Source organism: Furipterus horrens, unplaced genomic scaffold (genome assembly GCF_987537825.1).
Source record: "Furipterus horrens unplaced genomic scaffold, mFurHor1.1.pri manual_scaffold_5, whole genome shotgun sequence".
In the NCBI taxonomy this organism is placed as follows: Eukaryota; Metazoa; Chordata; class Mammalia; order Chiroptera; family Furipteridae; genus Furipterus; species Furipterus horrens.
The window spans coordinates 76641333-76785511 of NW_028327175.1; the positions used below are offsets into that span (position 1 = coordinate 76641333).

Here is a 144179-nt window from a genome sequence, read left to right on the forward strand (position 1 = left end):
GGTGGGTGGGTGAGAATAATTCTGTGGTCAAATAAGCTTGGAGATTCTAGTTCCAACACAAATTAAAGAGGTTTTTTATTACAAAATTTCTCATAAAAATGTTACTGTGTATCATCACCATTCAAAGAGCAGACATTTTACTGGTTTTACAAACTTCACTGACCACAAGGGGAATCATGAGAGAGTAATATTCCATAGAATATACTTATGAAATTCTTCTTAGAGTGTTATCATTGGTGATGATAAAGATAATCATATAAGTCTCAAAAGCTCTCCCTGATCTCCAACCAGAGAATCCTACATTCCCAGGGGCCTTACACCCTGGGAGTATGTGTTAACCAAGATAGACTGTCATTATTCTCCCCTCTCTGGAGCTCCATTAGCCTCCCAGGGGAAACTGCATTTTCTTAATGTAGAGTCAAGGAGGTAGTAGAGACCTTAAGAGATCTTGTAGTCTCCATTGCAGGGACCTGAATATTGCCTCAGGTCCCAAGGACTAGAAGAGACAGAAGATTCTGGGGGAATGATAGAGATGAAAGGGTAAGAGGCAGAAATACAGAAGGGAGAGGAGAGGTGGTGTTTGATGTTTAAGTGCCATTTAAATGTATTTATTTATCTTTTGAATAGATTTATACTTGCAAATAGTACTAGACTGAAAATATACCCAGGAGTAAATAGTAGAAAATAGGTTTCTCACCTCCCCATTTCTGCCAGTTACCTTATTTCTTATTCCCCTAGTGAGAGTCACTATTATTACTAGTTTGTTGTGTATCCCCTCCAGACAGTCTGTATTTTAGCAAATGAAAGTCAAAAAAATTAAAGAAATTTTTAATGTTATGATTTTTAAAACCTGGAAAAATAATAAGATTATTTAATATATAACAGAGGTAACATTCCTAATTTATGGGAGTACTGGATTATTTAATAGATTATAAAGTCAACTAGATAGCAAACTGAAAAAATAAGCTGATGTCAAGCCCCCCAAAATATGTTATAACTACAAAAGTGTTAAAAGTAATGAGCAGATTTGTGTGTATATGTGTTAGTATATATTTGCATATATACACAATTTTAGCTAAGCAAAACCTCCAGTATTTCTAACTCACAGAAAAAGAGTTTAATAAATATGATTATGGAAAAAATTCTAAACAATTTTTATAGATTAAATTCAATTAACAAATTCAAAAGACATATGATAAATAAAAATGTTTTTTTAATTTTTTATTTAGAAAAAGCTAGTTCATTTCAATAAGAAAATGCAAATTGCCAAACAGAAAAATAGGCAAAGGACAGAAATAAGCATTCACAGTAAAAGAAATATAAATAGCCAATATATGCATGAAAACCTCACTTACAATTAGAGAAATTAGAACTTTAAAAGTGAAATTGCAGTGTATCAAAGGGCACAATCAACAGAGTGAAAAGGCAACCCAAGGAATTAGCAAAAAATATTTTCAAATCATGCATTTGATAAGGACTTAACATCCAGAAGATGTAACAAAATACTACAACTCAACAACAGCAAAAAACCAAATTAACCCCATTTTTAAAAATGGGCAAAGTGCCAGGGGCTGGAGGGTGGGAGAAATAGGGAGATGTTGGTGAAAAGGTCCAAACTTTCAGCTACAAGATCTGAGGATCTAATGTAAAGCAGGGTGACTATAGTTGATAATACTGGGCTGTATTACAAAAAGCTTGACAAAAATGTCAATTAAATTTGTTAAGGTTCTTTTTCTTTTTTCCCTTCAATGGGTCTAAGCATGGGTGGGTCTTTTGTAAACACACCTACTATTATTCCAAGGGGCATATGATTGTTTTTTTCTCAGATCAACTTTTTCCAAATGGAAATCCATATAAATAGAGAACCTTCCAGGATCCTTTGCATTTGGTTGCCCAATGAGCAAAGAGCAAGTAGAAAATAAAGCAGGATATTTTTTAGGAGTTAGGCTTGGCAGTGGGTACACAGTTTTTACCTTTTTTATGTTGCCAGTCTACGTTAATTTTCTGTGATGGTGTTAGTTTGTAGAACTAAAGTTTGCTAAGAGAATAAACATTAAGTGTTTTCACCAATAAAATAAAATAAAACAAAAATGAGCCAAGGACTTACACAGACATTTCTCCAAAGATTGTATACAAATGGCCAATGAGCTAATGAAATGATGCTGAATGCCATTAATCATTAAGGTAGGGGCAAATCAAAGCCACAATGAAATAACACCTATACCATTAGCATCGCTATTATGAAAGAAAGGAAGGAAAGAAGAGAGGGAGGGAGGAAAGGAAGAAAGGAAGGGAGGGAGGAAGGGAAGGAAGGAAGAAGGAAAGGAGAAAATAACAGGTGTTGACAAGGATGTATACTTGTGTCCATCACACAGAATGCCTCACCTGTGGAAAAAGCTACTGTGTCTGCTTCTGTTCCTTCCTATTCTATGAAGTTCTGAGACACCTACTGAGAAAATAAAAATGACAGTGTCCTTTCAACTATAGAATTATATGAACAAGTTATCCAAGCAGTCTCATGTTAATCATTCAATATTGTTGGGCCTTTTCATTCTCCCTCAGCTCATTTCCATGAGGCACTGGGGTATGTGATGATAATTATGCAATCTGGTCACATTGAAATGACTGTGATGCATACTAGGCTAGGCTACTCTCCCTAATCCCTAGTCCCTCTACACCTCCGACTTTCATCACCCACATACAAACAGAGGAGTCAGTGTGTTGTAATTAGTAAGCTTAAAGTCACAGCTCCATCAGAATTCCTGAAAGTGACTATCACGGCATTTATGAATATTTTAAATGCCTAACAGAAACTTAGAGTGGAAGGAACTCCTGGAAAACCAGCCAGTAATGTTTCCTTCTGTACTTCCCAGTAGTACTGCCTTGAACTACCCCAAGCAAAAATTAAAGTGTTCTTCAAAGTGTCTCAAAGTGTATTAGTCAGGGCAGGCTATGCATTACCAATGAGAGCAACACCTCTAACGGGACAAGAAGGTAGGGGGCAGAAAATCTCACTCTCTTTACTTAAAAAGCACAGATATACATACAGTACATAAACAGAAATACAGTATACCCATGGTATTAATTTTTCAGGGGGCAGTTATGAAAAAAATCATCTAACAAGTCTGCTTTGAGAGGCAATAATAAAAATAATGCCAAGAAATACTGGAGTAGACTAAACTGCTATAATGAACACCTCCAAAATCTCAGTGGATTTACAAAATAAATTTTTTTCTCACTGATATTATAGTCTATTGCTAGTTAGTGGGGGCTATGGAGTGTGCTCTCCTCCACATAGTCATAGAGGAACCCAAGCTCCTTCCATCTGAGGGCTCCACCATTCCCCAAGATCTTTGAGAACCTTCCAGGATCCTTTGCATTTGGCTGCCCAATGAGCAAAGAGCAAGTAGAAAATAAAGCAGGATATTTTAGGAGTTAGGCTTGGCAGTGGGTACACAGTTTTTACCTTTTTTATGTTGTCATGGACTGCACACATGATCTCTTCTAAATTCAAGGCTGTTGGAAATATAGCCTAACCTTGTGCAAGTAAGGAGAAAATAGAAGTATTGGAGAAGGATAAGCTGAACTTCCCTCATCCTACAAAGATTTTAAGCTTTACTGGAATCTCACAGTCCTTAGGTTGATGAAAATTGAATTATATTATAATTATATAATCTGATCACATTAAAATGACTGTAATGCATACTAGCCTAGGCTACTCTCCCTAATCCCTAGTCCCTCCCTCTACACTTCCGACTTTCATCACCCACATACAAACAGAGGAGTCAGTGTGTTGTAATTAGTAAGCTTAAAGTCACAGCTCCATCAGAATTCCTGAAAGTGACTATCATGGCATTTATGAATATTTAAAATGTCAAACAGAAACTTAGAGTGGAAAGAACTCCTGGAAAGCCAGCCAGTATGTTTCCTTCTTTACTTCCCAGTAGTACTGCCTTGAACTACCCCAAGCAAAAATTAAGGTGTTCTTCAAAGTGTTTCAAAGTGTATAAGTCAGGGTAGGTTATGCATTATCAATGAAAGCAATACCTCAAATGGGATGAGGAGGTGGGGGGGCAAAAACTCCTTCTACAGTGATAAAATATACCTAAGGAAAAAAATGAATAACAGTTTATTTTAGTCCTGTTCTTCAACTTAGGGTTCTCTTTCAATTCTCTCCAAGTTTTACTAGTGGTAAGCATTTTAACTGCTTAATAAACAGAAGAAAAAAAATTAAAGGGGTTGTTTCCCAACATACTTAACATCTTTAACATTGGAAAGAACATGGTAGAAAACTTACTCTTTGTATAAGTTTTAAACACTTGCAAAGGGCACCTCAAAAAGTCTATAGCAATTTTGAATGCACATATCCATTTCCATTGACATAGTAATTCCACTTTTAGAAATTTATTCTAGAGAATATTCCCTCAAGTAAAAGTATCTCACTCTTGCATACTGTTAACCATGTGTCAGAAGGCAGAGAGTGGGTAATCACTCCTTCATTAACTAATAATTGACAGAACTTGGATTTGAACCCAAGAAGTTCACCTCTAGAATCTCTCCTCTTAACTGTTATGTCTCTTATGCACACGGTCATGTCAAAGCAAAAGATGGAAAACAACCTAAATGTCCATCAATAAAGGATCAGTTAAGTAAAGTACAGCATCCAAACATCCAACAAACCAGTACAAAACTATTCAAAATAACGAGACAGTTTTATATGTATTGATTTGAATCATTCTCCAGAATATACTGTGTAGCAAAAAGATTAGAGTGCAAAACAATGCAGAGTAGACAATCACTGCATAAAACATTTAGAATTGAATATTCTTGGGGGGGGAATTACAAGGAACTGAGAATTCGGTGGGAAACTCTCTGAATACCATTTTGAACTACTGGAATTTTGAAACTGGTGCTAATAATTTCCATTTGAAACAAATATCGTCTTTTCATTTAGGTGTCAAAATATACAAAGGTGACTAAAATGATGACGATTATACATATATGCATTGATTTAGTCTTTTTTAATCTGTGAACTTCCTTTGTCCAATCCAACTAGAAACAGAGTCTATTAACTAATATTCATTACCTTCTCTCTCATCCCATTACCTATAAAGTAGCAATTCACAGTTCTGTTAAGCAGGGGAGTGCATGGGAGATTTGATTACATTTGCACATTACACAGCTCTGATCTATGGCCTCAACCTGTTTCTCCTCACCTCAGCCATTGTTGTTATCCTTGGTACCTGCTAGCTCAGATCAAAATTCTAGCCGCATCCTCTCAAAACTCTCCATTCTAACTCCTGGGATTTCCCAAGGTCCGATTCATGTTCTCTCTAATTTAAAAAAAAATGTTTTCCTGTGAGTTCTCTATCAGCATGGGTAAAGGCTTTCCCTAGAGTTGATCAGATGTGAATCAGAACTGGCTAAATCCCCTTGGATTAAGGCTAACCTTTTATTTACACACTTTTAGCATGTTATTTCTTTTAAATCCCACAAAAATTGAAAACAAAACAAAACAAAACTTTTGATACCGTTTTCCAGAACAGGGCATAATTTTCATAAGGTGAGGATAGATCAAAGAGAAGGTTACATGAGGGACAGAGAATTAAGAATCTCACAGTGTTGGTCAATTGGATAAAACCTATGACCTCACTTTTCTCTTTCAAAAAATAATCCCAACATCTGAACTTTCTGAATGTTGCAAAATTCCTTTTGTCATACCCACATATTTGAATGCATAAAAAAATTCTATATATATTTAAAAGGGTACATTTCTTCCTAACTTTTTCCTTTTAAGGAATGTTATATTGCCTCTCCTTACCAGGTGAGAGCTGCCAGTGTTTTATACTTTTTAATAGCCTTTTGGAGTGGGCTAGAAGTTCTTACCAAATTTTTATGTATCTTTATGGAGATTTTCTTAAAATGCAGTCTCTGATTCAGTAATCCTGGGTGAGGCCTGAGATTCTGCATTTCTATCAAGTGGTGCCAATGCTGTTGAGCCACAGACCACACTTTGAGGAGAAAGACCCTAGTGTGATCTTTTCCCCCCTCCTTTTTACTGAAATATTAATCTTAAGAAGTCAAAGCAAGCAGTACCATTCTGAGTATGCACAATCATATGTATGGACATAGGGAAAGAAGAGTTTTATAGTCATTGTAATGAAAGGTTCTATGGAACAGCATATGCAGAAGTAGAATAGCATTTTGGTTAAAAGTATGAGGTCTTGAGACTGATACACTTTTATTTCAGGCTACCAGTGCAATCATTCACAACCCATGGAACCTTGGAAATGTAACTTAACCATGTGATGCTTCTGTTCTTTTAGTAGTTAAAGCTAACATACATATATAGGTGTAACATGGTATTGTCATTTGTGTAAGTCTGGTAGGATCAAATGTGGTCAATTTTGTGTGGTTCAACCTAATAGCGCCACTTCATACAGTAGTTGTGAATATTAAAGTAGATAGCATATGTGATGATTATAACACAGGATAAGACACAACAAATTCTAGAAAGTGAGTACAGCAGGGCCTCAGATAACATTATTTCATTCAACACTGTTTTGTTATAATGTTGATGAGATGCCATGGGAACTAAATTCTTGTTTACATAAATTAGCCCATGGTTAAATTGGTTTCCTTATATGTCTCTTTGCTGCCAAAGGACCTATGGACTGTGTCAAGTGAGGACTTACTGTATTACTTCATTTTGAATCATAATTTATGTACACATGTGCATTTTAAAGGATGAAGATGGAAAACAAGTGAATATTTTTATTCTTTGTCCTTTATCAGGTGGAAGCTTCTTGGATAACCTTTTCTTTTCTTTTTTTCTTTTCTATCAATATAACATTTTACTTAAAATCTGACTCTGGAGCCAGACTGCTTGAATTCCAATCCACTAGGTACTAACTGTGTGACTTCCGGAAAGTTACTTTACATCACTATGCCTCAGTTTCCTCATCTGTAAAATGGGGAAATAATACTATCTATAAGATTGTTGTGAAACTAAAAGAGCTTACATTTATAAAGTGGTTACAGCAGTGCGTGGCACATAATAAATAATAGACAGATAGATGCATGCATACTTACTCTACCTCTGACTATCTGACCACTCTTCCCAAAATTGCCTATTGATAATTGGTTAATTTCAATAAAACAACTGTTACTGACCAAGAAAACAACTGTCTAGTAACCAATACAAACAAGCCAGTAAAAGTTTAATATTTTTTTCTTTCCTCTGGTACATTTGAACATGAGTATGGAAAAAAAAACTATCAAAACATAAAATCTGAAATTTGGAAGCTATCTTAAAGACAACCTCTTAAATTTCTTCATTTTATAGTTAAGAAATTTGATACATATAAAAAAATGAGATCTCTTCAAATATTCACCTAAGTGACTTGGGGTTGGAAACTGTCCATGAAATCATCCCAAAGCTTCTCATCTCTATTTATCACTGTCAACTTACATTCCCAGAAAAATCTCTGAGAGAAACATAATTTATTAGCCTCCATTTTACTTTTTTCTCTACTTTTACTAATCACTCTCCGTAAAAGCAGCACAATAACCAGTTATAGCCTTTGAAATAAATCTCCTACAGTCATATGTCAGTGGGCCATGCAATGTATATATGCATGGACTCAAAAGCTGTTCTGAGGTCCTGTGGGACTTCCCAGGACTGAAACTTCAGGTTTAAAGAGTGTACTTATGTGCTGTTGTCTGAAACTGCTGCAAAGAAAAAGTCTGAACTGGAGTCAATAATGAAATTACAAGAGAGAGTTTTAGTCATTCAGTACAAGCACAGTTTAAGACATTGGTCAAAATGATTACCTCGTCTTAGATATTTTATAATGGACAACGTGGCTCAGAGGAAAGTAACAGAAAGCAAAATTAATAGGATGCAAAAGTTAAAGCTGAGAAGGAAAGTTATACTTGGCTCCTTTGGATAGCTTGAGTTGACTGAGTCACAGATGGTGCCATCCACGATTCAAGTTCATGAGATTTGAAAGAAACAGATAAAATTATGGTTAACAATTTTCCAAATAGAGCACATCTCACAAATTATATCAAAATATATGACAGTGTTACTTATCTTACAGCTGCAGGATTTATTCTATACTTGTATTTGTTTTGGTAAAAAATCAATGCTAATTAGGATAGACTAGCTGTTGTAACAGAGATCAGTCACTTAAAGAGCAAAGAATTTATTTATTTTTCATATAACATAACATAACATGCCTAGCTACAAGGAGAGCAAAGAAATTTAGTTTCTAGGTGGATAATGACTTCCCAGTCACAATTTTATTAATGTCAAGAAGAAAAGAACAAGTTTTGAAGGATAACTAGAAGTCTCCACTATATTCACAAACTGAATTTAATGAAATGATACCTCAGTGGAACATAGTGAAAAATTTTAAATCATCTGCAAGATAGGTATCCTTTAAGATTGATATCTTCTAAGAGTTTTATAAATTAGTTTATGTCAGATGCCAGTATAACAACATTGCATTCAATAAAAATAAGTTATCTGATACTACTATTCACCAGTATTGTTTATTAATGAATAATTCCTATTCAAATTGTTCTTCATTTTTTCTTATTCTATAATATTTATTCATACTAGTCTCTCCAGTGCTTCATTTGATATTGATGTCCTGTCCACACTTCTATAAGATAGCAAACTTATTAAAGATACCTTAATGTCAGTAGTACTCAGTAAAATGAAAAATTTAGAGTGCACTTAATAAATATTCATCGATTTGAAGAAAATGCATCTGAGACAGAATCTGTTCACTATGAACAAAATGGAATAGCTGCTAACATTCCAGTAGGTACCAGCTTAATAATTTACTAGTAAACAATTCCATGCTATTAAATAGGAGTGAAAATAAGATGAAGATAAACACCAAGCCAGACCACAGAGCAAAAGTTGGCTTAGGAAAGTAGAAAGCAAAAGAAAAAAAAAAAAAAAGAAATGGTAGCAAAAACAAAGAACAGAAGAAGGCAGATGTGAAGTTGAAACAGTAGAACACAAATGGCAAAGCAAAATGGTTCAATCCAATGTGAACTTTGTATGCTGCAAAATTAATCTTGGCCAAATAAATCTTAAGCAAAACTCCAAGAAGACAGAACATATTTCAAGAAGGGAGTGATAGATTTTTGGATAGATTTTAACAATAACTTGCCATAACTACTCCCTTTCTATCTGCCACTAACTTTTTGGCAGCAAATGGCCATTGGCATCTCACAGGAGGAAGTGGGGACAGGGAAAAGAACAATTGTAATGAAGTGATCATTCATGAAGGGAGATAGGCAGATAAGGCAAAAGAGTGAAGGTAAGGGATAAAGCCATGCACATTAGAACAGTTGAAAGCCAGAGTGACAATCAAACCCTGTCATTGTCTACTCTACACAATACTGAAGCAGTGCTTGCCTACAATCGAAACAAACATCAATCAAATAGAAGTAAAATAAAATAAAGCTAAGCAAGAGAAGAACAGAAACATAGGATCAAAACCAATGATAATGGCTCAACAGTCAATGTTGGAATGAAAGCAAAATGAGAAAGAAAATTTCTATAATCAAGGAAAGCAGGATAATAAAGCAGCAATAAGATCAAATTTCTGATTCCAAATATGGCAAGGTAACAAAGCAAGGGTGTAATAACCAAGACAACATAAAACAAATCTAATGCTCTTGGAAAATTAGTATTAAATGGATGATTTTGTTTTAAAGTGTTAAAACAGTTTCAAGCAAAAAAAAAAAAAAAAAATCTACTTCCTCTAGTCAGCCTGCCTGAAGGTACAGAAAGACACATGATTTGTAGTTTTACTCTACCATTGACAAATTGTGGCCAATAGTAAGTAATGTGCATTTTAACTATATATATGTAATTTTGGAAAAATATAAAACACTTTTAAAAACTACATTTACTCAACGTAAAATGAGAAGTTGCACTGAGATTCAATAAATCTTCCAAGTGAAAGAATGATTTTGTTTTTACTTTATTCTCTTTGGCATATCTTTAGCAAAAAGCTGAATTTGAAAGTTATAATCCTATTTATAAAATCAACTACAGATTATCCATCTCTGACAAATTTTGAACAGTGTGCTCCACTTTATTTAATTATATTCTGTTAACATTATTCAATACCACCATTAATTGTTACAGTGGCATTTAAAACTTACCATGTTCCAAGAATTGTAACTAAGTACAAACATATTTATCCTCTCATTATTACTGTGATTATTCCCATTTTTCACATAAGTTATTATTACTCACATTTTACAAATAAAAGCTTGAGGCTAAGAAAATTTGAGTGAGTTGACCAAAATTACACAGCTAGTAATTGGCAGAGCTGAAATTAGAATACATAATTGTGTACTTCCACAGCATGTTCTCTTCATAAGACACTATGCTTCTTCCCCTGGAACTCCCAGCTGAGTACTGAGTGACACATTATCACACTCATGTAAGGATAATCCCAAATGTCAGGAAAAGAATCATGCATTAAAAAAGCAGTGGAAATAATCCCCAGTACTGACACAATGTCAGGAATAACACGTAACCAAAGTGGAAAAGCTCATAATTTGTAGTTCATCAGGTAGATGAACTACAGAAAGTTGTAGCCATTATGTTGAAGAAAAATTAGCCCTAGACCACTCTGATTCTGCCTAACAAGGCTGAAATGTAGGTCAAAGAATGAAATTTTCCTAGTAACTATGTCCCAAAACAAAGCACAAAAATATTATTACAAAAATATCCTAACAAGGTAAAATCCACAATATTGCTCATCCAATCTAAAATTATTGGAAATACAAGGAAGAAAAATGCTACCCATATCAGTAGGAAAAAAAATCAATAAATAGAAACAAACCCAGAAATGACAGTGATAAAATAATTCATAGAAAGACAATTAAATAGTTAATAACACTTCATTCCATATTTTAATTAGATAGAAAAAATATGAGTTTGTTAAAAACATATAAAACTTTTTCAAAAACCCAAAATCAAATTTCTAGTAATTAAAAATGAAACATCTTAAATTAAAATGACACTGATCACATTAATTGTGTATTAGACTCAGCAAGAGAAAAGATGGTTAACTTGAGGGTAAAACAATAGAAACAATAAAAATGAAACACAAACTATTGGGAAAAATGCATAAAGAATCAGTGAGCTGCACTACAATATTATAGATAATAATATTGTATTGTATACTTACAAGTTACTAAAAGAGTTAATCTTAAATTTCTCACCACAAAAAAGCAACGGTAATTATCTGAAGTATTGCAGGTGTTAGGTAACACTATGGCGATAATCATTTTGCAACACATATAACTATATCAAACCAACACTTTGTACATCTTAAACTTACACAATGTTATATGTCAATTATATCTCAGTAAAACTGTGGGTGGGGAACACTGATGAAGAGAAAATCTAAAAAGCAGCTAGAGGAAAAAACATATGTTCATCATTTTGTCACAAGAATTACAGCAGATTTCTTTTTGTAAATAATGCAAGTCATTAGACTTTACAGCAAATCTTTAAAATAATGGGGAAAAGAGATCTCTATAGCCAGAAAAATATCTTTGAAAATTGAAGGCCAAAAAACGAGGAAGGGGAGCTTCAGACATACAAAGACTGAAAGAATTCGTTACAGTGAATCTGAACTACAACCCTCCCCACTGCAAAATAAAACTTCCTTTATTAAGGGAAATATGGATCTACACAATGTAAAAGAGGGCAGAGGAAATAATTACATGAGTAAATAAGTATAATAATTTTTTGTTATTATGAAGATCTCTTTAAAATATAATTGACTTTAAATAAAATAATAATATGTTGTGGAATTTAAGAAACATATAGAAATAAAGTATATGGCAGTGACTGGACAGAAGCCAAGAGGGGAAAAATAGAAATACACTTTTATAATACACATAGTGGAACCTCAGTTCTCAAACTTCATTCATCCCAGAAGGCTGTTTGAGAACTGAACTTTACTATACGTAAAATGATATTTTACTTGAAGATAGACTGCAATAATCTATAGATATGTACTATAACTTTAAAGCAGCAAAACACACACACACACACACCATAGGTAATAAGCAAATTAAGCAATAAAAAGAAATCTTTACAAAATAGTGAATTAATTCAAAAGAAGGCAGAAAAAAAGAAAAGTCAAACAAAGAAAACATGGCAAAATAGTTTCCACTTAAAGAAAGCTTTTTTTTCCCCTTGCACTTTATCAGATAGATATGCATGCTATGCACTGAATGTTTGTGTCTCCCTAAAATTCAAATGTTGTAGCCAATGCAATGGTATTTGGAGATGAAGTTTTTGGATGGTAATGAGATCATGAGTGTGTTGCCCACATGATGGGATTTGTGTCCTAACCCTAACTAGTGTCCTAAGAAGACACCAGAGAGATTACCTCTCTGTCCACTATGGGAGGACGCAGTCGTCTGCACGCCAGGAAGAGAGCTCTCACAGGAAGCGAAATCAGCCAGCACCCTTATCACTGACTCCCCGGCTTTCAAAACTATGACAAATAAATGTTTGTTTTTAAGCTTCCATGTGTTATGGTATTACGTTATAGCAGCCTGAGCAGACACTTAGCCTAACTCTGCAACTGAAAAGTGATGACTCACGACAAAAGGAAATAAAAATGCCAGACGCTGCTCATTACAGAATTGCTCAGGAACAGTTTCTCAGGTGTATGTGATGCTACACATTCCCACTGAGACACCTAGTGGTAGGCACTTTACCTGAAGGTGAAAAGAGATCTGTATGCCCAGTGTTCTGCATTTTAACCCTTAAAATGTGCAACTGGGGCTCTCCCCATGTACTCAAGGGCTTTTTTATGTATTGACTTCTCTTTAAATCATCCCAGTGACACATAAAGAGAAAACCGAATGTGTAAACAAATTGTTCTGGGTCAAAGTCAGGACCACATGCCCTCATCTCCGGATTCCCATACTTACTGACTACTAATTGACTCACTATATTTTAATTATTTCTAAATTAATAATTTTATTTACTAATAATTAAATAATAATTTCAACAATTAACTCTTATGTTTCTCTTTAAAATTCATCTATTTATAAAATAAAATATTATAGAACATTATCTGAATTTTTTATTTACTTCTGTGCAACTAATAGTTACTTAATAAATATTATACAATTAAATAACATTAAGATATAATGAGACAATGTGCTAGGCCCAAAAGAAAATACAGATATAAGCATCATAATATGAATTTAAATGCACAGGTGTGAAGTTATCAAGATTACTCAAAAATACTTTCCCCTAGAAGAAATCCCTTAAATAATTAAGTTACCAATTATAAAAGCTCCAATTTTACAAAATACAAGTGGGAAAGGTACATCAACTTATTGTATCAGAGAAATTTAGGGATTGGAAGGAAAATCAAGTATTCTCATTGAATTAAGTTACAATGAAGTTATAAATGGGCACATTCTTATAATATGAATAACACCCACACTACAATTCCATAAATTTCTTCTTTCAAAAAGGTGAGTAGACTATATTCTGAAATATGGAGTTATTGAAGTACTTTCCTGGTTTTGTGAAATAAAGTATGAAGTACTTATTGCATATCTTTGTTCTTAGATTCTAATTCTTTTCAAATGCATTTGCAACAACTATTCTCTAAAAGAAATTTGAGCCATTAAAACTGTTAGGAGTACATGAGAAAGAACTTGGGAATTTGGGAGTGTAATTAATCAATATTCCTATGTAGTTAATGCAAATTAGGAGTTTATATTACAAATTTTGTTGAACAAGGTGGATGTAAGAAAAGAAGGGGGAAAAGTCCCTTGATTGAGAGCCAGTATTCAGGAGAGATTACTGGTTAGGAGCCATAGGACCTTACACACTACCGATAATCTTTTTGATAAAAGGATTGTACAGGTATAGAGAGTCAACAGCCAATTCCATTATAAGACTAAACGTCATGATTACCTACCCAAAGGTCTGTAAACTTTCTCAGTGAGAGGCCAGATACCAAATATTTTAAGCTTTTCAAGTCATATTATTTTCATCTGAACTATTCAACTCTGTCTTTGCAGTGCAAAGAGAACCAGAGACAATGCTGAAAACAGATGGGTATGTGTATGTTCTAAAAAGTTTTAGTTATAAAAAACAGTAGATTGGGTTTGGCGTACAGGATATATTTTGCTGATCACCTGCTCTAGTCTCCCAATATCTTTTCTAAGTGACAGTCCCACCTGAGGACAGGTCAAATTCTTAGACCCTATGCTTTTGCCTTTCATTTATCTTCCTCAACTTTCCACAGTCTCCTCCTTCTTTTCTATAATTTTCTTTCCTCCAACCCTACCCTGAGTCTGGAATTCTCAGGCACCCTTCTCAGAAACCCTGATGGCTCTATAGGAAGGAAGAAAACCCTAATGAGGTACAATTGTAAAACGATTGTTAGGGGTTTATTACATTTGAGAGAGAAAATACTTTGTGTGATTGCTTCACTTAGATATCGTTATGAATAATAGTAGGATGTACCATAAGTAAGATACTTGGAGGACCTCAAGCATACCAAATGAGGAATAAGCTAATGGCTACAACCTGACTCACATAATGGTCACTTTTCTCACCATGTTTTTATACATAAACGATGGGTTTCAACTACAAAGCAAATTATACAATAGAGTCAAGTAGGTGTGTAGCTTTCTTGCAAATCCAGTCTAACAATATTACTAAGAAGGATGTCATTTGACAATGAAAGGAAAACTGCATAATTTCTTATAATATCTTTCACAGTTAATATGAGCAGGAAATTTTTTTCTAAAAATTAGAACTTAGTTATTTTTCAAGAGTCATTGTTTCCTTTGGAAAGTTATAGAAGTAGTCTGATACCACAAGGTAGAGGAAAGGAATATTAGCTGATAGCTTCAAGTGATGACACCTGGTGACAACTGTGGGTTGTTTTGAGGCCCAGAAGAAACAAATGACACACTCTAACTACTCTAACTGGGTAACTGTAGGAGAGTATAACAGAGGAATTACTTATAAAGAGTATAAGAAAATCAATAATCATCATGTAATTTATTGTTTAAATGGTATCAGTTTTGAGGGTAAAAGGAAGTTTTATTAATAAATTCTGTCAGGATAATAGGTATAAACTGGGTCTGGCCCAGGCAAGTTGTAACACTTAGAATAGAGTGTTACCCCCAGGCCAGGAAGAATAAGGATCTGTTATCATCCTTAGAACTAACGGGACAAAGAAAGGAAATGGTTATCAGAACCTAGAATGGCAGCAAGATCTAAAGGTTAATTAACAGGAGTTGGGGCCATCAAGAAAGAAAAGTATGCAATCAATGAGAAATGGGTGAATTAAAATCCCAACCAACCTCACTGTCCTCCTATATCCTGAATTTTTGCCAATATTGCCCATTGGCTGAACCCAACCAGAAAGGCAGGTTACTTTACAGAGGAATGAGTGAAAGCTCTAGGATTTCATGCATGTAGTTAGCCTTCTTTACTCCCTAATGCATAGGCTGATTATGCAGGTATCACCAGCCTGAGAACGCAATATCATCAAAGGTATATTTGTCATAGGAAACACCCTTACTTCATTTTCTGGTCTACAAATGTCCCCAAAAGATTTTAGAGGACATATGGAGTTTGGTGAAATCAATCAATGGTTCAAACTAACAGAAAGGCTGCTTGAGTACAAATGTACAATGCAAAATTAATGGACCAAATAGATATGTGCTGCAGTCACCACAAACCACACATTGACCACATCACATAATATACTATATCTTATTGTGTACAATGAAGGTAGAATATCAAGAGACAAAGAATGTACACCTCTGCAAAGTGTGGCCCTCCCTTTCTGGATAAGTATACAGAGCCAAGAGGTAAAGTGATTATATGACCAGCATTCTGGAGAATCTAGAGCAATCTCTTTACTTTCACCCCTCCTGGCAAAAAACAAAAACAAAAAACACCCATCTGTTAGGGAAAGTCCATTGTTACACTTTCTAAAATATTACCAGGAAAAGATTGGTGTCTTCCACTTTTCTTGCTCCATAGAAGGAAATTTCCATTTCATCAAGATTTCCCATTTAATCAACCTATCTGATACCCCTTCCATTTTAAAGTCCAATGACTCTATGATTTAATAAGTTTAAAGAAATATTTTTTCCTGACAACTTTTATCTGCTTATTCCAACACAAATTGAGTTTTCCATGAGGACTAAGCTACTTTAAATACTCATGACAGTTAAAAGAGGTGGGAGGAAGTAAATTTTAAAAGGGGAAGGAGGAAAAAGGAAATGAAAAACAAAAGGAATCATTACTTAAAAAAAAAAAGAAACTATCAAGGAAATAAGTGAATGACAGATCTATCTAGTTGGGGTAATAGAAAAGAAAGCTGTTTTGTGGGTCATTTTTGGGGCTTATTTCATGGGTGAGAGTATTGCCTAAGTTCTCTGAGTAATCACAAAGTGATACAAACGATCTCACTTTCATTCCTAACCTACCCTAAGATTTCCCAAACTACATATGTAGATACTGTTCACACCTTTAGCCTTTGAACAAATGAAAAAAAGAGGAAAAATGGGAAGTTCTTCAGCTCATCGGGAATTTTCAGAGAGGCCCTTCCCTGAATGATTGTTGTAGGCAAAGAATAATGAAAAGCTAGAAAAAGAAATCTTCAGAGAGGGAGATTCTTTTAATAGGAAATGATTTGATGCCTGACAAGTCTTAAAAGAAAATTAATATACTTCAATTTTTTGAGCAGTATCTTTAAGTATGTACTATTACATATGGCATACAAGGTCTGTTCAGAAAACATCCAGCCATTGCTAGTATAATGACAATGGTTTGTGTAACATCAATGTAACCTGGCAGCCAAGGAGAGTGGACTGCATTGTGCATGTGTGAACAATGATGACTTCACTGTACTAGTTAGTGGGGGTGGTAGATGCCATTGAGTGAGCATGTGTACTGTGTGGCTGTTGCATTCAAAATGACTGAGCCGGCAGAGCAATGAATCTGCATCAGATTTTGCATTAAGCTTGAACATTCCTCCACAGAAACTATTTCAATTATTCAGAAAGTCACAGTTATAGGCAGCTGGTGGTTGGCAGCTTCATCACAACAATGTACCTGCTTATGCACCACATCTCCTGCAGCATTTTTGGCAAAACATCAAATCACCCAGTGACTCAGCCCCCTTACAGCCCAGATTTGGCACCCTAGGACTTCTGTTTTTTCCCAAAACTAAAATCACCTTCAAAAGGGGTGAGACTTCAGACCATCAATGGGATTCAAGAAAATATGATGGGGCAGTTGATGACGATTGGGAGAACTCTGTGAGGTCTCAAGGTGCCTACTTTCAAGGGGACTGAGGCATCATTGTCCTATGTGCAATGGTACTTGTATCTTCTTCAATGAATGTCTATTTTCCACATTACACAGCTAGATACCTTCTGGACAGACATCATATAAGACTAAGCCATATGGTGGCTATGATGATGACCACAGTGCTAAGAGAGATTGGCTTCCCTAATGAACTTGTAGAATCTATCATATGCTCTCCTTTGTAATGATTGTTTGGAAAACCAGAACTCACTTTTGAGCTTATCTTAATTTCCATTTCTTAATAATGTTTTTTTATGGTATTCATTGTAACTGATCCTCACCTTCTTTATTCCTTGATCTTTATTTTACTTGACTTGACTGTTTTTTACCTTCTGACTCCAGTGAAATTACTGCAAGTCACTTCAAATGTTTTTGAAAAAAAGTAAATTGATATTGAACAAATCCTTTCATATAAGATGTTTTCTACTTCTAAAGAAACTTATAAATAAGGTTGAGAAATATTATTGAAATATTACTAATGAACTGAGGTCATAAGAGGGAAGCCAAAAAATATATAGCTTAAAGGAAAATAAGGTCACATCCAGGTAGGAGAACACTTTTGGAATAGATGGCCAGTGGAATGAGCATTAAACAACAGGACAAGCCAAAATCTGGGGGTGTGAAGGTAGAATGAACAAAGATAAGGACACATTTAGAGCATGTTACCTTCAGATACTATTTGGCAGAAGCCTAGGAGATTGGAGATAAGGCTGAAAAGACAGCATAGAGCCAAGTGGGACAGATGATTATAAATTTCAAGGCAACTGGGAGTCTACCAAGAGTTTTTGAGTAGAAAAGTGATATGACTTAAGAGGTCACATACTTACAGATAAGAAAATTGGGAGCCCCAGGGACAAGGTTTAGCTGTGTGTTTAACAGGCAAAGAGCCATCCTCTAGGGTGACTGAAGAGGAAACACCCTGTCTGCCTCATCGCTACAAAAGTTAACACATATGTAATGTTTTAAAAGAAGAAACAAAGGAGGCAGCTCCGTTACACCTTATTAGAATGCAAGTAGAACCTCAGCCAGGCTACTTTCTGCTGTTTCTTGCCCCCATCAGCATATCCCAACCCAGTGAAAAGATTTGCGTCTCTTGCTTCTGTGTGCCCATCCAACGTCCAGCTGTCTACCAGGAACACCTCTGGTGTCAAACTGGATGAATCAGGTTTGGGCATCATCCCACAACACCCCGACAAATTGGTGATGGTGAAGAGGTTGCCATGGATGCTGCCATGACATTGAACCCTAGACTTGGAGGGTTCCAGAAAAGCCCATCTTCAGATCAGTGGCTTTCCCACATTCCTGTTAGCGCCACAACTTTTACCCTCAGGCCTTACTTAACCAGCGAGCCGGGTCCAGCTGTACTGGTACAGCTGTTGAGCGGCTTCTATGAATAAAAGTTCACTTCTGATTCGAGCCCTAACCCCACCCCCACCACAGAGTCAGTGTTTTCCCGCTTCTCTTGCCACGCCCTCCTGTTGTTCCCAGGTGCCCTGTGGCCTGTGACATTTGCCAGGACTCACTTGGGACGCCCTGCCTCGGCGGCTCCGGTGATGACTACAAGGAACTTCCCAAGACCAGGGCTCTGCAGGCTCTGACATGCAGGGGGGAGGGGGGAGGGGGGAAGGAAAAGGGAGAGCGCAGGGCGACTCGCATCAAGCTCCTCTCCTAGCAGCTTGGTAGATGTCGGCTTTGCGTCCCTTCAACCCTCTGTTGACGTTGCCAGAGCGCAGAGGCTTCTAGGCATCCTTTCTGGCGCTCTCCCTGACTCACTTCGCTGAACTCAAACTCCCCTTTCTAGATGAACATGGTTTGTCAGTTCATATTGGAAATTTCCATCTCGTTGTTTCTCCTGTCTTTAAAATTGGTGCAGATGCTCGGGAACTAATGAGGACCCGGGGCAACCAAAGTCATTAAGGCTGGGCAGCGTGGCTCAAGGCGCTTGAATCGTGCGCGCCTTCTGGATCCATGTGCGCTGGACAGCACCTTCCCAGGGCTCGCACCGCTGCTCACCGCGCCGCGCTGTCTGGCTCCGCTCCCGGAGTCTAGAATCCTTGCTTTTACGTTGAGCCTAAAGAGTGAGACTGTGAAGGTGGCTGGACGCTGGAGTTAGTGGCTTTAAAAGTTCTTGACACCTGCAGAAAGTGCTAGAGGAGACCTTAGCCCCTGAGACGTTCTTTTCCTGAAACTGATAAAGGGTGCTTTGAAAAGTAATTTATTTGAGGACGAGTCCCGTCAGATCTTTTCCATTCATTTCAACTTCTTATCGTTCCTGCCCCTAAGATTCTGATCACTGGTGTACATTTAATGTCTTCACGTGGAAACTCGGTCCAAGCCTCAGGCTGTACCCACACTCACAAGCACCCCGTTAAATAAGACGTGAGTTTTCTAGGTAGCCGCAGAGGAGAGAAAGCGCGAGTTGAAAGTGGACAAAGGAAACTCTCAGGATATACAACATGCACAAGCAGTGCTGCCTACTTCTTAGAGTGGCTGCCCTTTGGGGCTGTTTTATTTCCAGGAAAAGGGGGCTTGTAGGAAATGGCCCTGTAGGAGAAAGATGTGGGTATCTCTTTCTTAAAGCACATGCAGGCACATATCAAGAATTTAAGTAAAGATTAAAAAAGGAAGGTGAGGGAAATTCCTAGTGACTTTACTAATGTTAAAATTCCATAAATTTGGCTAGTCCAATTTTTTTTTCTCTCTCATGTCATCAACTCAGAACTCTACAAAGGAAGCAAATGACATCAAGGAAAATCATTGGCCTAGGAGAAAAGAGCCCGTAGGCGTTTAGGTGTTATATATGTGGAGTCAGAAAGCTCTGGAGCATCAGGGAGACTCCAACTTAAGGCAACAGCATGGGTGAATGTGGGCTTCTGTGAACTGGGAATAAGAGACAAAGAGTAGAGCCTGGACACATGGCCCTAAGACTGGCCTTGCAGATCTAGAGGCAATTAATTCAGTGTGGGTGGAAACAGTTTAGTGTGAAACTGGGATGGAACTTGGTTTCCAAACACACTGCCTGATGCCTTATTATTTGTTCTGTCAGTTTTTCTCAGGAAGATCTTCATCTTGCAACTGGTAGGGCTGGTGCTAACCTACAATTTCACTGACTGTGACTTTGAGAAGATTAGAAAGGATTACAACAAAGTCATTTTTAATGACCTGAAGTCATACATGAATGGGGTAAGTGAAGAAACATTTTTTAAAATGCATTTTCATCAGAAGAGTAGACACACACGCACACACACACACACACACCACAATTTTATTATTTTTTTAAGATAAGTAATTGGGGGAAAATATCACGGCCCAGCATATTGGCAAATTTTTTTACAAGTGATATTGAAATATATCAGCTTCTAAAATGGCTACCTAGAAATTGGTACATATTAAGTGTGCAGATGCTGATGAGGAGCAGATAGTAATAGGTAACATATGATCCATCAGGGGTGTCTATACTTGGGTGTCTATACTTCTGAACTCAGCTAAAGTGCTGCTCCAACAGTGCGGGAGGGGGGCGGGAGCAGGGGCCGGTGATGGGGGGACAGGCTTGAGAAAGAGATGGCTTGTGGGGGGGGGGGGCGGGGAGAGGAGCAAAAGAGGGAATTCTTATGAGTTGAGCCCTAACCAGTGAGGATAACCCTTCAGATCTATCTAGTGTTCTAGATGCCTTGGGATGCCTTTAGGGATAAAGTGCGCTTCAGCTTGTTTAATACACGGTAGAAATAATTTACCTAATCACTCTAATTTCTGGATAGAGCATGCATGTGTGAAATGCATGACCGGCTGGCTACAAGACAGATGTGGGCATCCGAAAATGGCTACTGTTCACATGTGCAGCCCTACTTTGGTAGGGAGGGGGAGTCTCCCTCCAGGACCAGGATCCTTTGATATCCAGTTTCAAACACTAGCGGACGCTATCTGAAGACTAAATGTTTTACTACCTTGTCAATGCCAAGACCAGATGCGTAAGAAACAAGTGCCTAAATGGAAACTGCTTTCAGAGCATCTTTAAAACGTGCGAGCAACAGTGGTGGTGGTGATGGTGGGGGTTCTTCTGTGAACTTGTCTTTACCCTTCTCGGAGTTTTTTGTTTTTTGGTTTTTTGTTTTCCTTTCTTTCTTTCTTTCTTTCTTCCAGGACAAACGTTCCCACCGCATTGCCGAAAGCTGTGAAAATCGGGTGAGTAGCTGGGCAGTGCTCCTTGACTTTCTCCAGAGAAACGACAGGCATTCCAGGGAAGGGCGACCCTGCCATGAATAAAACCCCAGGCGTGGGTAAGCTCCCAGGCGACGCTGACCGAGTAGGGACGACTGGACTAGCGGAACCTCTGGGCCGGTGCCCAGCTTGGGACACGACTTCTGTTCCGATTTAAGGCGAGGAAGTCTCTCTCGAAACCAAGCGGGATTCCGGAAGAGGCTCCGCGCCCTCGCCCCCGCCCCCGCCCCCGCCCCCGCCCCACCCCACCACGGGAGGAAAGGCAAATAGGGAACTGGGGTCAAGGCACGACTTCAGGGGAACACCCCTCACACCCCAGGGTGCGGTGCCTCCGCGCAGCGCCGCCTGCTGGCAGTGCCCGGGGCCCCCGCGTCTTGGGCGGAGCGAGCGCCGGCGCGGGTCCTTTCTCCTGTAGCGCAGTCTGCTACTCTCATGAAGATCCTCCTTCTTCCCTTTGCGTGGAGTCTTTATCCCTCTCTTCAACGGGACCACCTCCTTCCTCTTACTCGAATCCCATTTGTTGTGTCCCCCGCTTGCCACCCTCCAAGTCCCCACTGCTCCTTTCACTCATTTTCTAATCAACTCCTTTTTTTTCTTTTCTTTCTTTCTTTTTTTAATGCACCCCACTCTGGTGTTTTGTCCTTGTCTCGTAAACTTTGCCGCTGTTGAGCAGCCAGACTGCCTCACTAAAATCGAGCACCTTACCTTCTGTCCCACCCACGGCTGCACGTCACTAGCCAAGGAAATCTTCGCAATGAGAACTAATGCTTCGCTCACTCACCACTGCCCGGGCTACTCTGGAACGCAGGTAAGCCCATGAAAAGCACTCTCGCTTTTTAATATCTTGGTGCTAACTTTGAATTAAAGGGGGCTGGGGGGCTTTTCTTACAGTGCAGAAGTCATTGTGATTTTTATTCAATTTCTATCTTTTGGAGAGCAAATCGGCTGGGGCCGTAAATTGTCAAGTAGTTCTACGTTGATACCACGACCCAAACCCACCTATTTCTAGGGTTGTGATACTTTGGGCAGAATTACTGTTCTAAACCTTAGGCTAGTGTTTCAAGGTGTGATCAGTGAGATCAGTGAGCCTCCTGCATCAGAATGTCACCTGGATGCCTGAGCGTGGAAGGTTGTTGACCAAAATGTCAATTCTCAGGGATCCAACCTAGAGTTTCAAAATCACAGTACTTGTGTATGAGCTTCTTATGAAATTCTTAGCCATTCTGAAATTTGAGAAGCATTACTTAGGCTTATCACTTACTAATTATTTGTTCTTTCTTAAAATAATAAATTACCCTATGTTTGCTTAATTGCTTGTATGGGAAGTATTGCTGTCTCTTTGCATAATGTCTTTTGCATATGCAGCCATGTGCATTTGAGTGAATGTGTAACCTTAAATATGGAAACAGTAGTGCAGAGTTAGGAACAGAAAGTCTGGGGACAGTCTCGCCTGACTTTGAATCCTAGCCCTATAGCTTCTGTGAAAATGTAGATAAATTACTTAGCCTCTGTTTGCTCAGTTTCTTCTGCAAAATAAGGATCATATTAGCAAGCCCCACATAGAGTGTTTATAAGGATTAAATGAGTCAATATTTATAAAAGCACTTGGAACGGTGCCTGGCATGTGCCTAGTACTCAATAAGTATTTATTTCAGCATGCAAGTAAAACAGGGAATTTATCTTCCTGGTGACAAGTTATAAAAAGACAAAGAGAAACAAGTACAGATATGTACTATTGCTGTCTATTAACCAATGAACTTTATCAGTCTGCACACTGAGTGTGTCTGTGTGGCCAAGGCAGTCACTTCTTTAGGAATTGAAGATTGAAGCCAGAGAGTGGTTCTGGCTACATGAGAAAAATGTGTTTGGTTATATGTCTTCTATCAAGGAGATGCTAGTAGATCTACAGATGGCCACAGCAAAGTTTATCCATACGAGAAGAGCATAGAGAACAGGCTAGATCAGGTTCTGGACAATAAGAAAGGGAGAGTCTGTAGTAATTTATTTCAGCCCTTTCTCAAGGCCAAAGGAAAAACCAAAGACTAATAATATTGAATTATGACCTAGCAAATTTTAGGTTGTAAGATTTTTGCTTAGTAACCTGATGAACTTTAATGACCTGAATACTGTGTGTCTAGGAGGTCCAGTCTATCACTACTCAGGAGTAATTTAGGTGGAGGAAAACACCAAAATATTACAATAAGCTTTTCTATTTAAGTTTAGGCTCCTCTTCAAAAAAGCCTTCAGGTGTCTGTGGCACATCTCAATGGTGGAAGGGACAGAAGGCAGGAGCACTTTGGGCTCATATGAGTTTACTGAATTATGTCTGTAAAAAAGCATTAGATATATCCTCTTTTTGAGGAACTTATAATCTTGTCAGAAAGGTCATGAAATTATCAGTTTATTCATTTATTTATTCATTTAATAAATATTCAGTGTTTCCCAGCATAAATCATACTACTCAGCACTATGGGAAATACCCATGATGCAATAATAAAAATAACATTTAAGTGAGAGCCAAGTTAAATGAAACACACCATGAAACATTAGAAGAGTTTCCAAAAGAAAGGTCTGAGCAATTAGCGGAAGACTTGTAAAGTATGAGGTACTTGGCCTTGAAGCATGAATGGGTGGGTGGAAAAATGGAAGGGCATTCCTCTGGAGAAAGCACACAGGAACAGACAGTAACCAGGTGTTTGGGGGGTACATTGAGAGATGGATTTGCATAGAGAAGATGAAATAAACAGTTGTTAAAGATAGTGACAATTAATTTTGATTGTTGATTTTCCTATTCCACAGATAAATAATACCCAGGCAATGAAGAAAAGAAAGAAAAGAGAAGACAAAATAAATGAATGCCAGAAAATTGTTTCAAAGTTAATGGGATTGTGGGGTCGTTTCACTCGGTTTTAACAGAAACAAAATAAACCTTCACTGAAGTCATATTTCACAGCAACAAAATTAATGATCATTATTAGGTAGATGGGATGTTCATTCTGTGACATTTTTAATTACAGAAAGGTTTCTTAACTTATGTTTATAAGCTTTTATTGTTTAATAATGGTTTATAATGCAGACAAAGTACCATCCCTCAAATGTTCAGGGACAATTCTGTGGAATTGATTTCTGGGCAACTGGTTTTGTGACAGTACATTTCAGCTGGAACTACATAGATCTTACTCAAGGGAAGCATCTAAAAGTGTAGTAGAAGGAGAAATTTTTCCCTTGGAAAAGGAAAAATGTTGAACTCAATAACCTATAAACCTCTGTTTAAAAGGCAGGTATCTCTTTCATATGTACTAATACTTCTTGTGTTCTCATACTAAAAATTTACAAAAGAAGCAAATAAAGCAAAAGGGTATGCACAAAAAGTTGCACATATAATGGAGTAATATGAAAGAATTTCAAATTAATATTGTCAAAGTATTTTAAGTTAAGTTTTTTAAATTATGTAACAGAGAAGAGTGGTATATCCAAGCAGATCTTAAAGAAGTGCCTTTGTTAAAACTAAAATAATATATATATTTTAAACTTATATACTGTATTTTTAATTTATTTTGTAAGCACTTTTTAAATGTACATATTGCATTATTATTGACAGTATATTTCTTAATAAAATAATTCTCAAATTTAATTCTGATGAATATTCTTTTAATGTAGTTAATAGATGAGTTTCACCTACACACTTTTCTGAAGGGGTTCATTTTTATTCAGCTCTTTACTTTCCCTGATCCTGGGAGTCCATTGACCACTCCCTTCTTGCACTGTGCCTGCTACAGATAGAATATATGGGGATAAGAGGCTTCGAGACACTTTCAAAAAATTCTTTTTTAAAATCATGCTTGTAATCCTTCCTTCTTTTTCAGCAGACTTCCCTGCATTTGGAAGAGGCAATGGTGGCAAAGATAAACAAGAGATGTTAAATTCAATCTTTCATTATATGCCTGATACGAGCTAGAGCCAAAGGCACCCTCTTACTCATCCTCCACTCAGAATGCTCTAAACAACAGTGGAAGGGGCTAGCCTGGCTGTAACACTGAGGCCAACATAGAGTAGACAGGAATATAGTGATTTATCCTGTGAGTGGAAACTTTCCCATGACTACTGCCCTGAGGGATAGTGCTGAGCAATAACAGAAGAGGGGGAGTTTAATATCCCTAAATCCATCTTGCCTTCAAACATGTAAGAAGAAGTTTACATAATGTGCCCAATAAACATTTACAGAGCACCTGATGTGTGGCAAGCCTTCAGCCAAGTACTAGGGATACAAAAGGAAATAAGACAAACCTCTTACCCAGAGAACCTCAGACTATAGTTGAAGGCAGGTTTTTCTTTTTTTTCCCCTGATAGTAAGCAGGACATACCTGTTATCCAAAAAAAAAAAAAAAAAAGAAAGAAAGAAAGAAAACCCTTTCTTTAAAGACTAGGGCTTTAAATGACATCACAAGAGAAACTCCTTTTGCCAGTATTCATTAATTTTTTAGTAAAAAGTGGGGAAAGGGGAGACACTTTAAACTTATTAACTCCAACTTAGTAAGGATTCACTGACTAGATTTCACTAAACTCTAAAAAGAAATACCCTCTCAATTTCAAATTTTTCTCACAGTTTTTGGTCTAATTTTCTTATCAGCAGAGTGAAATGAAGGATTGAGAGAGAAGACTACTCAAAGTAATCCTATTGAATGCAGTTTCTTTGAGTTTTTGGCCTATCTTTAAAATTCATATAATTTATATATTTTATTCTATGTACTCCATAAATGTTTTAACACAAAAGCAATAATTTAAATTACTCACTATCAGGTATAAGTAATGTGCATCATATTAATTTAGTAACAACTTTTCCTGATATTGTTAAAAAGTGAACTATATATTTCTACGCTTTGAAATGTATTGAGGCTTTCTTGGTGAACTAACATATAATCAGTTTTATAAATCTTTCATGGTCAATGGAAAGAAAGTTGCAAACTCAGGTTTAAGCATATAGAGTTGGATATATACCTACTAGGGCCATCTTACTAATTATGCTATTTACATAATCTATAACCTTACATTTGTCTCCATCAGTCAGAGGCTGAGAGCTGAGGTGAAGTCTACTGCCGTTATAATATTTTAATTCCCTGATTGTTGATATTATATTTATTTAATGCCTAAAAATGCATGAGAGCTGTTTACAGAGAATTGTACCTTTTGTCAATATATGTCCAAATATGCCATGTTCCTTTTTTGTAATATTTTTCTTTTTTGACTTAATCTTTATTGTATTTTTCCATTACAATTTAGTCCTCTTTATACCCCCCTCTCCCAGCAATCACCACACTGTTGCCCATGTCCATGCATCCTTTTTCCTTTTTGTTCAATTCCTCTACCCGCTAACTTCCCCCACCTGAGCTGTAATCCTGCTCTCAATCTATGAGTCTGTCCCCATTTTCCTTGTTAGTTCAATTTGTTCATTAGATGATTCTTGCCAAGTAATACATGCTATTTAATTCTCAATCTTTCTGAGAACCTTTGTTTTATATGTGTATCTTATATCATTTTAGTATGTGTGTGGTAGAAAAAAAAAGTTTGGTGTGAGGAGGAGCATGTTGAGTTTTAGCACTGTCATTATATTATTATGTTTTCTGTTTTACACTTACATTATTTGCATAATTTTAACCTAAATAACGGTCTTTACATTAATTCCTGTCAAGCACTTCTTGTTGACTTCTTTTTATCATTTAAACATATTGAGATCTTGAGATTTTGAATATTGATTCTGTTATTTGTGATTCTCCCTCATAGGCTTTCTATGGCTCAAAGTTATTTTTTAAAATGTTGATCAAGACAAGAGCAAGATTGGTTTTTCCTTCAAAATAGAGAAATTTATAAGCTGATGAAGTCATTTGTCCATGTTCTATGCTAAAAAAAAAAGGAAAAAAAAAAGGAATAGTGACATCCATGGAATGGTGATGTGAGAAATAGCCTTGATCTCCCCCCTTGAAGTTTCAACAATTTGGACAGTTATAATTCAACAAAGGATTTCCTGCTCAACTCACAAACATGCCTGAGAGATCCACACATTGAAATATCTAAAGGTGGGCAAGTGGGAGTGAACAAGGGAAGCAAGAATGGGGAAAAGCTCAAAGAAGCCACAGAGGCAGTTATGCAGCTGGGAGCTCACCATGGGGCTCAGTGCAGAAAGGGCAGGAATCAGATTGTGATTGCTGATCCTTCAGCAGGGAGGAGCAAAAAGATTCAGTGGGCATTCTTATGGGAGTGGGCAGTATGAGCTGCAGCTAAGCCTAGTGACCTAGGCAGGGACACTGCACAGAGGTGTGACCACAGTTGTCAGGCCATTGGCATTTGAGACAAAGAGACAAAGCCACAGAGCCTGGCTGCCCCTTAACCTCCCACAGCTTGCTTCCCTTCACTCTTTGTATCAGGTTGCAGAACACATAATCTAAAAACCTGGGAATAGGTTCTACAGAATCACCTATTCCCTGAACAAAAAGCACACTCTATGACTGGTCTCAGTGTCTGACACAGGGGAAACTCCATAGAGGTCTGAGGTCGCCATTACTGGGAAGGCAAAGTAACAAAGGAAGTGGCTGGATTCCCCCAGCCCACCACACCCTCAAACATCATGGCTACACTGATGGCAGCATGTGCCTGTGAAGGATTGTGCTTGGATTTCATGGATTTGGAGCCCCATCGCTCATCACATTCCCTTGCAGGTTTGATATATTGTGACTAGGCAACCAGATCACAGAAGAAACACCTACCTTCCTAGGGAACACAAGTCATTTTCCACCATGCCATAGAGATCTGAAAAGCCAGAGAAGTGCAAAAGAGTTAAAAAACACTTTTGATTGAGTGCCTCCTACCAAAAGTTTTTTAAAAACTTCTTACCAATATACTAGAGAAGTGCCATTTATACATAGATGCCTAGACAGAAAAGGAATCCATCAAATACCATGAATAACCAAGATAGTGAAGTAGCTCAGAAAGAAAATGAAAAATCCCCAGAAAGCAAACTTAAAGACATTAAAATATGTGATTTAAATGACAGAAATTTCAAGATTGCAGTTCTGAAAAAACTTAGTGAGATGCAAGAAAATATTAGTAGGCAGCTTAATGAGCTCATAAAACAAATCAATGAACAAAATGAGTACTTTACCAAAGAGATTGAAACTTTAATAAAGAACCAAAAAGACACTTCCGGCCAAGATGGAGGTCTAGACAGACACGCTGCATCTTCCTCCACAACTAATAAGGAATATAACTACCTCAAAACTAGAGACAACCAGAAGTTCCAGAAAATCGAGCTGCATGGAAGTCCAGCAAACAAAGATATAAAGAAGAAATACTCATCCAGATAGGTAGGAGAGGTGGAGCTGGGACAGAGAGGATGTGGTGTGGTGGTGGCAGCAGTAGCAGCAGCAGCAGCAGGGGCAGGAGCAGGCAGGAAGAAAGCACAGTCACACATTTTAAAATGTCAGGAGGAACACCTGGAGAGTACTCCCAGCACAAGACCAGCTCATGCAGCGCATGGTCCCAGCGCCAGGGAAAATAAAGCCTCATTGCTTCTGACTGTACAAACAAGTAGGGGTTAAAGCAGAGGAAGAAACAGCCCATCTCTCAGCAGAGTCCACTTGTTTAAAGGGCCCCACAGTCCTCTAATGTCCACAGACCAACCCACTCTGGGGACAACAGCCAGGGCATCAACTAGAGAGGCGCCAGTCCCATACAAAGTGGGAGAAGTGCCTGGAAAAGGGGCGCCTGCTGATCAAGCAACATTGTTCCATCTCAGACCCCTCCTCCACATACAGCGCCACAATGTGGTAAAGCAGGTCGCCCTGTATTGATGGATCCCTAAGGCTCCACCCCTTACAACAGAGCAGGAGCAACAGTTCTACCTAAGACACAGAGGAAAACAAACACAGGAGCCTGTCAAGATGAGGAGACAGAGAAGTATGGTTCAAAAGAGGGAACAGATCAAGGTTCCAGTGGGAGAAATAAGTGAGGAGATAGCCAACCTCACAGACCAGGAGATAGACAACCTAACAGATGCGGAATTCAAAACACTGGTGATAAAGATGCTCACAGGCTTGACAGATATGCTTCAGTATGGCAAACACAGAAGGGAAGAGGTGAAGTCTATGCTAAATGAAATGAAGGAAAATCCACACAAAACCAATCATGAAGGGAAGGAACCCAGGGTTCCAGTCAATGATTTAGAACAAAAAGAAGAACAAAATCAGTCAACCAGCACAGAATGAGGAAATAAGAATTGAAAAAAAAAAATGAGGAGAGGCTTAGGAACCTATGGGACAACTTTAAACGTGCCAACATCTGAATCATAGGGGCACTTGAAGGAGAAGAGGAAGAGCAAGAAATTGAAAGCTTATGTGAAAAAAATAATGAAGGAAAACTCCCCATATTTGGTGAAGGAAATAGACATACAAGTCCAGGAAGCACAGAGAATCTCAAACAAGCTAGACCCAAAGAGGACCTCACCAAAACTCATTATAATTAAAATGCCAAATGTGAAAGATAACGAGAGAAGTTTAAAAGCAGCAAGAGTAAATCAAAGAGTTACTTAAAAAGGGGTGCCTATAAGACTATCAGCTGATCTCTCAAAAGAAACTTTGCAGGCAAATAAGGACTGGCAAGAAGTATTCAAGGTGATAAAAAGCAAGGACTTACCATCAAGATTACACTATCCAGCAAAGCTGCCATTTAGAATGGAAGGGCAGATAAAGTGTTTCCCAGACAAGGTAAAGCTAAAGGAGTTCATCATCACCAAGCTATTATTATACAAAATGTTAAAGGGACTTATTTAAGAAAAAGAAGATAAAAACAATGAACACTAAAATAAAAACAAACTCACAACTATCAACAACTAAATCTAAAAAATAAAAACAAAATCCAACTAGCAAACCAGAATAGGAACAGCATCATAGGTATGGAGACCATTTGGAGGGTTATCAGCTGGGAAGGGGAAGGGAGAGAAGTGGGGTAATCGTGCAGGGATTAAGAAGCATAATTAGTTGATAAAAAAGAGGAGGAAGTTGAGACTAACATAGGAAAGGGTGAAGCTAAAGAACTTATATGCACAACCCATGGACATGAACTAAATAATGTGGGACTGCTGGAGGGAAAGGGGGTACTGGATGGAGAGGAGCAAAGGAGAAAAATTGGGACTACTGTAACAACATAATCAATAAAATATACTTAAAAAAAAAAGAACCAAATAGAAGTTCCAAAGATGAAGAACTCAGTAAATAGAATCAAGAATAAACTAGTGAGCACAAGAAATACAGCTGACCAGATGAAGGAAGGAATTAGTGATATTGAAGATAGAAATCTAAAAATGATGCAGAAGGAAGAAGAGAGAGAATTAAGCATTTAAAAAAATTAAAGAACACTACAAGAACTATCTGACTCCACATCAGAAAAAGCGATTAAAAGATAGGCGTACCAGAAGAAGAAGACATGGAAAGGGAATGGAGGGCCTATTCAAATATATACTTGATGAGAACTTCCCAAACCTATAGAAAGAGCAAGTTCCTTGAATCAAACAAGCAAATGGAACACCTAATTACCCCAGTTCAAAAAGGTCTTCTCCAAGGCACATTGTATGTAAACTATCAAAAATTAATGACAAGGGATCCAAGATGGTGGAAGATTAGATGGAAACTAAACTAACCTCTTCCCAGGACCAAACTAGAATTACAACTAAATTATAGAAAAATCATCTTGAATAATCAACTGAAGAGTAGCTAGAGAGAAGCCTTATAACCAAGGACTAATGGAAGAAACTATTTCAGCACAATGAGACTTGTAGAAAGTGCGGAGGCATGAGAGGTCTGACTGGGCTCCAATGGGCAGCAGCTCAAGTTCTGAAGGGTATCTCAGCTGTGGGGCAAGGGTTTCTTTGAGAAGTGTGGGGTCTAAACCCCAAGCTGGGATCCCCAGCCTAGAGTACCATACCAGTAAAGGTCTGAATTTGCAAAGGAAGATGGAGATTAGAAGCATTCAAAAGAAAAAAGACCACTGTACATGTGAAACTTTATTTTTATAAACCTAATGGTCACCACACATGAAAACCCAAAAATGAGATATATAAATTAAAAGAGAGGAAAAACAGAGAAAAAGAAGTATGGATTATCACCAAACTAAAACAGACAGAAACACAAAGGAACAAAACCAATGGAGGCACCAAGCTACCAGAAAATCAAAAGATAAAATGACTAAAGTGAATCCTCATACATCAATAATTACCATAAATATAAATGGACTGAATTCACCAATTAAAAAAAGCACAGAGTAGCAGATTGGATCAGAAAACAAACCCCAGCCATATGCTGCCTTCAGGAGATACATCTAAGTTGCAAAGGCACATAATGTACACAGAAAAGCAGGTGTAGCCGTACATATATTTGACAAAATAGATTTCAAGATAACAAAGGTAACAGAAGACAAAGATGGACATTTTGTAATGTTAAAGGGGACACTACCTCAAGAAGATGTAACATTTCTTAATGTGTATGCACCCAATTACAGAGCACCAAAATATATAAAGCATCTACTAACAAAACTAAAGGGACAAACTGACAAAGTCACAATCTTAGTTGAGGATCTAAATAGTCCATTGACAGTTCTTTATAGGTCATCTAAACAGAAAAGCAATAAAGAAATATCAGCCTTAAATGATACATTAGACCAAATGGACATAATTGACATTTACAGAGCCTTTCATATCGGAACATCAGATTACACATTCTTCTCCAGTGCACATGGAACATTCTCAAGAATAGACCATATGTTGAGTCACAAAACTAGCCTCAATTTATTTTAGAAGACTAAAATCAAATCAAGCATATTATCTGACCACAGTGCTTTGAAGTTAGAAATAAGTAATAAAAAGTAAGTAAAGAAGCCCACAAATATGTGGAGATTAAACAACATACTACTAAAAAATAACTGGGTCAAAGAAGAAATAAAAGGTGAGCTAAAAGATGTATAGAGACAAATGAGAATGACAACAAAACAACATACTGAAACTTCTGGTATGCAGTGAAAGCAGTAATGAGGGAAGTTTATATCCTTACAGTTCTATATAAAGAAACAAGAAAAATCCCAAGTAAACAACCTAACATTACATTTTAAAGAACTAGAAAAAGAAGGAAAAAAAATCAAAATTCAGCAGAAATAGAAAATAATAAAAATTAGAACAGAACTGAATGAAATAGAGAACAAATAGACTATACAAAAAATCAATACAACAAAGAGCTATTTATTTGGAAAGATTAATAAGGTTTACAAACCCATAGCTAGATTCATTAAGGAAAAAGGAGAAAGGACTCGTATTTTAAAAGTCAGAAATGAAAGAGAAGTTACCACAGACATCACAGCTATACAAAGGAACATAGCAGAATACTATGAAAGACTATATGCCACAAAATTCAATAATCTAGAAGAAATAGGTAAGTTCTTAGAAACATATAAACCTTCCTAGACTGAATCATAAAGAACTGAAAAATCTAAGTAGAATGATTAACAGTGAAGAAATTTAAACAACCATCAAAAACCTCCCCCCAAAATAAAAGTTCAGGCCAGAAGGCTTCACTAATGAATCTAACATACATTCAAAGGAGATTTGATACCTATCCTTCTCAAACTCTTCTAAAAAATCGAAGAGGGGGCAATACTTCATAATACATTTTATGAGGCCAACAGAACTCTGGTATAAAACCCTGGCAAGGATAACACATATACACAGATATACACACACACAAAACTACGGATCAGTATTTCTGATGAATACAGATGCAAAAATCCTAACTAAAATACTACTAAATTGAATACAACAGTACATTAAAAAATAATATATCATGACCAAGTAGGGTTTATACAGGGGCACAAGGATGGTTCAACATACACAAATCAATCAATGTAATACACTACATTAAAAAACAAAAGATAAGAATCATGATTTTATCAATAGATGCAGAAAAAGCATTTATAAGATACAACCATTTATGATTATAGTACTCAATAAAATGGCTATATAAAGTACCTCAATATAATGAACAAATATGACAAACCTTCAGCCAATATCATACTCAATGGTGAAAAACTGAAAGCTTTTCCTCTAAAATCAGGAATGAGAAAAGAATGCCCACTGTCACCGCTCTTATTTAACATAGCTCTGGAAGTTCAAGCAAGAGCAATCACACAAGAGAAAGAATAAAAGGCATCCAAATTGGGAATGAAGAAGTAAAAGTATCACTTTTTGCAGATCACATGATTCTGTATATAGGGAACCCCTAATGATCCCACTGAAACACTATTGAAAACAATAAACACAGTAAAGTTGCAGGATACAAAATCAATGTACAGAAATCCACTGCATTTCTATACACTAACAATGAAACTTCAGAAGCAGAAATGAAAAAAAATAACCTAAACTTTTACAATATCAACAAAAATAATTAAATACCAAGAAATAAATTTAACAAAAAACATGAAGGACCTATATACTGAAAACTACAAAGTATTACTAAAAGAGAATTGAAAAGAACACAATAAAAATGGAAAGATATTCCCTATTCATGGATTAGGAGAATTAACATAGTTAAAATGTCCATATTACCTAAAACAATGTACATATTTCATGCAATCCCAAGCAAAAACCTAATTTCATTTTGTAAAGAAACAAAACAAACAAAAACATCATCAGATGTATGGAACCACAAAAGACCCCCAAAGCCAAAGAAATCCTAAGAAAAGGGAATGAAGCAGAAGATATCACACTACCCAACTCCAAATGTATGCTACAGAGCTATGATCATCAAAATAGCATGTTTTGGGAAGAAAATAGACACACAGACCAATGGAATAGAAATAAACCCACATGTAAACAGGCAAATAATTTTTGACAAAGGAGCCAGAATTAAACAATGGTTAAAAGACAGTCTTTCAATAAATGGTGTTGGGAAAATTGGAATGCCACATGCAAAAGAATGAAACTATAGATTACAATTTGTCTCCATGTACAAAAATTAATTTTAAATGGATTAAAGGATTAAACATAAAATCTGAAACAAAAAACTATATAGAAGAAAACATAGATACTAAACTTATGTCTCTTGGCCTTAGAGAAGATTTTATTAATTTGACCCCAAAAGCAAGGGAAGTAAAGGCAAAAGTAAATGAATGGGACTATATCAAACTAAAAAGCTTCTGCACAACAAAAGAAACTGCCAAGAAAACAAAAAAGGCAATCAACTGAATAAGAGATGATATTTGCAAACAACAGCTCTGACAAGGGGTCATTATACAGAATATATAAAGAACTCATACAACTGAACACCAAACAAACAATCCAATTAAAAAATGGGCAGAGGACCTGAATAGGCATTTCTCCCATGAAAACATGTAAAGGGCCAAGACACATATAAAAAGATGCTTGATGTCATTAGCTATTGGAGAAATGCAAATACAAACTACAGTTAGATACCACCACACACCTGTTAAAATGGCTATTACCAACAAGTCAAGTAATAACAAGTGCTGGAGAGGTTGTGAAGCAAAGGGAACTTTCATTCACTGCTGATGGGAATGTAGACTGGTACAGTCACAATGGAAAACAATCTGATGGTTCCTCTAAAAATTAAGAATAGAATTACCATATGATCTAGTAATCCCTCTTCTGAGTATCTACCCAAAAAACTCCAAAACATTTATTCACAGAGATATATGCACGCCTATGTTCACTGCAACATTATTTATGGTGGCCAAACATGGAAACACCCGAAGTCCTTCAATAGAGGATTGGATAAAGAAGATGTGGTACGTATATACTATGAATATTACTGAACCATAAGAAAAGATAAAATACTGCCATTTGTGATAACATTGATGACCTTGAGAACAAGCAAAATAAGTCAGAAAAAGCTAAGAACCATACGGTTTCACTCGTATGTGGGATATAAAACTGAAATTCATACACACAGACAACTGTAGTGTGGTTACCAGAGGTAAGGGAAGTGAGGAGGTAGTAAATGGTAAGGGAGGCCAAATATATTGTGATGATCTGACTTTGGGTGATGGACACACAATGCAATATGCAGATCATGTATCCTAGAAATGTACATTTGAAACCTATATAATCTTATTAATCAATGTCACTCCAATAAATTTAATTTAAAAAAAGAAAAAAGGTTCCTTTTACTTAACAGAACTGAATCTCCATTTCCTCATGATATCCATTTCTAAATATAATGTGTTGGGGGATATTTGTCAAATGCTTTACTGAAATCAAAACCTACTAAGACAGTATCATCACTCAAATCTACCAATTAAAAAATTTTATCCAAAAAATAAATAAAATATTTTTATACCTCAACTGCATTCTTTTCTAAATCTTACATATCAGTAAGAATTATAGAAGAGAAAAATGTAAAGCTGATCTGGGTTTTTTAGTGTTTCTTCCTTTCCATTATATACTTTGCAAAAGTATGAACTTTTCTCAAATGTTTTTTGCCTAGCTGTGTCTTTGAGAGTATCTCCTAGCAGGCACAGTACTTTTTAAATGCAGCTATGCTTTTTGACATCCGTTGTTTATAGAATACCAGCTAATAAAGTTTTATTTGTTATTATTATGTAAAAGTTATTTGTGCCTAAATATAAAGATAATAGTTTAAATATGAGAATAATAGCTAATTAACTATCTTGAGTCTCAGGTTCTACACCTCTAAAATAAGGATGATGCTGTCTACATTAAAGAATTATTATGAGACAAAGTACATAAATTTAAAACTACTGGCAAATGGTAAAACTATTTAAATTTAGCTATTCAAATGTCTATTTCATTACAAAGACAAGAAAACTCATTATAGAGCCTGGTAAATCTCTTTTTAGTTTTTAGCTTTCTGTCTATGACTGCCTTGTAGCAATGGAAAGAAGGCTAAAAAGTTTAGTTACATAGTTGTTGACAGCTTGGAAATTTTGTACTGAAATTTTTTGATTAAGGGCTTTTGTTTCTGGCCAAGATGGGAGTAACAGGGTCTGAATTTACCCTCCTACATTAAATGATCTCCCCCCATCCCAACACACAGTTCCCCAAAGGGAAAAATATCTCACAATGTATAGAACAGTGTTTTTTATAACATTGGACACCATGTAATAAAGGACAGAAATCCTGAGAGAAGGGAAACAAATGAGGTGAGCCTTACAGTTACCCCACTTCCTGGCTTGAGAGAGTTTCATGACCATACCAAAAGAAGGGGACTCAGGCAGAGCCAGTAGGCATCCTGAGTTGAGGAGATAGGCTGAGAGTCCAGGGAGACAAGGCAGCAGAGTTTGAAGGACAGTACCTAAGGAAAGAGGAGTACACAGAGAAAGAAACCCTGAGATCTGTAGAAAGCACCCCTAGAGTATTCGGCAGAATGCTGACCAACACATGCCTGTGAGAAAATGGCGCAAGACTGAGGAAAGAAAACCCACCTGGAGATTAGAGAGAGAGTGCCCAGGGCTCACTCAAGGCCCGGAAGATTGCCTGTTTCCGCCAGCCAGACACAACAAATCTCAATTCATTAGGCACTGGGAGGGTACTCAAAAGAATCTTATCTCAATAATAGAGAATAATTAGGCCAAGCCTAACAGCTGCAATGATCCCACCTAACAAATCTTAAAAGCAAGACTTGAAAGGATCAAACTGTTTCCAAGTAACTTAGCTGCATTCCATACCAAACCTCAAGAATATGCATAGGAATAGAAAATATCCAACAAGGCAATATTCACAATGTTTGGCATACAGTTAAAGATTATCAGACATGAGGAAATAGGTAAATATGACCCATGGTAAGGAGAAAAAAATAAAACTTACTCACAAATAACGCAGAGGTTAAAATGAGCAGGCAGGGACATTAAAGAAAATTTTATGTATGTTTCAATATTTCCAAAAAGTTAAATAGAAACATGGAAGATATAAGGAAGATGCAAATCCAACTTCTAGAGGTGAAAACTACAATGTGTGAGATGAAAACTACAGAGGACAGCATTAACAGGAGATTAGGCATTGCAGAAGAAAAGATCAGTAAACTCATGTTAAAGTACCATTGCCTTAGATCCCCTAGTTAAGATGCTCTGCTCTCCTAGAATGTGATCACCAATGCACTGCTTTTATGACCCTGCTCCCTTCCTTTCTCCATTCTACTGACTATAATTCTTATGGGGAGAGGAATGCCAAGGGACTTCAAATTGTGTTGAGAATGAATATGGACTGTGTTTGGAGCCGATGTCTTGGATATGAAAGCTTGCAGAATGATTTGGGGTAAATAGATCATATGGATATGGAGTATGAGGAAAACCTGGTGAAGTCTTATGAGTAGTGCTCATACTCTGTTCTGGTGCAATAGCTAACACATAGTGGGTTCTCAGTAAATATGCTGAGTTTATGAATAAGTGAATTAAAATAAAATTTAAAGTTAAATGCTTGTTTCCTAAGAATAAACTGTTCCTTAAAGTCCACTTTGAGTTAGAAATTGAATTGGCAACAGTAATTATCAAATTAGCTTTCAGATGTCTGTCACCTGCTTTCTCCCCTTTCCCCCATTACTTCTCTGGGCATGTGAAAGGAAAAATATTATCATATCCCCAAATTACCAATGTTGTTGCAGTCTGTCACTATACCACACAGACTTCTTTTCCAACAACCTTCCTTTCCCTCCAAAAATACAATAGAACAATTACATTTGCATTTATTAAAACATCAAACATCCACTGAGCCTTTATTGGCATCATCCCTGGGCACATGGCTGAGAGCATGGATAATTTAAAAATCTTAAAACTATACCAAGAATATTTATCATTTGTGAATTCTGTAATGCAGCTTTACTACTTCTATTAGAAACTACCTATTTTAAAAAAATAATTTTTATATGCTAGGTTCCACACATTTTGCCAGAAATCACATATGCTTTCACCAGGTTATATTAAGATAATAAACAACAACCAAATTCTGAAAGCTTGCAACAGTTAATTCTCACATTATGATTGGCCATTGCAAATCAACTCCAGGTCTTCTCCACATATTTGATCTTCCAGGCTGAAAAAAAAGTCCTTATCTCATGCCTTTCTTTAATGGCAGAGGAAAATAGCAAGTGAGTTGGCAGAAACATTAGTAAAAACACAGTGTACATCATGTTTGCTCATGTGCAATGACCAAAGCAAGTCAAATGTTCCCTACCCCATCCACAAAGCATTTGCTACAAGGCCCAGGCAAAGGGAAGGGATATAAATCTTTTTGCAGGTTGGGAGCATATTGGCAATACTAAAGTAACGTACCCAACTCATTACTCTGGAAGGGACATTAACTGATATAAGAAAGAAAGAACATTTCACATTTTTAGTGTTTTATAGATTTAAATGTAGGGTTTTTATTTTCCTGATAAATATTTATTGAGCACCTCTTTTGCTCTAGGGACTGTTCTGGATGCTTGTTATGTATCAACAAGAGAAAAAATCTCCACTATCATGAAACTTAAAATAAACCTAATAAATAAGCCAATAATGTAACAAAAAGCTATTCTCTTTTTTTAATTTCAATAAATATTTATAGTAATTAGCATATTTGTGACTGTCAAGGCAAGCCCCAAACAAGGGTAAATATACACTGGGGTAAAAATAAAAGTTGAAGTAAGTACAACATGTGAAGAACCAAATAACAAGCTATTATTCTGTTAGCATCTGCTTCTTAATTACCCAAATATCCCAAATGTTCAAGACCTTTGTGCCAAGTACTATAAAATAAATCAAGATGTTTGTGTTCAGGAATGTATAGGTCAGATGTTCAAATTAACTGACAAGGTATTCTCATCTTCATACTAAAATAATGGCATTTTAGAACTGGAAGAAACCTAACAGATTGTCTAGGCCTCTGTTCATTAGATACAATTGATAAGACTTCTCATCACTGTCAAGTACAAATATGGTCATGTACATTTTTACTTATATTAGTCACTTGATCCAAATCTTATTAAAATGCAATTTTTTTCATAAATAAAAAGAATCTGGAAGTAAAACAATAAAGATAAGAGGTTATTTTGTATGTTGAACTTTGGTCCTGGGTTCTAAGGTCACTGCTGTTTTAGTTCACTTTCACATGGTCAGAGACTGTTCCCCAAACCACACGTTGTAGGGCAGCTGACTCCTGAGAGGTGGAGCCTCGGCTACCCACTGTAGCAGAATCGTCCATCTCCAGCATTCTAAAGGCGCTTTTTAGCTTTAACCATCTGCCCAGATCCCCCTTCCCATTATCATGAGTTTGGAGCCCTCTTTAGAGCCCTTCTGTTCACTTTGACAGAACTCAGAGAGTACTGTTTCCATCCACATATCCTGATAACATTTAACCTTGATTGTGTTTTGTTTTGTTTTTTTCCAGGAGGCATCTGAACTAATTTAAGTTGTTCAAGTAACCGATTGCATCCCCCAAGTCATCAGTTCTGTTCACCAGGCAGTCTATGAAGTCCCCCCTTTGCTGAGTTTGAAATGTGCCCTCACAGTTTTCATCCAGGAAGATCTACGTACTGGCCTCCCCACTCCATCGCTAAGTTCATTCAGCTTATTTTTATTATAATGATGAAAAGCTTCTCCAAGGATGCTTCTGTAGGGAGCCAAGCCATGAGCACCAGTTAAAGAGGCAACCTAGGCCTGGAGAAGTTAAGCGATGTGGATCAAATAGTAGTTAAAAGGCAACACCTAATACAGTATTCTTTCTATTACACTACATTGCCTTTCTTGTTTGACTCAGATGTCTGTCTTCTCATAACTACGTCTGTATTTCTGAGGGTTTCCCACAGAGTTTGGGACAAGGTAAAGCCAATCCATGGAGTTCTCCCTGGCTGCCTCTCAAAGAATCACCATCATGTAAACACATTTGGGCCACGTGGATAGGCTGGTGTGACATGCTACACAGGCACAGTCAGCTATATTGCCTCTATCAACTTATTTACTTTGTTCAGAGGCTGGCAGGTTGTCTGCCAGTAAAATCATTCCTCTACCTACTTCTCTGCCCTTTGGGAAGCCTCCATCCTAATGTGAGAATCATTACTCAATATAGGGTATTTCCTGCATATGCCCTACATCCATAAGATGGTTTGTAAGAATCATGACATGACCTACTTGCCTGCATTTCTATTAATGACCTACTTGTCCACAAATGCAAAAAGATTATTTGTACTTCTCACATACTCTCTTTACTATGAAGTAGGTAAAGCATCTGTGACTCCTTTAGCTTGCTTCTAATTATTTTCTATGCCTACATACTAATTCACCTCAGGAAGAACTTTCATCAATTATATATTCTAAACCAAAGTAGAAAGATATTTAAATTATCATAATACTATATCACCTGTTTTCAGAATTCAAAAACAAATTTTAACAAAAAACAAGGATGTCTACATAGTAAAGGAAAACTATGGTAATTTTGTACTTTTATGTATACATTTTATAGAGCAAAAATAATTCGATTCATACATAGAAACACATTTCTAGAAATGGAAGAAATGAAACAGAAATTGACAGAATGAAGTTGACATTGAATATTTAAATATATTTAATATAGTCCCAAGATGTATCTGAGAAATATATTAACTTTTCTTCTAGACAAGTATTTTGAAACAGCCAAGTATTCCAAAATGTAGAGTTATATTGTTAAGACATTGTTTTTGGCGATTTTTCTCCTATTTTTCCTGAAACATTCTGTTTAGGACCAGAAAATTGATTTCCAGACAGGATCAAACCTATAGATTTAACTTTATATTCAACTTCACATCTTGTAAAGATAGCCAACTTAGATAAAATAAGTCACATGAACCAAAGTTGTCCCTTAAAATTCAATGTTAATTGATGTTTCCTGTCTCTGTTTCTGATAAAGAAAGAAGCCTGTACACTTGCTTACTCTCAGCCCTGTCTCCATTTTATTCCCCCTGATATCTTGTTTGTTTGTTTCTTTCTTTATCTACTGTAACTCTACTTTTAATTTTTACTATCAGGTTATATTGTATATATTGTTTACTATCACCTTTAAAATGTCCTGGAATAAATCGGAGTATTGTTGTAAATACACTACATAATAAACTAAATATTACCATGTTTATATCTTTCCTTGTATAAATAAGAGTAGTTCTGGGAAAAATTTTCAGTAGAATGTTCTTACAACCATCATTATCCTCCATCACTATTTATAAAGTGCTCTATGAAGCCATCTACGTTACCTGACCATGCAGTTGGGTGGCCTATTTGGTAAATTAACAACACAGATGGTGTAGCAATTAAATTCTTTTTGAAGTTGAGGAGATCCAGTCAAATGCCTAATTAGATGTGGAAAGAAAAAAGTTATAACCACAGTATGGGCCTCAATGCTTATCATAGGAGAAGATATGGAAAATATGAATTTTTAAAATCCTTCCTCCAAAAGATCTTACTCTCATCTTGATCATGAAACTTACAGTTCTTTTTTGCTACAATTTCCTGAAACTTTCTGAAATGCTAATATCATCTTGAATGTTTATTCACGTTTCATTTTTTCCTAATCCTGTTTCAAAGGAGAGGAAAACTAGAAGAATAATGTATCTCTTTTTTTATCTTTTGATGAGAAAAGTCTCCTTAACTACATTTGGGTGGAGCACCAAGTCATTTATGGAAACTATTTGTTAAGTCAAAGGGTAGGACAGGTGTATAATTACGACTATCAAAATAACAAATGTCAAACCTGATTAGGTAATTTTCATATGATACCTGCCTTTACTCAATTCATTGCAATTGGCAACACTCATTTATAGCTTTCAAGTAAAATTTAAAAAGAAAAAAATAACATTATTTTAAACACATTGTAAATCTACATTAAGCATTATCAATTGTACAACACATTGCAAACTACAAAAAAACGTTAAAATTAAAAAAAATTTTAAAGGTAAAACTGAGGGGGAAAATAGCTTAGAATTGAGAAATTTTAATACTACTAATTCTAATGTAATTAATTTAAGTGATTATTATAAATTTTAAAATGATAGCCTATCCCCAATTTTAGGTATAATGCTGTTACTCAACATTTCTTTCTTTCAAAACTGGCAGATAGAAAAATACTAGAGTTGCTTAGGTGGCCATTGTATGAAGAGTTTCAAAAATGCAGTGTTCTTTTTTCAATAAATACATTTTTATTTATATTAAAATATAGACCTGACAATGCTCAATATTTTCCCTATAATTATTCCAAGCCTGTAGTTTAAATTGATTATTGATGCCAGTAAATGAAGACTAACATTGCAAGTGAACTCTGGGATCATGAATATTTTTGCTTTATTAATTTAGAATGTTTGTTGGTACTGTGAGTCAGAATTCAATAACTTATCTGCAAAATAAAACAGTATCCTGTTCTTAAGTTTTGGTGTGAAAAAGAATGTCACACACAAAAGTATTTTTAAGTATTTTTAAGTAGTGTTAATACTACAGTTTTTACTAGAGAGAGAAAAATAATATTAAACTCTTTCCCCAATACTGCAAGTGAAGTTGAGCTATATAGAACGTATTTGTGCTGTTACTGCTAACCAAATGAAATCTCAGAGTTCAGCCTTAAAATGCAATTTTAAGGGGGTTTAGTGGAATTGTTAATTAATATTGTTGTTAAAGTATTGTGGTTGGTCATTTTAGTTCAGAACTATCAGAGTTTTAATTTCCTGAGAGGAGATGGTATAAAAAGGTAGAACAAAGAACTCTTCTCTAAGATCTTGTCCTGTAAAATAAATAAATAAATAAATCGAGTGCGACTTCCTTGCTTATCTGTTATGAATGGCATCTCTAAGTTGGATCATTTTTTTGACTCTCTGGATTGAAATGTGCCAGAATACTAGGGAAAAAACTTATTTATGCTTCAAGGATGTTGCTTTGGCTAGTGGCAGGGACCACCTCCCCCTAGAGATGCTGAAAATGCCAAATGGTTGTTGCCCTGGCCTCCCTTGCCACTAAAACATGAGTATACAACACAGTTTTATTCAGTAAGACCAAAGGTAAGTCTGCTATGGGGTTTCTGTAAAGGTTTTCCTTCCTTATTCTCCTTCTTAGCTAGACATTTTATTTCTGCATATTGTCCTTGGAATGTCTGCATCCATCTTATAATCCTGAGGGAAAAATATCATCAATTTAGTGACAATGGGTAAATATAACAATCTTTCTTTTAAAAAATAATTTGTTTGTTTATTTATAGATAGAGGGGAAAGGAGAAAGAGAGAGAGAGAAACATCACTGTGTGGTTGCCTCTCACTCGCGCCCCCAACTGGGGACCTGATGTGCAACCTAGTCATGTGCCCTGACTGGGAATCAAACCAGCAACACTTGGCTCACAGGCCAACGCTCAATTCACTGAGCCACAGCAGCCAGGGCTCAACAATCTTTGATGTTACTGATTTTTTAAAATTTTCATCCAAAGATATGTTTATTGATTTTTTTTTTTTTTTGAGAGAGAAGCATCGTTGTGAGAAACATCAATTAGCTGCCTCCTATACACACCCCAACCAGGGAATGAATCTGCAACCTAGGTATGCACCATGACAGAGGATCAAACATTCACCTTTTAGGTGTATGAGACAATGCTCCAACAAACTGAGCCACCTAGCCAGGTCTGTAATGATGTTGTTGACCTAGTGAACCAACTCTGAAACCACACCACTCTAAATTTCTTGAAACAGAAGTTAATAAATACCTTAATTGTTTAAGTCACATTTAATTGAGTATTCCAGTACTTTCAGCAGAAAAGAGAATCTATCTTTGAATGCAATAGAAGACTTAAATGACAAGAAAATATATACTATTATTACATGTTCCAAAACAGTTCTTGGAGTATTCTCATAGGTGTTTTTGCAGATGAAGCATGGTGCATAGAAAATAATGCCTACCTCTCATTCAGAGAAATATAAGGAAGAGAGATTAGACAGAACAGCCTGTAATAACTAGGTTCTTGAGAGGGATCAACAGTTGGTCAAGCTTCATGAGACAAAGGGGATTTGACAATCAGAAAGTCAAAAGAACCAACTAAATACAATGTTTTCTTCATAGTTACCCTTCCCTGATTTTGAAGGTGTCAGGTAGCCTTGCTCCGAGAAATTTTTCAGAGACCACTCTAGGTTTAAACAACAGGTTTATTTGAGGAAAAAGGGGGGTGGAGGAAAAAAGAAACTCCCAGAATGACTCTAAGGCCAGGACCCATAGGAGGAAGGGAAGTGGGGGAAAGGTAACTCCTGGTCCACCTCAAGTGCCCCAAGGAGCAAGGGAAGGGGGAGTGGAGACTACGGGTCCCCCATGCAGGCTGGTAGGAATCGCCTGCCTGTGAGTCTATGGGCGGGCAGGGCACTGTCTCCACATCTTTCCAAACATACATTTCAGTTAGGGTGAGTTTATCCATCAACATATTCAGCAGGTTAATTTGCATATGGTTCATTCGCATATGTCAAAAGTCTGGGCGGGCAGTCCAGCTGCCACCATATTCAGACAGAAGGATCAGTTTCAAGATGGTGGGGCAAGGAAGCTGGTCTGGTTCCTGTCTTTTCTGAAGCATGGTTCTCTAGGTTGTCCTTCAGTTCTATAAGCAATGCCAGATTCTTCCCATTATTTTTTTCTTCCCATTAACTAGGCAGAATATTCTGTGTTTTTAGTTTGCTCGTTTCTTTGTGCTTTCAACCCAAACATTTTAACCAATACAGAAATAAAAGGTATTAGGGGAGAGAGGGAGGATGGGTAGGGGAAAAAAAAGTTTTCTTAGGAAAGTCAGTTTCTTATTTTTGAAATATTCTGATACAAGCTTTATCTTAAAAGATAACTTCGGTAGGACTCTACCTCTTTAGATTAAACTCTTGACCCAAGCTCCTTTTTGAAATAGAGCTGACCTCTCTAACATTATCACTATAGCAAATTTCCCTTTTAAAAAGGGATCTTCCACAATCTCTGATTCGCAGTCCATATGATAATGAGGAGGAGAACGATTAGCATATGTTTTTTTATTCAAATTAGACTTTTCATGTAGTTTGAGCACTTAAAAGGGTAACTTTTGTTTTGTTTTTTTAAGGACCAGACATAGTGTAAATTCACCCAATATTTTCTTCAAATAAAAATATAACTTGTTTGAGAATATAACCTTTTACTCATTTACTCAGTCACACACTCATGTACTCATTCATTTTTTGCTGTCTTGATAACATTTTACTGTGTAGTGAGCAAACATCCGATTCATAGGGAAATTGAAGAGCAATAGTTAACCAGAGAAACAGTAGCTTAATTAGAATTACAATACAGGGATACAATTTGTAATAGTAAAAAATTAAGAAAAAAGCTAAATGTCATCCAATAAGATCTGATTAAATTATAATACATAGATATATTAAAAAACAAAAGAACAATTATCACAAAAAGTTAGCAATAATTATATAATTCTGGATGTTCACCTGAGAAACTTTAAGTTATTGCTAATATTTCATTTCTTTATGTGAATGGTGGTCACATGAACATTTGTTTTATTATCACTATTTAAAACATACATGTTATGTAAGTATTAAATAGCATCATCAATATTTAGTTATATGAAAATGTACTCATGACATAATGTATGTAGGATACAAAAAGTATATTTTGTCACTCTGATCCGTTGCTGAAAGGTCACCTTCTCTGTGAGAATTTCCCTGGAAACTTTAAAATTGCAACTCTGACATTTTTTGCTCCTTAGCATGCTTTTCTCCCACTCAGAACACTTACTAACATCATTCAAAGTTATTGCTCACTTCTTTTTTATTCTCTCTCTCTTATAGAAGACAAACTCCATGAGGGCAAGTTTTTGTATGCCTGTTTTAATTATTTGTATGTCTGAAGCAAATCTTGTATACCTGTTTTGGTTTTAGTACTGTCAGAAGCATCTAGAAGTGCCTTGGTGTTCATTAGATGTTAAATACTTCTTGAATGAAATGTATATCATTCAGGTGACAACAAAGACATCTTAGTGCAAGATCACCAAATGGCAGCTTCTGTTGATGTTTTCTCTGAGACTGTTCAGTTTTCCCGCAATCTTCTCTTTGGGAGTGAATATAGCCAGTAGGTTGGCTTTCCAGGAGCATCGTGTAGAAAGAATAAGGAGACCCACTGGTCAGTGTGCGATGTTTACTTCATCTCCCATTCTCAGCCGCAATATCCCTGTGTGTATGCTGTCCAAATCTGTAGAATAATAGAGTCATTGTTCTTATTTTAAAGGGCTGTAAATAATTCTTAAATGAGATATTGTTCCTTTCCCTGGAACTTGCCAGAAGACTTCAGAGTGAATGTAATGAGTTCAGGACCATATGTGACTGAGGTTTTCCATCATACAGACTATGTTAGTTCAGTGGTGCCTTTCTCAACTGGCGCCAGAGAATTTGAAGCCCTGATAACAGGCACTGGCAGCACACATTCCATGACCTCATCCATTTCCAGCATACTGTGCCAGCCATTCCCTCAATGTTCAATAGCTCTCAAAAGGGTTGTGGACCTCTGGTATCAGAATCACCTGGGAAGCTTGTTTAAAGGCAGGTTCCTGTTTGCCCCCACCTTTGTTTTTTTTTTTTTTTTTGCTTTTTATTTTTTGCCTTAGTTGGTAAACTAATCAGTCATTAAACTGATCAGTTGTTGAAATAATCAAGCTGTGATCCCACCTTTGTTTTTTAATCAAATTATTGGTTTGTAGGGTCTCAATGATTCTTTTGCATACTGGCCACAATCAGTGACAATAATTTAGTCAGACATCTAACCATGTATTTAGTTATTTAGAATTTTAAACTGACCCATAAAGATAGTTTAAACTTATGGTGTTTTGTGGTATATAGCAGATAAGGAAAAGAACAACAAAAACCTACCACTCCTAAATTTCTACTTTTGGAGAGGTCTTCAGTGGTCAGGGTACTGCTTCTGGGGAGACCATTTTTGCCACCATGGGTACTGGCTCTGTACCAGTGAGATAAACATGAGAAATTATGCCCTCACAACTCTATTTCTAACGTTCTTTAGGTTAGTGGACACCTCTAATCATAATGTTATTATTTTGTGTTTATTATGTACCTAAAATGTGTTCAAGTTGTGTTAATAATAAAACATGCCAACGCCTTCCCTTTAGATAATACTAATTCAAGGTAATTTGCAGATTAATGTTTTCATGCATTCTTTCCTTTTTTGTTTTTTCTACTCTTAAGTCCCTTAGTGTCAGAAAGGTCTGGTGGTGAATGGAGAAGAAAGTCTCTATTCCTATCAATGTAGTATAGAATTTTTCTTAAATGAGTATAAAAGAAAGGTATTAACCTCACTGTCAGTGAGCCATAGGGTCTAGTTTAATACCAGACAGTCTATTCAGAAAAAAGTCTGTAGAGCATACTTAGGAAAAGCTGCTACATGAAAGGCAGTGCCCTTTGGGAGCTACATTTTATAGATCACTGGGAAGTCTGGATTTCTGGAACTCAAATCAGAAAAGTCCTTAAGAGAACAGAGCATTGAGTGCTATTTCTATTATCTCATTATCTGATGCTGTTAGCCCACGTATCTTATTATCCCAGCTCATTACAACGAAATACTTCAGCTTTCAGTTCCCAGTATAATTAAAAAGGGAAGTAAAAAGGATCTTTAAAACCAATAGAATTTCTCCAGCCAGACTACAGGAGAGGATGCCATTGCATGGATGCCCTTAATGATAGCAAACCTAAGCATACTCTTTCCAGGGAGCTGACTCTTCTTTCAGGCTAAGTGATAGCATAGGTACTATTGAAGAACCACTTGCTGCTTTTAAAGTATGCAAAGTTTGTTTGAGTTTTGAAAAAGGTATCCACCATTATTTTCATGTTAAACTTTAATAAAGGCAGCAACATTGATAATTCTCAGGACTGATTATGTGGGTAGTGCAGTGTTATCAAAGTAGGTGATTAGAGTAATAGTCTATTTATATTTGACCATAGGAAAAACTGTGAAGCAGATTAACTTAAATTCCTTATTACTTTGAAAGCAGAGAGTAGTGTTTGATATATGAAAAGGAATTTACATAAAAACATTTGAAATAAATGGTGTGCTGGTAAGGTGAAGAGCTTTCTCTATGCAACACTTCTCAAGGAGGCTGGTAAAAACAAAAATTTCCATTAGTCTCCAAATTCCAGATCAGAATTCACATGACAGCATTTTAGTGATACATGCTTATCTGTGAAAAAGTAGATCTAATTTATTCAGCAAACCTCTACTTTCTACCCTGGTTAACAATGTCTTGGTGCAATATGTATTCTGGTGGCACTACTGAAGTAGGGAAAAATGGGACAGCTAGAATAAACTATTTCCCAATGTGAAAAGAGCCTTGGATTGAGAATAAGGATAACTGACATACAGTACCTCTTTTTTAACCACCAAATCATGCAATTGTAGTTCATAGTAGTTCACAAATTCATGAATTAAGGGGATGGACAAGAAAGATCTTGAAACATCCTTGGGTTTCAGACATATTTTTGTCAATACAATGAAATGAAGTGTAAGCATTTCTAAATCTGATAAGCAAGATATCCATAAATATATTGGTTATGAATTAATGTGTGACAAATTATCCAATAATAGTGGCCTAAAAGAGCAATAAACATTTGTCATGTTACAGAATTAAGACAGAAATTCAGAAGTGGCTTAATAGGGTGGTTCTGGCTCAGAACCTTCCATGACCTTGCAGCCAATATGTCAGCACAGCTGCAATCACGTAAAGGCCTGACTGGGGCTGGAAGGAACACCCCATAGGACTGCTTGAGTACCTTCCCAACATGGAAGTTGACCTCCTCAGGAGCAAATGACTCAAGAAGGAACAAGTTAAAATGTTCAAAGTCTTTTGAGACATAGCCTGGTTGTACATGTCAACCCTATTCAGTATGAGAGGGGATTACACAAGAACATAAATACCAGGAGGTAAGAATCATTGAGGGCCAACTTGAAGGATGGTAATCACAATACATGAAGTCAGAAAATGATCTTTATTCTATAAACTACTCAGATACAGTCATATTTAACCTTTTTTAAAGTTAGAAATGACAACATGACTTGGCTATATTTAATTTACCTGAATATATTATGATCCCCCAGTACACTGAATCAAATTGAAGAGGATTGTTTGTTAATAAACTACTACATCACCTTGTATTTAAATCTAACTTGGTACTGGCATCCTTGGGGACACTTCCAAGTAAAAAGAATATCAGCTGGTTCCTTTTCTCTCACCCTACATTCACACAATTTGCTGACAGCTGAATAGCAAATAACTAATGGAGGCAACTGGTAGGGAGAAATTAAATCCTGCCAACTGTTCAAGCTGGAAAATTCACCATCAGCCTGTAACATCCTTCCTTTAAAGGATCACAGCACAACACTTAACATGTAGATGTACTGCTATTAAATTTTCCATGACAGTTCTAACTTTTAAATTTTTGTCTCACTGTCCAAATGCAGGCCAAAAAACATAAATCTGATCATCAGACAGACCTATATTTAAATTGCTACACTACCTTTAACTAAAAGACAAGTTATCTCCAGGAACATCATGTTCTTCATTTAATGTGAATCCACACCCAACATTTGGTCCAAAGTTAGGTGTTGAAAATATGATTGCTGAATGCATATTTCTCCCACCCTCCAGCTGTCCTTCTGTGATCTCTCCTCCTTTTCTTAATCTTGTGCTGTTCTGATTTGAGGCACTAAATAATATTGGAACTTCGGGCATATCACTTAACCCCAATGAACCAGTTTCCTCATTTGTTAAACAGCAACATGATTTTTGCGCTAAACACCTCTCAGCTTTAATTTGAGGATATTAAGATAATAAGTGACAAAGGGTTTTTGAACTGTACAGTCCTGGTTGAGAAACTTTTTAATTTTCTCCCTAAACTGTCAATAGACACAGAAGTCTTTGCTTCTGATTATTAAAACAAGGTATGCATTACACACTATTTAGAAAATTCTTCAAAATGTTTATCTAGTAATTAAAATTAATTGCACAAGTTTTCTGTAACTGAGAGGTAAAACTTTAATAATCTGTTAATACTCACTGTAAACAAACTCAGTATAAGGTAAATAAAAACTTTTATGAAAAAATTCAATTTCGTTGGAAGCATCAAGATAGTATTGTAAACTCTCACATATTCATTCCTTAGGTTCAAAAATTATCAACCTGTTTCATCCAAACCCTGCACTTCACCCCTAATTAATTATTTGGAAGCAAATACGGATATAATTTTATCCAGAAGTATGTCGATATGTATCTCCAAACGATAAGGATATTAAAAAACATACATGCTATCACATAAATATAATGAATTCTTAATACCATCAAATATATCCAGTCAGCATTCAAACTTTCTCGATGGCCTCGTGGTTTTATATGTCACGATATCCACTCGTTTAACCTGACTAGTTTTGGGTTAAGATTTTGGTCTTCCATTCACCCTCCTGGACCTGAGCCCTGCACTAGTCGCTTTCCTCCCTCTCCCTCCAGGGCCTTCTGACAAGTGATCAGCCCCGCCAGAATCGGGAGAACCTCTAAATTCCTGGGAACTATGGTCCGCGGAACTGAAGTCGCGCTCCCCTCGTGAGCTGCGGAGGGAACTCTTTTTCAATTGCACTGAGGACAGTCTTCACTGACGCGATTGGCAGTAGACACCGGAAGTGCTTGTGAATCTGCAGCCCCGGGAAACGTTTGTCCCACGAAACGCGCTGAAGACTAGGTACGCGGTTTCCGTCCTGACTGACGCCCACAGTCAACGGAACCGCCGCAGCTATGGAGGGGAATGCGGGAGGCCGCACGGCCAGCGCGCTGTTCGCGGGGTTCCGGGCCTTGGGGCTTTTCAGCAACGATATTCCACACGTGGTGCGGTTCAGTGCGCTGAAGCGCAGATTCTACGTGACGACCTGCGTGGGCAAGAGCTTCCACACCTATGACGTAAGTGACTTCTTCCTCTACCCCCTTCCCGGGAACCACTCTCCCGAGCCCCCAGTTCTACTCGGAGGGCATTCCGCTCGTCCCAACCCACCTAAGGCCACTCTTTTTCTCTTTTCCTTGATTCCATTTCGCCGTGGCATCACTGCCACGTGCTGATTTACACCTCGCAGTCCGCTTGGGGCGAGTTTCGGAAGCAGTCTAGTTAGGGGCAAGTACTAGAGAATATTTAAGTTCTAAGGCAATGTATTCAGTAAATATTTATTGAAGTTCCCTTGTTGATGTAAATATGATTGAGACAAGTGCCTACACCCCGCACTGTATGAGAAAGTATTGCAAGCATTTTATTGTGCAGTTGTTCACACAAGCTGGATTAGAAATTCACACTAACATATATCCAGAAACTGGAAAGGGTGAGATTAAGTATGTTTTAGGGGACTGCCCGTGTTTGATAGCAAACTAATTTCCCTGAACTTCCCCCGAGCATCTGTTTTCTACCACTGCTGTGAGTCTGGCACGGTGCCGCTTTCAGCCTTGGAGCAATGTCTTCTCACGGTACCTATGATCATTTTGTATCACCCTTATGTGAACTAGGAAACTAAATCTCAGAAAAATTAAGTAATTTGCCCAAGGTCTTCCAGTTTCTTAGTGACGGGCTTTTCTCCTTTTTCATCAGTCATTGAAAGAGTCTTTGTTGCTGTTTACTTGGGTCTTTTTGTTTTCTCCAAATGAATGTCTGTTGTGAAAGCAGGGACCTTTTCTTAATGAGGAAGATGATAATAGCAAATGTCAGTTAAGCACCTTTTCTGAAAATCGTGCTATAAAATTGTATTCCTTGAAAGATTGTGAAAATCAAAGTGGTTCTTAGCAAGAAGGAACTTCTTGTTGGTAGCCTGCTGAGTTAGTGAAATAGGAAAGTGAGCGCCATGCCCAAGGTGGAGGTGGTGGTGACAGTAGCTAACATTTATTGAGCAGTTACTGTATCACTGGCTCCATTCTGTTGTACACAAATTTTACTTAACTGAATCCTCATAATAATCCCATAAAGTGAGTATCTGTATTCATCCTTATTTTATAAATAAGGACTTGAGGCACAGGGAGATTAATTTAAGGTTACACAGCTGGATCAGTAACTGAAGATTGGGGCCAGCAAAGTATAGCCTGCAAACCAGCCCTGCCCACACTTTTTTGTATGACATTTTAATGTTTTCCATGTATATTTTGCTTATTCTAACATAACAATCTCCAGGTAAAATTTGCACAGTGGTAGGATGCAATATGATCAGATTTAGGCATGGTATGGAGACATGTGTCTACTCTCATCTAAGAAACATTGGATATTTAATTAATCTCTAAGAACCCTTTCAGTCTTAACACTCTTGCATCTCCAGGGCTTGAATTCCCACTTATACCCCTCCGAGCTCTATGTTCCTGAGATTGGCAGTTGAGACATTTTTAAATGGTTGGGGGGAAAAAATCAAAATAATAGCATTTCATGGCAGATGAAAATTATATGAAAGTCAAATTTCTGTAGTCATAGTTTAGTTTATTGGAATACAGCCACACACATTTGTTTATATATTATATATGGCTGCTCTCTTGGTACATCAACAGTTCAGTCGTCGTCGGCAGCCGTCCGTCTCGAGAGACGATGGTGTAGCTTCTTAAGAGTCTATCTGCACCGCCGAGAATGGCTGTGCAGTCCAACTCGGGAGTGACACGGTATCTGTCTCCTCCCGTGTTGAATCGACATCTTGCAATGACGCTGGAGTGTCCTCTCCAGTGAAGCTGAAGCTACAGAGCCTGGGCAGGGTGATATGGAGGGTCTGCTGTTGCCCATGCAGCAGAACCCCCCTCTCTTCGCAGCTGAAGGGTCCAAGGGAAAGACTGAGTCAATACAGCTTCGCTTCAGGTGCGCTGCAGGAGTTGCCAGTGTTGACTACAATGTCAAACCGCCTTAGGGACTCCGGCTCCGGATTTTCTGTCGGGGTTTACTCCCTTAGCCTTTCCCCTGAAGAGGTATGCCGCAAGGCAGCGGAGGATTTTTGGAGTCAGAGTTTTCCTTCTCTGATGTGCCCTGACTGGAAGATCGAACCAGCGACACTTAGCTCACAGGCCGACGCTCAATCCACTGAGCCAAACCAGCCAGGGCGAAACAGTTCAGTAGGTGCAACCAAAAAAAAAAAAAAAAAATTAAGATCATTAAGTATCTTTTTTAGGACGGACAGCATAGCAAGTTTATGTATGAGTTTATATCTTGATCTTCAAGTGTTAGAGTATCATAATTGTTTTTGTTAAAGAAATTGTATTTAATTATTTTTTCTTTTTTTGAACAGGTTCAGAAACTTAGTCTGGTTGCAGTAAGTAAGTATAGACTTTATTCTGAATTTATACATGTTTTGTATCTTTTTAAAATTTTGACATAAATTTAAGACTTACAGGACATACAAGGAATTCAGTGTATTTCTGATAAGCTTACATAGCAAAAAGAAAATTAAGATCATGTGTTACATTAAGTTGTCATGTTTCTTTGGTGGTCTTTAATGTAGAATAGTTTTTCAGACTTATTTTGTGTTTCATAACATTGACATTTTTGAAGACTAAATAGGCTAGTTGTTTTTCAGAATGTTCTTTAATTTGATTTTAAAAAGTATTTCCTCATGATTAGATTTAGGTTATGCACGATGGCAAGAACAACAAAGAAATGATGTTGAATTCTCAGTAAATCATATCAGGAGACACATGCTTCCGATTAGCCATTTTCCTGGCAGTGATAACTTCGATTATTTAGTTAAGGTGATATTTTTCAGGAAGTTCTATATTAAAAATTTACCCTTTAGAATTAAGTTGTAATCTTGTGGTAAGATATTTTGAGACTATGTGCATATTCTATTACTCTTCAATGTGTCACCCACTGCTTTTGTTGTTTAGTGATGATTCTTGCCTGATTCAGTAATTGGCATTATGATTACCAAATAGTGATTTTTCTGACTTCATTGTTATTTTTATTGTAAGGAAGAGTTTTTCCCTTTTCCTACGTTTAGATATTCTTCCAATGGAAGGAAAATTTATTTATTTTTAACTGTTTAATAGAATAATGTGCTTGCCACAGCTGAGAGATTGTAGTTTTATCATCAAATATGATCTTTGTGAGAGAAACAGAGGATAACTATAAGGAATCCAGTAGGTATATCTGATAAATTTATATTTTTAAAAAGATTATGGAAGGCAGAAGAAGGACAGTGTAACCTAAGTTGAATACAGAAGTGTATAATAAACCTATAAGAATACTATTTTGGAAATGAAATCTGAAATGTAATGTGCAGCATGAGAAATACTTAATCCTCTTGCCACCGATCAGGAAACAAACAAAAAGGCCAGTGTCACCATGATATTAAGAGAGGACTCAAGAAATCATCATATGAGAAATGGATATTTACCTTGGAGAAGACGGAGTGGAAGCCGTGTTCTTCATTTTAAGGGTCAGCCTGTAGTATGTCATAAGGAGTATTTTTGAGGGTACTCGAAAGTATAGAGTTAGACAGGGTTCTAAGTTTTGATTTACTTTTAAAATTCTCCTGGAATTATTAGTGAATTTGATGTTCCCAAAAGCATTCACATCATACTGGATGACTATTTGCTAAACTTTTATGTGTGAAGTGAGGATTTTTTCCCAAATAACCTCAAAAAGCTTCTTTTCACTTCTTTAGAATTATGTTTTTATGTCTGCAAATATGAGCCATTAATTCTCTTAGAAAGGGTGAGGGTGAATTCATAGTTTTGGTCTCATAGTTGTTATTAGATGTCTAAAATAACATTAAAATCAAAATTTTATACTCTGATTCTCAGTTTTCATTTGCATATGAGGTCTATCCAGAAGGTATCCAGCCATGTAATATGAAAAATAGAGACATTTATTGAAGAAGATACAAGATACAAGAAGCATTGTACGTAGGACACTGATGTCTCAGTTCCCTTCAAAGTAGGCACCTTGGGACCTCACACAGTTCTCCCCGTTGCCATCAGCTGCCCTGTCGTATTTTCCTGAATCTCATTGATGATCTGAAATCTCTTCCCTTTCAAAAGTGATTTTAGTTTTGGGAAAAGCCAGAAATTGAAGGGCACCAAATCTGGGCTGTAGGGGGCCTGAGTCACCTGGGTAATTTGATGTTTCACCAAAAAAACTCTGCATGAGACGTGATGCATGAGCAATCACATTGTCCTAATGAAGCTGCCGATCACCAGTTGCCCATAGCTATGGCCTTCTGAATTATCCAAATAGTTTCTGTGGAAGAATGTTCAAGCTTAATGCTAAATTAGATGCATATTTATTACTCTGCTTGCTCAGTCATTTTGAATGCAACGGCCACAGTACACATGCTCACTCAATGGTGTCTATCACCGCCACTGACTAGTAGAGTGAAGGCGTCATTGTTCTCACACATGCATTCCACCCCACTATTGTTGGCTGCCAGATACATCTATGTCGCGCAAACCCCGTTCTCATTATATTAAACAATGGCTGAACATTTTCTGGACAGACCTTGTATACATATTTTTAAATTATAACCATGAAAAATGTTATAGGTATACTTGAGGTTTCTATCTGTTTTAATATCTTAACAATTCTTTATTATTTTAAATTTATTTTTTCCTAGGTAACTCTCTCCCACATGATATCTGTTGTATGGCAGCTGATGGGAGGCTGGTCTTTGCTGCTTATGGGAATGTTTTCTCTGCATTTGCCCGTAATAAAGAGGTTTGTATCACTGAACTATTTTAATTTATTAGTCTTTTGCATTTAGTAGTTGATATCCATGGTAGGGGAGGGATCTTTAATGTTGCCATTTTTCATCTGGCACATTCTTGGACTTTATTTGCATTTACACCACTGCTTCATGGGAATTAGCTTTTTTTATTATGGACAACTCACCCTGTGACTTTTTCTAAGAACCAAATTCTTGTTCCTTATGTAGAGAAAGCTAAATTCTCTTGTTTTCTCTACTGCTAAGGAAGAATCTTTTTGAAGGGGGGAGGTTCTTAATCTACCAGTTGAGTTCTTAAGTTTATCCTGGGACAGTTGACTTGAGAGATGACCTGGCTTTAGTGGTTCAACATGAAAGGAAGCCTTGATAGCCAAGTTATAGAATCAGTGTACTTGTTAAGGGTGAATGGACTGAATGTTTGTTCCCAAGATCCTCCATCATCACTACCTGTGGTGGGATAGTAGCTTACCCGTGGAGTTCTTTAATGGGAGATGTTTGGGTTTTTAGAGAGTTAGAAAACACACACACACACACACACACACACACACGCGGTGTGGGAAGGCATCAGAGACTATGAACTGTAAGAAGCTGTTACCGCTGTTACCACCACTAGGGCCAAAGGGAGAAGGAGAAGAAATAATGTTACTGGAGCCTGGTGAGAGCTGAAATTGTGGAGCAGGGGCTATAGTTACTGAAGAACACAGTACTTCTTCCCTAAAACAAAAAGTTATCATTAGAAGTACCCCTATATCTTTCTCCTCTCCCTTCCTCATCTCATCTGGAAGCCAGCTTTTGATGGAGCATGTAGAAGTCAGCCTTCTAGCACGTACAAGTTTTCTAGGATGCATGGAGTTTTGGTGGTTGGACTGAAAGAGGGACCCAGCTGTGTGTGCCTCCTCCCTGAGCTCAGGTGAAAGGCTGAGCCCCTCAGGTCTCATTTCTGTGCTTCCTTATTATTGAACTGGCTGGGGGAGCAGGTGAAAATTCTTGATTCCTTGCTATTTGTTAATCTAAACTTGGGTAATCAAAAGTTGGACCACGTTTCTTAACATGAGCATCTTCAAGATTAGCTTGGTTTTTGGTTAATATGAATAATATTGTATAATGAATGAGTAATATGACTTTCTTTTGAACTTTGACATTATAGGTAGTACATACCTTTAAGGGTCATAAGGCAGATATCCATCTTTTGCAACCCTTTGGAGATCATGTTATCTCTGTTGATACTAACAGCATTCTTATTATTTGGCACATATATTCAGAAGGTAAGAATTAACCAATTTAATCCTTTATCTTGAGATAGTATGTTTATAGTTAAAATAAACAATCTATTCCAGAAGTTTCACATATAAGCAGTAAAAAAATAAAAATCAAAAAATTAAAAAATTAAAGAATCTTTAACATATATAGGAAAAAAGGTTCTAGGTTAAAAATGGATAAGCAATTTTAGTCAGCTAGTTGAGCTGTTTATAACCTGTTTATGTGTTTATCTCAACTTATACATTTCCCATTGCAGTTCTTCAAGTTGAGTGACATGTTATATTCTCTGGAATGAATTTTGGTGTATTTTTATACCTGTTAGTTCTGGGTTTGTATTTTTATCTTTTAATAAAGGAGATTGTAATAGTAAATTTGAAGATCCTGTAATCTGAAGGAAAGTGTGCATCTTTTTTCTAAGGATGAGTCAATATCTTTTAACAGTAATATTCTTATACAGTGGCACAGATCTAAGTTTTTGAGACTTTTATTTTCAAAGGTTAGGAATTTATCACCAGAATGTCCCCCGTTTTTCTCAGTAAAAGACTGCAGATCTATCATGAATTAAAGCTTTTAAGTTTTTTAACCTGCTTACATTTTTATCTTATATTACCTCTTGATTAACTCATTGTTTGAGTCAGTAAGTTTGCATTTAGTAGAAATCCTAGGGATTGCCCTCCTGGCAGTATTCCATGTTATTCAAATTAGTCTGTCTGTTTTTTTGTTTTGTGTTGGCTCAAGTAGAAGGAACAGACTTCCAAAAGTAGTCCCTGTACAGATTGATATTAAAGGGCCTTTTTAAAAGTTTAAGAATCTGATTCTTAGAGTCTAGTTGGCTTTTTAATTAATGATGATGCTGCCCAGCTTTTTGCTTCTGTTACATCAGCACATTGAACCAGTGTCTTCAGGGAACTATCTGTAATGATTTTAAGTAAAACTATAAATTAAAAATAAAGAGAGAATTTTAAAATAAGTATTTAAAGTAAAATCTATAACTCCTTAAACTGGGATACACAAACCCCTGGGAGTGTACAGCAGTGTGCCAGATAGTATGTGAAATTAAAGATTAAGTGAGGAGTACCTTCTTGGGTACTCAAATTTTTGGAAAATTTAGTGAAAAATTGTTTTCATCATGGATGAACTGTGTGCAAAGTAGAAAACAAAACTCACACATAGGAATTTTAAACATATGTAAGATTTCAAAAATGTTAGAGGTTCTTTTGTGGAAATGTGTGAGAAGTATTTTCTTAGTTCTCACTTTTACGTCTGAGTGACGCAGCAGGCCCTGTAGCTCTTTGGCCCTTCGCTCCCTGGCAGAGCTCAGAGCGAGCACTTCAGCACTTCACGTGGAACAGGCGCTCTGCCTCTTGGTTATAAAACTACTAAGGCTGATTCCTAGTGTCACTTTTTTAAGTTTTTACTTTTTAATTCTATAAACCAATTCAGCAGTGAGTGAAGTTTTTATAATAATAGCATTAATATTAGAATTTCCAGAAAACTTATGACTGTCTAAATTACATTTACAGTTGTTCCCATGACATTTGTTTAATTTCTTATGGAATGTTTATAGGTTAGTATATAAGTCTTTGATTTGTATTAGTATATAAATCTTTGATGTGATAGACTTAAGTGCTAAATATATGGGTATATGAAAAATATTTTTGAACTAGTTTATAAAAAATAATTACATGTTATTTATAACTTATACTTTTGTAGAAGAATACCTGCAGTTGACTTTTGATAAATCAGTATTTAAAATTTCTGCAATTTTGCATCCAAGTACCTACTTGAATAAAGTGCTTCTTGGCAGTGAACAAGGAAGCCTACAGTTATGGAATGTGAAATCCAAGTAAGCACTTTATTTAAAACATAATCTGGGTGGCACCTATGTTATCTATTACTCCCTAATGTATACTTAAGTCTCTCAATTCTCCCTGCCTTTTATATGTTTACTTGGAGGGCTTTCAGTAAATATACATGTTTTTGGAATTGTTACTCATGGCATCATATGTGAAAGCTGACATGCGGCCATGGCACATGGTGGGCAGCTTCATGTATGCCTGTTGAAAAGTATTTACTAATGGCCTTAGGCATTGTAAAAAAAAAAAAAAAAAAAAAAAAAAAAATCCATGTAGCTGTAGAGAAGTCTCTTGTAAAATACCGTAAGTTCAGAAAATAATTATAAGATTGTCACTGGGCAGCTTCTAGTTTTTTGATAAACTAAAAAAGTAAAAGAAGGCAAAGCAAATCAGTATTAATTTAGTGGTAGCATTTAAGAATGATATTCAGGGTAGAAGTACTTTTATCATCAATCACAAACATGTTAGACATCTACCATAATATTGTTGGTATAGCTGGAGGGTTAGGTAAATGATTTTGAATAACTACCTGTTATTTGAACATTTATCGAGAGGGAAAAAAGTGTCGGCTCAGGCTTCTTTGTATAGTATTAAAAAGGCAAACAAAAATATATGACCATCCAAATTGTCCTTTCCAAAGCCCATCTAAATTCAAAGGGAAAATAAGATTATCAAATATGTAATATTTATTCTGGTTTTTAGTTTTAAATCAGTGATTTTATTCAATTTAACAAATATTATTGACTATGGTAGGCTCAGGGATGACTGAGATATTTGCCTTGGATGCCCTTTATGTGATACTTACACTATTGTATGTTAAGTGTCCATTGCGTAATCATTGAGTGAACTAATCTGTGCCCACTTACAGAATTTAATACATGATTTAACACTTTATTATCATATAACAGTTTCAAATGTCTCTGCTCTACTGACTTATTTATTCACAGCTTCACTGAAATTTAGAACAGCATCACTATTGTCATATAATGTTTATATAACATATGAGTGATATTGTAGTTATAATCCCTTTTGCAATATGTTTCTAGAAACACATTGCAGTGAAAAATGAGATCTGCCTATATTATAGTCTGTAATAAAATAGTTTTTGGTCATGTATTTGTTTTTTCTCTAATTTCTTGAAGAGTTGGAATAGTATAGTAGTTATTAGCAGGTTGAGATCTGGAATTGCTCTTTCTGGGCTCTATCAGTTATTAGCCATGTGACATTAGCCTAATTATTTTACGTATTTAAGTTTCTTAGTTTCTTTATCTGGAAAGTAATATATGTCTACCTCATTGGATTATTTTTTTCGCTTTGTATTGAGTTTATTGGGGTGACACTGGTTAATGAAATTGCACAGGTTCCGGCTACACAATTCCACAACACATCATCTTTACACTGTATTATGTGTTCACCACCACAAGTCAAGCTTCTGTCCATCACCATTTATCCTTCTTATACCCTCTTCATCTCCTTTCACCCTCCCCTCAGCAATCACTGGGATTGTTTTGAGTATTAAATAAGTTAATATGTGTATTTAGAATAGTGTGGGGCAGAGAAATAATAAGTATCACTTGTTATTATTTAACTTTTTAATGTGTAGCTGATTTTGTTTTCTTCCAAAAATAGCTTTCAACTATTTTTCTCCTTTTAGTAAACTTCTGTATACATTTTCGGGATGGAAAGTTGGAGTAACAGCTCTGCAGCAGGTTAGTATACTTTTTAAGTCAAAGAAAAGTGGACTTAGTAGTAGTGTTTTTTGAGTTTCAAGTGTTGATTATACGTTTAGACCAAAAGACAAAATAATATATAGACTAGTTTATCTGTATAAATAGTAGCTAAAAATTTTCTTTGGAAATTAATTGAAAACTAATAATAAAACCTTTGCCAAAAACACTTTGTGGAAACTGTTTTGCGTGAAATTAGTATCTTAACCAGTGGCTGCTGTGGAACCATGTTTACCAGTCTTGCAAGCACGTAGTCCAGTGCTTTGTACAGAGTGAAGATGAGCCAGTCAGTGAAATAAGGGAGATTGTAGGTCATACAGAAACTTGTCAGGATGTTGAGATTTGTAGCTTGAAATAATTGGGGCCCAAATTCTAATATTTTGTTAATATTTCTGAGCTCTTCCAGAAATAACTTTTTTTATGAGTACAGAACATGTCTGAATGACTAAAAGTATGTCTGCAGAGAGTCTTAGACATATATTGGACACAATATACCCTTGTCTTTCTAAATATCCATTTTTTATACCTGCCTTATTTCTGTGCATTTCTTCATTCTTTCTTATTGCTATCAACCTTTCTCTGTTTTTGCCTACCGAGAAGACCCCAAAAGTATCAGGTGATTGGGTCCCTTGAGGGCAATGGATTTACTTGTTTTAGTATCCACAGCTTCTACACAGGGTCTTATGCACAGTAGTGATATGATGGCAAATTAATAAAATGTTTAGCCTGATTCCATTTATAATGGTATCTGGCATTGATCTTATGTGCTAAAAGAGAGGAACTTACAGATCCTGCATGTAAAGACCATTGTATCAAATGAAGATTATAATCATTAGGCTATTATAGCTAGAACATACCAACTATAAAACTTTTTTGCCTTTTTACATACTTTACAGGTTTTTCCTGTTTTCCTTGAGTAAACAACACTTCCTTTGTAATTGCCGTGCATATGGCAAGCCTTTATGTTTTCCAAGAATTGTTTCTTTTTTCTATTTTCATCCAGTCAATGACCTAGTGATTTCACACATGAGCTTCCTTTTCTGTTCTGGCTCTTTTCTTACCAAGTTGGATATGGTTTAGGGGAGGGGAGGTGATGGTGACTATCAGATTTGAAAGCAGGAAGTAACCTGGAAAAATATTTATTCTTAAATAGTTTCATGCTAAATAACAATTTATTTTGATAACACATAAGTCAGGATTATTAAAGCTGTTTGAAAGTATTTTAAAAGTTGAATAATTTTATTTTCAGGCACCAGCTGTGGATGTTGTTGCTATTGGTCTTATGTCGGGTCAGGTTATCATTCACAACATTAAGTTTGATGAAACATTAATGAAGTTTCGTCAAGACTGGGGACCTATTACTTCTATTTCATTTCGCACAGGTAACTTAATTATTGATAAGACTTAAGAGCATGTAAAGTGCATTACTTTGAAGCTCAGAAATTTTCTTAATACATGTTTTCTTGTAATTTAATGGAAGCGAATGAAATACGGGAGTATATAGAGTTCAAGCAAGAAATATTGATAGATTCTTGGTGTATAGTCTTTTCTAACTATATATTTATGGATTGAAAGGGTGGAAAGAAGAATTGATTAGTTGTTTTATGTTGCATGCTTTTATTAACATATTTTATTTTAATAACAGATGGTCATCCAGTAATGGCAGCTGGAAGCCCATGTGGCCATATTGGACTCTGGGATCTTGAAGACAAAAAGTTTATCAATCAAATGAGAAATGCACATTCTACAGCAATTGCTGGACTGACTTTTCTCCATAGAGAGCCGCTTCTTGTCACAAATGGTGCTGACAATGCTCTCAGGGTATTATGATTTTTGTTGTTGTCATCTTCCTGGCTCATCTATCCTACTCTTCAGTTATTACAAGTCTGCTTTAATGTATCAGCCTAGGACCTAGAAGGTGGAAAGCATGTGGAATAAATACTGGTGTAGATGAAACAAAAAGCATAGAAGGTTAACATCGGTAGTTTATCTCTCCCGCAACCCGCACTCCAGGGTCAGCAGCCTGGCAAGCATTACCCAGTCCCAGTTGATTTATGTTGAGGATTATTTGAATGCTGATCATTTAATGCATTGTGGAAGAACCTTACCCTTTTATTTCTTGGCAGATATGGATATTTGATGGTCCCACAGGGGAAGGCCGGCTTTTGAGATTCAGAATGGGACATAGTGCTCCTCTTACCAAAATTAGATATTATGGACAAAATGGACAACAAATTCTTAGTGCAAGTGAGTTTATGCTTTATGCTATTAGTTTATTCCAGCAAGAATTGAGAACAGGGTGCTTAATATTTATTAAGTTTGGTGTTTTCACATTTTTTAATTCAAATGTTACCGATTGACTGGAAATTTGAGTAAAAGGAGGTGAAGAAAAATGATGTACTTGTTTTTGAATACTCAGGAAACACTAGATGATAATTATCCCCATTTGGATTATCATTCTGTTTACTAATTCTGAGAGACAGAATGGTTAGATTCTGAAAATGTAGTTCTAATAATGTACTGGGAATTATTAGTACTTCATTTTATTCTTTGTTCTTAACAAATAATATTCTGTGTGCAATTGAATACTGTAATGAAGAATATAGTTGCAGTCTGGCTCTCCTTTTAAAGTGGTCTAAACTGTAACTTCAATCTTTTCATAGAATCTAATTTTATAAAACCTGCGATTGAGATGGTCCGTTGTTTTGATGATGCTTGATTTGCCATTTTTATATGTCAACAGGTCAAGATGGAACTCTTCAGTCATTTTCTACAGTACATGAAAAATTTAACAAGAGCTTGGGACATGGTAGGTCATTTGCAAGGTGAAAAAAACCTGCTGGTCACAAAAGAAACATTTCAAGATCCTATGAGATGACCAGAAGAGGTTTTATTGATACATTTCCTCTTTTCTTAGGTGAAATAAGAAAACCCTTGTATGGAAGGGTAGTAGCAAGATTCCTAGGATCAATGTTGTTATAGAAGTGGTTAGGGTGCTATTTAAAATTATTGAAAAGAGCCCTGGCTGCGTGGCTCAGTGGATTGAGCATCGACCTGCTAGCCAAGTGTCGCTGGTTCGATTCCCAGTCAGGGCACATTACTAGATTGCACATCAGGTCCCCAGTTAGGGGCATGAGTGAGAGGCAACCACACAGTGGTCTTTCTCTCCCTCTCTTTCTCCTTTCCCCTCTCTCTAAAAAAATAAACAAATAAATAAATTATTTTAAAAAAATAAAAATAAAAAAAAAAAATAAAATTATTGAAAAGAGTTAGACATCTTTGGTAGTAAAAACATATTCCTGCCGCCCAAAAAACATTGATGGTCTAACTTGAGCCATCTGTAGAGTGTAGAATTTTAAAGATGGGAGAGGAGCTTAGAGAAAGGATCTGAGTGTCTGATCTTTTTGTAAATACGGCAGATTTTGTTTTCTTCCCATAGTTTCCAGCATTTGAAAGATTTTGTTTACTAAACAAAAATATTTTCAGTTTTATTCATAATTATTCTTTTTTTAAGCTAATATCCTATTTCTGCATGTATATACTTCCAAGTGAATTTCAGGACTATTTTAAAATCAATATCCAAAATAATTTCTCTAGGAATTGAAGAAATTTGGTATTTTAAAGGATCTTTACATCTAGCAATATGATACATCCTCATTCAAGTTGTCATTTCCTCAGTGAATTTTTTTTTTTAGTTTTCTTCTTGTTGGTCCAACATATTTAATATTATTCAGTGGTATTTTACATATTTTAATATAATTTTCTCTTTTTTTTTCTAATATGGATGTGATCTTTGTTATAGTTAGAAATGTCATATAATACAAAAAATAAAATATAATATTAAATATTGCTTCATTGTGGGGAACTCACTGACTTTTTGTATATGGGTTTTGTATCTGGCCCAGTGAAACTATTTTAATAATTATTTGGCCGTTTGTCTTCATTTTGTTTTTTGTTTTTCAATTACAGTTGTCCCATTTTTCCTCCATTGCTCCCCACCCCAGTCCACCCCTTCTCCCACAGTTATATCCCATCCGTTGTCCATGTCCATGAGTCATTGATACATGTTCTTTAACTAAACCCTTCCCTTACTTATCCCCTTCTCTCCCTCCCCCCTCCCCCCTGATAACTGTTATTCTGTTCCTTGTTCAATTAAGTTCATTTGTTTGTGTTGTTCCTTAGTCTCCTGTATCAGGTGATATCATATGGTATTTTTCTTTCATTGCCTGGCTTATTTTGCTAAGCATAATTCTCTCTAGTTCCATCCATGTTGTCACAAGTGGCAGCAGTTCCTTCTTTCTTTCTGCTACATAGTATTCCATTGTGTAAATGTACCACAGGTTTTTGATCCACTCATCTACAGATGGGCACTTAGGCTGTTTCCAGCTCTTAGCTATTGTAAATAGGGCTGCTATGAACATAGGGGTGCATAAGTTCTTTTGAATTAGGGTTTTAGGATTTTTCGGGTATAATTCTAGCAGTGGAATCGCTGGTTCAAAAGGCAGTTCCATTTTTAGTTTTTTGAGGTAATTCCATACTGTTTTCCATAGTGGCTGCACCAGTCTGCATTCCCACCAACAGTGCAGTAGGGTTCCCGTTTCTCCACATCCTCGCCAACACTTGTTGTTTGTTGATTTGTTGATGATGGCCATTCTGACTGGTGTAAAGTGGTATCTCATTGTGGTTTTTATTTGCATCTCTCTGATGGCAAATGATGTTGAGCATTTTTTTATGTGTCTATGGACCTTCTGTATGTCCTCTTCGGAGAAGTGTTTGTTCAGGTCCTTTGCCTATTTTTTAATTGGGCAGTTTGTTTTCTTGATGTTGAGTCGTATCAGCTCTTTATATATTTTGGAGATCAGTCCCGTCTGTGATATCATTGGCAAATATGTTTTCCCATAGGGTTGGTTTCCTTTTCATCTTGCTAATGTTTTCTTTTGCTGAGCAGAAACTCTTTAGTTTGATGTAGTCCCATTTGTTTATTTTTTCCTTTATTTCTCTTGCCTTAGGAGATGTATCCGTGAAGATATTGTTACGTGGGATATCTGAAATTTTCCTGCCTATGTTTTCCTCTTAAGACTTTTATGGTGTCATGGCTTACATTTAAGTCTTTGGTCCACCTTGAGTTTATTCTTGTGTGTGGTGTAAGTTGGTGGTCTAGTTTCATTTTTTTGCACGTCCCTGTCCAGTTCTCCCAGCACCATTTGTTAAAGGGGCTCTTCTCACTCCATTTTATGTTCCTACCTCCTTTATCAAATATTAGTTGACCATAGAGGCCTGGGTTTATTTCTGGGCTCTCTATTCTGTTCCACTGATCTATATGTCTGTTCTTATGCCAGTACCAGACTATTTTGATCACAGTGGCTTTGTAGTATTGTTTGATGTCTGGTATCAAGATTCCTCCTGCTGTGTTCTTCTGTTTCAAGATTGCTTTTGCTATTCGGGGTCTTTTTTGGTTCCATATGAATTTTTGGAGTATTTGTTCTAGGTCAGTGAAATATGTCATTGGTATTTTAATAGGTACCCCTGGCTGGTTTGGCTCAGTGGATTGAGCGTCGGCCTGCAAGCTAAGTGTCGCTGGTTCGATCTTCCAGTCAGGGCACATCAGAGAAGGAAAACTCTGACTCCAAAAAACCTCCGCTGCCTTGCGGCATACCTCTTCAGGGGAAAGGCTAAGGGAGTAAACCCCGACAGAAAATCCGGAGCCGGAGTCCCTAAGGCGGTTTGACGTTGTAGTCAATACCGGCAACTCCTGCGGCGCACCTGAAGCCAAGCTGTATTGACTCCGTCTTTCCCTTGGACCCTTCAGCTGCGAAGAGAGTGGGGGTCTGCTGCATGGGCAACAGCAGACCCTCCATATCACCCTGCCCAGTCTCTGTAGCTTCAGCTTCACTGGAGAGGACACTCCAGCATCATCGCAAGATGTCGATTCAACATGGGAGGAGACAGATACCGTGTCACTCCCGAGTCGGACTGCACAGCCATTCTCGGCGGTGCAGATAGACTCTTAAGAAGCTACACTATCGTCTCTCGGGGCTCTGTAGCTTCAGCTTCACTGGAGAGGACACTCCAGCGTCATCGCAAGATGTCGATTCAACACGGGAGGAGACAGATACCATGTCACTCCCGAGTCGGACTGCACAACCATTCTCGGCGGTGCAGATAGACTCTTAAGAAGCTACACCATCGTCTCTCGAGACGGACGGCTGCCGACATTTTAATAGGGATTGCATTGAATCTGTAAATTGCTTTGGGTAGTATGGCCATTTTGATGATGTTGATTCTTCCCATCCTAGAACATGGTATTTGCTTCAATTTATCGGTAACTTCCTTAATTTCTTCCTTCAGTGTTGTGTAATTTTCAGTGTACAAGTCTTTTATCTCTTTGGTTAAGTTTATTCCTAGGTACTTTATTTTTCTTGTTGCTATAGTAAATGGTATTTTCTTCTTTGTCTCTGTCTCCGATATTTTATTGTTGGTGTACAGAAATGCCTTAGATTTCTGTATATTTATTTTGTACCCTGCTATTTTGCCAAATTCACTTATTATATCGAGTAGTCTTCAGTGGAGTTTATAGGGTTTTCTAGGTATACTATAATGTCATCTGCATATAATGATAGTTTTATTTCTTCTTTCCCAATTTGGATGCCTTTTATTTCTTTGTCTTGTTTGATTGCTGTGGCTAGGACTTCCAACACTATGTTGAATAGAAGTGGAGAGAGTGGACAGCCTTGTCTAGTTCCTCATTTCAGGGGGAATGCTTTTAGTTTTTGTCCATTGAGTATGATGTTGACTTGAGGCTTCTCATATATAGCCTTAATTATGTTAAGGTATGCTCCCTCTATTCCCATTTTGCTGAGTGTTTTCATCATAAATGGGTGTTGTACTTTATCAAATGCTTTTTCTGCATCTATTGATATGATCATGTGATTTTTGTCTTTCATTTTGTTTAGGTGATGTGTTATATTTATTGATTTGTGACTATTAAACCATCCTTGCATCTCTGGGATGAATCCCACTTGATTGTGGTGTATGATTTTTCTGATGTGTTTCCGTACCTGGTTTGCCAATATTTTGTTGAGGATTTTAGCATCTATGTTCATCAGTGATATTGGCCTGTAGTTTTCTTTCTTTGCTGTGTCTTGACCTGATTTTGGGATTAGGGTAATACTGGCTTCATAGAAATAGTTTGGGAATTTTCCCTCTTCTTGGATTTTTTGTAATAGTTTGAGGAGGGTAGGAGTTAGTTCTTCCCTAAATGTTTTGTAAAATTCGCCTGTGAAACCATCTGGTCCAGGGCTTTTGCGTGCAGAGAGATTTTTGATTACTGTTTCAATTTCCTTCTTTGTTATCGGTCTGTTGAGACTTTCTGCTTCTTCTTGATTCAGTTTTGGAAGGTTATATGTTTCTAGAAATTTGTCCATTTCTTCTAGATTGTCAAATTTCTTGCCATACAGTTGTTTGTAGTAATTTCTTACTGTCATTTGTATTTCTGTGGTATCAGTCGTGATTTCTCCTCTTTCATTTCTCATTTTGTTTATTTGGGTCTTCTCTCTTTTTTTCCTGATGAGCCTGGCTAGAGGCTTGTCGATATTGTTTATTTTTTCAAAGAACCAGCTCATAGTTTTGTTGATTTTTTTGGATTGTTTGTTTAGTCTCTATGTCATTTAACTCTGCTCTGATCTTGATGATTTCCTTCCTTCTTCTTGCCCTAGGCTTTGTTTGTTGTTGTTGTTCTAGTTCTTGTAGCTTTAGGATTAGATTTTTTATTTGAGATTCTTCTATCCTTTTCAGATAGGCCTGTATTGCTATGAACTTCCCTCTTAGGACTGCTTTTGCTGTGTCCCATAGGTTTTGGGCTGTTGTGTGTTCATTGTCATTAGTTTCTAGAAATTTCTTGATTTCTTCTTTGATGTCATTGTTAACCCATTCATTATTTAATAGTGTGTTATTCATTCTCTATGAGTTTGGGTGTCTTTGATTTTTTTCTCTGAGGTTGATTTTTAGTTTCAAGGCATTGTGATCTGAAAAGATGCTTGATATGATTTCAATTTTCTTGAATTTGTTGAGGCTTGTTTTGTGTCCTATTATGTGGTCTATCTTTGAGAATGTCCCATGTGCATTTGAAAAGAATATATTTTGCTTCTTTGGGGTGAAAAGTTCTATATATATCAGTTAAGTCCGTGTGGTTTAGTGTGTTGTTCAATGCCTGTATGTCCTTGGTGTTTCTTTGCTTGGATGATCTGTCTATTGTTGATAATGGTGTGTTGAAGTCCCCTACTATGAGTGTGTTGTTGTTAATATCCTTCTTGTGGTCCTCTAGTATTTGCTTTATGTATTTGGGTGCTCCTATGTTGGGTGCATATATGTTTATCAGTGTTATATCTTCTTGATGGATTGTTCCTTTAAGTATTATGAAATGTCCTTCTTTGTATCTTTTTATTGCCCTTGCTTTGAAATCCGTTTTGTCTGATATGAGCACTGCTACCCCAGCTTTTTTTTCAGGTCTGTTTAGTTGGCATATTTTTTTATATCCCTTTACTTTCAGTCTTTGTAAATCTTTTGTTTTGAGGTGTGTTTCTTGTAGACAGCAAATATGTGGGTCCTGTTTTCTTATCCATTCCGTTATCCTATGTCTTTTAATTGGAGCATTTAATTCATTTATATTTAAGGTTATTATTGACATGTATTTATTCATTTCCCTTTGTACCTCTGTTCCTCTCCTCTTTTTTTTTTTTTTTCCTCTTCCTTTTTCTTAGAACGTTCTCTTTAGCATCTCTTGCAATGCTGGTTTGGTGGAGATGTATTCTTTTAGTCTTCCTTTGAGAAACTCCTTATTTCGCCTTCCATTTTGAATGAGAGCCTTGCCTGGGTAGAGTATTCTTGGGTGTACGCCTTTGTTTTTCATTGCTTGAAATATTTTTGACCACTCCCTTCTGGCTTGTAGGGTTTCTGTTGAGAAGTCGGTCCATAGCCTTATCGGAGCTCCCTTCTATGTTATTTGCTGTTTTTCTCTTGCTGCTTTTAGGATTCTCTCTTTGTCTTGGAATTTTGCCATTTTAACTATGATGTGCCTTGGAGTGGGTTTTTTTGGGGTTCCTCTTTATTGGAACTCTCTGTGCTTCTTGGACTTGCATAACTTCTCTCATCAGGTCGGGAAAATTTTCTGTCACTATTTCTCCTATCCATTTATCTATTCCTTGTTCTTCTGAACTTTCTTTAATTCCAGTGACTCTGATATTGTTCTTCCTTATGCTGTCCTGTAATTTCCTTACCTCTTCTTCATACTTTTTCAATCTTTTTTCATTTTGCTGTATCATCTGAGAATTTTTTTCTACATTATCTTCTAACTCACTAATCCGATCCTCTGTTTCGTTTAGTCTGCTTTTGACTGATCCTACTGTGTTTTTCAGTTCAGAGATTGCATTCTTCATTTCTTCCTGGTTCTTGTTGATAGTTTCTATGTCTTTTTTTATGCCTGTGTAGTTCTCTGGAAGTTCTCTGTAATTTTCTTGGAGCTTTTGGTAACTTCCTTGGAGGTTGTCATAGTTGTTTTTGAGGTTGTCGAGTATATTGAGCTTCTTCACCATCATTGTTTTGAATTCCGTGTCTGACATTTGGGCTATGTCTATTCCATCTACCTCTCTTTCTGGGGATTCCTCTTTTCTTATAATTGAGGGGTTGTTTTTGCGTCTTACCATGTTGGATTCTTCTTGTTTATGTTTGTTTTTTGGGTTTGTCTGCTTTGACTTCCCACCTTTGTGGTATGAGATTCTTTATAGGAGATCTTGGGGTTTCAGTGGTGCAGTCTCTTTGATCTGAGCCTGATGTTCTTGGGGTACCCACTGGAGCTGGCCAGGGGGGGACTGCGCACAGTCTTCTGCGTGTCTAATGGGCCTTCCCTGCGCCCATTGGGGCACTGATCTTATGTCTGTTGGGGTGTGTCCGAGGGGCACCTGGACACGCAGCCCTGTGCACCTGGGCCAGTGAATGAGGTCACTTCCCTATGCATGCCGCACGACCCAAGGGGAGGGTTGGGGAGTGGATGAGCACACTTCTGCGCCTGCGCTCTTCAAGAATGTCCTATCACCCCCAAACTTTCCCCCTCTCCCCGCCGTTCACAAGAGAAAAATACAAAGGAAAAATTACGTTCTCACTTGCACAGCAGCACGCTGTCTCCTGTCTTCCAGCGCCAGTGCCACCTGGTCGAACCCCATCTCTGCCAGCGGGCAGAGATCCACTCTCCTCCTGACTCCCCTCTGGGGAAGCCTGTGGTCGCCAAAAAGCCTTTGTGTCCTTCCAACCGCAGCGCAGGCAGCCACCCCAGTCAGGAATCAGTTTCGTCACTTTTTCCTCCGCTATCCTCACTAAACAGGTTGTTCCCAGATGGTTTTTCTCTAATCCAGCAGTGCCATGGCTCGACTCCTGCCAGTGTCCAGCTGCTCACTGAGATGTTCTGTCTGCAGTTAGTCTAAACTATAGACGGGTCTTGGGAGCCTGAGAGCGCAGCCTCCCCTCACTCCTCTGCCATCTTCCTAACCTCCGATCCTCTGCTTTTCATTGATTCTACTGTGTTCTTTAGTTCAGAAATTGTATTCTTCATTTATTCCTGGTTCTTATTAATAGTTTCTATGTCCTTTTTTGTGCTGGTGTAGTTCTCTGTAAGTTCCTTGTAGCTTCCCTGCAATTCTTTGTAGTTTCCTTGGAATTCCTTGTAATTTCCCTCAAGTTTGTCATAATTTTCTTTGAGATTGTCAAGTACATTGAGCTTCTTTATCACTAATCTTTTGAATTCCATGTGTGATAGTTGGCTTTTATCTATTCCATCTATCTCTCTTTCTGGTGATTCCTCTTTTCATTGGGAGGTTGTTTCTGTGTCTTCCCATGTTGGATTCTTCTTGTTTGTTTTTGTTTATTAGATTTGTCTGCTTTGATTTCCTGCCTTCGTGGTATGAGATTCTTTATAGGAGACCTGGGGGATTCAGTGGTGCAGTCTCTCATCTCCTGAGCCTGACGCTCTTGGGATACCCTTTATGCTGCTTATTTATGCTGTCTGGTTGTATTTCAGTTACTCTTTGGTGGATCCTTCCCTCTGGCTAGTTGATTGATAGTCACTCTGCCCACCTTGTCTTGAGTTCTTTTGTGGAGATGCTGTTAAAACATAAACACACAACCCAGGCAAGAAACTCACACCCTCAAAAATATCCCCCACCCACAATCCCACTATTGGCAGCAAATGAGCCAGTATTAATATAAATTTAGAGAGGTTAAGACTATTATACTATAGGAGAAACAGGTAAGAGTTGTTTTAAGTGAAAGAAAGATGATTTTTGAGAGGGAAGATGATAGAATAATAATAGTAGCAAGTAGGGTCAAGGCCATGTGAGACAATAAGTAATATTTACATTGTATGTTGAAAAAAAGAGGGAAGAATGCAGAATAAAGTGAGAAAGTGGTAGTGTATAGTATTAGGTTTATATAGCAGTTATGTGCTATATGTTTAGTGTGAAAGGAACACTAAACAAAACAGACAAACAAAAATTAAAGAAGAAGGATAGGAGGGAGAGAAGGTAGGAAACAGATTAAAGAGTTTTGGGGAAAAAAAGGAAGAGAAAAATAGGGGGAAGAATAAAAAGAAAGTTTTTACTCAGTTCAACCTTTGTGCACAGTCTTCTTTTTCTGGATCTGCACGTGATCAAAATTGCATGGGTTTCAAATCTTTTCTGGCTGGCTGTGAGGAGATCCGACTCGTTTCTGTGGCTGCTTTTCTCTCACTCGTGGGCCTGCTGCAGCTTTCTACTGTGAGCCGCACTGAGTTGGGTCTCTCCCCCCTTGTCCTGCCGCACCATCCAGCAATCCCCAGGCTTGTCTAGCAATGTTGTCCTGCTGGCAAGCCAGTGCGCATGTCCCTAGTCCCTGCCCAGCCTTGGGTCCTGTCTTCGCTCCTCCTCCCAAGAAGTCTCTGTGCTCCAAGCCGCAGCACCGGGCTGCTTCTGTCCCTGGCTGGCAGCATCTCAGCGTTCACCTGTGCTCACTGCTTGCCTGCCTGGGGTCCCCACTGAGTCTGCATTACTGCCGCAGCTCTCCTGTATGGGCCCCTCTTCCCAGCTCAGTTTCCCTTCTTTTTGTTTAGTGGTGCCGTGAGCACGCACCCAGGGCACAGGGTTGCCAGCCCAGATTTGCCAGCCCAGGGGGTCCTCACCTAGACTCAGTTCATACAGCTTCCCACAGTCTGGGCTGCTCGCAGTCCTCCCATACCTCCAGTTGTTTCAAGGAAACCTTCCCATTGTCTCCCTCTGGGACTCTTCTGGTCCTAGAGCCTATGGCAAGCGGCAGTTTCCAAGCAGATCTTGGCCAATGAGCCGGTCTGCAGCTGCCCCTTTGGGGTGCGGTGTGGCAGCGGCGCCAGGCTCATGGGCCCAGCACTGGGCTTGGGGGCCCAGTGACTCCCCTTGAGATCGTGGGCGAGCCTTCTGCCCTCTCCCACTCCGCTCTCATACTCCCTTCCGGCTCGCACTGTCTGAAGTCTGCACTCACTTGTCCCCGTGTTTGCACTCCAAGCCTTTCTGTAATGGGAGCAAGCAGACAGCACTGCTTCCTACTCCGCCACCATCTTTGGAATCTCTGTTTGTCTTGGTTGACATGACTGTATGACCTTAAATCATCAGCAATTAAAAAAAAAAAAGATATTTTCACCTTTTTTCAGTTATTTATATGTTTATTAATGGATAATTACTTAAGTTAAACCACAAATGATTTAATGATAGGGCTAATAACATCTTTATTTTTCTTTTGGTGTAAATGGTAGTATCTTGAACTTTATGTGACAGTGAATAATTTTATGTACATGTTCATTAGGAAGGATTCATAGCTATGTTCCTTTATCCCCTGATCCTAGGATTAATAAATAAAAAGAGAGTCAAACGTAAAGGACTTCAGAATGCCATGTCAGTGAGACTTCCACCCATCACAAAGTTTGCAGCTGGTAAGTAATTTTATACTGTGGTTTGAGGAGTTTTGCTTTGTTTTTTATCCGGCTCTATATTTCTTTATTTCTTCCATTTTAATAGATGTTTTTGCAAATATTAGTAAGCATCTAGAAGGTAACCCCAAGTGTATACTGATCTTATATGAAGACTAAAAATGAGTTATTTTTAATTTGAACTTGTTATCTATTAATTTCAGCCTATGCTCTTTCCTGTAAGACCTATTAATAAACAATATTTGGTATTTTATTTTGTGGTCCTTTTTATTCTATCATATGCCTGATATTATGAAAGTCAATGTATAAAAGCAAGAACTAAGAACACTGAGTTATGACTAACTTAATAAAGACCTAAATACATGGTGGTCTTACTATATACTATGACATTTGAGCAGTGCTTCTTTCAAAGAAGTAATTTGAAGAAAAATGTATAGGTGATGGGATTGTTGAGTGAAAACTATCATAGAAATAACTATATAGGCACCATTTTTTATAACAACCTGGTGATTGATATTTTTTTAAACTTTAATTTTGACCACCCTCCTTTCTGTTTTTTATCTTGGAACCTGAGTGATCTTCCTAAAACATCTGAATCATGTAACTTAAAAAATCTTTTAAAATCTTTAGTGGCCCCTTACTACCTGTAGGGTGGAATCTTATTTCCTTAACATGACTTTCAAGACACTGTGATGTGGCCCTGTTTGCCTTATTCTCCTCTCACCCCTGTCAAGAAAATGCTTCACTTACTTACTGTGCTTAGTTTTGTTCAAGTTACTCTTGGGTTTGTGTGTACCCTTCTACCCCATCCTCCCAGTTAATTTTTACTTGTTTTATTGCTTCTTTCAGGGAGCCACTTACAACTCTTTCCAAATTTCTTAGCAGACTCGCCCTTAGTGCTCTTATAAGGCACTATCACACTTTATTGTAGTTTCCTCTAATCAGAATCTCTTGTTAGATTGGAAGCTCATCCCTATCAGGAATTACCTGTTATTATTGTGTCTCTAATGCCTAATAATAACATGCAATAGTAGCTGCTTAATAAATAATAAGTGAATTAATGAGTGGGGGAATTAAAAGCAATTGATTTACCATTTTAATTGTGTTTCAGAGGAAGCTCGTGAAAGTGACTGGGATAATATCATTGCTTGCCACCAAGGTAAGCTGTCTTGCTCAACCTGGAACTATCAGAGATCTACCATAGGTGCTTACTTTCTCAAGCCAAAAGAGCTGAAGAATGATGACATAACTGCAACAGTAAGTGAGCTTGCTTTTAAGGGCATTTTTCTCCATAGAACTGTCCTCTGATAGTCTTATTGTACTCTTCTTCATTGGTGATAATATTGGTTGAAAAAACATAGTTTAATATTTTGAAATTAGTCCCTAATAGCGATAAGTTTCCCAGCTTTCAGAAAATTACTTCAGGCTTAAGTTAAGCTTTGTTTAATCAGATATAGTATGTTGGTTATTTACGTTTTCTAATTAATATAGGATTACTCAGAATACTATATATCAGCATTTATTAATATATTTTCTCAGATGAATTATGTTCAGTGTACAGTACTCTATTCAACGAATGTGTATATGAAGGTTTCTTCTCTTTATATTTTTCCTTCTTCCTTTCTTCCTTGATTTCTTTGTGCTATAGAAGTAGGATTTTGCTAAGTCTTTAATGAGTTATAGATGTAGAAATTATTTAAATCCTTTATATCTCACTTTCTTATGTTTGTCTATTGTGAGAAATGCCTTGTAGAGAAATTCTGATTGTCCAAGCCTTTTTAAATACAGCTTTTAAATGCCAGTGTTTACTTTTAAGTTTATTCCTCTTTGAAATTTTATTTTTGTTTGCTCCTGTTAATAGGTCAGTCTTCTGTTAGGTTCAGTTTTTAAGATATAAAGAAATACGTCATATTTGGCTTGGGAAAGTGTTACTTCTGCTTTTCCTTAAACAGTCTTATTGAGGTAATTCACTCATTTAAGGTGTACAATTCAGTGGATTTTAGTATATTCATAGATTTGTACAATTATCACCAAAATTTTATCATTCTCATCTTAGAGCATTCTTAATCACCTAAAAAAGAAATCCTGTACCTATTAGCAGTTATCCCCATTCTCTCGCTTTTCCCCTCTCCCATCTCCCTAATCTAGGCAACCACAATTTACTTTTTATCTATAGATTTGCCTGTTCTGAGCATTTCATATAAATGGAATCATACAATGTATGGTGTTTGTGATTGGCTTCTTTTACTTAACATAATGTTTTCAAGGTTTATCCATGTTGTATTATAGCTTGCATCAATACTCTATACCTTTTATTGCTGAATATTGTTCCATTTTGTGTATAAACCACATTTTGATTAGACATTGGTCAGTTAGTTGATGGACATTTGTATTGTTTCTACTTTTTGGCTGTAAATACTGCCGTGAACATCAGTGCCAGTTTTTTATGTGAACATATGCTTTATTTCTCTGCATTTACACCTGGGAGTAGAATTGTTAGGTCATAATGTAACTTTTTATGTTAAACATTTTTGAGGAACTGCCAACCAGTTTTCCAAAGAGGCTGCACCATTTTACATTCATTCCTACCGGCAGTGTATAAAGGTTCCAATTTCTATACATCCAGCCAACATTTGTGATTGTCTTTTATTTTGACTGTTGTTGTCCTAGTGGGTATGAAGGGGTATCTCATTGTGGTTTTGATTTGCATTTCCCCAATGACTTAATTATAATAAATATCTTTTCATGTGCTTATTGGCTATTTTTATATCTTCTTGGAAGAAATTGTATTTAAATCCACTGCCCATTATTTAACTGGATTATCTTTTTATTAAGTTATAATAGTTCTTATATAATCTGGGTGTAAGTACTTTATCAGATAGGCGATTTGCAAATATTTTCTTCCATTTTACATGCCATCGTTTTGTTTTCTTGTTTGTATCATTTTCTGACTAAGAGTTTTAATTTTTATGAAATCTATCTCTTTTTTTTTTGTATTGCATGTGGTTTTTGAAAAATTATTGCCAAACCCAAAGCTGTGAAGATTTACTCCTGTGATTACATAGTGTTAGCTGTTACATTTAGGTCTCTAATCCTTTCTGAGTTAATACTGATATCTAGTTGTTCAGCATCATTTGTTCAGAATACTATTCCTTTCCTATTCAATGGTCTTGGCACCCTTGCTCCAAGTTATTTGACATAATGTGAGGGTTTTATTGTTCTCTATGTCTATCATTATGTCACTACCAGACTGTCTTGATTATGGTAACTTTTACCTTTGTAGTAAGTTTTGAATTCAGGAAAATTGAATCTTCCAAGTTTATTCCCCCCCCCTCCCACCCCCCAATATTGTTTTGGCTATTCTGGTCCCTTGCATTTCCATATGAGTTTTAGGATCAGCTTGTGAGTATCTGCAAAGGAGGCAGCTAGTATTTTGAAAATGCTTATTAGAAGTTTAACTCCACATTTTATTCTATTTTGTATAAATTTCTTTGTAAGTATGTATGCTCTATTATCCATAGTATAAAAGTCTAGTCTTAAGATTTTATAGTATTTCCTAAACTATAGGAGTCTATCTTAAGTTTTAAGTAGCTGTTGTAGTAGTAGTGGTAATGATAATTACAGCTAACATTTTTTTGTGTACTTGCTTTGTTCCAGGCTCTCTGCCTAGCACATACTATTTCATTTTATCATCACAATAGTCCTATAGTACAGTTTATTGTTAGCCTCTTTTTATAGACAATAAAACTGAAGCTTAATGTAATGAGTAATATGCCTAAGGTCAGTAAAACTATTGTAGTAAATGGAAGAGCTGGGATTTGAACCTAGGACTATTCAATTTAGAATCTGTGTTCTTAACTCACAGCCTGTAATGATCACTCATAGATCGTTTAGTATATGCATGTACAGTAATACATAGTCAGTAGCCTAGCAAACTCAGCTACCTGGAACAAAGCCCATGCACTGAAGTACAATTTGTTACTCAGAGGTAACCCTCTCGGCTTATTCATTTTGCTTTGCTTATGCTATCTTCAATAAGAGATTAGAGTGAATAAATAAGAAAAGGTGATTACCAGAAGTACACCCACAAATAACAATAAATCCTATTAAAATAAACACAGGTTATAAAAAGTTGAGTTAACTTTTGGTCATGTTTTCTTTTCTTGAATAATAATTCCTCATACTTCTTAGAGAAGGGAGATAGAATCAAGCAGATGTTTCTTGTATACCCAAATATAGTTATATTATGTTTAACAAAATTAATTCATTTATCATGCTATGCTTTGAAACGAAATAAGGTAATTAGTAGATAAAAAACATTTTGGAAACTATAAAGTACAATAAAAATGTTAATTATTTTCTGTATCATTTGTGTTTAAAATTTTTTCATAAGGCAGTGGATATAACTTCTTGTGGAAACTTCGCTATAATTGGTCTCTCATCAGGAACTGTAGATGTATATAACATGCAGTCTGGTATTCATCGAGGAAGTTTTGGCAAGGATCAAGGTATTGAATTTTTTTCTTCTTTTTAAAAACATAATATAGATAGATACAAGACTAATAACTGTCATCGACATTTATTAAATTCTTAAGTGCCAGCCATTTTGCTATAAAATTTTTGTTTTCTTGCTTCTAGCAAAAAATCTTAACTTTTTGAAGCCTTTGTGCATTAACCTGATGGACTTTGTTTTTACTTGAGCAATATAATTGTCTCCCTACTTCCTAAAATTCAGAGTAATTTCAAAATTTAGGGCAAGTAAATAGTGAAACTTAGATATTTTAATGAAGAAATCACTTTGCGTAGTGTTCAGAGAGGTAACGCCGATTCTTTTTTTTCTTTTAACATATGCTTTAAAGCTCATAAAGGGTCTATTAGAGGCGTTGCAGTGGATGGATTAAACCAGTTGACGGTTACAACTGGTAGTGAAGGATTCCTCAAGTTCTGGAACTTTAAAAACAAAAATTTAATCCACTCTATGAGCCTCAATTCATCTCCAAATACGATGCTGCTACACAGAGATAGGTAAAGTTTTTCTTTTAATGATAATGAATTTTCTTCTTGATATTCTTGGTAAAAGTTCTTAATTTAAGTAAAGTACATAACTTACCAAGTGGGAAAAAACAGACTTTTAGTATAAAAGAACAGCATTTTGCTTAATTTTCCCAGAGGTACACTTGATTAAAGAAAATGAAAATGACTGAGATTTTAGTTCAAAGATTTTGTCTGTTTGTTTATTAAACTGATGAATTTATTTTGCTAGTGGCATTCTGGGACTCGCCTTGGATGACTTCTCCATTAGTGTTCTGGACATAGAAACTAGGAAGATTGTCAGAGAGTTTTCTGGACACCAAGGCCAAATAAATGACATGGTAAAACAAACTAGATGTTTAGACAAAACTTGACTCATTTCTGTTTCTATTTATGTTGTGAAAATCTTCAAATGATTGAAACTCTTATCCTTTAATAGCATTAAACTACTCATCATAAGAGGAAATATTCAAAAGAAATAATTTGAAGACTAATTTTTAAAAACATTTTAAAGGAAAATATAGAATTAAAAGAAGCTTAATATTTCTCAGGGAGTTGATGCCATCAGATTAAAATACACTTTGGAAAATGAATGATCTATTGAAATATAAATATACCGTTTTTGACTTAATATTAAACTAGGTTGAAAGAACTTATTTCTGGTTTTCTACATGCATAACAGATTAATAGTAGGAGACTTGAAATATCTGATACCTGGTTTATTCTAGTTTTGTTTTATTTCTAGAGTTTATATAGCTTAACTCCAAAACAATTTAATTAATAATATGTTTTAGCTTACTATTATGTTCCTATTTTTGGATATATGATATGATAAGAAGTACTATTGTTTAAAAAGTATATGTAAAGGACCATTTTAAGTTTATATTGTCATTTTGCATCAATTGCAAATACCTTGATTTACTTGAAAAGAGAAAAAATAAAAATGAAATCTTAGGTACTGAGTGGCAGTTCCAACAACTACTTTTACTTATTAGTTCTCACACCAAAAATCAGAATTTTTAATGTTTACCCATTTCCTTAAAAATATGGGAAAAAATGGTGTCAGGAAATTATGTTGTTCTGCAGATGGAGATTGGTAGAACTACCTATCAACAGAATTTGCTGTGACACTATATAGAAACGAGGGTGGGAGTGGGGTAATTTTGATGAAATGGCATTTTGGAAAACATCTGTAGTGCCAGCTTGTTCTTCCTGTTTCTTTCCTTTTCACACTTTACTTTCAGCTTGTGTGTCTGGAGTTTCTCCTACTCAGTAATTAATTAAACTCCTGTTTAATTTGATCTATCAGAGTTTGTAACATGATTTTACCTACCAAAGTAATTTTTCCCAGCCTTTAATATCTTGTACTATCCTATAAATTGAGCTCTCTCTACCTTCAGTTTTGAGTTTCCACAGTATTATTGCAGCCCGATTAACAAATTAGAGTTCATTTGTCTCAGTATCATTTGCTAATATGGATAGTCATAATCCCTTTGGTGTATTCAGAGTCTTGGATGAACACAACTACTGCCATTATAAACCTTAAAGTTTTCCTTTTGGACCTTCTTACATATTCAGCCTAATTAAAGCCTCACAACACTTGCCGCAGGCAAAGAGAGCTATTATCTATCAATTTTTATTGATAGAAAAAAATATAACTTCTTTAAGGTGGCATTAGTATCATAGTTTATTTTTTGAATTTATTTTGAAAATCTGATTATTGTGGATTTAAATCATATTTTGGAAACAAAGTATGTTAAGGAAAAAAAGATTTTTAACTGAAGCTACAAATAAAAGTAGGACTTCATTAGTATTGGGTTGGCCAAAAAAGTTCATTTGTTCTTTTTCTGTGAAATGGCTCTATTAACATTTAGTTGTCTTTAACTTCATTCAAAACAATTTTGTTAGGTTGTCTTGTGACAGCTGTCATATCAGCATGCATTTAAAAAAAAACTTACCAATACTGATGAATTTTTGTGTAGCCATTTTAGTATTGAAGATGGAAGAAAATAAGTAATATTTTTGGGATATTATGTTTTATTATATCAAGAAAGGTAAAAATGCAACTGAAATGCAAAAAAAAGATTTGTGCAGTGTATGGAGAAGGTGGTGTGATGGATCGAACGTGTCAAAAGGTTTGTGAAGTTTTGTGCTGGAGATTTCTCACTGGACAATGATGCTCCACAGTTGGGTAGACCAGTTGAAGTTAATGGTGATCAAATTGAGACATTAATTGAGAACAATCAACGTTCTACCATGAGGGAGAGAGCCAACATACTCAGAATGGCCAAATCAATAAAGTTACTGGTGAAAATGAAAAATGTGTTTTATTTTACAGAAGAAACTAAAGGACTTTTTGGCCAACCCAATAATTTAATATCTGAAGATAATTTGCATTCAAAATCATTTTTTATTTGTTCTTAGAAAGCTAGTCTAATATACATACTTTTCAAGAAAATGTATTTTTTGTTGCTTTCACAGATATAACTGAAATTAGATAATGCAACATCTCTCATTGGATGTTCTCAGAGCAGCAGTTTTACATTAAAAATGATTTGTAGTCAAACAGAGTTTGTTAATTGTCTATAAATATAGGAGATTCTGGAGTAAAAAAATTAAAATTAGGTGATACTGTTAATTTTTAAAACTTATAATTCATGTAAAAGACAAATCCTTATCTGTATCAAGATCAGTGGTAAATAAATGGTGTTTTTCCTTTTTTTCTTAATTTTATTTCCTGAGGCATCACATTTTATTTTATTTTATTTTTTTACATTTCCTTTTGGTCCCCTTATACCACCCCTCTCCCAAGAAAAGGTATTTTCTTTCATATGAAATAAGGATGTCTAAATTTTGTTAAAACTTTAATTTTCATGTAGCCTGGATCTTTTCATTTCTTGGATCCTTCAAGCTGTTAAAAATATAGACACAAACCTACACAAACATAAATACACATGTGTATACACACACACAAATTATATATGCATTCTTTTTTAAAATTTTATTTAAAGGCTTTCAGTCCTGATGGTCGTTGGTTAATAAGTGCTTCAATGGATTGCTCTATTAGAACTTGGGACCTTCCTTCTGGATGGTGAGTTTTTAAATCTCTGACCTCTATCAGAAGATTTCTCAAGCATTGCCTTTTTTACCAGTAGTTAATGGATTGTGTGCTTTTAAAAATATGAATATATTTGGGAATTTTTCTAACTTGATGGTATTTTATTCTTAGAATGTTTTTGATCCCTTCAGCAGCAGGGATTAGTGCCATAAAAAATAATAGGAAAATGCAGTTTCTCTTTGGTTTTCTGTTTCTGCAAAATTGAGATAAAGTCCTGACCAGGTGGCTCAGTTGGATGGAGCATCATTCTGTACAGCAAAAGGTCACGGGTTCCGTTCCCAATCAGGGCACATACCTGGGTTATGGGTTCAATCCCTGATCAGGGCATATATAGGAGGCAACTAATTGATATTTCTCTCTCGCACTGATGTCTCTCTCTCTCCCTCTGTCTGTCTCTGTCTCTGTCTCTCTGTTTCTCATCAATAAACATATGGGGTGAGGATTTTAAAAATTCAAAAAAAAAAACAGAGATGTAGAAGTGGGTTGCATAAACATAACAAAAACTCATTTGACCATTTTGATACTTCAGAATACAGCTCAGACTTTATGACCCATATTTTTATTTTTTATTTTATTTTTTTATATTGAATTTAGCTAAAAGATCAAGAACCTTAACTTAGGCCTTTATGTATGTTATATATTCTCTGTCTCTAACATAATTCTTGAAAAGAGACGTTTTAGATACCTTCAAGTGATGAAAAACATGTGTCTTAAGGTTTGGGTAGAACCCAGTAGTGTTCAGAAATCTGTTTCATAGACTGAAACTTGCTACTAAAGCAGGTCTTGAAAAAACATCTAATTTTGTTAAATAATTTGAACAGTTGGAACAGTGCAGACTGAGAAAGAGAGAGGAAGATAGAGATAGAGATTGTGTGTGTTTGTGCTTTGTTATTAAAAATTACATAGGAATCAATGCAATTTAAAATCATTACTTAACATATACTTGCTTAGGAAGGAGTGATGGGATGAGCAAAGTATCCAATTAACAGGAATATACCATAAGAAAAGACATTGGTAAGGAAAATGAGAAGGAAGATGGTACTTTTTAATTTTCTGAAATATTTCTAAATTAAACTCTGTCCAATTCTACTTAGTCTTTTTTCTCCGGAATTGGATAAGCTCATATCTGAAGGCAGTTTGACCTTTAGAGAGGAAAAACCCTGATGTACTCATTTCTCTTCATGTTTGATATACAAATGAGACACAGCTATTCATCCCAGCATAAACACTGGATTTGCAATATATGTAACAAGAATGTTGCTAATTAGTCCAGCTCAAATAACTGGGGACTTTTGTCTGCAGGTTGTCTCTTTATCACTTAAAATAGAGTAAAGCAAAATTTAGTTAGTTAACTGTGTCCTTCAGCTTCAAAAAGTTCACCTGAAGTTGGTACTTCCTTCATTTCTTTTAAACCTTTTTAAAAAGGCACCATTAGAAATATTGGTAGACTGTTGCTTCTTGGACTTTTGTATTTTTCTAAAATTGAACATTATAATTTAAATTGTTTTAATTACAGTAGTACAGTTGTGCAAGTAATAGAGTCAACATATGCTCTTTTCATTTTCCTTTTTAGATTTGGTTCACATTAGATGGGAGAGATAGGTTAATGTTCAATAGTACTAAATTGGCAAAATATTAAGTGGCAAGTTTATCTTTGGAATGGAAAAATTAGAATCTGAATGCACTTAAATCTGTCAATCTTTGACTCGGTATTAGTCTTTTTACCAAATTTTTTATTTCGATAAAGAATTGAGCAGATACAAATTTGACAGGTTTTCAACTGATCAAACTTATTTTTAGGTGAACACAGAGGCAATTTTAAGTGAATACAGAGACATGAAGCACAAGAAACACAAGAGCAAGAAATGAATCACTCAGGGATTAGTAAAAGAGAATGTACTATCCCCTCTGATTGAACCAAAGTGTATTTTTAATAAAGATGAAAATAAGTACTACTTTGGTTAAGACTGAAAGTGGAGTAAATGAGAAAGCTTGAAAAGCAACATCACACAACTGCTGCTGTTTATTGCAACTAAGCTAACATTTACCATGAGCTGCTAGGCACTTTATAGACTTATTTTTCGTCTTCCCTCATATCCCAATGGATGTAGCTACTATTACTGTTATTAGTCCTGTTTTACAAATGAGGAAATGGTGGCTCAGAGAGAAGTTAAGTGATTTGCCCAAGGTAGCAGAGTTTGTAAATGACATTTTGCCTGCAATAAGCGTTGGGGGGATGGGGTGGGGGAACAGATTTTTCCAACAGTTGTGATATCTGCCTTGCTTGGATTATGTCATATGTTATAAGATGTTATAAGGATGATTTTCTTGATGTAGAAAATAATAAGGAAGTGAGGATCAGTATTTCATTATACACCCATATGAACCTGTTAGGGTTTTTAATTCCCCATTTTTAAACCATAATTAGTATGAAAATCTTTGGAGATTCCTGGTTCTTTCTTCAGTAAGCAGCTTTGTCATTTACATAGCATGTTAAGTATTTAAAGAATGAATAGACTCATTGTGTAGCCTGAAAAGTGAATCTGTTTATGAGTAAACCTTTGGGTGTGATAGCATACAGGTATATTCACCTGGAATTGTGCCTGTCTACAACAAATTGCATTGGTACTGAACTGGTTTCTATAAAGTTGTTTTAAAGTACAGAAAATTTTCTTGTGTTTGTAGGATTCTCAGAGAAACAGTGTTGAAATTTTTTATCCCTGAAATTATCTGTCATTTCTTATCACTACCACCTGTTACTTCTTTGTTTTCCATCTACTGGTATACCTTTAGTTTTCATCAGTTTCTACTGAGTTTATAGTGATTAAGAGTGCTGAGTGCTTAGGCGACAGTCTTGGCTCTACCTTGAGCAAGTGTTTAAATCTTATTGGTCTTTATTTTTCTAATCTGTAAAGACAAATCTGCCTCATAGGGTCATGAGATTTAATAGTGGACTCAAGGGCTTAGGGTACGTGCTAGCATAGAATACTAAAAAAACCTGCTAACTGCTGTTACTGTTTTTCTTGAAATGTTTTATTTAATGTAGATTCTGAACTTAAATTATTTTGCTGTGCCTTCCCATGGGTAATGTACTGGCTTCAGTGAATAATGTAGTTTTTAAAACAGCTGTGATTAAAGCCCATGTATTTCTTTTAAAGTATACAAAGTATTCACACCCTTAGCCAACCTAAGAATCTCCCTTTACAGGAGATCTTTCTCTTTGCTCATTAAAATAACTCCCGTCACTTCCTGCTGTCACCAATCTAGTTCAGATCTTTATAGCCTGTTAGGTGACTACTACCATAATTTCACTATTCTTCCTGTTCAAATATACTCTACGTCCTGATGGCAGATTTTTTTTTTAATAAAAGTCAAGATTACACTACTTCTGCTCAAAGCCTTTAGCGACTTTTCATTGATTAAAAATTAAAATATGCTCAGCTGTTTGGTATTCAAGACCTTATGTGTAGCCTTAAGCTTATGTATCAAACTGCACTCCTTACTAGACCCAGTTGTGTTTTCCTTCACCTTGCCCTCATACTTCCCGCAGCCATGATATGCTTTCTCTGCCATCATCATGCATTGAAATCTTGTCCATTTGGAAGGCTCAGCTCCAGCGCTCTATTCTCTGAGAAGGCTACTCTTTGGTCTCCTACCTGGGTATAATCACTTCCCATTCTTCCCCAACCTTCCAACCTGTGAGACTAGCTGTGAGACTAGTTTTTATATATTGCTTGATGGTTATGCTCTACAGACTATATGAATTGTGTGTAGCATGGTTACATATATGAAAAACAGAATGGTTAAAGTTTTTTCATTAATATTCTCTTATTCTTATTTGTAGCCCTTTTATTTTAATTTCTCCTGTTGCCTAAGTCTTATATTATTTTCACGGGAATAACAAAAATACAAGAGAAAGTACTGAAAATTAGAAATATTAAATGTATGACATCTTCAGAATTGTACCCAAGTCAATCTACTAAAATGACATTCCAGAAAAAGAATAACTCCTGTATTCTCCCTGCTGAAACTTTCTCTGGTTAATTGGTCTATTTGTTATTCTGGGTCGTTCTCATTAAGAGAGATTATTTTCACATAGTGACTTTGTTGACAAAGCTCTTTGTTATTGATGACTTTATGGTGTTGATGATTTTTAAAAAACAAACCAATTTTCTGCATTTCATCTCATAATCTTTTAACAAAAATATATTTTTTGAATTAAATGCTCTCATAGAGTTTAAGTGCTTTAACATCTTGATCCTTTTTATAGCCTTATAGACAGCTTTTTGTTGGACTCAGCTCCTCTCAATGTTACTATGTCCCCTACTGGAGACTTTCTGGCCTCTTCCCATGTGGATCACCTTGGAATTTATCTATGGTAAGTTTTTTCATACAGTTTTATTTGGAGTAATGAGGAGAAGGAAGATGATATTGTCAGACATCATGGTTAACATAACCTTTATTCAAGTATGTATTCTAAACCAAACAATTGATTTTTACGTGTTATCATATTTAGCTTTTATTTGCAGAAAGGATAAGTGAATTTTAAAATGTTAGAAAAAGGGAGTCCCCAGCCAGCGCCTGGCCCTTTTGCTAGTACCGCAATGCTGCTTTCTGACCTTTGCTTGTCACTTCTCAAATTCAGACTGCTTTATCTATAAAGTGGGGGATCAGTGCGGGCAAGTTGCTTATTACTAAGGTCATTCTAGTTGCATAGCTTTTCATAATCATGTGAATGTATGGTAGTCTCCAACTCCACTGTGACGAAAAGTAAGACTTCAAGCTAAATGGTCCACATCTGTGCCTAGAAAATTGTTTTGTCTGTATTCTGAGTTCAGATGTCTAATTATTTTAACTGTTATTATAGAGGAAGTCCTGGCTGGTTTGGCTCAGTGGATTGAGCGTCGGCCTGCGAGCTAAGTGTCGCTGGTTCGATCTTCCAGTCAGGGCACATCAGAGAAGGAAAACTCTGACTCCAAAAAACCTCCGCTGCCTTGCGGCATACCTCTTCAGGGGAAAGGCTAAGGGAGTAAACCCCGACAGAAAATCCGGAGCCGGAGTCCCTAAGGCGGTTTGACGTTGTAGTCAACACCGGCAACTCCTTCGGCGCACCTGAAGCCAAGCTGTATTGACTCCGTCTTTCCCTTGGACCCTTCAGCTGCGAAGAGAGGGGGGGTCTGCTGCATGGGCAACAGCAGACCCTCCATATCACCCTGCCCAGGCTCTGTAGCTTCAGCTTCACTGGAGAGGACACTCCAGCGTCATCACAAGATGTCGATTCAACACGGGAGGAGACAGATACCGTGTCACTCCCGAGTCGGACTGCACAGCCATTCTCGGCGGTGCAGATAGACTCTTAAGAAGCTACACCATCGTCTCTCGAGACGGACGGCTGCCGACGACGACTATTATAGAGGAAGAGACAAAAATTACCTCTTTTTCTAATTATAAAATTTTATAATTAAATTCTTAGGATATGAAAATAAATTCAGTATAAAATAGAAGTAAACTCTAGCTACCTTAATAAGCAAAATGGAGTATGTCCTGGAATCTATGAGGCTTCAACAATCAAGAGAAGAATAGTAGCTCTGGGACCTCAGCAGCAGGAGTGTATAGTATCGCTATTAATATAACTCAGAACCTGATATTCCCAATTTTTATTTCCCATTCAGATTAGTAATGTATGGGGAACAGAATCTTGATTAACTCACTTTGGGACAGGAAGCTACATCTTGTTTAGTCATCCAAGGTCATAGTGCAGGGTCAAAGTAGCAGAAACATGGCTACTTAGAGGACCATTCTCAGGAAGGGGAAATCCTATTTTCTTACTCTTTTTCTGACTTAACTCTCTGAGTCCATCCTTCCTTCAGTTAGTTGTTATTTCCATAAGTGAAGATTGACAGTTGTCAAGACAATATAAATATATGGAGGTTTTGTTACTTCATAAAAGTATTTATTATCCAGTACTGATCTCTCAAATAAATACTTTTTTTTTACTACATTAATAATGTTTGTGATGACATCTATGACATGAATCAGGCATTTTCAAATTAATCCTATTTATTTTAGAGTTTTTTTAAACTTGTGATTAGAATCTGTAGCCAAAATCAAGATGGTAGAGTACTAGAAGGTTGATGTTATTTTTACCATTAATTGAAGTTTTTTTTAAAAAACTGTATTTATAAAATTTAAAATATGGCTTATGTTTTTATTTCTCAGGTCCAATATTTCTCTGTATTCAGTTGTTTCATTACGGCCACTTCCCACAGATTATGTTCCTTCAGTAGTGATGCTTCCTGGTACTTGTCAAACCCAAGGTAATCACAAAATAGTAAAATAAGTGTAATATCATAAACCTAATTTGGGGGATATTGCTACTGAAGGCAAAGTTTAATGCATTCGATGAAGATATTTTTTAACTGAAGTGAAATATTTTGAATTTTTACAAAAATATGATTGATGTGGCGTTGATAAAGATATGTAATAGTATACCAGTGGAGAAATGTTTTGGGTCTAGTGATGGGAGTTGTAGTTAATATGAAAAGATGAGGAAATGAAATAGAGTTTATAAGTCTACATTGAGTAAACATGTTATGAAGTATTAATGGATTTAGAATGAATTAAGTTGCTTTTACATGATAAAAATATCATTCTGTGTTATTTTTTTAACCTGGAAAAATTTCTTTTAAGATGTAGAATTATCAGAAGAAACCATAGAACTAAGTGATGAAATGATAGAATATGATTCCCCAGAACAGCTGAATGAGCAGTTGCTGACTCTATCACTCCTTCCTGAATCACGGTGGAAAAACCTTCTTAATCTTGATGTTATTAAGGTAATACTATAATACACTTAATATTTGCCCCTGAAGACACGTGCCAGAAGTATATTCTTTAGTAGAGATAGCTTATACTTTGAGGGCTTTAGGGGAGCAGTTAATACCCAAGGTAATAAAGAGAATGCCATTTAGTTGAATCTTGTTTAATCCAGTGTAATTATCATAAGATATTCTCTCTCTCTCTCAGCAGAGACTTAGAGAGCACTCAGCAGACCTTTGGACATAGCAAGAGTACAGCCTGCAGCTACAGAGCTGTTAGAAATTGAATATTTTAAATTCAGCTTATAAACTACCTTTTTTTCCCCTTTTGCATTAAGGATAGATTCTTTTTTTTTTAAGATTTTATTTATTCAGTTTTAGAGGAAGGGAGGGAGAAAAGAGGGAGAGAAACATTGATGTGCAAGGGATAAATCGATCAGTTACCTCTCACACTACCCCAACTACGGACCTGGTCCGCAACCCAGGTGTGTGCCCTGATTGGAAATCAAACTGGCGACCTTTGGGTTCACAGGGTGCACTGAATCCACTGAGTCACACCAGCCACGCATTACTACTTTTTTAACTTCCAAAACAAGAAAGACGTATTGCCACCATAGTGTGTAATGTCTAGTGCTAGTTATTTGGAGATGAAAAGATTTTCACTGGTCTTTTTAAAATTAAGCTTCAGTTACCCTTTATCATTCCACACTCTCCTCTGTCAGCTGTAAGAAGGCGCTTAGAGCTTGCTGATGTAAACATGTAAGTTAATAAGAACTAAGTATCAGGTAATGTCCTGAGACAACAGCAGTGTAAAAAGTCCTAGTCCCTTTGTACTTAAGGAAATTACAATTTTACATGAAAAATGGGTAATAATGACATAAATTAGTGTTTTTCAAAGTGAGTATCATCACCCTCTTGTGAGTAGCAAAAGCAATGAAAAGGAATAAACTAGAGTAGAAAATTTCAGAGGCTGTCCTCTTATAATGCTAAGTATTGCTTAATGAAACTTGATTTGTTTAGATACACACGTACACATTCACTAGAGGTCATGTGTGTGCAAAGTCACATTGTGGGCTGCCATAAAAAAATGTAAGGAATGCTGACGTAGATAACTGACAAAGTGGTAAGTATTTTTGTGAATAATAACTTAGTACCCAAAAGTATGTGAGTCTTGGGTAAGAAAAGAGAAGTTTTCACAGAAGTTAAACATGTTTCTTTTTACTTGCTCACTTTTTGAGAGATTGGGCATCATTATAAAGGTATGTTATCTAGGAGCATTGTTGTGAATCTCCATCATGTTGTCTAATCTGTTAGCTCAAGGGGGTATTCAATGGAATATCTTTAAAAGCAAAGCATGGAAAAGTATAAGTAGATGAGTATGAAGGGAGCCATCAGAATAATGCCCAATTAATTGAGCTAAGTTTTTGGACTACTCCTGTTCCTTGCTAAGATATGGTTTGTCCTGCATAAAAACATATATAGAAAACTGAATGAATAGTTTTACGAAAGAAATGCTTATACGTCTAATATTTTTATTTTCTACTGAATGAAAAAAGTTAGAATTTTTATATTTGTTCCGTGGGAAACTTTTCTACTTTTGGTTTTTCATAGGAGATTGGTAATTTCCACAGTGCTGTGAAGTGCTTCCAAAGCCTTTTATTTTTATTTACAACTTAGGGACTGTCTCCCTTCTACCTCCAGAACAGTGAGTTAGAAGGGTAACTGGGACTCTTATCAGTCTTTGTCTCAAAGAAGGGCTGTGTTTACACTATAATTGAGCAGTACCTGTTTTCAGGTAGTAACTTCCTTTTATCCTGTTCCTCCATGAGGCCACTGATATCCCTGGGTTTCTTTCAGAAGGTAAATCTCTAGGGTTACAGAGCTCCTAAGGAATGGAAGAGGAATAGGGTAAGATGAAATTGTGAGACTCCTTTGTGAGGCAGTTTACCACAGAAAGGCTCTTCATCAAATGCTCCTGAGAAAGTGATATGTAGCAATACAGTCATCAAAACTAAATCCTGTCAGTGGGAAATCTAATGGTGGTTTTCCTGACCGAATATTTCTAACACTTAAAACATTTTATAAACAAACAGTACTGTTCTTTGCTACTTAAAAACACAAAATACTAAGGAAAAAAGTTTCAACAAAATAGAAGAGTTAGGGATATACTTCACAAAAAGATTTCACCTAATTACTTCTAATGGCAGAGCCTACCGCTGGCTCCAAATTTTACTTGAGGAAAAGAAATTTGAGAAACTGTTGAGCATTTATGTAAATTTTGCTTTCTAGCACATTTTGTTAATAAGTTGTATTTTAATATTAAGCTCAAAAGTGCTTGATTATTATTTCTTCACCTAAATATTCATATAAATATTCATGTTTCAGGAAAATGAGATATGTTTATGTTAGGGCTTCTCCTGAACCCCGTTGTTTTTCTTCTGCCTTATCATCAAGGGTCCTGGAGGTTTGCCCTGGGGAAGCCCATTTTAAAGATATCTGTGATATTGATTGATGGGATTTTATTTTAACACTCTAATCTGAAAATTTTTCATTCCTCTTTGTTACTTTTTGGACTTTGTTTTTAAATTGATTGGGAATTAAATATTAGAAACTGTTGGCAAGATACTTACTTGCTCGTCTTTTTCCTTTTCTCATTTTCTCTTAATCAGAAAAAGAATAAACCAAAGGAACCACCCAAAGTACCCAAATCAGCACCATTTTTTATACCAACAGTTCCTGGCCTTGTACCCAGATACGCTGCACCTGAACAAAATAATGATCCCCAACAGGTAAAATACAACATGGGACATTCTAAGTTTTTTTTTTTTTTTTTTGGGGGGGGGGTTTGTATTATATATATGTAGTTTTTTACCAAGACTCAGTTTTACACAGAGTAAATTAATGATAGCTTTTAATTTTACTATGCAGTTTTTTGGCTATACTTGCCCTCTTTGAATAATGTGTATTTATTTTTATTTAAGTCTAAAGTGGTAAATCTTGGAATTTTGGCTCAAAAATCAGATTTCTGCTTGAAACTTGAAGAAGGACTGGTAAATAATAAATGTAAGTTAAAATATTTTACCAAATATCTTTAGCTTATTTTACTTTATATGAAGAGAAATTTAATAAAATATTAATGTATTTCTTTTTTTTTTTTTATTTTGGTTTTTCAATTACAGTTGTCCCCTTTTCCCCCAATTTCTCTCCCCCACCCAGCCCCCCCCCTCCCGCAATCATATCCCTCCCCGTTGTCTATGTCCATGAGTCTTTTATACAGACTCTTTAATTAAACCCTTCCCTTACTTATCCCCCTTCTCTCCCTCTCCCCTCCCCCCTATTGACTGCTATTCTGCTCTTCGTTCTATTTAGTTCCTTTGTTTGTGTTGTTCTTTAGTTTCCTGTATTAGGTGATATCATATGGTATTTTTCTTTCTTTGCCTGGCTTATTTCACTAAGCATAATTCTCTCTAGTTCCATCCATGTTGTTGCAAATGGTAGGAGTTCCTTCTTTCTTTCTGCTACATAGTATTCCATTGTGTAAATGTACCACAGTTTTTTGATCCACTCATCTACAGATGGGCACTTAGGTTGTTTCCAGCACTTAGCTATTGTAAACAGTGCTGCTATGAACATAGGAGTGCATAAGTTCTTTTGAATTGGTGTTTCAAGATTCTTCGGGTATAATCCTAGTAGTGGAGTCGCTGGTTCAAAAGGCAGTTCCATTTTTAATCTTTTGAGGTAATTCCATACTGTTCTCCATAGTGGCTGCACCAGTCTGCATTCCCACCAACAGTGCAGTAGGGTTCCCGTTTCTCCACATCCTCGCCAGCACTTGTTGCTTGTTGATTTGTTGATGATGGCCATTCTGACTGGTGTGAAGTGGTATCTCATTGTGGTTTTTATTTGCATCTCCCTGATGGCTAATGATGTTGAGCATTTTTTCATGTGTCTATGGACCTTCTGTATGTCCTCTTCGGAGAAGTGTTTGTTCAGGTCCCTTGCCCATTTTTTAGTTGGGTTGTTTGTTTTCTTGATGTTGAGTCGTATCAGCTCTTTATATATTTTGGAAATCAGTCCCCTGTCTGTGATGTCATTGGCAAATATGTTTTCCCATATGGTTGGTTTCCTTTTCATTTTGCTGATGTTTTCTTTTGCTGAGCAGAAACTCTTCAGTTTGATGTAATCCCATTTATTTATTTTTTCCTTTATTTCTCTTGCTTTAGGAGATGTATCTGTGAAGAGATTGTTACGTGAGATATCTGATATTTTCTTGCCTATGTTTTCCTCTAGGACTTTTATGGTGTCACGGCTTACATTTATGTCTTTGATCCATATTGAGTTTATTCTCGTGTGTGGTGTAAGTTGGTGGTCTAGTTTCATTTTTTTGCAGGTCCCTATCCAGTTCTCCCAGCACCATTTGTTAAAGAGGCTCTTCTCACTCCATTTTATGTTCCTTCCTCCTTTATCAAAGATTAGTTGACCATAGAGGCCTGGGTTTATTTCTGGACTCTCTATTCTGTTCCACTGATCTATATGTCTGTTCTTATGCCAGTACCATACTGTTTTGATTACAGTGGCTTTGTAGTATTGTTTGATATCTGGTGTTGTGATTCCTCCTGCTGTGTTCTTCTGTCTCAAGATTGCTTTTGCTATTCGGGGTCTTTTTTGGTTCCATATGAATTTATGGAGTATTTGTTCTAGGTCTGTGAAATATGTCATTGGTATTTTAATAGGGATTGCATTGAATCTGTAAATTGCTTTGGGTAGTATGGCCATTTTGATGATGTTGATTCTTCCCATCCAAGAACATGGTATTTGCTTCCATTTATTTGTTTCTTCTTTAATTTCTTTCTTCAATGTTATGTAATTTTCAGAGTACAGGTCTTTTATCTCTTTGGTTAAGTTTACTCCTAGGTACTTTATTTTTCTTGTTGCTGTAGTAAATGGTATTTTCTTTTTTGTCTCTGTCTCTGCTATTTTATTGTTGGTGTACAGAAATGCCTTAGATTTCTGTATATTTATTTTGTACCCTGCGATTTTGCCAAATTCACTTATTATATTGAGTAATCTTTTAGTGGAGTTTATAGGATTTTCTAGGTATACTATCATATCATCTGCATATAATGAAAGTTTCACTTCCTCTTTCCCAATTTGGATTCCTTTTATTTCTTTTTCTTGTCTGATTGCTGTGGCTAGGACTTCCAACACTATGTTGAAAAGGAGTGGAGAGAGTGGACAACCTTGTCTCGTTCCTGAGTTCAGGGGGAATGCTTTCAGTTTTTGTCCATTGAGTATGATGTTGACCTCAGGCTTCTCATATATAGCCTTAATTATGTTAAGATATGCTCCCTTTATTCCCATTTTGCTGAGTGTTTTCATCATAAATGGGTGTTGAACTTTATCAAATGCTTTTTCTGCATCTATTGATATGATCATGTGATTTTTGTCTTTCATTCTGTTTAGGTGATGTATTATATTTATTGATTTGCGAATATTAAACCATCCTTGCATCCCTGGAATGAAGCCCACTTGATCATGATGTATGATCTTTTTGATGTGTTGCTGGATCCTGTTTGCCAATATTTTATTGAGGATTTTAGCATCGATGTTCATCAGTGATATTGGCCTGTAGTTTTCTTTCTTTGTTGTGTCTTGACCTGGTTTGGGGATTAGGATAATACTGGCTTCATAGAAAGAGTTTGGGATTTTCCCTTCTTCTTGGATTTTTTGGAACAGTTTGAGGAGGATAGGAGTTAGTTCTTCCCTAAATGTTTTGTAGAATTCGCCTGTGAAGCCATCCGGTCCAGGGCTTTTGTGTGCCGGGAGATTTTGGATTACTGTTTCAATTTCCTTCTTTGTTATTGGTCTGTTGAGACTTTTCACTTCTTCTTGATTCAGTTTTGGAAGGTTGTATGTTTCTAGAAATTTGTCCATTTCTTCTAGATTGTCAAATTTCTTGTCATACAGTTGTCTGAAGTAATTTCTAACTATCATTTGTATTTCTGAGGTATCAGTCGTGATTTCTCCTCTTTCATTTCTGATTTTGTTTATTTGTGTCTTCTCTCTTTTTTTCTTGATTAGACTGGCTAGAGGCTTGTCGATTTTGTTGATTTTTTCGAAGAACCAGCTCCTAGTTTCGTTGATCTTTTGGATTGTTTGTTTAGTCTCTATGTCATTTAGTTCTGCTCTGATCTTGATGATTTCATTCCTTCTTCTTGCCCTAGGCTTTGTTTGTTGTTGTTGTTCTAGTTCTTGTAGCATTGTGGTTAGGTTTTTTATTTGAGATTCTTCTAGCCTTTTCAGATATGCCTGTATTGCTATAAACTTCCCTCTCAGGACTGCTTTTGCTGTGTCCCACAGGTTTTGGGTTGTTGTGTGCTCATTATCATTAGTTTCTAGAAATTTCTTGATTGCTTCTTTGATGTCATTGTTAACCCATTCATTATTTAATAGCATGTTATTCAATCTCCATGAGTTTGGGTGTCTTTGATTTTTTCCTCTGAGGTTGATTTCTAGTTTCAAGGCATTGTGATCTGAAAAGATGCTTGATATGATTTCAATTTTCTTGAATTTGTTGAGGCTTGTTTTGTGACCTATCATGTGGTCTATCTTTGAAAATGTCCCATGTGCACTTGAAAAGAATGTATATTTTGCTTCTTTGGGGTGAAAAGTTCTATATATATCAGTTAGATCCATGTGGTTTAGTGTGTTGTTCAATGCCTGTATATCCTTGGTGTTTCTTTGCTTTGATGATCTGTCTATTGTTGATAATGGAGTGTTGAAGTCCCCTACTATGAGTGTGTTGTTGTTGATATCCTTTTTGTGGTCTTCTAGTATTTGCTTTATGTATTTGGGTGCTCCTATGTTGGGTGCATATATGTTTATCAAAGTCATATCTTCTTGATGGATTGTTCCTTTAAGTATTATGAAATGTCCTTCTTTGTCTCTTTTTATTGTCCTTGCTTTGAAATCCATTTTGTCTGATATGAGAACTGCTACCCCGGCTTTTTTTTCCGGTCCGTTTGCTTGGAATATTTTTTTATATCCCTTTACTTTCAGTCTGTGTAAATCTTTTGTTTTGAGGTGTGTTTCTTGTAGACAGCAAATATGTGGGTCCTGTTTTCTTATCCATTCCGTTACCCTATGTCTTTTAATTGGAGCATTTAATCCATTTACATTTAAGGTTATTATTGACGTGTATTTATTCATTTCCCTTTGTACCTCTGTTCCTCTCCTCTCTTGTTTTTTCCTTCTTTTTTCTTAGAACAGTCCCTTTAGCATCTCTTGCAATGCTGGTTTGGTGGAGATGTATTCTTTTAGTCTTCCTTTGTCTGAGAAACTCTTTATTTCACCTTCTATTTTGAATGAGAGCCTTGCTGGGTAGAGTATTCTTGGTTGTAGGCCTTTGTTTTTCATTGCTTGAAATATTTTTGACCATTCCCTTCTGGCTTGTAATGTTTCTGTTGAGAAATCAGTTGATAGCCTTATCGGAGCTCCCTTGTATGTTATTTGCTGCTTTTCTCTTGCTGCTTTTAGGATTCTCTCTTTGTCTTGGAATGTTGCCATTTTAACTATGATGTGCCTTGGAGTGGGTTTTTGGGGGTTCCTCTTGATTGGAACTCTCGGTGCTTCTTGGACTTGCATAGCTTTTCCTCTCATCAGGTTCGGAAAATTTTCTGTCACTATTTCTCCTATCAGATTTTCAATTCCATGTTCCTTTTCTTCTTCCTCTCGTATTCCGATGATCCTTAAATTATTTTTCCTAATGCTATCCTGTAATTCCCTTACATCTTGTTCATATTTTTTCAATCGTTTTTCATTTTGCTGTATTGTCTGGGAGTTTTTCTCTACATTATCTTCTAACTCACTAATCCGATCTTCTGCTTCGTTTAGTCTGCTTTTGACTGATTCTACTGTGTTTTTCAGTTCAGAGATTGTATTCTTAAGTTCTTCCTGGTTCTTGTTAACAATTTCTATGTCTTTTTTTATGCTGGTGTAGTTCTCTGCAAGTTCCCTGTAATTTTCTTGGAGCTGCTGGTAACTTCCTTGAAGGTTGTCATAGTTGATTTTAAGGATGTCAAGTATATTGAGCTTCTTTACCACCATTGTTTTGAATTCCATGTCTGACATTTGGGCTATGTCTATTTCGTCTATCTCTCTTTCTGAGGATTCCTCTTTTCTTTTCATTGAGGGGTTATTTTTGCGTCTTACCATGTTGGATTCTTTTTGTTTTTTTTTATTTATTTATTTATTTATTTATTTATTTATTGGGGGGGTAGTCTGCTTTGACTTCCCTCCTTTGTGGTGTAATATTCTTTATCGAAGGTCTGGGAGTTTCAGTGGTGCAGTCTCTTTGATATCCTGAGCCTGATGGTCTTGAGTTACCCTTTATGTCGTTTGTTTATGCTGTTCGGTTATATTTCAGATGTTCTTTGATAGGATCTTCCTTCTGGCTACTTGGTTGAGAGTCACTCTATCTGCTTTGTCTTGAGTTCTTTTGTGGATATCCTGTTAAAGACATAAACACACAGCCCAGGCAGGAGACCCACACCCTCAGAAAGTATCCCCCACTCTATCCTGCTATCGTTAGCCAACTAGCCCGTATTAATATAAATGTAAAGAGATTTGAGCTTTTATACTATAAGAAGAATAGATACGAGTTGTTTTTGGGGAGGAAAAATATAATTTTTGATAGAGGGGTTGATAGATTAATAATAGTTGAGACTGTGCAAGCCAGTTAGTAATATTTACATTGTATGTTAAGAAAAATAGAAGAAAAGGATAGAAAAATACATAGTATAGTAAGAAAGTGGGATTGTATTGTATTTGGGTTTATATAGTAATTATATTGTTTTATTTAAAGTGATAGGGGGGCTAAGCTAGACACACAAACGAATAAACCACTATTAAAGAGAAAGGATGAGAAGGAGAGGTTATATGCAACACGTTAGAGATAAAGTTTGTTATTATTGGAAGAGGTGGAGGAAAAACACCCCCCCAAAAAATCCCCAAGAAAATAGAAGAAAGAAAAGAAGAAAGAGAGAAAGCGAAGAAAATAAAAAATTTACCACAACCCCCCCAAAAAACCCCAAAAGGTAAGCAAGAAAGGAACAAAGAAAGATAGAAAAGAAAGAATACAGAAGAAAGAAAGAAAAAAGAGAGAAAAAAAAATTGAACCAAAAAAAAAAAAAAATATATATATATATATATATATATATATATACCCCCCAAAACCCCCCCACAAAAACCCCAGAAAAAGAATAAAGAAAGAAGGAAAGAAAAGAAATTATTAAGAAGAAAGAAAGAACAAGGGAGAAAAAATTTGGGAGAAAAAATTTGGAAAAAAAAAAAAAAACGATGTTTTTACTCCGTTTTAGCCTTGGTGTGTTGCCTTCTTTTTCTGGGTCCGCAGCTGGTCTAGTGTGGCAGGTCAGAGGTTCTTGTTCTTTTGCCAGACTGGTGTGCGCACCCGGTTGCCGCTATGGTGCGCGCCCGCGGTTGCCGGCACGGCGCGCTACCTTGCTGCCCGCTGTAGCCAGTTGAGGTGCCCTTGCGCGCAAGCCCCTGCGCGCTCGGGCGGCCCGAGAGTTTGCCCCGCGGTTGGAGCCCACTGCTGCCGGGCCGCGGTGGTTCCCCGTTCGCGCCGAGGTGTCCCTGCCCGCGCGGGCGGCCCGAGCGCTTTCCCCGGGATTGGCTCCTGCTTTCGCTGGGCCGCGGCGGTTCCCCGTTCGCGCCGAGGTGACCCTGCCCGCGCAGGCGGCCCGAGAGCTCCCACTGACCCCGGGCTGAGGTGCTTTCGCGCTCGCGGGCTGCCCCGTGCCCTCAGTCCCGCTGAGCCGAGCTCCAGGAGTTGGTCTCTCGCCTCTTAGGGCAGGGCCAGGGACACTTGTGCTCAGTGGAATCGAGCGTCCGTGGGTCGCCGCCTCCCGCTGTTCCCGTGCTGCAGCCGCCCCGTTCCCTCACCCGTCTGGGTGGGCACAAACAGAGCCTGCGCTAGTGGTCTGCTTTCCGGCCTGGGGCCCTGCGCCCACGGGAGCTGTCTAGGGGTGTCTGTGCACAGTCCTCTGCGTGTTCAGTGGGCCCTCCCTGTGCCCGTTGGGGCACTGATCTTATGTCCGTTGGGGAGTGTCCGAGGGACGCCTGGACTCACGGCCCCGCGCACCTGGGCCAGTGAATGAGAGCACTTCCCTATGTGCGCCCCCGCGACCCAATGGTAGGGTTGAGGAGTGGATTAGCGCGCCCCTGCGCCTGGGCTCCTCCAGAACGGCCTACCACACCCAAACTTTCCTCCCCTCTCCACCGTCCACTAGAGAAAAATATAAAGGAGAATTATGTTCTCACTTGCCCGTCAGCACGCTGTCTCCTGTCCTTCAGCGCCAATGCCACTTGGTCGAGTCCCCTCTCTGCCAGCGGGCAGAGATCCGCTCTCCGCCTGACTCCTCTCTGGGGCAGCCTGTGGTCACCAAAAATCCTTTGTGTGCTTCCCGCCACAGCTGGGGCAGCCGCCCCAGTCAGGAATCCCGTTTCGTCCCCTTTTTCTCCGCTATCCTCACTAAACAGGTTGTTTCCAGATGGATTTTCTCTAATCCAGCAGTGCCTTGGCTCAACTCCCGCCAATGTCCAGCTGCTCACTGAGATGTTCTGTCTGCAATTAGACCAAACTGCAGACGGGTCTCCGGAGCCTAAAACCGCAACCTCTCCTCACTCCTCCGCCATCTTACCTCTCCTTAATGTATTTCTTAGTAGCTGAAAGAAGATAGTAAAAACTAAAAAGATTGAAGCTTTGGTTTTACTCTGAAGTAATTTCAGCTTTTTGTTATATTCATTTTTGCTATATTAAATGAGTGATACTAGACTCAGATGATAGTGATATTAGAATAATCTTCTGAAAATCATTTATACTTTCTGTACAGAAAATTAGATTTTTTATCTTGTTTTTTTGCTTTTGTTTTTATTATCAAATGTTTGATTTTTGTTTTTATCTACAAAAACAGTTTACAGTACATTTGGGAATATAGCAGAGACTTGTTTTCGGTGATTTCAGATATTCACAAATTATCTCATAAAAAGATAATTTTTAAATTTATTGAGTTTGTTAATATATTTAAATTTTGAAAGCTACAGTCTGTAGCTAATAATGATAAACAATAAGAGCTGTAAGCAATTAACAAAATCACAATCATTCTGTTGTTTGATTTATCCTTGTTTTCTGATCCAAATGCTTTTGTTTTTGTATCCAAATCACTCAAGTCCACATTGGCAAAGTCAAAGAACGGTACTGATGGGCCATTGTAGATGACTTAATAATAGCAGGATCATAAAGAAGTAACTTGTTTTATTTATAGGGGGCTGGAGGGCAAAGAAGGAAGAAAGCACTAATGTTTAGTATATACTGAAGGACAGAAAATCAGATTTTTTAGACTGTTGTCATTGATAGTGTTTCTTCTTGAAAAGCTGAAGGCATACTCATTGACATTGTAGCATCATATGCCTCACATTAAAATAGTTGTAAGTGCATAGAATATGTATTCGTAGGATGCATATGAAATGAGTATTTTACTTCTAGAAAAGTAGATTTGGGATGGGTAAGAAGTAAGGTAGGGATCTTTCCCCTCATATATTTCTGTACTGTTAATGTTTCTTAATGAGGATGTGGTACTTTTATAATTTTTTAACATTAAAAAAGAAAGCTAAATAAATTCCCCGACCTCATTCTGTTTCCATTTGTAACTATTGATAATTCACTGTGTACATTTTATAGCCTTCATATATTTAGATTTGTTCTGATTTATTTGTGATCATCTTAAAGTGTCTTTTGCTAGTCATTAATTATATTTTCTTTAACAGCTGGAAAAACCTTAAATTACTGAAAATGTGAAAGTTTAGTGCTTTTAATACTTTTTATTGTATTACTTTCATCATTTGCATTGACTTTATTTTATTTGGGGGTTATTCCACTTAACAGAAAAAACCCACAGAAAGAATTTTTTGTGCAATTTATATATGTGTTGCTTGGGGTATGAAATGAAGACTGTAGTTTCCTAACTGAACTGATTGTAGCTAATAACTGGATTATTTTTAAAACTTAATACAGATGAAGCTGCTCTTAACCTTCTGAAAGAATTAGGCCCATCAGGAATTGAAACAGAGCTGCGAAGCTTGTCTCCTGACTGTGGCGGGTCTGTAGAAGTTATGCAAAGTTTCTTAAAAATGATTGGAATGATGTTGGACAGAAAGCGTGATTTTGAGTTAGCCCAGGCATACCTAGCATTGTTTCTAAAGGTAAGTCTAACGTAAGACAATACCTCCCAGTCTGCCTTCCTCTAGAGCAGTGGTTCTCAACCTTCCTAATGCCACGACCCTTTAATACAGTGCCTCATGTTGTGGTGACCCCCAACCATAACTAAAGCATAATGATTAATCACAAAAACAATATGTAATTATATATGTGTTTTCCGATGGTCTTAGGCGACCCCTGTGAAAGGATCATTCAACCCCCAAAGGGGTCGCGACCCACAAGTTGAGAACTACTGCTTTAGAGGAATGTCTGATAGCACTTTCTGCAAAGATGGAAAAATTCTGTATCTGTACTGTCCAACATGGTAACCATTTGTCTCATGTGGCTACTGTGACTGAGAAACTGAATTTTTTATTTTATAGAAATGTAATTAAATTTAAATAGTCAGCTGCCTAGTGACTACCGTATTGGACAGCTAGACTGTGCAACTTTGTGTCTTTTTTTTCTTTGCTCAGCACAATTTTGACTAAACTCAGATTTTTCTGTCTCATCTATGTGATTCCATATACTAAGCTATTAATTTTTTAAGTAGTTATATTTTGTATTTTGGCTGTTTTTCTGTGATCATGAAGAGAAACTCAGGTTTTATATATTTTGTTTTTCCTACTGCTGAAATTAAACTATTTACTTCTGTCTTGGTTGAAGGAGTTTCAAGTGATTTGGCAATAACAGTTGCTTTTATAACTAATATAATGGAGAACTCATGCTTATTTCATTAGTATAATATATTGAAGAAAGTACATAATGCTGATTTTCAATGATAGCAGATATGATTCATCTATCATTAATATATAAAATCTTTTCACTTGATGTGATTTTCTTTCTCCTCACCCAAGGACATGCTTATTGATTTTAGAGAGAGGGGAAGGAAGGGAGAGAGAAGGAGAGAAACATGGATGTGAGAGAGAAACATTGATCCATTGCCTCTTGTATGTTCTCCAACCAGGGACTGAACCCACCTGACTGGGTGATGAGCCCTGACTTGGGAATCAGATCCACGACCCTTCAGTTTACGGGGCAATGCTCCAACCAGCTGAGCCACAGCAGCCAGGGCTGATTATTTAAAATGGTTTAAAATGTAAATATTTAGACGGTAGCATGTGAGATGAAAAAATAGAAATACCACTAATTGTTTCTATATTCTTTCTCAAATGTACCAAGTTTAGTTTCTGAATATAAAGTTACTTAAATCCTTAAAAATAAAGCAAAGAGCCCATCTGGCATTTATTACCAGGGGGCTACAATGAAAAAAGAAACTTCAAAGAAGCACAGAAACTGGGACTTGATGTTAGAACTGTTCTTGTTTCTGGATCTGTTTCAGGAAGAGACTGATGACCACTTCCGTTCTGCTAAGGGAGTAGCCTTACAAAGGAATTCATAATAAGTAAAGTCTGAAGAGGAGAGGGAAATGGGAGGTGGTAATAAACTGCATTTAAGAAAAAAATATTCATAATGGTGTCTTCTGACGTTCCTTGGTAAAAAGGTTGAATCCAAAATAAACAAAATTTTAATTTTCATAAATGTTTATCTTTTCTTTTTTTTTTTTTCAGTTACACCTTAAAATGCTTCCTTCAGAGCCAAAACTTCTAGAAGAAATGACAAAGTTGTCATCACAGGTGGAAGAAAACTGGATTCATTTACAATCACTCTTCAATCAAAGCATGTGTGTTTTAAATTATATAAAGAGTGCTTTGTTATAAAAATAAATTTAAGTGACTTTTATAAATCAAAGACTTATATTAAATGGGTTCAGTTTAACTCATATTTGGTTTTAAAGTTTTATTGTAAAAGAAAATAAGTGCTAGCACTACTGACTAGTAGTGCTTAAAAGAAAAATATTTTCTTGAAATAAAATTATACCAGCCTTTTGTTTTAAAGACTTAAAGAATCTACTCACATGATTTATTTTCTGAATCTCTTCACATCAGTTATTTATGTATGACTTTTTTTTCATTGTCATCACAATCTCATATTTTTTGAATATTTGTTGCATATAACAGATGCTGGATGTTTCATTAAGGCTGTCCTGACTACAGCGCCCTGGTTAGGTCAGAAACTCCCCCTCCAGCAGAGGTTTCAGGATCATGACTGACAGAACAAATTTATCCAGGACACTGTATTTTGTCTGGAGGGATGGGAGGCACTAATATCTCTAGAGGAGAAGAGCACAGAACTTCCATCTCCCATGCCTTTTATTGAGGAGGGGATTTGGGAGGTACAAGATCAAGACTTATGAATCATCAATAAGCTTTCAGATGCTTGGGTTGCAGTTGATAGTTACTAATTACAGATATCAATATAGAGAACACAGTGACCAGTCTGTCCCGACGCCGTGCTGACATCAGGTGCAAGGCTTCATACATTTTTAGCTACAGATTGTTTATAGTTAACTAAGCAATAAGAAAAGCAGAGCAAGCTCTAAAGCATAACATGCATTCTTTAAATCCAATTCCCATGGGAACTCTGAGTGGCGTTCAGTCCTGCCTGCCTCTCAGCCTTCTGGTTTTCCATTGAGACTTAAAGGCCTCTCCTGTGGGGCCTGGCTCGCAGCTTGGGCTACAATTCCCAAAATCACAAGGAGCGGTCCCCTACATTTCATGTAAAATATTGATTAAGTATGTTGAAGATGAAACAGATAGTAATATAGTTTAAAAAGCACCTTTGTGATAGCAAGTAAGAAGGTGTTTCCTTTCTTGGTGGCCTTTGCTGAACACATGGATCATTGACCGTTAGAGCTGGGAAGTGTGTCAGACATCAGTGCAGCCCTCTTGTAACGCAGAAGAGGAAGCTGCTATGGTCAGCTTTAGATTTTCTAACACTGCCCTAGTGCTGTTCCCATTGTTGCCTTTTTTTTTTTAATTTTATTTTTTATTGTTTTTTTTTCCATTACCATTTATTCCCCTTATACCCCTTCCCCCCTCTACAATCACCACACTGTTGTCCATGTCCCTGAGTCGTTTTTCCTTTTTGCTTGATCCTTCCACCCAGCACACCCCCACCCCCAGAGATGTCAGCCTGCTCTGTCTCTGGAGAAAGGGGAACCCTTTGGCACTATTGGTGGAAATGCAGATTGGTGCAGCCACTGTGGGAAGCTGTATGGAAATACCTCAAAATATAAATGGAACTGCCGTATGACTCACCAGTTCCACTTCTGGGAATTATCCAAAGAAATCCAAAACACGAGTTTGAAAGAACATACGCACCCCTATATTCATTGCAGTGTTATTTACAATCACCAAGATGTGGAAACAGCCCAAGTGCCCGTCAGTAGATGAGTAGATAAAACAACAATGGGACACTTACACAATGGAATAGTACTCTGCTTGGCCATAAAGAAAAATTTTAACCCTTTGCAAGAGCATGCATGGGTCTGGAGAACATTATGCTAAGTGAAATAAGCCAGTAAGAGGAAGACAAGTGCCATATTTCATTCATTATGTGTAATCTAATGAACAAACAACTAACAAGCATTGTAGTCTTTCTAAATCAGTAATGTGAGAGGCAAATTGCTATAGGAGACGAACAGATATGTAGGATAGATGAAGGAAATTCCAAATTCACTGAGGATATCCTTCAAAGGTTTTTCTTCCTTATGACCTTATTTAGCAAGAGAATGCTGAGTATACTTTCCTCTCATCACCATTGTGAAACAAGATAGCTCTAGCAGTTCCTCTTGTCTCATCATTTTCTTTTCCAATTGCTAAACTTCAGCAATACATGAATTAAAAATAAGCAATTCTTAAAAGTACAGTGCTCTGAAAAGAATTTTTAGTTTATATACTCAAAATTAGCATCATTCATAAAATTCACCTGGTTGTATTTGAATGCCAATATTCTCATTAGGATAATGTTTACAGAAACCTCTCCAGAAGGAACAGTCCTTACAAGTTGTTTTCAGTATTAAGTGTTTTGGTTTAATGTATAAGGTAGAATTAGTAAACTGCTAAAGAAATATGCCAATCTGGTTTTGTACTGTTGTTTTTCTTTTAGAAGTGTCTAAACTTGGAGCCACCGACCAAAATGTTATTGACAAGTTCTAACTTGAGAAACTGTAATTCCCTCTGTCCCAAATACTGTAGTCTAAAGATGTGGCAAAATTCCAGTATATAAGCATGTACCCATGTGAAGATTATAAAGATGACTGAAACCGAATAAGAACTCTAAACTGAGATTGTATTGCTTCTATAAATCTTAAACTGAATTTTTTCTCTTTCAAATGAGAATACAGAAGTTGAATATATTGTTTTTATTGGAGATACTGTTTTATTTAGATACAGTCTTGTTTTGTAGGTAATTTTCCAGACCCTTACCTGTGTGTTTGCCATCAAGAAAGGGAGAGGGAAAGGAGTACAAAGGATAATTTGTGTGTGTATTTTTTCTTAAAGTGTATCAGTCTTTGCATGCTCCTCTTTCTTTAAAATTCAAATTACAAATTAGTATATGACATCTTACTTGTAAAGACATCAAAGACAAGTCTTTTTGACAATGACCTTCAATGTCAATATCTGCCCTAGAAGTAACAATTGTTAACGTTCATCTAGACCTTTTTCTATGAATGCATATAGATGTTATATATAGCCACAGGAAATAGAACGTATAGTTTTGGTTTTTACATGAATATATGGGTATATCATTTAGCAACTTTTTTACTTGGTTTCTTTTATTTCATTATAATCATCTAATCTCTTATCATATTCCACAACCTGTATAACCTATAATGGAAACTTAGATTTCTTTTTCTTTTATTCTAATTACAAACAATGCTGAAAGAATGTCATCTTATACATCTCTGTGTGCATAGAAAGATTTCTCTGGGTACATATACACAATGGAATACTACTCGGCCATAAAAAGAAATGAAACCTTACCTTTTATGACAGCATGAGTAGACCTAGAGGGTGTTATGCTAAGTAAAGTAAGAGGAAGACAAATAGCATATGATTTTACTTATATGTGGAACCCAAAGAATAAAATAAGTAAACAAAATAGAAATAGGTTCATAGATACAGAAAATAGACTGACATTTGACAGAGGGGAGCAGTGTTGGGGGATTGGGTGAAAAAGGGGAAGGGATTAAGAAGTACAAATAGTTACAGAATAGTTACTGAAATGAGAATTACCACATAGGAAATACAGCCAATAATATTGTAATAAATATATATGGGGCCAGATGGGTACTTGAAATATTGGAGGGACTCCTACAAAGTATGATTATTTAACCACTATGCTGTACACCTGAAACTAATATAAAATAATATTGAATGTAAATTATCGAAAAAAAATAAAGAGATGTCTCTCTAGCATAATCTAGGCTTAGCTTTTGAATGGCTGGGCCAGAGTTAGGCAGTTTTTTAAGGAGATACTTCAGTTGGCTTCTAAAATGGCTGTTAAAAATTTATAGTTTCTCAGCAGTGAATGACTACCTGCTCCCCATATCAGGAAGGGCATTTGATACTTGATTTTTAAATTTTTTAATTAAGGGGTGAAAACACTTATAATTTAAAAATCTGATGAGGTGAGAATGGGCATCTTTACATATGTTTATTTTAGACCATTTTTATATTTCTCATGTGAATTATTTTTTACACTGCTGATTTTTCTCTTGAATGATTTGTCTCATGGGTTTGTTAGGAATTTTTCATATAGTTTAGATATTAGTCTTTGATGTCTGTCAACAATATTTTCTCTTAATCACCTGTCTTTAGTTTTACTTATGATCTCTTTGTGTAGATGTTTTATAATTATATATGGTCAAGTTGATAAATAATTTATGACCTTCATTTCAAAATATAAAGCATATTTTGTATTTTCTTCTAAGACATTTATGTGTGCATCTAGATCTTCATCTGGAATTGATTTTTGTGAAGTGTCAGATACAGAGATACTTTTATTAAAAAGTCCAAAAACTACCAAAATCCATTCTTTACTCACTGATTTAAAATCTGTTTTATTATATGCTAACTTCTTTAATTGAGGTATTTAATATCTCTAATAATGTACTGCTTTGACTATAGTTTTTTGGTATATTTACAGATTGGGTGGGGGTAAAGCCTTCTAATAATTTTTTAAAATTTCTCAGCTATCGGTGAGCATATCTTCTTGAAGTTTTGATATTGGTTACACTAAATTTGTAGTATGATTTGGCGAGAATTGCATTAGTATTTTTCTTCAAGAATAATATATGTCTTCATTAAACCAGATCTTCTGTAGGCTTTCATTTTCAGAAGATTTCTTTTTTTAATCACATATTTTAGACAGATGTATTTCTGGGATTTGTATTTTTGTTGTGTTAGTGAAATATGACTTTTTAACATATTTTATAGTTATTGCTGTCATGGTAAGAGCAATTTAATTTTTAATATGCTGATTTATTATTATACTGTGGAGGTTTCAGTATATTCTTAGAAAATCTAAGAGAATCCAGCTTCTGCAATTGTAAGACTTCAGTTTCTTATTTAATTGTTTTGTTAGGATTGCTTTTGCTATGATCTGGCACAGAATGTTGGGTAGTAGCAGTGCCTAGCAGAAATTTTTGACTGATTTCAGTGGAAATATTTTTAATGTCCCATCATTAAGGATAATATATGCTCTGAATTTCCAGTAGATATCCTTGTTAAGTTCTATTTTATTAATAATTTACTACTTTTTAAACTAGAGGTAAGCATAGAATTTTATCAAGAGATTTCTCTGCACATATTGAAAGATCAATATTTTCTTTAATTGGTATAATTCAGTGAATTTTATTCAAAGGTGCCTATTATTGAATCATATTTTTATTCCTGGGATGGAACTGTTTTAAGTAAGGTGCATTTGTTTCATGGGATTATCTATGCTTCAGTTTTTTTTCTAATTTGCTTGATCAAATGAGGGAAAAAGTCATGCATAAACTCTTTATTACATGGTGATTTTTGCCTATTTAATTTTTTCTATGGTTACTAAACTAATTGGTTTTCTATCTCTTCTCAAGAAATTATATTTTTCTTACAAATCATGACTTTAATATAGATTTCACATTTATAGTGTAAGTTATTATGGTTGTGCCTTTTTATTAATTACTCAGTTGCAAATAACAGAAGCTCAACTCAAATACCTGAGTGTCTGTAAGGCACAGGAATAAAAGTTGACTTTACCTACTGCTAGGTCCAGGTGTTACTCAGTAATCAGTCAGTTTGTCCATCTCCCCCCTTTGCTCTCATTATTAGCTAAATGTTCAGTCAAGATTTCTCATTCCCTGATTCTTCAGATACTTATTAAGGACCTGCCAGAATTTTATTTGTGCTGGGATATACTTGATCAAAATTGTGGCAATTCCGCTGTCAGCTGCCATGAATTTACTTATTTTCCCCCTAAACTAATTAGGAAGTGATTACCTTTTTAAAAATCCTGAAATAGAATCTAATGAGCCTACCTAAACTTTGAACCATAGTAGAGGGGGGATTATATGGCAACATTTAGGCAGAGGGAGAGGCCGGTGATAGCTCACAGTTTTCCGTGATTGGATAATGTTTGGAGAGCTCCGGAAGTTTCCACCTGCTTCCCGAGAGGAACAAGGGAGAGAGCTGCGAGTATAGTGCCAGCAGGCTGGCTGTGGAGCCGCCGTGGCAGAGCGAGCCAGGGCCCCGCAGCAGGGGGACGGCAGCGCCCCAGCCCTGGCCCAGTTGGAAAGCTGGCTGAGACTTAAAGCACAGGCGGGTGGTGGTGGGTGGAAGGTGTTGGAGGAGGAGATCTTGCAACACAGAAGGCTTTCCCTTTACCCGCAGGACATCTTGGAACGGAAAAGGGAGTGGTTTGAACTGCTGAGATGAAAGAAACCGGCTTAGTCGAAAATTTGAACACACATTTTCACTAACATTCAAGAGCCTAAGCTAATGTGAAAGGGAGTGAGAAATTTTATTTGGTAATCTAGAGGTACGAGGAGGGCTTATGATTAAATTTAATGAGTTATATAAAGTAACAGAGTTTGTAGGGATTTTCTTTTGTCTACTACTGTACGCTGAATTTCCACTTCCAATTATGCTAATTTCTAATTCCAGCTGAATTCTACTAAATGTCTCGAAAGAAGTATATAAAATTTTCAATAGTTTTTTATCTCCATTTTAAAAGTGATTTATCTACACAGACATGTAGATAACAATGATATATTGTTCACTGGAAAAAATAAGAATGGTATAAATCCTAACAATTTTTAGCAATACCATATATTTGTTATTATGGCCAGGAATGGATATTTCAAATCAGCATTTTTTGCTACCATTTAAATTTTTGACTATCTGGCTAAATTACAGTCTTCACAACTTCTTTGTTTTGGCTCTTTTTCCCTATCTGAACTTTCCAATCTGGCCTCTGTTCCATAACTCAGGTTCCTCTTTCCTCACTCCTGACCACACCCTGCTCTCTAGAGCACATATTATGCAAGACCAGTGGGCGATTAAGTGGTAGATGAGTAGGTTGCCCAACCTGGGCTCACCTTACCATGTAGATTGAGTCTCTAAGAAGTATAGTATAACAAAAGGTGACAGCCTACCCAGCTACCACAGTGTTGCGCTTATGTCATTCATTAGTAGACTTACTCATTTTGTCTCATCTAATACTCAGCACCTACTCTGTCTCAGATGCTGTTTCATGCTCTTGAAATACATGAGAAATCAAAACATGAAGGTTTCTGGTCCTTGTGGAGCTTAATTTTAGCAAATCATTCTTTTATATTTTTTGCCTGGCCTTTTTGTTCTTTAGAGCAAAATAAAGAGAAATTGTTCTAAACCTTCACACTTTGCAAAAAAAGTGATTGCCAGAAGTTTCCCCCCTTCTTTTTAATTGTGGGGCATACGTGCATACGTGAGTGTATGTGGACAGGTCTCAAGTAGCTTCTGAATGTACATGTATACACCTTCATGGAGGAAGGTACAACATGACAAAATGCCTGCATGCTGTTTAGCTGTCAGTCATGATTTAACAGGATTTGATTATAGCGTAAAAAAAAAAAAGCAATGCATATGAGCAGATAAAATAAGGAGAGAGAAAAAACCCTACTCTTTTTATTCCTGAAGATACCACCTCTCCCATTCTCTGGAGGAAATGGGTTGGTACTATATGGCCGAATTTGAGGAAGCAAAAGCAAGGCATCAGCATTGCCATGTTTGTCATATGTGGTTTAGGGAGCTGAGGGCCACCCCCAGGGGACTGGGTGCTTGTGTTTGCTGTTCGTACAGTGAATACAGGCTAACCCAGTGGGAAGCTGGTGGCAAGGGACAGGATGAGCTGTTTATGCCTGTTGCTGTGGTAATAAGGAGGTGAGAAGTAGGGAAAGCACAGGTTGAGACTGTAAAGAAATACAGGCTGTATGTGTGGACCCATGTGCTTCTTTCAACCCACTCCATTCCTTTCCCTTAATGCTTCACTGAATGTCCTGTGTGGGGCTCCACAATATGTTGACATACTGATGCAAATGCGACAAGGTGCCTGGTCCCCAACTCCAGGAGACGAGTCATGTGGGAGGAAAGGCAGAGCAGCATGAAGAAGAGGACAACACTATGGATCTTGAAAGAGAGGTGGGTGGTGAGTGGGGTGCACAGAGAGAACTCAGAAACCCAGGGGAAATGAAAAAGGCAGTGGAAAGTCAGGGGTGGCTAAGTGCATGCTGATTGTTACCTCTGGGGATGTGCAGAGGCTGAAGGGTCATGAACTGAGTGTAAAGGAAACTAACTTCCCTGCATTATTGCATGGCAATTTTTTTTTTTTTAAATTAGAGAAAGTAGGACAAAATGTTAACAACTGTTGATTCTGGGCATTGATACATTTACATTCCAGTACTCTGTATTGAGTTGCTATTTACCCAATTTTACTTTATTTTTTTTACTTATTATTTTTGAAATAAAATTTATATATTCATCACTATCCATATCTACATACATCCTATTATGTACATTTATCCTGTGTGGCTGGCCAGAATTTCACTTCCTCCTGGAAGGCGACTCCTAAAAGCCACAACTGTGTTTATCACCTGAATCACTGAACCTTCCCAGCAACCCCTAGGTTCCACTTGACCTGATAACACACACTTGGATGTGAGTCTTTAGCATTCTCTCTTTGAGGGAAGAGAATGGTTTCCAGGTCTTGTCTCCTCTCTGATTATACTGATATGTGCTCTGAGGCAAGAGACCCATGGAAGTGGCCGTGAATCACCTGGAGCTTGGCTGAGCCTGGAGCTCCTCCAGGAAGTGGTGGGAAGAGCAGCTCTTGGCAGAAGAGATTTTCACCTAAATGTCATGGTTCATGCCTAAAGTTTCCCAGAAAGCATGAGGTGCACTGGGGTGGAGAGTTTCACCCTCCTTTAACAATAAACAGAAATAATCCACTTGGTTCCACATGAACTAAATGGCAAAGAGACATAGTCTCAATTAGCTTATCTCTTTACCTTTTATGAGAGCCTAGAGAAGAAAATTACCATTTCCTTCCTGCTAGGACATGACTGTCACTCACCAAGTATACCACACCTTGTATCACTTGAAACCAATTTTATCTTTTAAAAATGCTAATTCTTTAAAAGTCCTTTCAGAGGGTCAGCAGAATATTATGAAAAACTATTTTCATAATAAAGCTAAGAAAGTTGATTCTTTTATCTCAGTACTTCAAATGCAGAAAATATCAATAGGTATTATCTATATAGCCAAAGCTTGGTAGGGTCATTGATAATTTTTAAGAGTGAAGGAGTCTGTACACCAAAAATCCTGAAAATTGCTACCCTACCTAATTGATAGGTTAAAGAAATATGTAGCCTCACCGAGAGGTACCAGCATTTACTATGCAATACCCAATGGTCATCTCCAAAAATGCCTTAAAACTTGATGTGCTAAGAGGTGGAATATGAATCAACATGACCTTCAGATTTTCTGAGAAAGCCAGTGGAGCCAGGGCAACTCTCAGGTTTTGAGATTCCATTCAACCTCAGAATTAGTTGAAATTAGTGTTCTATTGAGTTCAGTTAGGACCTGATGGCAAACTTTGGCTTAAGACAATGAAGTGATAAATCAAGTATGTCTAAATTGTTAATATAATGAAATCTATCAGTCTGGGTGTTTGGAATTAGTTTCAACTATTTTCAGCAGAAAGTAAATTTATGAACATTAGGAAATCTTTCTAAATATTTTATGGGGTGTGTGGCTGAGAACCACATCTAGATTATTCCAAATCACTTGCATGGCTGATAGTGGCCCTGGTGCTGGATGTCCCTGGTGCTTCTGAAGGTTGGGGTTCTTGACTATCACCCTCATTTGAGCAGATGCTACACAGCATCTCCTCCACAGCAATGCCTTGCCATCATATTGTCATGTGGGTTCATCCATTGGAACAATGTAAGGCTCATGCCTGAACCCAAGTCACCAGGGAGACCAAGAGAGTCAAGCTCTGGGTTCTATGATACAGGGACTTTGAATGGGAAATGTTCCATAAATAAAGATAGTGTTCCTAAGATATCTGGAGTACGCAGCAGCACAGGAGCTCAATTCTAGCCAGGCTTACTTTGGATTCAGCGAGACCAAAAACGATAGCGGAGTGTTGGAGAAGAAATCCATACCAGTTTAATCTCGCTCCTGTGGGCAAGGATAGGAACAATGGAATCTGCCTTTCAGTTCTTGTGGCAGCAAGCGAGAACAGGGGCCAAGGGATCGTCCACCTTCAGTCTCATCCTGCTGCGGTGGGCAAGGACATAGGGAGCCGTGGGAGCCCGTGTATATACATGAAGTTAACGAAAATGGCACCCGGCCAGTCTGAGCTGTGTAATGCTTATGCAGAAGGAATTCTCTTAGATAAGGGTGACCCAAGCAAATAAAAATACATGCATGTAGAGGCAAGGGTTCTGGCTACGGTCACCCTGACATGACAGAGTTAAAAGAAGGAGGACAGACACCCCATAGCCCTCTCCTTGGCTATCCAACACATATCCTTCTATGCTTAGACTTCCCAGCAGCAATAACAGCAGCAACAATAATAAAATACTATCTTTCATACAAGTAAAAACACACCTACCCTCTTCCCTCTTATCTGATTGAAACAATTTTCTATCAGCTAAAAATGATTTCAGGATTAAGTAACAGAAAATCCCAACTAATGAGGATTTCAACAAATGATTGGGACTTTTTTTCTTTTTATACATTAAAAAGTCTAGAAAGCCCTGGCTACTGTGGCTCAGTGGATTGAGCGTCGGCATGCGAGCCAAGTGTCACTGGTACAATTCCCAGTCAGGGCACATGACTAGGTTGCACATCAGGTCCCCAGTTGGGGGCACGTGAGAGGCAACCACACAGTGATGTTTCTCTCCCTCTCTTTCTCCTTTCCCCTCTCTCTAAAAAACAAAACAAAACAAAACCAAAACAAAACAAAAAATATAAAATAAAATAAAGTAACCTTGTTAAAAAAAATGTCTAGAGGTAGGCAGTTAGTTGTTCACATTGATTTAGTTATTCAGTGATGCTGTGAAGGACATAGATTTTTTCCTCCTTTCTCCACTTCATTTTTATGACAAAGTTCCCCATGTCTGTCATTTTGTGGCATTAAGATGGCTGCCAATAGCTGTAGACACCAGACTTCATCCAACCTTCCCAAGTGGGGAACAAGAGAGAGAGGCAAAATTATTTCTCCATTGGAAACATCCCAAACAGACTTTTCCAAAGTGTCACTGGGCAGAACTGGCTCACATGACTAGTATTTGGCCATTCACTGATAAAGAGAAATTATTAATCTAGACAACACATGATTTATCCCCAGGGCAGGGGAAAGAGCGTAATGGGCACCATCTAAACATGATGCTGTCAAAGAGAAGAAATGGCAGATATTGCTGTTACATTGGCTCTGGACCCTGTGTTTTGGTTCATAACACCAACCAAGAAGCAAAAACACACCATTCATCACCTACTAGACATTGTTTCAATTGAGTTATGGATTAACTACGATTTAAATGAAAAAATAATTTGGTGTGTAAGTTAACAATAGTAAAATATTTTAGTATGAAATGGAAGTGCATGGATTTAAAGGAAGGAAAAATGGTCCAAACAGTGCAACTTTTTCTACCTTGTGAGCCTGGCTCACCATCTCTTTGAGTAGCTACAAGTGATGATACATAACACTTCTAGAGTGATATACAACACTCGTAGAACTAATAGCAATATGGCTTTTAGAAAAGAATCTAGAAAGTAAGACTTAAAAACAAAGGTGGCTTTGTGGCAAGGTCTGATTCTGCTGCTCTGGTTACATTTGCTTTTTAATAGCTTAAATTCCAGGCTTCCTCCAACCTAAGGGTTGGTACCAGGTGGTCTCACTGTTCTCACCTGCCCCACCCCCTCAGGTGCTCACTCTGCTGATTCAGTATGAGTCTATTAACTCCTCAAATTGTTGTTTTTTAATAAAACTTTTATTGAGGTTATAAATTGACATATAAAAATTGCACATGTAATGTATACTTCTTGATGAGTTTGGACACATGCATACACCCTAATGGCATTGCTACATCGTGGCTGCATCAGAGTGCCCTCTGCTGATTCCTAGAGTCCAATGCTCATTCTACAGGAAGTCAAGGCAATCTCAGGTCTAGCCCAGGATGTGTGGGCAAAGTGCTGATGAGTCGGTCTTATCAGCATCTTATCTGTTAATAGCAACATCCTGTTAAAACAGTGGTTCTCAACCTTCCTAATGCCACGACGCTTTAATACAGTTCCTCATGTTGTGGTGACCCCCAACCATAAAGTTATTTTCATTGCTACTTCATAACTGTAATTTTGCTACTGTTATGAATTGTAATGTAAATATCTGATATGCAGGATGTAGTTTCATTGTTACAAATTGAACATAATTAATGCATAGTGATTAATCACAAAAGCAATATGTAATTATATATGTGTTTTCCCATGGTCTTAGGAGACCCCTGTGAAAGGGTCGTTCGACCCCCAAAGGGGTCGCAACCCACAGGTTAAGGATTGCTGTGTTAAAGTTTAGAATTGAAAGGACATTTCAACCAAGTGATGGCAAACAGAGCTGGTTCTACCTTGTTCTTTTATCTAAAAGTGTTAAACAGTCTAATATTACAAAGAATTTTCTAGGGAAGCTTTCAGCACATTTTCCAGGGGTTTATGTGGGATAAAAAGCCATCCAATGTTAATAGCATTAAAACATGCTATATTCAGAAAAAAAGAACGTTTGCCTTTAAAGATAAGGCCATATCTATAAATTTTACTTTCCATTAAAGAAGATGAGACAAAGAGGGAAATGACATATTTTAAAGAAAGAAAGTACATCACATCACTTTTCAGGAACAACTAGTGCTATACTTCAAATAAATTCTGAAGAAAACAAATGTGAATAACATAAAACATAGAGTACTACCTGTTTTTCTCCTTAAACTTATTGTAGAAATTTTAAAATATACCTCTTCCTTTTCCTACCTTCAAAAACAGCAGAAGCCAGAAAGCTGTTGGCTATGGAAAACTGACATCAATTAAAGTTGGTGTCCTGTACAAAGTAGTTTGTGCTCCAGAATTTCCCTAAGTTTAAGGCTTTAATCTGCTCCCAGGCTGCGGACTTGCACGTCACAGGAATGAGTGGTGACGGCTTTAAATCATTTCATACCTGACTTCCTTAACCATAACTCCTTGACCGTTAATTATAGAGGATGAATATAAAGTGATGAAGTGAAGGGATAGCAGGTGAGCAGGAGGGGAAAGAGACAAGGAGGACAACAGCTCTGGCTGCACACCCTCTCTGCTTGTTCTTGGGTGTATCCATAACTCCCTGCCTCCAACTGGCCAACATTCTAGTCCCTGTGCTGCCAATGGATTGAGGGCAAATTCCCCATTCTGCCCCTCAAACTCAGAATACATACAGCACAATACTTAGCCTATTTCTTTGCATTCTGCAACATAACCATACTTAGGCTACCCCTTTCTTTTTAAAGTGTATTTTATTGATAACGCTGTTACAGTTCTCCCAATTTTCCCCCATTTCCCACCTCCACATGGTACCCCTCTTCCTCCAGCAATCTCCCCCCTTAGTTCATGTCCACAGGTCATGCATATGTCCTTTGGCTTTTTCATTTCTTATATTGTTCTTAACATCCCACTGTCTACTTTGTACCTACCAATTATGCTTCTTAATCCCTGCACATTTTCCCCCATTCTTCCCCTTCCCCCTCCCAGCTGATAACCCTCCAAATGTTCTCCATACCTATGATTCTGTTCCTGTTCTGGTTGTTTGCTTAGTTTGTTCTTGTTTTTAAGATTCAGTTGCTGATAGTTGTGAGTTTGTTGTCATTTTATTGTTCATAGTTTTGATATTCTTCTTTTTCTTACATAAGTCCCTTTTACATTTCATGTAATAAGGACTTGGTGATGATGAGCTCCTTTAGCTTTATTATGTTTGGGAAGCACTTCATCTGCCCTTCCATTCTAAATGATAGCTTTGCTAGATAGAGTAATCTAGGTTGTAGGTCCTTACTTTTCATTACTTTGAATATTCTTGCCAGTCCCTTCTTGCCTGCAAAGTGTCTTTTGAGAAATCAGCTGATAGTCTTATGGAAACTCCTTTGAAGATAACTCTCTGCTTTTCTCTTGCTACTTTTAATATTCTCTCTTTATCTTTAGCCTTTAATTATGTCGTGTCTTAGTGTGGTCCTCTTTGAGTCCAACTGTTTGGGACTCTCTGTGATTACTGGACCTGTATGTCTATTTTCTTCACCAAATTAGGAACGTTTTCCTTCACTATTTTTCCAAATAAGTTTTCAATTTCTTGCTCTTCTTCTGCTTCTTCTGGCATCCATATGATTCAGATATTGGTAGGTTTAAAGTTGTCCAAGAGCTTCCTAAGCCTCTCCTTGCCTTTTTTTTTTTTTTTTTTTGGCATTCTTGTTTCTTCTTTTTGTTCTAGTTGAATGTTTATTTCTTCCTTTTGATTTGAGTCTTGGTTTCCTTCCTTTCACTGTTGGTTCCCTGTATGTTTTTTTTTATTTCACTTTGTACAACCTTCATTTCTTCCTTAATATTTTTGTTATACTCTGTGAGTTCTCCAAGCATTCTCATCACCAGTGTTTTGAACTCTGCATTTGATAGATTGGCTATCTCTGTTTTGTTTAGTACTTTTTTGGAGGTTTTATTCTGTTCTTTCATTTGATCCACATTTTCTGTGCCTTCTTAATTTGGCAGCTGCTCTGTATTTGTTTCTGTGTATTAGGTAGAGCTGCTTTTACTCCCTTAGTAACAAGGTCTATATAGCAAAGGCACATGTAAATTGAGTGGAGCAGAGCCTTAGGTAATCGCCAGGGTAGGACAACCCATTTCACTGCTTTAGGCTCTGTGAGTGTGTGTGTGTGTGGTGGTGGTGGGTCTAAGAGAGGGGACAATGCTGTTGCCTGGCTTCCAGAAAATTGCCCAGCTCTCACCCTGTTTTCAGTCACTTCACCCACTTCCTGTATGCAATTAGCACAATTACAGTTGCTTTCCTGGGGGGCTGGTAGGTTGGAGGACCATGTGGGCCCTTTAAGTGGTGAAAATACAGCAGTTTCTTCTGCTGCCTCAATCCCCACTGGTTTTTAGAGCCAGAGGTAATGAGGATTTATCTTCCTAGTTCCAGAACTCCGGGCTGTGGGGTCTGGCCTGGGGCTGGAATCACTTACTCCCAGGTTATCCCTCCTGATTTTTATCTACCACATGTGAACGTGGGACCATCTGTTCCACCGAAAATGCCACCACTTGTCCAAGCCACCCTGCCTCTCTGCCCCATCTCCATGACTCCGCCCTTCCTACCAGTCTGGATACATGTGACTTCTTTAAATCCTTGGTTGTCAGATTTCCACACAGCTCTATTTTTGACGGTTCTGGTTGTTATTTGTTTTTGCGATCTGGTTGTAATTCTTTCTATGGTTGCATGACAAGGCAAAGCATGTTTATCTACACCTCCATCTTGACCAGAAGTCCAGCCTATTACTTTCTTGAACATGTGCTAATCCTTAGCCACTTCTGCTGCTTACTTGAAACGTGCCCATAGCATTCTTACTTTGTGATTTTTCTTATGCTCTTTGCTCCACCTAGGATGCCCTCCCTGTCAATTTCCAAATATAAAAGAAGAAAACATTTCTTCTTGAATAAGCCTCACTCACTGGCAGGCCTGACGGAAGAAAGCTCTGGAGTCCTTTCAGCTTTAAAATGAGGGTTTAAAAGACATGCAGTTCATCGGGGCTCAAGGAAAACACCATACCCACAAAAAAGCCTTTTCTCATGGCCCATGTGTAATTGCGTGTCTCCTGGGCACCTCCTTGTGATAGATGTCTGGGTGACGTATTGCTAAAGTACCTTCATAGATGAGGAGAGTAAATCTATGTCCTGAGGGCAATAGGTGATAGTCTAAAATAATATGGCTTACCTTTTTTAGAAACTGTATTTTTCACACTTTATAATATATGTTTGTGTTCATGTAAAATAAGCATACACTTTCAATTGATGTGTGCTGGGACCCATTGGCAAGTCAGCAAATGGTCTCCAGGCATGTGTTGATACCTGGAACACTCCCCCAGGTTACTTCTAGCTTTAAAAAGACCTGCAGGGTCTTCAGTATAGTATCCCCCCTTTCCCCCCTTACCTGTGGAGGATATATTCTAAGAACCCCCCCAGTGGATGCCTGAGACCATGGATAATACTAAATCCTATATATAATATGTTTTTCCCTATAGTCATACCTATCATAAAGTTTAATTTATAAATTAGGCACAGTAAGAGATTAACAACAATAACTAATAAAATAGAATAATTATAACAATCTACTATAAGTTATATGACTGTAGTCTCTTTCTCTTTCTCAAAATATCTTGTACTGTTCTGATCCTTCTTGTAATGATGTGAGATGACACAAAGTCTACATGATGAAATGAAGTGAGGTATTCAGAACAGCATGCAACTTAAAACTTATGAATTGTTTATTTCTGGAATTTTCTATTTAATATTTCTAGACTGTAGTTGACTGCAGGTAACTGAAGCCAAAAGCAAAATCGTGGAAAAGAGAGGACTACTATACATGTGTGTGTTGCACATATGTCAGCACTTTCTGTTTGCCAGTATGTGACAATCATAATGGGCCCATTGCCTGTACCCTATTTCCTGAATCTTGCATGTGAGAAGCATGTTCCTGCCAGGCCACTTGGGGTCAGACAGAGCTGGGATGTTACTTATCTATGAATCCCTAGTATTGACTAACAAGGTGGCTTGAGTACCTGAACAATGAGTATCTGCTTCAGGTAATTGAGAAGAATGAAGGAGAGAGGAAAGGGAATCAACTGAATCAGACCCCTCATTTCAAAGATGAAAGGAACCCAGAGCTTCCATCAGGCCTGCCAGAGGCTTGAGCTCACTCCAGAAGCAATGCTTTCTTCTTCACCTCAGCCTGTTCCTCCCTCCCTGTGGGCCTCCAATCTAAACCTTGACATACATATTTATTTAAATGAACATAAGCTAAGCAATTATGAAATCAAAGGACAAAAAAGTACTATCCTGAGGAATAGGTATCAGATCTCTGAGGAAGCATCCTGTCCAAATGCTACTGTGCCCCATGGGTCTGGAATTCAGAACTCGGAGGGCAGTGGTGCTGCTGGACTGGTACTTGTGCCTTGGGAACTTGGCAGAGGTACCACATGGAGACAGGACCAGATCTGAATGGCAGCAGCGTTGCCCACCTGGTGCTTGTGCCTCTAACTGGATGCTATGAGGCTATGAGATTCTAGAAGTCTCGGAAAAATTGCACACTGGAATCAGCTGTGCTTTTGGAATAACTTGATATTTCTGGGTCAAAAAAGTTTTGAGGGGATGCTGCTGACTGGAACAGGGAGAAAACAAGAGAGAGAAAGAATGTCTCTTTCTCCTGATCCAACCTTTCAGTCTCCCTTCAGCAACTTCCTATCAGTGGAGCCTGACAGGACACTAGAGAGAACTCCAGTTTTCTGTACCCCCAGGAAAATAGCAGGAACACAATTTCCCTGTGATAATCAGGAGAAATTGTGCAGATACTGGAGCATCTATTTCCAATTCAATGGACCCTTCAATTTTTTCCCCTCAGGTGGAAGCATTCCTCTCTTAGGAGCTAAGACTTCCAAACCAGAGGAGCTCAAAGCTCAGGGAAAGGAAAGCAAGAATTCTTAAAAAAAAGGACAATTAAAGGTCAGTCACTCCCACTTTCAGCACTTAATTTTCAGATTTGGACATTCTGGTTATGGGAGAAACAGCCCCGTATATTGGTTGTTGAATCAAAACACATTCTGCCTTCTGTAAGATAATATTGATTCTTTCAGGGTAACATAATTGAGTCTTCAGTAAGTTCAACTGGAATCATAGCCTAGTCTTCAGTAAGCTACTCCACTCTCCATCAGGCTATATTCTTCTGAAGGTTCAGGGTCATGGTAAGATCAGCGAGCTCCATAAGCATGAGCTCATTGATGTACTTTTGCCATGACATGAGTTTTTTTTTTTTTTATATGAAATAATATTATGGGAATAGCATGGTGGTAAATATAGCACTCTGTCAGTTCTTACAGGGTGGTGGCTTCCAAAAGTATCAAAGACAAGAAACACAAATGCGTATCTGAAATATCAATCTATCCTAGTGAGGACAAATTGTTACCCTGCCATGATTGAAGAGGTTTAATGTAATCAACCGGCCACAAGGTGGCTGGCTGATTCTCCCAGGAAGTGATGGTATTCTGAAGCCTCAGCTCTAGTCTCTGCTGTGCATAAGCAAAGCATTCAGCAGTAGCAGTAACCAGATCAGCCTATGCACTTTCTTAAGACTATGCCTCCATCCCTGCTACCATGGCCATTTTGCACTTTAAACAAGCAGCAGGGTGGCAGGGGACAGAGGCCAACTGACACAGAATGTGTCTTCCTGTCCACTTGGTTACAGACAGCTTCCTCTGCAGTGGGTGCCCATGGGCAATATTCACATGGGACACAAATACCCCCACTGCTATTCATTCTGAGAGTCATTGCCCTAAAGTTGTGCAACTAATCAAAATTCACATATGCTTTTTTGGATAAAATGTGCAGCATACTAATTAGGCAGATGGATTAAGCCCAGGGAGTTGTCTGGTTCTAGATGCAGTAGCCTTTGAGCATTACTGCAGCTATTTAATTCATCCAGGGCAAGGCATACATAATACTCATGTCACTTACCTAGTGATATCGGAGTGAAGGAAGCTACAAGTATCATATTCTGTCAGAGGCTTCAAGTTCTCACATGTATAAAAGCCCTGGCAGGAGCTAGTAGATCATTCAGCCTAGGAATCTATCATTTTAAAGGTATCTCAAATCTGGTACCATGTTTCACTTTCTTCTCTGAGAGTCACTTAACATGATGATATATTCTTCTGCCCTTGCTGCAGCATCAAGGACCCACTAAGTAAGTAACACCTCCCCACCTGCACCACACCCATCTCCCCTCCCATGCTTCTGAAGAACCATATCCCAACATTGCCATTCAATCAGGAGTCATAAACTTCTGAAGTTAAAGCTTGTGTGTGGGGTGGGGGGGGGGGAGGAGGCTAACTAGTAATAAAGAATCACTCAGATGATTGGTTCCCTTAGTCTTCTCTATTGCTTACAAATATTTGGATATTTTCCACAGTGATTATGGTACAGGAGTGGGGAGCCTAGTAGAATGATGGAGTGACTTACTGAGTCTCAGTATGTTTCTGAGGAAGTGTTTTCCACAAAAGAAAATCAGTTATCCTTTGACATACGTGGGCATGCAGATTTCTGAAGAAAACGTTAATAAAGGATCTCATCTCAGGGTATACATTTATTGACTTCACTTGATCACTTCAAATACATCTTATTTAATCTTCCCATCACTTCTGAGAAGTGAAATCATTTGAAGTAGTTTGGCCAAGATCACTTTCTAGTTAGTAGTAGACAGTCTTTCTGTCACGAAAGCCTATTAACTTAAGGAAACTTGTGCAATGTCATTAATATTGAGCAAGAATGTTTTGTCAATTTCATAACATCTGGGGTATCCTGTTTCAGATTAATTAGTACTGGTAAACTCCTCTTTACCTTGAGGAAAAGGTAAATATTCATGCAGATGAAAAAAAATGGCCCTCTAATTTTCTGATTAACAATTCTTTCATTGATCTGGTGCTTAGATGGGAATAGCTGTGAAAAATGCATCACCAATTGCCTTCTAGACCTGTTTGTTTGGAAAGTACATCAGAGAGATAACCTGGCTGCTAGAGGGCAGGTTTTGATTTCCTTCAAATCCCAGCACCCTCAGGAAGATGGAATTATTTGGAAACTGACTTCCTGACTCATATATTCTTCTGGCGAACTTTACTACTTCCAGGGGAGAAAAAAATGCAGCCAGCCAGAAGCTGATTGGTTGTTTACCCACATTCTTCTCAGCTTTCAAAAAGGAAACTGAAATCTAAGGGTCCTTGACTTATGGAAAGTGCTGGCAAGACTGTCGGCAATATCTGTGGCAGTTCTTTCTTTTCTTTTCTAAGTTTTCTATTTGGAAGTTAATTTACATATACTTTAATGCATAGATATTTAGTGCTCAGTTCAATAAAATTTTAGAATTATATATACTAATGGAACTATTAAATAAAACAAGATATAGAATATTTCCATCACCTCAGAACATTACCTCTTGACCCTTTCCAGTCATGCCCTTGTCCCCTCAACACAAATCCAAGAAGCAATTACTCTTGATTTTTATAAGCACAGGTTAACTTTGCCTGTACTTGCATTTTATATACATAGAATAAAACACTGTGTGTTTTTGTGTCTAGCCTCCTTCACTCCACATAATGCCTTCAGATCCATTAATATTTTTGTGTATATCAGTAGTTTTTCCTTTTCATTGCTACAATTTATTCATTCATTTTTCCATTTTATAGACATTTTTGTTGTTTTTGTTGGTTTTAGGCCAAAAAGTCCATTTAGTTTTTTCCATAAAATAAAAGACACATTTTTCATTTTCAACAATAACTTTATTGATTTGGCTACTTTGAGTATGTTGCCTATCTTCCACATGGTATAACATTGATTGTTCTCAATTAATGTCTCAATTTGATTGTTATCAACTTCAACTGGTCTACTGGACCATGGAGCATCATCGTCCAGTGAGAAATCTCCAGCATGAAACCTCACACACTTTTGACACAGCACCTTTTCCATACACTGCACAAATCTGTTTTTGCATTTCGGTTGCATTTTTACCCTTATTGAAATAATAAAGCATAATATGCTGCAAATGTCACTTATTTTCTTCCATCTTCAATATTAAAAGGCTACACAAAAATTCACCAGGCTGATAAGTTTTTTTAATGCACACTGATATGACAGCCGTGACAATACAATCTAAAAAGTTTGTTTTGAATGAAGTTAAAGACAACTAATTGTTACTAGAGCCATCATAAGGAAAAAACAAAAGAGCTTTTTGGCCAACCCAATAGTTTGGGGTTGTTTAAATTTCCTTTTGAAAAAAAGATTGAGATTATTTAACTGGAGCAGACTTAATGCAATATTGTGAAAGGAGAGCATATATTTTGTAAAAAGGAGGTTTTTCTAACAAAGGTTACTTTCTTTGTGGCAGAGAAAATAGGATTGAGTTTGTCTGGGAGCAAAGAGGATTTCCAATAGACCTCAAAAATTCTCAACTATAAGATTTGAAGAACATGGAATTCTCTTCCAAGAGTATATGTGGCATCTCCTTTATTGAAGGGCTTTAATGATACTCATTCTGATTGATTTGGGATGATTTAAATTAAAAGGTAGAAGGACCAAATCAGTATTCTTCAGATGTTATTTTCAGTCTTAAGCTAATGTAGTTACCATTTTTTCAAGAAACCACTTCTTTAGCTGCCGTGGTAGAGGTATGCTATATTGTCTGACTTGATTTTCCACTTTGCTCATAGAAAAACTTCAATTTCATCTAATATGCTGAACTCACATCCTATGCCTCATTCCTGTATTCATTAAGTCATTGATTCATTTAATGCATGCTGGAGTGACAACTCTGAACTGTGTTTGAGGTCAAAGATGAATAAAAATCACTTCTTTTGACATTATATGAATGGATTGAGGCCTCTTGTATGGGCCCAATATAAAATATTCCATCTTATTTCTAGATATGTACTTACAATGTTACAAATGTAGGTAGCAGTCATTACATTTATTATGGCAAAAACCTGGCTTGTGCTTTTCTCCAGACTGGAGGGTCATGCCATTTCCACATGGTGTAAGATATTCAGATCATGCTGGCAGTACATCCTAACATTTAATTTTCATTCCTGGCCTCTCTCTGGCTACTCATGAACTCCACTGGGAAAGATGAGTGACTTACTTACCCAGTTGATGGATTGGGGAGAGGCAATTGTGTGAGCTCAGTTCAACCCCTTTTTCCATTTCTCTGCCTTTAGAGAGGATGTTATCTACACTCTGCCATGTGGTAAAAGTGGAGACAGTGTGAGGCTGAAACTGTTTAGTTCTGCCAGAAACTCTGTGAGCAAGTGAGTTAAATCAAGGAGTAAAGTGTTTTCAAGACCATTTGGCTCCAGCTCAAATGCAATGTTCTCTGGTCAAATTTTTCAATAAAGTAGATATTTTCGAGCTTATTTTCTTTAAGATATCATCTTCCCTAAACATTTTTAAAAATCAATTTCTTAATTTAGTTTGCATTAAGTTGGGGAAGAGTATGATAAAATATCTTAAAAAAATTAAGATATAGCTCTCATACAAATATATAATGAGCACATATGAAAGACATATTTCACTCTTTAATGGTGGAAATATCAGGAAAGTGAAGCTGGTTCAAAGAGGATACAAGATTAAAAGAAAGGTATAAAGAAAAATTGCTAAAATCAATTCCTAAATTGGATGTAAAATTAGTTAATATTCTTTGGAGCAATAAACTTCAAACTTTGGGATATTTTTTCTTCTTAAAGGAAATTACTTGCATCTATACTGGACAAAACAATTCTTTTTTGTACTTGGACAATTTTTTTTACAGAAAAAGGACCTTAATTAAAAGTAAACAATAAGTCAGTCACCTTCCCTTACATCATCAGCTGTGGCTTCTCAGACAATGCTCTAGTATGGCTTCTGAAAGGCATGAAGTAATATCTTTGCTTCATTTTCAAGTCTAGATTATTTTTCTTAGCAGATTTTCTTTATCAGGACACTAAAAATTCTAAAAGACAAGCACTCATTTAATAAAGAATACAAGAAAATACCTTGGCCTGCAATATGGCCAGCTGCAGGCAGTTGTCAGTAACTGGACACATTAACCACACAAACAACATTCCTAAAGCTAATCTATACTTACAGCACCTGTCAGGGACTGAATGTTTGTGTTCCCCCCAAATTCATGTGTTCAGATCCTAATCCCTCAATGTGATAGTATTAAGAAGTAGTCTTTGGGAGATAATTAGGTCATGAGAGTAGAATCCTCATAATGATATCAGTGCTGGCTTTCTTCCTGCTCTTTCTGCCATGTGAGGGTACAAGGAGAAGACACCCATCAGCACAATGGGAAGAATGTCTTCACCAGATACCAGACTTGCTGGCACCTTGATTTTGGACTTCCCAGCCTCCAGAACCATGAAAAATAAATGTCTGTTGTTAAGCCAACCAGTCTATGGTATTCAGTTATAGCAGCCAGAATTGCCTAAGACAATACCTGTATCATGATCGATTTTGGATAAAAAGATTTACCTTTCAGCTAAGTAAGTTGAGAAATGTGCCATCAGATTAAATAATTAATTGACCTTTTAATGGAGTTATTTACTGCATATGTTTACACAGGCCTTAAGCTCTACTCTTATTGCCTTATGAATACTGAGGAGTACCTGATGTAAACTATGGTTATTGTGAATCATTAATATTTAGCGCTTCCAACAACAGTTGACCAGAAAGTTTCCATTTCTTCTTATAATCACGTCCAGTTTCTGTTCCATAAACATAGAACAGTGTATTTGTCTACCTCATAGCTATGGCTGGATGCCACGGAGCTGTTTCTAAAAAGTGTATCTAGTCATTTTAACTAAAGATAATTGGAACTAGGTCACAAACCTGTTTTATGCCATTTTGTAATGGAATTTGTTCCATCAACTGCCTATTCCTTGTAACTCTGAGAGTCACAATTATTTTTAGGGAATAAGATTCTGAAGGAGCACTAATAGCCTGGTATTTATTTAAAGATGAAATTTCTTGGCTATTCAGTTGTTTATTTTTATGGTATCAGGAATTGATAGCAGGAATACAATCAGAAATTATATTATTATTCAAAACATTTAAGAACATCTTTAAGTAATAATCAACAATTTACTAAATTGTAATAGTTCTATAATATGATATTTTGTCTGAGGTCTTCTTGTATTCTTCATAGAATATTTAGTTGAGGAAGTTGGACTGCAGCCTACTGTGCGTAAAATTGGTATAGTTACTAGGAAACATTAAAAGAAATTCAGTGTTGCCCTTTTGAAAATAGGAGAATTAGTGAAATATGAGCTCTGTCCAGAAGGTACCCATCCATGGAATATAAGAAATAGAGACATCTATTGAAGAAGATAAAAGAAACATTGTATATGGAACAATGATGCCTCAGTCCCCTTCAAAGTAGGCACCTTGGGACCTCACACAGTTCTCCCAGTCGCCATCAGCTGTCCCATCATATTTGCCTGAATCTCATTGAAAGTCTGAAATCTCTTCCCTTTCAAAGGCCAGAAGTTGCAGGGTGCCAAATCTGGGCTGTAAGGGGGATGAGTCACCTGGGTAATTGGATGTTTTGCCAAAAAACTCCACAAGATGTGAGGCATGAGCAGGCACGTTGTCCTGATGAAGCGGCCAACCACCAGTTGCCCATAGCTGCAGCCTTCTGAATCATCCAAATAGTTTCTGTGTAAGAATGTTCAAGCTCAACACAAAAGTTGATGCAGATTAGTTGCTCTAATCACTCAGTCATTTTGAATGCAATGGCCACACAATACACATGCTCACTCAATGGTATCTACCACCCCCACTGACTAGTACAGTGAGGCTGTCACTGTTCACACATGCGCATTCCAGTCCACTCTCCTTGGCTGCCAGGTTACATGGATGTCACACAAACCGTTCTCATTATATTAACAATGGCTGGGCTTTTTCCAGAAAGACCTTATATGTCTGAGAGGCTGAGTTAAAATGTAAATAGATATTAGCATATATCCTATGTGTTAGGCTTTTGTTAAAATTGTTTTATATACATTATTTGGTAAGGTGCATTAAGCTAAAACAAAACTATACAACTTCCTTCTGCTTCCATGAGCTTGTAGAAGAAAGAAACATTGCTAAAGTGAAAGATTCCATGTGTAATGGGAGTTCTCTTCATTTGAAGGTATTAAAATTTGCTATTGAGAGTGAGCTCAAGAACATATAAATGGAAAACCTTATCTTTTTAAGCAGAAATAGTAAGTTGGTAACCCATTAACTATGTTAGACAAATAAAGGAAGTAGAGAATATGTGTATTAATGCAGAAAGCAATGAAAGGAACAAGTAGACACTAAGCTTTTATAATGTACTAACTATACATGAAACATTCAGTATTCATGAGATCTTAAGTCAGCCACCATTACTAACACCCATTCTGTCCCCACCTATTCTCCACCACATTAACAATTATAGCAGCCCATCAGATAACTGTTGAGGTACTCTGTGACCAAAGGCACTTGCCCCTAGAACAGCTGGGCTAGTAATAAACTTACAGGCAATTATTGTGTCAGTGTGATTTTCTATATGACACCAGAAATTGAGAGAAAGTGTATTTCAAAAGCTTGGAATTATAATGACATACCTCAGGCAATTAGTTTTATGTTTGTATCCCTTTAGAGTTCGCCCACATTTTTTTCAATTTTTCTCTATAAACTGTACGTATTGCTTAATACTTATCATGAGTTATTGATAGTAATAGTATTTATTGTCCTTTCATAGATTTGGACCTGCAAAGTTCCCCTTCACTTGATTGCATGTTGTATGTTCCTATCTCTCCCTCTGTTCTTCCCTTCCTCCCTTTCTTCTATTTTCCTCTCTTTTCCCTCTTTATTTGTTTCTTTTGCCTCTCCTGGCTGATTTTTATATATGGTTTATTTTTTAAATGTTTTAAGATTGGACAACTAAGTGCAGCAAAATACTATTTATGAAAATAGGTGAAAAAGAAAATTTTAAATCTTTCTTGGAGAAAATAGACTGTTACAACACTCCATACCACAGAGTTTTCCTTGTTAAAAATGAGTTGCACAATTGACTCTAAGCCTTTTAGAAGTTAATGTGAAAAGGGGAAGCTTATCACTCACTGTATTCCCAACTCTTGGGCACATTGCTGTTTTCAACAAAATGAGAATTTTGTTAGTAAGGAATAAAAGGTTGTTGGGTATAAAACTAGCAGTTTCTACTAACTGCCACTATAGCTTTCATGCACAACCTTCCTCCTATAAATAGAATTCCTTCCCAGACCTTTCCCAAGCAATACTACACCATTGTCATATTAGTTATTTTATTAAATGTAAAGACCATATTTTTGCATGATGTGCTATTCCATCAGGTGTTGTGGTAGCCCCTCATACTTCGGTGATCAATAAGCTTAAACAGAAGTTATAAGCTCCAATTTGGAAAAAGGGAGAAAGAGAAATTCAGGCACTATTCGGCATTGCAAATCCGTGTATCAGTCCTTGCTGGACAAGAACAATGAGGACTCTCTACTCTAGCAGTGAACTAAATTCCTTGCTTAGCCAAATTTGGGAGAGTTCTCTTGTTTATTACTCTCCATGGTAACACTCAAAGTAGGCTTGGAGAGAACATCCTTTTGGGGGCTGCACAGGTTCCACAACTCATTTCCTACAGGTGCAATTTGGGGGGCTCTGGGATTCCTTTATAGGTTGATCAATCAGGCAATGTTTAATATTTCTTTAGAAATATAGTTCCCTCTAAAAGTTAGTAGGCTTTTAGACTCTTCTAGTTAATTCTACATGTGAACAACCATAGCCAAAGATCCTTTGGGGTTATAATGTTAAGGCCTAGGATATATCATTTCTTAGCAACAGGTTTTCATATTCCGTACATCCTCGCCTTATTTTAACTTAATTGCCATTGGGAATATAAAATCATTTCAAAAAAAAAAAATCTTCTAGCCTTTTTTTTTTTTACCAGGAGGTTTACCTCCTTTGTGTTGTAGATAACATGAAAAAAGAACTGGAAACCCAATACCAGCCCCTGGTAAGGCCACTGCTTCAGTTCTGGTAGAAAAGGCTTCTGTTTTGAGTAGGAAAGCAGTATGCTTCCCTCTTGAAGTTGGAAAGCTCATGTCATAGGCTTCTCAGACAATTCAGATTGCAGGCTATAGGCAGCGGCCCACTCTTACCTGCCAGACTGACCAGCTCTTGTGTGAGTTCATTTCTCTCAGGTAGGACTGCAAAAATCAGCAGTAAGTAACCCACATATTTTAAAATTTTTCCATTACTTTCTTTAGGCTCAAAGTCTGTATATGAAATTAAATGTTTAATTACCATATAAAAAAAGGTCATCAAATTTCCAGCTTGAAATGTTGGGACTTAGTTATCTATCTCATGACCTTCTTTACCTGGTGTCAGAACATGGAGGCAGCGAGAATGTACACCTGGTTGGGGGAGGGGGAGCAATGACATGCAGATGACCTACTTAATATGTTGATAAGCAAACTCAACCTCACTGAAATGTGTGTTTGACAAGTATAAAAAAGGTGCCTGCAGAACTGCAGGTGGGACTCCTAGGGGCCCACAAGGAGGACCGGGAGTCCCCATTCCTCATTCCCCTTGCCTTCTATTCCCTTTGCTCCTACAGGCCCTCAAGTCAGTCTGGGAGTTGCCTCTCCCCTCCACCTGTCCCCCCCTCCCCCCCCCCTTTTCCCTCAATAAACCCATTGCCTGATCCCATAGTGGTCTCCAGGTGACTTCTCAGAGCAAGGCTGCTCTGACACCTGGGAAATTCATGTTTTTGGTTCTTTTACATGCAACATTCCACTTATGCCCTGCTGTATTTTGTGTCAGTGAAGAACACAAATTCAAGTAACAAAAAACTTATTATACTGGCTTTATTAGCTAGAAGTTTATATTAGTTTGCTCAGGCTGCCTTAACAAAAATACCACTGATGAGGTGGCTAAACAAAAGAAATTTATTTCTTGTAGTTATTGAGGCTAGAAGTCCAACATTAGTTTTATGGTTAAGAGTTCTCTTGCTGGTTTGTGGATGACTATCTTCTTGCTGTGTCTTCACAAGGAAGGAGTAGGGAGAGAGGGAAGGAAGGAAAGACAGAGTGAGACATCTTTCTCTCTGTATAAATTTCTTTAAACATTTGATTTCATTCACAGAGAGGAAGATATCTCCTCCTCTTCCTATCTAACAAGGGGCCCACCCTTATTACCTCATTTAATCTTAATTACCATCTAGAGGCACCATCTCCAAATATAGTCACATTGGACATTAGAACTTCAACATACAAATTAGGGAGGAGGTTACAATTCAGTCCATAGCTAGGTTTCTTTTTAAAAATAAAATTCTGGAGGAAGGAAACCCAGGATTGGTATAGCAGCCACATGATGTTACTCTTCTTACAAGATCTCTCCTCCTCTTCCTATCTAACAAGGGGCCCACCCTTATTACCTCATTTAATCTTAATTACTATCTAGAGGCACCATCTCCAAATATAGTCACATTGGGCATTAGAACTTCAACATACAAATTTGGGAGGAGGTTACAATTCAGTTCATAGCTAGGTTTCTTTTTTAACATAAAATTCTGGAGGAAGGAAACCCAAGATTGGTATAGTAGCCACATGATGTTACTCCTACCTCAGGCTCCATCTGTTCCCCTGCCTTGTGGCTTCTGTTCCAATGGCTGCAGATGCCTACTTAATATTTGCTCACCTTGGTGGCAGAAAAGATGAAAAAGAAGAGTCATATGATATTAGGAAGCATTTTTTTTCTCTAGAAATTCCCAGCAGACTGTTCCTTAGATCCCACTGGCAGGAACTGTGTCATGTGAAGACCCCTAACTGAGGGGCTAGAGTGCTAGACATTGACTTTTCTAGTTTAGGATAATTTTGCTTGGAACAAAATTAGAATACTGTTAGTAAAGAAAAGAGGTGAATGGATATGAAAAAGACAGCTTCCAGTGTTTGTTACAATATCCCTCCAGATAGGTTGATAATAACATAAAAGCATAATGCAATAAAAAAATGTCAGGAGGGGCTTCTACTCTTGATCTATAATTTTTTGCTCTTTTGGTTTAATCCACAGAAAAACTCTAGTTTTCTCCATAAGTATTTTTTTCTGTATTATTCTTTGTGAATATGCTTTCAGTATTAAAGCACAGTCTAGTGTATCACCAACTTTCATATTTAGCTCAGCACCAGATTTTAGTGGCTAGTACTAGTGTCTACTTAAAAGAACTTGGAGGTGGCTTAATCTATGTGCTGGAGCCAGGAAAAAACATATCTTCCCTCAAGTAAATGACAAGACCTTTCTGGGAAGAGGCATCCATTCTGCCACTGCACTGTTCTTTATGGAAGCATGAGTCCCCTCCAGACACGAGGCCGAGCTGCATATATGCAGTATCACATTTTGCCAGTAGATGACAACAGCATCTAACATGCAAAGATTTCTGACTAGGAGTCCCTTAAGTTTGAGGCATTGGATAAGGAACCATTATTTTCTGTTATCAATTTTGTTAGCTATTTTCAATGGATATTCTTTGTGTGAAAGGGGCACAAGAGTTGAGTGGGATCATTATCCTGTTTGAGATCCTTTAATATCTTCCCAATTAATTACAGATTTACAAACCATACACAGATAAAGGAAATAAATGCTGTCTACACAGCCTGACCTGATTCCTCTCTTGCAAACTTGGTTCTCTAGCTTCTTGTTTGTTCCATAAGCTACTTATCATCATTTTAACATATTCCCTTTTTGCTTAAGCAACCAGAGTTGTCTTTTGTTTTTTGCAAACCAAGAATCTTGAGAAACATTTCCTATGGAGACTTACTATATTATACCTTGCTTTGCTATTCATATATTTGCATGGCTTATGCTATATTTTAAAACTTTATTCATATACTTTTTGCCATGAAACCTTCCTTGTTATTTCCAGTTGTACGTCATTTCTCTAGTATTTGAACTCTATGACTGATTGCACTGATTACTTATATAGATCTATCATTTTCCCTTCAGGACTTCAGTAGAATTGGATCAATTTTCTGAGTAAGATAGCTGGCTGACCCAATCAAATAAACTAAATAAAGAGTCAAATGCAACACCACTCCTAGATAAGGATGTTTTAACAAGTAATAGATCTTCTCAATATATAATACAATGACTTCCATCCCCAAAAGTAACCAAACAAGGGCATCCCAGGATAGGGAGATTGAGGATATGGGGTGGAGGATGCTTAATACTATATTTTTGAAATTTCCTTTTGGGATGCCAACTACTAGTCCACATCTGTAGCAGCCCACTTCCCCTACACACAGGTTCTACATGAATAATCATATCTGTATTAGAAAAGTGACCAGAGAATTGCTTCATAAATTTTCCCAAGAAAAGGGATATGTATTAGTGGGTGTGTGTTCATTTTGGAAGGGGAAGAATAAAAAGGAAAAGTCAGAATTTTTGAAGCTCCTTATTCATTACTCCAAAAATATTTGACTAAAATCTGACTATTACATTGTTGGCACAATAGGAAACAAAGCTTTCTGATTTCTGTAAATATAATTCATATTTATTTAGCATCTACTGCAAGGCAGTTGCTTTATACACAGCCTCCTTATGAATCTGCATTTATTATTCTTAAACTATAGGTAAAGAGCCAATGGCTTACTGAGCTTAATGACTTGGAACACTGTATTCTGAACTTATTCTAAACTCCAAATTTCCTGCTCTTTCACCTAACCTCATTAAAGTGTTGGTTAGTGGTAAGATGAAGCAGAGACGGAAAGGAATCATCTTAGACATTGGCAAGTGAAAACTAGATTCTAATAAGAGCCCTCCTACTGTCCAACTAAACGTGGTGACTTTGGAGAATTCTATTCTTTAATAAAAATTTACATTAGCTTGAAGAGTATGAAGGTCTTATTTTTTTATATATAAAAATATTAGAAGAATAATTTACTAAAAAACAATTTAAAATCCCTGGTTGCTGTGGCTCAGTGGATTGAGCATCGGCCTGCGAGCCAAGTGTCACTGGTTCAATTCCCAGTCAGGGCACATTACTAGGTTGCACGTCAGGTCCCCAGTTAGGGGCGTGAGTGAGAGGCAACCACACAGTAATGTTTCTCTCCCTCTCTTTCTCCTTTCCCCTCTCTCTAAAAAATAAAATAAAACAAACAAATAAATAAATAATTTAAAAGAAAAACCATTTAAGTCAAATGAGACTGTTGGATCACTAGACCACATGACACATCATTGTCTATTATTTCCCATGACTATAATTTGATAATCATCATCAATAATGGTGATTACCCTTCAAGATCAGAGAACTCCACTGATCCTCTGGGAGCTGTGTTACTTAGTATTTACATAAGATGATTCCACCGAGCCAGAAGTATGGTATGAGAATGTTCTACTATTTCTGTGTGCTCTGTCAGGGCTTTTAAACTTGTGTATTAAAAGGAAGGAAGTAGTGAATCTTAGAATAGCACACTGAAGTCTTGTTCCATCTGGACATTTGACAAATTTAAAATAAAGGCAAACACTGAGAACCCAAGGGAATTGATCTGAATTTCATTTTCCTCTTGCTTTCTACTTCAATTACAAGATCATTTCGAGGAGAGGCTGCCTCATGGAAAGCCCATGAATCTCTCTATGTTGTAATCAGGACATGAACCCTAATGCTTTATGATTCTGTAATTATCTTTCCCATCAGGGTCTCTCAGGAGACTGGCTGTAGTACTCAGATACTCTCCTCAAGGAAATGAAGTTGTTCTGATTTAAGTTGTAGTTTTCACTGAAACTTGTATGGTCTTTAGCTGAAGAAGTTTAGCTGAAGAAATCATTGGAATGAGCAAGTGGGGCTTCTAGCCTCCAGAACTGTGAGAAAATAATTTTTTGTTGTTTAAACAACCCAGTTTGTGGTATTTTGTTATTGTAGCCTGAAAAAGCTAATATAGCAATGAACTCAACGTCAGGAGAAATGAACTGAGAACCCAGATTGGGGTGGTGTCTTTGGGTTTAGAGAAAGACATAGATTAATAAAATACAAATAACATGATTTTGTAGAATTTGTGGAATAAGAGTGAAGAAAAAGTCCAGGCTGACTCCAAGATTTCTACCATTAGTATTTTGGTAGATATGGATTTTATTAAAAGAGTAAACTTGTGAATGTGTGTGTCTGTGTGTGTAAATTAGCTTATGGCCAAGAAACTATCAAAAGGACACCCAACAATAATTCCATGGCTTACAAAAGATGGACCTTTGTTTTCATCTCACATATTAGTCCAAGATCCACATTTCTGGTTGGTGGGTTCCTAGGCCACTTCTCCATTCCTCAAAGCCTTACCATCACCTGCATGGTTGAGGTGAAGTGGCTACAGGTTCCAGCTGTGGTCAAGGGGGGAAAAATTAAATATAGAGGAGACAGGTCTGGATGTCTAAGTCTCAGAGCTGGAAGTGGCACAAATCATACTTGTTTGCATTCTTTTAAAGAAAAATTAGCATTGTAGTCATAACTAACTTTAAGAAACAAACTGTGTATGTCTGGGAAGCTTCATGACAAGCTAAAATTTTATTTCTATGAAAGAAAAGGGTAATAGATTTTGGTAGACAGTGAGCCATCTCTGTCACAGTAAAGGATGACTAAAGGTGTATGTTTTGGAGCCATTAAACTGTGAGGATGGATAAAATCTCAAGGAAATGTGTGCCGATGAGAAAATAATGCAAAGGAGGACACACCAACATTTGGAGGAGAAGCCAATGAAGGAGATGAAGAACAGGACACACATATAGGAATACATCCATATCTTTTTGAGTAGACATTTATCATTCTTTTAGCCTGCCCATCATCTAAGCCTCCTTCCTATGTTTGAGAATTTCTCACCTCATGAATTTTGGTAGGAGGACAACCACCTCCAAATTCAGAGATTAAAGATGCCAGGTGCTTCTTTTCCAGCCTTCCTTTTATCAAGAGTGTGAGTATGTGATGTAGCTCTGCCAATCATGTATTTGCAAACTAGTAAGATAGAGCATGGGCAACTGTGGAGGACCTTCTGGCAGCAGTGGAAGTTGCAGCAGGATGGAGTGCCCAGGGCAGCCACGCAGCAGTGCCAGGGCAGTGCTCAGCAGCCAATGCTGGTGCTGTTGGCAGCCCAAGCTGAAGTACCTGGTGCTTGTGATGTAATAGTGGTACTGGTGTCTTTAGCAGGTTACTTCTGCTGGATTATTTTAGGTATTGCTCCTATTCTGCATAGCCTATCAGCCACCTTCTCCAGCTCCTTCTGAAATGCTTAGATCAATTCAATAGCATTATAATAATTGTCCCTATTTTCCTTAAAAAGTAACATCTATTTTGCTTACAATTAAGACCCGTGGCCATACATTTTTTTTTCCAAAAATGCAAATTTATGGTTTGTCCTTTCCTTTTTAAAAGTCAGGTAAATGAGCATGTTTTAGAATATTATGTAAGCAGAAAAGCATTTTTCCAGAAAATTTTGGGACATCTAAATATCTTTAGAAAAATATGCTTTGCATAATGTAGGTCATGAGATGTAGGTTGTGGTTGGTTACAAAAACACTTACCATGATCAGGCAGGTAAACCCAGAAATTGTTATGATTTAGAAAATGTCTAGGTTTTGTTTTTAGTAAAACAAGGCTGGTGGTTTTGTAAAAATGCATGAACAATGATTTAGAGCACAAGAGAAGCCGGGAATGTACTTTCAGCAGTGATTAAGTAATGGGAAGTGCAGCAGAAATGCTAAGCTGTTAATGATGCAAATTATCTAAAGATGCAATTTTCAAACATGACTTAAAATTTATTTTCTGGGTTAGCTGATGGTCCCATAAGTTAACCTAGTTCCATGGGAATAAATAGTATATTTTATAATTTCAGATCTAGTATTTTTTATCGATTTCCGACTTAGCTTTTAAGATAAATACTTTTTCTGATTAGTAAGACAGATTTAAATAGAGATAGAAGATAGCTGATTATTCCATCAAAACCAGATGTCTTATAGTACTATTGTAGAATTATTATTAAAAAATTATTTCTAGTGCTTCCCACTCTTTACCTTCTTCTAATTCTCTCTCTCTCTCTCTCTCTCTCTCTCTCTCTCTCTCTCTCTCTCTCTCTCTCTCTCCCTCTCCCTCTCTTTCTCTCTCTCTCTCTCCCCCTCTCTGCTTTTACCAAGAACTTCCTAAGTGGACATCAACTTCTCTGTTAATCATTCCCATCACTGTCCTTTCTAAGTTATCCAATTATCCTCTTCATTTTTCACTTAAAAAGTCATCTCATTTTGGGGGGTTATGCACACACTTATTTGCTCTAGTAGGCAGTCTTGACTGTGAAAGTAGGGGCCCCTAATAAGTTTTGGTTTCGAATGAATGACTGAACTGATGAATTAGTTAACTAACAAACCGTAGCACATGGATGAGGTCCAACTAGGTATTCTTCTCCTACTAAGGAGAACTGAAAAAAAAATCTTTAATTCCAACTATTATTATTCTGTGTCTATGAATTTGGGGGTTGAAACTTATCCAATCATATCTTGTCTTATATGAAAATGAGAATAATATTTTTAAGATGTAATGTTTAAGAGAAGAGCTGGGCTAATGCTCTAGGGAGCTGAATTCATACCCACTGTTAAAATTTAGGCTGTTCCCTGTCCTACCCATCAGGTAAGGGTAGAGCTTCAGTCCACAGAACAACCTTGGAGAGTTTTGGCTGCACACCTGCCACACAGTTGTTGATGTTCCCCTCCCCACTGACCCCATTAGTTTTGTTTTCAAAGCCTTGGAGTGGAGTCAGAACACATGGCAGCCTTCATGGATGGTACCTAAAACTATATTGCTTTTAAAATTCTTTTCAGCTCACACTTCAGTTCTTTTCTTTGCCTAAACATTTCTGTGTCTTGAGGCTTTACTGAAAAATTATTTCTTATCCTTGATCATCTCTAAAACTCCATTGGTTTCCCAATTATTTCTAATGTTTATTTTTGCTACCAAAAGACACTTGGAAAAGGTTTTTGAGCATAGATACAAGCTTCCAGAAATTTTTTTACATTCTGTTAAATACCTTATTGACTTTATCTAGTAAATTTTCTGGCAAAATCAAAGCATAGCCTCTGTAAAACTTATCAACTCAACAGGCAGAAAAAGTTATAATAATGTGAACCTTTTAAAAGACTGATATGCAGTGGATAACCTAGGGAACTAAGTTGATACCAACAGGGACTATAAGCCTTCCTCTTACCTCAGTACTAGAATCTCAGGATAAGACTGATGATCATTTTTTTTGTTTTTTAATGAGTCACTGCTGACGATATTGCTGACGACACTCAGGATCATAATTCAGTGTCATTAAAACACCATACAGTATAAGAATTATTATTTTAAAACATTGAATTTATTTTAATTTGCTCAAGGTCACTTGCATAGATTTTTATAAAATAAGAATGAAAATCAGGTGTCAAAAGAAAGTGTAGTAAACCACTCTAAATCCCATTTTTTAAAAGCATTTTACCGCTATATGCAAAGTCCAGTCATAGGACTAGAAACTAGTTGTACTTATAGAAGCCCTTTTGTTTGGGAGGTTTGAATGTATATTTGGTTGTGTCTTAATTTAAATACATTAACACTCATCTAGGTTCAGGATATATTTTCAAAGAACCAACTAGACCAAACTAACCCAGACTCAGACTTAAAAGAAATAGAAATCCAAAGTAAAATATAACTCTCTAAAATAATATACTGGTCTCTAACTTTTATTTTATAATCATATTTATTGGGGTGACATTGGTTAATAAAATTATATAGGTTTCAAGTGCAAAATTCTATAATACATCATCTGTATATTGTATTGTGTGTTCACCATCCAAAGTCAAATCTCCTTTTGTCACCATATATTTGACCCCCTTTACCCTTTACTCCCATCTGTACCCCCTTTCTCCTCTGGTAACCACCACCAACTTCACTAGCTACTAGGGAAATACAAATCAAAACTAAAATGAGATAGCACCTCACACCTGTAAGGATGGTTATCACCAGCAAGACAAGTAATGGCAAAGAGTTGGACTGGTTGTGGGGAAAAAAGGAATCCTCATCCACTGCTGGTGAGGACAGTATAATTATTTTTAATAAGAATCAAGAGGAGCAAGAGAAATAGGAAGAAAAGATGAAGAAAGGGGAGTGAGGGTGAGAAGCAGAAAGGCAGTGTGAAGGAAAAAAGAGCTAGGAGAAAAATAAGGGACAGAAATAAAGAGGCAGAAGTAGAAGGATGGAGATGGGAAGAGAACAAAGGAAATGGGTCAAAACGATGAGAACTTTATTTTTACATAGTTCCAAATGCAGTTTATCTTCTCACTAGTGTGGGCTGCCTTGCATGATTTCCAGAACTGAAAGAATCAGCCTCTTCTATGATAAATCCTAACTCTATCTTCAGCTTGTCTTTTTGGCTTTAAGCAAGTAAGGGAAAGTTGGCACCACATTTTAGCATCTCTGTCATTACTCATAGGGGAGCCTGATTTGGAGAGTTGTAGGGTCCAATTATTACATATCAAAGAAATTTTATATCTGAACTTTTAAATGTATGTTCATCAGAACAGGTTTGGGTAATACATCTGAACAATGGAAATGATCTGGCTTATTCCGATAAGAAAAGCTTGTGTCCCCTACACATTAGAGTGTTGCTTTGACTGTAGATTTTTTTTTTTCAGAAATATCTTGGACTGACTAGGATTTGGGGATTTGGGTTTATACTCTCATGCCTCAGGCTTAGCAGCGCTATGGTTTGGGGCAATTCACATAGCCTCTGTGGTCCAGCTGAACATGCATGCCACGATCGAGTTGAATTAGTTCCTTTCAGCTTGAACATTACAAAAATGTCTAAAATTTAAGACATGTCTCAACGTTCCCTCCATGTCTACTTTGAGGAGACACGGGCCGTATGCAGATGATCCCAGTCACTGTGCACTGTCCTAGAAAATGTGGTGACGAAGAGCAAAGACTCTAGAAGGCCAGATTTAACCCCAGTGCTGTCACTTATCCTTAGACAAATTTAAGTCTTATTTCAACCTTAATCTTTGAGTATTAAGAGAAAAATCATTATATAACTAATCCTAATCAAAATCAATTGTCAAAAGAGTCAAAATAACCTGGCTTTCCCTGGACCTGCGTACAGTCGAATGAAGAGCGCCCCTCTCACCCCACTTCCTCCCTCAGGTTCCCTGGGACACAGAGATTGCAGTGCAACTGCTGCAAGGTAGCAGCTGCCCTGCCCAGGCTTTCTTTTACTTGTTACTGTGAAATCCAAGAAAACCTTTTCTTTGCCCTTGTTTATTTTTTATGGCATCTGCCATAGTCTGCTATTTCTTCTTTCTTGAAAATACTTTGATTTCTGAAACACTGCTCTTTCCAGTTTTTCCTCTGGCCACTCTAACTGTTCCTTTTCTTTTAGTTTGAGTTCTTTTTCTATATATTCCCTCCTTAATGTTAATGTGTTTTAGGGTTCTATGTACTCACCTTAGAAGATCTCACTTGGGCTCTGGGTTCCAATATCTATGTCTCCAGTCCACAAATATTTCTTGAACTCTGCCCATTGAGCAACTGACATCGAACATCCTGCCAATGCAAATATGCAACAGCATTCATCACTCCCTGTCGGCTTAGGCAGCTGTAACAAATTACCATAGACTGAATGGCTTGAACAACATATATTTATTTCTCACAGTTCTGGAGGCCAGGGAGATCAAGATCAAGGTGTCGGCAGGTACATGGTCTGGTGAGAGCCCTCTTTCTGGCTTGTAGATGGCTATCTTCTTCTACCTTCACATGGCAAAAAGAGAGAGAAGCAAGCTCTCTTGGGACTCTTATAGGGACACTAATCCCATTAAGAGGGCTCTGTATTCCAGACCTCATCTGACCCTAATCACCTACCAAGGCCCTAGCTCTTAATACCATTACATTGGGGGCTAGTGTTTCAACATATAAATTTTTAAGGAGCACAAACATTTTATTCATAACAAGCCCTATGAAAATACGTTCCTCTCTTTTATTTTCTGTCCCACTACATTCTTCCAGCAGCCAAAGCAGAAACCTGGAAATCATCTGTGACTTCTCCATCTTCCTCATGTGCCCAGGTTCTATCAATTCTACCTCTTTAAAATATCTTAGGTGTTCACTTTCCATTTTTACTGCTTACCCTTCTTGCTTAAGCTACTTCACCAGCCTCCTAAATGACCTACTTATCCCCAGTCCTTTTATTTTCCAATACATCTCCCATTTGAAAGATCATTCTTACTTGAGAATGCAAATCTGTTCTTGTCCATTCGCATTCTAAGCATACGAGGTCCTTCCTGATTTGAGCACCATCAGGCCCAGCCAAGCCCATTCCTCAGAGGTCTCCTCTCCTCCCACATTCCATGCTCCCATCCCCAATGAACCACTTGGGGTCCACCAATGAAACATATTAATGAATGCCACTTAGCTTTAGTTCAGGCTCTTTCCTCAATTTATCTCTATGGCAAAGAATAACTTTCTCGGAGAAGATTTCCTTGAACAGTAGTACCCCAGCTGAGCTTCCATGCTCCTAAAGAACAGTACTATGGTTATCTCTTTTTCATGGAACATCTTACAAACTATTTAGTTACTGTTTAAAAGTTTTTTAATTTCACCAAGCTTATACATACATATAATAGAAAGAGTTTTACAAGTTTTATTATAAAAAATATATCCTACTGGCCAAATTCAACTTCCTTCAACTGTATTGGTGACTTCCTTTAGTTCTAACTGCTTATCACCAAATGACAAGCTTTTACTGCTTAATCTGTGGCTTCTTAATGTTTTAGTCTTTTCTTCGTGGAAAATAAGAACTTAATGCTTTTTTTCACTCCTACCACAGCCCACCAAATAAAAACACACACACATGCACATGTGCATACACACGCATAACCTTCCACAATCCTTCTAATGTAGATATAACACAGTGGTACCATATGGCTGAGCAATATAAATACATTATGATTATATTTATTTTCTTGTATAGCTCTTTGTGCCCCTTACAGAGAATAAATGTCTTATTTTCTTGTCTCCTGAAGTTTTCTCTGTAACTAGCACTAAACTATCTGTATACTCTTTACCTCAAAAAAACTTTCTGGCTCTGAATGGTGTGGCTCAGTGGATTGGACATTGTCCTGTGGATCGAAAGGTCTCCATTTCAATTCCCAGTTGGGGCACATGCCTGGGTTGAGGGCCAGGTCCCTGGTTGTCAGTGTGCAAGAGGCAACTGATCAATAGTTCACACATCGACACTTCTCTCCCTCTCTTTCTCCTTCCCTCCCCCTCTCTCTAAAAATAAGTAAATAAAATCTTTAAAACATTTTTGTCAATAATTCACACTAATAGATATTTCTGTGAACTTTATCTCCTTTATTCTCCTCTCCTGGATCCCACTATGCTCTTGCCAAAATCTGAAATGATTTCTCTCTAAGCCAATAGCTCAGCTGTCATTTTGGGCTCTCCACCATTCTGTGAATTTCCTTTGCCTCTCCTTGCATTGCACTGTGTGTGCTATGTAGTCTATGCTTTCTGCTTTTTTAGTTGTTTTTTAATGAAGCATTATCTCCTTTAGAAGCTTCTTAAGAAAGACTGAGTATAGTGATAACACATGAGACCTTGAAAGTCTGAAAATGTCTTTTTTTCTCTTTTTTAAAATATGTTTTATTGTTTATGTTATTACAGTTGTCCCAATTTCTTTTCCCTTTGTTCCGCTCCACCCAGTGACCCCCTCCCTCCAGTTGACCCCCCCTTAGTCCATGCTCATTGATTTTGCATATAATTCTTCTCAACATCTTCCTGTCTACTCCACTCCCTCCTACTATGCTTCTTAATTCCTGCACCATCTCCCTCCCTTTCCTCCCTTCCCCGTCCTAAATGACCTCCCCCTAATATGTTCCCCACACCTATAATTCTTTTCCCACTCTTGTTGCCTACTTAGTTTGCCTTTGTTCGATTTTCTAGCTTCTGTTACTGGTTGCTGTGATACAGTTTTCATTTTGATGTTCATAGTTTTGATTCTCTTTTCTCCTAAACAAGTCTCTTTAACATTTCATATGACAGTGGTTTGGATCTGATGAAATCCTTCAGTTTTACTTTGTCTCTGCCCTTGTATTCTGAATGACAGCTTTGCTGGATAGAGTAATCATGGTTGTAGGTTTTTGCTTTTCATTACTTTGAATATTTCTTGCCAGTCCCTTCTTGCCTGCAGAGTTTCTTTTAAGAAATCAGCTGATAGTCTTATTGGGACCCCTTTGTACATAATTCTCTTCTTCTCTCTTGCTGCTTTTAAGATTCTTTCTTTATCCGTATATTTGACATTTTGATTCTAATGTGTCTTGGTGTGGTTCTCCCTGGGTCCAGTTTTTTTGGAACTCTCTGTGCTTCCTGGACCTGTAAGTCTATTTCTTCCCCCAAGTTAAGGAAACTCTGCTTCATTATATTTTCACATAATTTTTCAATTTCTAGTTCTTCTTCTTCACCTTCTGGCTATCCTATGATTTGGATGGTGGCCCACTTATAGCTGTCCTAAAGGTTTCTGAGCCTCTCCTCATTTTTCTCATTTTTCATTTCCTCTTTCTGCACTGGTTGAGTGTTCCTTCCCTATGTTCCAATTTATTGACTTGATCCCTGGTTTTCTTTCCCTCACCACTTGTTTCATATGTGTTTTCATTTATTTCAGCAGGACTAGCCTTTATCCCTTCCCTGTCTTGTTTAAGATCTGCTGTCAGGTCTGTAAGCATTCTTATAATCAAAGCTCTGAACTGTGCCTCAGAAAGATAACCTATCTGCTGATCCGTTAGATCAGATATTTGCTGTCTGGTCAGCTGCCTGACTGGGATCTCTATCATGATCTGTGCCATCCTGACAGTTTTGTGATCACCTTTGTTTCCTGGGTGAGGCTTTCACATTTCTTATGCTATAGGGGGCAGAGCCCCATGAACTTGTCACTACTGGGAGACCCTTCTCACCACACTATGGTGTTTTGTGTGGGGGTGGGGTTCCAAGATGGATTGTTACCATTTACTCTCCGCTGAGAGACCGGGAGCTTCTTCCTCTGTCCCCACCCCCTCCGGCCTTCACAGTATGAGGCAATGAGGGTCTTTCTTCCCTGGCATTGGAATCGCGAGCTGACGGGTCTGGTCTGCAGCTTGGGGTGCTCCCCAGGTGTTTCTCACCTCTTTTTAAATATGAGTGTCTGTGCTTACTGCCATCCCACTGGCTGCCATCACCACAGCTGCCACTACCAGCACAGCTTGACCTCTCCATCCCAGCTTCACCCCTCCTAGCCATCCATTCGAGCACCACTTCTTTATAACTTCATACATTGGACTTCCACGTAGCTTTACTTTTCTGGAACTTCTGATTAGTTCTGGTTTTGCAGTAGATGTTTTCCTTCTTAGTTGTG

General features: G+C 37.0%; 2 protein-coding genes across 2 annotated transcripts; both read left to right on the forward strand.

The window, feature by feature from the left end:
- The first annotated feature begins 20547 nt into the window (after positions 1-20547).
- TSLP (thymic stromal lymphopoietin) lies at positions 20548-25094 on the forward strand. Its single transcript, XM_090279018.1, has 4 exons — positions 20548-20602; positions 21560-21601; positions 22311-22445; positions 24437-25094. The coding sequence occupies exons 1-4, from the start codon at positions 20594-20596 to the stop codon at positions 24548-24550; spliced, it is 300 nt and encodes a 99-aa protein (XP_090135144.1). The 5' UTR covers positions 20548-20593; the 3' UTR covers positions 24551-25094.
- A 26273-nt stretch (positions 25095-51367) lies between these two features.
- Positions 51368-103253, forward strand: WDR36 (WD repeat domain 36). The gene is made up of 23 exons (XM_090279020.1): positions 51368-51638; positions 53972-53999; positions 56294-56394; positions 57549-57666; positions 59375-59507; positions 61172-61226; positions 62494-62626; positions 62890-63065; positions 63371-63491; positions 63988-64053; positions 74143-74229; positions 75338-75483; positions 78620-78734; positions 79086-79251; positions 79490-79598; positions 82269-82348; positions 86646-86753; positions 88595-88692; positions 89066-89211; positions 91863-91982; positions 92175-92256; positions 101288-101475; positions 103042-103253. Exons 1-23 carry the CDS (start codon positions 51477-51479, stop codon positions 103189-103191), a joined length of 2688 nt encoding a protein of 895 aa, XP_090135146.1. The 5' UTR covers positions 51368-51476; the 3' UTR covers positions 103192-103253.
- The last annotated feature ends 40926 nt before the right edge of the window (positions 103254-144179 follow it).

Coding starts and splice junctions, on each gene's coding strand:
- WDR36 (XM_090279020.1), top strand. CDS start 51,477: ATGGAGGGGAATGCGGGAGGCCGCACGGCCAGCGCGCTGTTCGCGGGG. Junction 63,066..63,370: donor GTGCTGACAATGCTCTCAGG/GTATTATGATTT, acceptor ATTTCTTGGCAG/ATATGGATATTTGATGGTCC. Junction 101,476..103,041: donor ACCTAGCATTGTTTCTAAAG/GTAAGTCTAACG, acceptor TTTTTTTTTCAG/TTACACCTTAAAATGCTTCC.
- TSLP (XM_090279018.1), top strand. Junction 21,602..22,310: donor CCGAAAGCTGTGAAAATCGG/GTGAGTAGCTGG, acceptor GCTGTTGAGCAG/CCAGACTGCCTCACTAAAAT. Junction 22,446..24,436: donor CGGGCTACTCTGGAACGCAG/GTAAGCCCATGA, acceptor CCTATTCCACAG/ATAAATAATACCCAGGCAAT.